Source organism: Panthera leo, chromosome B1 (assembly GCF_018350215.1).
Source record: "Panthera leo isolate Ple1 chromosome B1, P.leo_Ple1_pat1.1, whole genome shotgun sequence".
Lineage (NCBI taxonomy): Eukaryota > Metazoa > Chordata > Mammalia > Carnivora > Felidae > Panthera > Panthera leo.
Window position 1 is genome coordinate 31,637,068 of NC_056682.1, and position 124,471 is coordinate 31,761,538.

At 39.3% G+C, this 124,471-nt stretch overlaps 1 protein-coding gene and 1 long non-coding RNA gene across 4 annotated transcripts; one reads left to right on the forward strand and one right to left on the reverse strand.

The window, feature by feature from the left end:
- Nucleotides 1-6,059: 6,059 nt before the first annotated feature.
- Nucleotides 6,060-91,450, reverse strand: PPP2R2A (protein phosphatase 2 regulatory subunit Balpha). Of its 3 annotated transcripts, XM_042934519.1 has the most exons (11): nucleotides 89,781-90,316; nucleotides 89,210-89,284; nucleotides 55,798-55,936; nucleotides 42,380-42,477; nucleotides 24,418-24,583; nucleotides 17,258-17,370; nucleotides 16,435-16,612; nucleotides 14,640-14,804; nucleotides 13,548-13,717; nucleotides 10,840-10,931; nucleotides 6,060-7,602 (listed from the first exon to the last, which is right to left on the reverse strand). In XM_042934519.1, the coding sequence occupies exons 3-11, from the start codon at nucleotides 55,811-55,813 to the stop codon at nucleotides 7,323-7,325; spliced, it is 1,278 nt and encodes a 425-aa protein (XP_042790453.1). In that variant the 5' UTR covers nucleotides 55,814-55,936; nucleotides 89,210-89,284; nucleotides 89,781-90,316; the 3' UTR covers nucleotides 6,060-7,322. The 3 variants fall into 3 exon arrangements, with proteins under 3 accessions (XP_042790453.1, XP_042790451.1, XP_042790450.1); XM_042934517.1 differs by lacking the exons at nucleotides 55,798-55,936; nucleotides 89,781-90,316 and adding an exon at nucleotides 91,144-91,450; XM_042934516.1 differs by lacking the exon at nucleotides 55,798-55,936 and having other exon boundaries at nucleotides 89,781-90,317.
- LOC122217501 lies at nucleotides 9,418-22,989 on the forward strand. Its single transcript, XR_006201557.1, has 3 exons — nucleotides 9,418-9,725; nucleotides 11,767-11,844; nucleotides 22,663-22,989. It is a non-coding gene; the product is annotated as an uncharacterized LOC122217501 (long non-coding RNA).
- Nucleotides 91,451-124,471: the final 33,021 nt, after the last annotated feature.

Sequence of the window (124,471 nt, forward strand, 5' to 3'; positions counted from 1 at the left end):
CTCTTGCCGCCCCACCCCCACTCCACTGGAATTAGCAACAGTACTCTTGAGTAAAAGAAGCAAAACCAAGGTAAAACACAGAGAGATGAGACCATCTCGTTTAATTTTACGAAGCTGGCCCAGTCCTGACAAAATCAGCCACACGCAAGAACAAAAGATCCATGTCCTCTGGTATACAGAAGTGAAATTCCAAAAATACTATTCATCGCTTTAGTAGGGTCAAAGGGAATAAAAATAAACTCAATAGACAGCCACAGTATTTGATATTATTACATTAAAAAAAAAAAAACTTAGTAAAAATAGGACCAGGGAGATTTTCTTAGCATGGTAAAGAGTATCTCTGTCAACAGCCCACATTATACTTAATAACAAACACCAGAGGTATCGCCATGCAGTCCTGAAGCAAACAAACAACTTCGTATCTTTTATTTACCATTATTTTGGAAGTTTCCGCAATTAAAGCAGAAGAGAAAGAGATTTGAAAATAAAAGGTGTCGATATTGGAAAACAAGTGAAATTATATGGAGACAATAGAATTACACAAAACACCAGAGTCAAGTGACATACAAAGTAGAGTTACTTAATGCTGTAGTTAATGGCTACATGTAAAATATAGTGAAATCAGTAGCTCTCATATGTCATCATTAGTAGAAATGAAAATGCAATGAAGAAGTAAAATGATTCATAATAAAAAGCATTTTTAAGTGTAAAAGTGAACATAAAAGAACTTTTTCTCATTTTCTAACCCTAAATGAAGGGAAGGACTTTCTAACCATAAATGAAATAAACTCTTTGGTTTGACGACCAAAAAAGGGAGGAGGAGGAGAAGAGGAGGGGAAAGGGAGGGTGGGAGAAGGGAGGACAGGGACGGGGGAAGGAGGAATAAAAGAAAAAATAAGAAAAACCACAGTGCGTGGTATTTTGTTACAGCAGCCTGAGCAGAAATAAGATAAACAGAATGTTATGAAAAACTATGCTCATAAATCCGGTAACTTAGATGAAATGGACAATCTCCTTGAAAGCCAAAATGCTAAAACTGAAGAAATAATCTGTATAATTCTATTTAAAAACTTGAATTCAGATAAAAATCTTCCAATAAGAGGCCCAAATGGCATCAGCGGTGAATACTACCCAACACTTAGGGAAGAAACTATATATGAATTCTACCCACATTCTTCCATAATATGGGGGAGGAGGGAAACTTATTTTATGAGAGCAACATTACACTGACCAAAATGACATTAAAAGGTAAGCAAACTACAGATCAATATCCCTTATGAACACTGAGGCAAAAATAAAATACTAGCAAAAGAATCTAACAATATTCTGGAAATGCAAGGCCGGTCCTTCAACAAAAGACATCATTTCAGTAGATGCAAAAAAATATCTGACAAAATCCAAAATCCATTCATGATTAACAGGTCTCAGAAAACCAGGAATAACACGGAATTTCCTCAGCCTGAAAAAGGCCATTTGCAAAACCCCTACAACTAACCTACTTAATGGTAAATAACACACTTAATGGTAATGGTAAATGAATGCTTGCCCCCTAACAATGGTGACAAGGCAAGGATGTGTCTGAACTGACCTCACCACTCCTTTGACCATCAACTGGAAGGTCTAACCAGGGCAGCAGGACAAGGAAGAGAAAGAAAAGGCATCTGAAAGGAAAATTAGAAAGACTGTGGAGAAAGAAAACATTTGTTATAAATAATCTGCAGACAACATGGCTCAATAGAAAACTTCTAAAAATCTCCGTAAGTGAATTTGGTAAGATGTCGGGATACAGGGTCTATATATAAAAATCCATTCTATTTCTAGAGGTGAACAATGAACAATTAGAAATTGAAAATTTTATAAGTACCAATTTCCCAGCATACATACAAAAAAACCCATGAACTGGTAACAATACTATTGTGCAACATCTGTATGCTAAAAACTAAAAACAGCGATAAAAGAACTCTGCAACCTACAGAAAATGGGACAATATGCTGTGTTCACTCAGATTGGAGGACAAATCCTAAAACGTCCACTCTCCCTGAACTGGTCTGTGTGTGCAGTGCCGTTATCATCCAAATCCGAGAGGGTGTTTTTGTTCGCAACAGGCTGGCTCTAAAACGTGTAACGGAAAGGCAAAGGAATTCAAATTGCAACACGTTTTTGAAACAGAACAAAGTTGATTTTCTGACTTACGGAAAGCGACACGAATCAAGGCAAGGCAGTGTGGATGAAAGCAGATACACTAATGGAACAGTTTAGAAACAGGCTAACACTGTGGCTGATTGTCAGCAAAAGTGTAAAGAAAACACTTGATCTATCTGTGGTGTATAGGTTTTATACGTACCATATGTAAAAAGTAACTCAAAGGCATCGCAGACCTAAATGTAAAAACTTAAAGCCATTAGAGTTCTAAAGAAAAAAAAAATCTTTATCACCTTAAGTTGGGCGGGTTTCTTGGATGACACCACAAGCATAATCCATTAAAGTTGCTAAAGTGGACTTTGTGAAAATTAAGAACTGCTGATGTTCAAAAAGCTCTGTTAAGAGAATGAAGAAAAGACTGGCTCAGAGTGGGAGAAAATATTTACAGAGTACATACGTGTCTTGTGTTATAGAAATGAGTTACCTGGCTAGAAATAGGGAAACACAAATTGGTGTACCATTTCTGACTTTTTCAAATTAATAAAACTGAAACATGAGATTTTGTAAGTGTGAAGATATGGGTAATCCCACATACTAGTGATGGAACTTCCATTTTTGGAAGGTAAATCTGACAACATGTATCGTATCTTAAACATATCCATAGCCTTTAACACAGTAACTGTGTTTCTAGGAATGTATCCTAAAAATCGTACCCATCAATACTTCTATTTGCAAAAATAAAAACAAAATTCAGTCCTCACAACAGGTACCAGTGAAATAAATAGTGGATGATCCACAAGCGTGAGGTTTGCAGACAGGGAAATCTCGTATCTGATCTGGGACACTGCTCGGCACAATGTTGAGTAGAGAAATAGGACATTAAACTGTACACAGGATTCCATTCTCCATGGAAAGAAAAAAAAAAAGGCAACTATGTTTTCCCTGCATGGTAAGATTACTGGTGGGGTATTTTTTCCTTCTGTACTTTCTGAAAAACATGCATTCAGGGTCTAGAAGGTTTTTGTTTGTTTTTTTAAAGAAATGGTGGCCCAGAGTTAAATCAACATAAAATTCCTGGTCTCCTTGTAAATAAGAAAGCGAACATGGCACTTAAGGATCTGATTTTGCAAAGGGGTAGCCAGACTGTGTAGGCTAGGATTGAAACAAAGGAGCGCTCGACTCTTGGGCAATTTCACTTTTGCTGCTTCCTCAGTAAGAAAGGATCACAAAAGACCTCATAAGTGACATGTGGGATCCATCCTCTATCATTGGGCCTGTTAATAAGTACTACTAGGTCATGTTGAATACTGGTTTTATTTGGACATAAGTATACCTTGGGCTTCCCCTTTATTTGGTTCCCAATTTAGTGTTTGATAATTAAGCTCTTACAGTATAGGAATAGAATTCTCCTGTTAATGCATTCTTAAAAATACCTGGTAAACGCTGTTCAGGACTTAACCATTGCCCCCTAGTGGGAAAGCCCTCAAATAACTTGTTGCTATTCACATACCACTGAGCAGAAGCATAGAACTTTAAAAGAAACAAGTTTAGTTCTTTGCTAAATTTCTCCTTTTGGAGGCATCTTTGTAGTGCCTTCAGTTTGACAGTTACTGTGCCAAAGAGGAAGTTTTGGTGGGCGTGTCTTAATTCTTACATAGAGATAGATTAAAAAGTCTGCTACCACTATGCAATAAAATGGCAAGGCGACAAAACTAAAGTTATCACCCGCTTAAAAAATTACCTTCGGCATTTGAGAACACCCCCAAGGCTTTGTAAGCTCACCAAGCATTTGATAATACTAAACAGTGAGTGAGGATGTTTTGACCTCATATGCAGTTCTACAAAATGAAGCAGGGTCAGGTTCTAAGGTTTGGGGAAAAGGTGTGTGAAAAACTTTTAGTCACGGACACACACACACACACACACACACCACACCTTATCAACCAACTGAATAAGTAAGACCCAAAAATAGTAATGTTCTCAAATGCTAAAGTAAGTTGACTTGATTCTTGATTACCTAGCATTCACCTTTTCTCTTTTCTAGGCTTGGTTTTGTTCTTCCAGAAGTGTAGATTATCACCACTTGAATTTAAGTGTGATTAAAAAAAAAAAAAATGCTGAAGCAGTGTTCTCCAAGAAGGTAATGATTTGTATTTCACTAAAAACACTGATCAGTAGTGTTTAGGTTTCACATATAAATTTTCCAAGACCAAAAAGATATTACTTGAAATAATTACACACTGCAAGAACCTGTTCTCATACTTCTCATTTTCTTTAGGAATATCTGTAGCCAGAATCCTCACATTTAAGGTTTATAAAGATCCTCACTAAAAAAAAAAAAAACCAACCCCCCCCCCCAAAAAAAACAAAAAGAAAAAAAAAACCGAACAAACAAAAAAACAAAACTTCAATTTGAAATGAGAAAAAAGTGCATGGATGTCTTTTTGGTTTTTTAAATAGGCTCCATGCCCCGCGTGGAACCCAACGCGGGGCTTGAACGCACCCCGCTGAGATCAAGACTTGAGCCGAGATCAAGAGTTGAATGCTTCATCGACTGAGCCACCCAGGTGCCCGGCATGGAGTCATTTATTCCAAAGGACTAAGGGCTTCACAGAAGACAGTTTAATGTCCAGTAGTTAGTTGTTACATGAACAGCTGTTCACCTAAATACAGAGATTTATAAGATGACTACTGCCCAGCCACTAAAGAGATCAAAGGAGATTAACAGAATGCAAGTTCCTTTTCCTACTGTAATTTTAAAAACAGGTTAAGACAGATGGGATAGAATATGAATGTTTGTAGGTGTCAATAGAATACAAGCAACTTGACAAGACTAAGTTTATTCTAAGCAAAATTTTTATTAATAAAAAGATTAACCATGACCATATGAGATGAGTGGCTGGGCTTCTAATTTGCTACATCAAATAAGTAGAAATGGATACTTGAGAATATCATTACAATTTGTAAGAGCATTCCTTTATGGAGGCATTTTAACTGTAGTCATGTTTCTCTTAAACATAAAAAACTAACCCTTAGTGTCATGAGTGAGAATCATTATAGCTATTGCTGAATCCAAAGAGAATTTCCAAGAGCTGTTTGGTGGTATTAATCTCAAGATCTACACCCAAACTTTAGGGAAACGATCTTCCACGTAGATCTGGAAAGCTGCCTGATCAGAGACGAGCATCAGTGTTTGATACTGTGGCAGGAGAACATCCCACTCCGAGTCAAGTGTGAAGAATAAATAACAAATTAGGAATGCACCCAAGATCCCCAAATAAGTTAGTAAAAGTGCCATTACTTGAAGAATTTCCAGACATAGAACGTGTTTAAATACAAATTCCAATTTGTTAAGTCCAAAAGATACAGTAATTTTATTACATAAAATTTCTCCTGTGTGCTAAAAATGTTGACTTACAAGACATAATATTCATATAAGTATAGAGGGAATTACGGTCGAATTGCTTCATCATCTTTCATTGATGAGAATAGAACCATAGGTAGTGGACATATATATATATATATATATATATATATATATGAAGCACTCAGAGTCCTCTAAAATTCTAGGTTGTCTATTACTGCTCATCCAAAACATCCTAACCATTCTCTAATAATATACATGCCTACTCAATTTATAGTTTTAAAAATAAAGTCCATTTTCTTCTCCATTAAAGCTTCTGCAAGACTGACAAAGGTACATTCTACCCATTAAAAAATAGGAGTACTCTTCATCTTTGGAAAAGGTATCACCACTTAAGGAAAATGTAATCATTTACAGATTACTAAATTTTTATTTGAGGCAGCTGTTGGGAGTCCATCAAGCACTTTCTGAACACTGAACCTTTAAAGTTTGTCTTTAATATTAATACTTTGGAAAACCAAAAATAGAGGAAAACATATCTATGGCAAAGTACATTTCATTCAGATCTGATAGCAGTAAAATACAAAAAAAATATTTAGTGCAGTGTCAATTTTATCTATGTAAATCACTGGAGGATAGTTTTATGTCATGTCTTATGAGTGAATGACAAAAAAAGTTTTAACTTGTTAAGAAAGTTTTTTAAACCTTTAACTTTAGTAAGGCAAAAATGAAATTAAGCACTGTAAAAAGTCTTTAAAAATGAAGTTCTACAAATTTGGTTCCCATTTACAACAATTTCATTAACAGATGAGTTAAGTGTAGATACAATGTATCCAATACTTATAACCACAGTAAAAAAAAAATCTCTAATAGCAATTTATAGATTGTGAAATCCTTAGTAATACCAATATATATTCAAAACATGTTCATACAGAACCAAGACCCCTTCTTCTCCATGTAAAAGAACACTTGTTAAAAATAGTTAACAAAAATACCGATTAAACAATGGAAACTCATTTCATTTCACTGCGCCCAAAAGTATGACACAAAATATTGGCTTAGAGAGGTAGATTAAAAAAGAAAAAGAAAACCAGATTCTCCATTCTTTGTCACTTTTATTCAGTAGTAGTATTTTTTTTTCCTTATTTTCGGTGCCAGACACGGCAAGGAGTGATTACAGCCAACTGTTATTTAAAACATTTGTTCGCAACATATACCCCCTTTACCACTGACCCCAAACTGACTCATTTTGTGTGCTTTCGTTCTTTCTTTTTTTAATATACCACCACCAAGACTGGGTGGAGGGGCAGGGGTGAGAGAGACGGAGGGGAAGAGTCCAGGAGGCCAGAAGAGGAGGAATGCTACAAGCCACAGTAAGAATGAGCTGTGTTTAATTTAAAAAAGGGGGAGGGGTGTACCCCACAAATGATACAGTAATGAGGATACACAATTAAATCCCATAAGCATGACTGAAGGCTTTCACTGTGTTTGACGTCATCACAATGGAAGGCATAAAAAGTGGAGGAAATCAATGTTGACACAGTCCAATCTAGTCCATTAGGCAAGATGGTGCAAGAAGTCATTTAAATTAAAAGTGCCCTACCCTTACCTACATGGCTAGCAGACATGGAGAACACCGCGGTGAGAATCCACAGAGATTTCTCCATGTAGCTATAAAAGATGTGTTGTCGAATGGCACACTGTCAAACACTGGAAAGGGGCGCCACAATGGACCTCTCTCGTTTTTAGGTACGAATGCTAGATTCAACTATCTCAACTAAGCAGGAAGTGGGCTCTTCGGCTGGGAATGCCAACCCTAATTCACTTTGTCTTGAAATATATACAGATTGTTTGTAGTAGCTACAGCAATGATATTTTCCTTGGGGTGCCAGGCCGTATGAAGTATTTTCTTGTTGAAGTCTAGGCTGTCAACGCTTATTTCGTCTTTCTTTCGCTTGCCACTTGCACAGACTTTGCGTGGCTTCAGAACCGTGCGAGGTTTATTGTTTTCCCGCGACGCTTCTAGGGTTATGTCTCGCTTCGTGTTCCTGTCAAACATTCTGAAGAAGTTATTGTAAGATCCGGTCATGACAACACTGCAAAAGCAAACAAGTGTGCAGTCAAATAAGTGAAAAGAGTTCATTTTCAGTACAACGGTTCAGGGATGAAACCCAGTCCAGTGTGCTCCACAGGAAATAGCGACTTCGAGCACATTTGGATTTAGGAAGAGGGCTGCTGACACCAGCCCCGAGACCATCCAAACAAACTGGTCCTAGTCTGGGGCTAGGGCTAGGGAGCTTGGTTTTCTGTCAACGACTCCTTTTCATGACTACCCAAACCATCACCAACGCGGGAAGCATTCTCAAGGGCAGCTTCTGATTACTAGTAGTGACGTCACCTTTGTCAAACATTTTTGTCACTACAGGCTGTTGCGTGACTGACCAAACCTGTAGCTTTCTGAAGTACCAACCGTGGGACCACAGGTTCTGAAACCCCCAAATTGCACGGTATAAAACTGCTCATAAGAAACCAACGCTTTGCTTTGTTTTGTGATTTAAATGATAAACTAGAGAACTTGTTCCCAGGATGCTGTCTGGCTGGGATCATCCTAGCTTATGAATGGTTTAAGAAATCCGCTTCTGAGAATACTGAGTAGCATATGAAGTTTTTACGAACAGAAAGTCGTTTTACCTATAACATTAAATACATCTGAAGCACTTTTTTTGACAAATATTTTTAATAGTAACCGTTTAAAGGACTGCCAAATTTTAATCCTACCCAGGGTAGCTCTTTGTCAGTTTCACTTTCCATCCATCACCGCTCAACACTTACTAAGTTTTAAGTATCCCGGTAAGCAAAAAAACCTAAGTTTGAAACCGTTCATTTGGAAAGGGTCTGGTGCTATTATTACTTCCCCCATTCTTCCCACATGGTTTAAATTATTATTGTAAATAAGATCACAGGTTATCAAGGAACTGTTCACCACTTGAAAACAACTCTGAGTATTTGCACATATCGTACGTTACACAGTACTGTCAATTCCCCCAAAGGACACTTGACAACATTTTAATCAAACTTAAATAGGTGCATATACCTGAAGGTACTAAAACTGTATTTCTTTTAAAAGGATTTATGTAATTTAGACCGGCATCCTTGTATTATTTGAATCTGTGAGGTTTGAATGGATTAGGACACGTAGGTCTATTTAAAAGGTTTCGTTAGGCCAGCATTTCTGTGGTATACCTGCCAAAAATGTGTCACCTGAATCAAGTCCCGAGGAAACATTAGACAACACTCCAACTGAGAAACATCCTATAAAATCACTGGCCTGTTTTTCAAAAATGCCACAGTTGCAGAAGACAAGGAAAACACGAAGAACTACTGCTCCAAATTAAAGAAGACTAAGGAGATAGGACAACTAAATGTTACATATACCTTTGGATTGGCTATTTGATCAGATTTTTTCCCTCTGCTAGGAAGGACGTGACTGAGGAAGGCTGGGGGAGGGGGGGGGGATTTTTTTTTTTTAAATTTTTTTGAAGTTTATTTTTGAGAGAGAGAGTGCAAGAGCGAGCAGGGGAGGGGCAGAGAGAGAGGGAGCCACAAAACTCAAAGCAGGCTCCAGGCTCTAAGCTGTCAGCACAGAGCCCGACGCAGGGCTCGAACCCAAAAACTGTGAGATCATGAGCTGCAGTCAGAGGCTCAGCTGACTGAGCCACCCAGGTGCCCCGAGGCTGGGGAAATTTTAATGGGCTCTGTGGATCAGACAGGAGGACTGCACCAACGCGAGTTTCTCTGCTTTAGAGGACTGCCTTGCCATCATATGGGAGAAACTATTATGTTTTAGGAAATACTTATTAAATTTAAATACTCATTAAATTAAATTTAAGGGCAATGGGGCATGTTTGGAATTTACTCTCAATTGGTTCACAAATAAAGTATGTGCGTCTGTTTAAATGTCTTTTTTTTTTTTTAGTTTATGTTTATTTATTTCTTTTGAGAGAGAGAGAGATCCCAAGCAGGCTCCGCACTGTCGGCACAGAGCCCGACGCGGCAATCGAACTCACAAACCGGGGGATTGTGAACGGAGCCGAAATTCAGCGTCAGACGCTCAACCAACTGAGCAACCCAGGAGCCCCTACCTGCACGTCTTTATAGAGAGAGAGAAAAAGACCCAGCAAAAGAGAATGACCCAGCAAACAGTACCAGGAGAACCTGAGTAAGGGCTAAATAAGACGTGTCACCCTTACAAGTTTTCCGTGAGTTTGAAATCATTTCCAAAAAATTATTTTAAGGTTAAGGGAAATCAACAGTTTCAACCGTGTGAGGAAGAACTAACTAGTTGCAGCAGTGTGCCGTATTCTATTCTATCAGTGTCTTCTTTCTCTTCCTACTTGCTAATTTCTCCTTTCCTCTTTTCTTTTTTCAAAACTTCTCGATGCCTCGGGGTTAGTGCATTCAAAGGCAAAGCTTGCTTGTTCCTAGTCTAGGTGCACTCTGGTCAGCCTATTACTGGGTGTCATGTTAGAATCAGATAAAAGTACTTTTAAAAGTCATGCCAAAGATAAATGATCTAAGTTCTATCATCCTCTTTAACACATAATACCACGAGACTCATCACCGATTAAACTAAAAGTACCTCTAATTACCTTGAAGGCAAGTTAAGGTAATCCCCAAATTATGTTTTGTTGTACCATGTTCTGTTCTACTGAAACTAAAACCTGAAAGATTAAGACTTATTTATCCTTGGAAATAATGGTACACATGTTCATGACATGGTAAAAATGAAGCATACCATGGCAAAGTTGTGGATTATAAAAATCCTAATTACTCATGGTAATATGGTTAAAATTACAGATGATAATTACCACTTCCATGAGATATTAATGTAGTGTCTGGAAAAACTGGTGTGTAGCATTCCAAACGAAATATTCACTGACTAAATATTTCTAAAAACAGTTTCATAACTGATGAACAAACAAACTGAAATTTCACCATTTTAACTACTGGCATGTCAAAAATGTCATTGATCTGGTTCACAAAGGGAAATATTTAAAGACATTTAAGTCATAATTTAAGATCCTGAGACTTCTTTGTGCATTTTCATATTTATTAGTGAAACAGGTTTAATTTTTTTCTGCTGTTACTGCTATAAGGTTACTGAATTTATTTCAAGGAAACTGAAAGAAAATGAAGTCAGGATTTATAATTTGTGTCAATCTAAAAGAAGTTGTATTTTTAGTGAACGTGGCAACCATAGAAGCGAAATAGCAAATTTCTTTCCTCTAATGAAATGCACAATTGAATGAGAAGTTCAAATTAAAATAAATTACCTGTCAGATCCGTTCCAACAACATTCAAATTTGTCAAATATGCAGTCATTTTCATACAGTGAACAAAGTTTACTTCTGAGGTATTCATGAACCTGAGTTTTAAGTACAAATGCATTATTACAGATATATTTATTTACATCTTAATATCTGCTGATTGATATTAGGAAAACAATTTAACTAAATCCTTACTTGTTTTTTTAAAAAAGAAATATACAGAGATACATACACACTTTATTTAATCTTATTAAAATTCAATTCTCTTGGTAACAATAAAGGCAATAATTTTATTCTTTTACAAACAAATGAGCCCCTTTCCAAGAACACACATTTTCCCATTGTAGGACAGAGAAAAATACCCTTTGGGGCATGGCAAATGAACACTTTATAGGCCTGACTAATTATTCAGGCTAGAGAACATTTGAAAATGGTACAGATAAGAGAATGATAATTAAAGACTATTATTATTATATCTGTAGTTGAATATGTTAACACTTGGTTTTCAATCCATAAATTACATAATTATTATGTTTTACTTCCTTTTTAAATAACTACTTCCTGGGCATAAATAACTGAAGCCCTATATTATCATTACATACCCATACTATGCGCAGCATGACCATGCGCCCCTGGTTTGGTGATAAATTACAACTGACCCTTGAACACCATGAGGATTAGGGGTGCTAAACCCACTGCAGTCAAAATCCATATAGAACTTTTGACTCCCCCAAATTTAACTACTAATAGCCTACTCTTGGCTGGGGAAGCCTTACTGATAATATAAAGTTAACATGTATTTTTTTTAATGTTATATGTAATATGTATTATACAGTGTATTCTTATAATAAAGTAGGCTAGAGAAAAGAAAATGTTATTAAGAAAATCATAAGGAAGAGAAAATACATTTATGGCACTATACTGTTTTTATAGAAAAACAGTCCACGTGTAAGCGGACCCACGGAGTTCAAACCATGTTGTTCGAGGATCAACTTCATATAGTTACTCGAGGTATGCATCACTAAAAAAATTGGTTATTACTTGATATTCCTTATGGAGTATCAAAAACTAATGAAGAGGTACTGGTTTTCTGAAGTATAATTCTGTATTTTACTCACTAGTATCTCACAAGGGGATAAGCCAGAAAAATCATTAAATCTGGTATTTAAAAAGTATTCTGAGAAATGATGCATTTTTCTCAATATCAACACTGTTAAATTACAAAGGACATTCCAAAGCTTTTGTTGTGACCAGAGGGAGGGAAAAAGGGGTCTCTATCTTACTGACTACTTAGAGAGCCTTATAAAATAAATAATGACAGAAAAGAGCAGGTACCTTCTAAATGCTCAGAATTCTCTATTCTTTACGAAACAACCTTAAGTCATTTTAAGTGTCCATTTCAATTAAGTATAGTGGAATGATTCAGCCATGTCTATGTGACATTAAGCACAAATTTGTTAACACAGAAGAACTGTAACTCATGTAGAGTTAGAAGGCAAAAAATTAATCAGCTCAAAATACCCTTTAGTCACACAGCTCAGAAAGAGGATTACATAAATTCAGTTAAGAGTTGAATCTGCATACATTACATTTGAGTATAATGTGACTCTACTCTGAATCACTAATTCAGCATAAGCAGAAAACCTGCAAATCTGGTAAAAAGAGGTAAATCCTAACAATCCAACAAAGTTTTAGAATGCACATATAAGGGTTTCTCACCAAACAATTTTAAGTGTATGAAGGTAAGGTTCAAATCAATTACTCTCAATGGCAATGGGGTGGTGGTGGCGAGGAACCCCAGGAAATAGATTACAATCTTGCAGGTCACACAAATGTAACGTGAAAACAAAGCAGTATATATTTGCTTTTGTTTCAACACAGCATTTATTTTAAAATTTCAAATACCATTAAGAAGAGTCTTAAGTAGTTTACGTTTGTCAAAGAGGATTAAAAAGTTAGAGAAATGTTGTTCTAATTTTATGGAAGACATATAACATAAAGAAGGTACCGTTTATAAGTTCTCTACTCATACGACAGCGTTAAGTGTTTTCTACACTGTAGCCTAGGGCTTCACCCCAGGTTTCTGCTTGCCCTCCACCCTGTTCCCAGCTGTGCACACCTTCATTCTCTTCTCTAGAAGAGATAGGGGATCAATGGTAGTGGCTGGCTGACGAGAAGAGAATCCAGACCTAACATCCTACAACAGATAGGCAACACCTAGAGCCGTCTGCTGGGCTTTCAAGCCCTTCTCCTTTAGCTTAAGACAACAGTTATCAGCCAAAAGGCAGAGCGCCGATCCACCTGACTGGGCACGCCCGAGTTCAGCTTCAGTTTTAAACTACTACTGTGCACACTCCAACCAGGACATCTCCAGTAGGACTGGCCATTCTCCCCAATCCTCTTCCCCACCTAGACATTAATAGAGAGCTTGCTCTCCCCTCCTCACTGTAAATGTAGACAGGGGTGGGGAAGAAGAGTTGTTACTACTGAACCAAACTGGTAGCAAAATCACACTTTAACTGAATAGACAACACAACCTACAAAAGTATACATAAAATTAACATTAGGCGAAGCAACATACTCAATGGATGTCTGAAGGAAAAAGCCTATGGGCTGACCATGCGGTACTGGGATTAACATGTAGTACAAAATCCACTATAAAGACTTAGAAGTAAACAAGGTATATGCTCATTGAAAGAAAAAACTGCAAATACCTGGTATGTTTCCACAGGCCTGTTTTCCATATTTAAGTCCCAAATTTTGACTGACAAATAGTCTCTAGTCATCATATATCGACCACTATGGCTGAATTTTACATCAGAAATAGAGGAGATGATTTCAGAAAAAAAAGACCTGTTACTGGGATCTTCAGGTTCTTCAAACACTAAAAACAAGCAAAAAAGGGCAAATTGTATAATATTCTGGCTCGGACAAAGCACTTGCTGAGACAACCATTCACAAACTTCCTACAAGTGAGTCAGAGATGACAGGCTAGTATATAGAACTGAAAAACCTCTCTGGCTACACGAACATAACCTCCCTGGAGGTTTCTTAGGAGTGATTTAGTGCCGACGTCGAAGACGCCCAAGTACATAGCGCACACCCAGAGCCCTACGGCTGGTTTAAGGGAGCTAAGCTCCCCCCAGGGCTTCGGGCTTCAGAGTGCACCAGGTCTGCGGGTTCCGCATCCTCCACGACTGCCTGTACTGCCACCGCAAGGAAACACACCGTCCAAATTCATTCCAGAGTCTACTGTTTTAGTGGCCAGGTGAAACCGTTTTGATAACAGGCACGTACCAAATGAATTTCACGTCTACAGTAACATGAAGACAATAATAATGTAAACCCTTAATTTTTTGACCTGGCGCTTTTTCATTTTTTTTGAAACCAAGGAAAGCTCTTCTCAGAAAGGTCTTCCGAGAAAACTCAAAATAGAAAGTGACAAAGGGAGGGCAGGGGGAAAAGAGAGAAGGGAGGGGGGGAAGGGAAGGAGAAAAAAAACCCGATTACACTTGAATACAGAGTTGGAGAGCCTAACCCCAGGTTCCCAAAAAATCATATTCCATTTAAAAATATATCCACTGGGACATCGACAGACATGCTCCCAGGAGGGCCTTCATGTTGTTCCAATGGAGTAAGCTCCAGAGCCTCGTGTAGAGTCAGGCAGCTTGGCAAAGGGCACGGGAGACCCTGGGCACACAGATTCCCAGACTTATAAACCTACGTAAATGCAGTCACCACATCTGACACTAGTTTCAAAAAACCAGAAAATGTTATCATTTGAAAAAAAGACACAGTAAACTTACGTTTAGAATGCCTATCACAGAGGGCAGAGGCCCTCATGTCACATAACCGAATAGTTCCTTTACTGCTGCTGTATACAAACGTGTTGCAGCTGTTTGGATGGAATTCTGCTGCTGTGATCACCTCTGTTAGCTCTTCCATATTGGCAGGCTTGATATCCACAATATCTGAATAGCATTTTATTAAGGAATTTCCACTTAGAAAAAAGAGCAAATATAATCTTGCAGTTCTCAAATCTAAAATTCATTCATAAACTTAATTAAGCACAAGTATTAATCCTGAATTGCATTCTACTCCTTAAAGGAGTATAAATCCCAGAGGGATTCTAACGCTTGGGGAAAAATCTTCGAAGAAACCATGGGTGAATTCTATATCCTGTTAGAATGTAGCAGGGCCTTTTTTTCCTGAGTGTGACACAAATCCCAGAAGCCACAAGGAACCGATTGATAAGTTATCTTCCTAAATATTGACAGGAGTTAGTGTACATTCCAAACAAAAGTAAAAAACTTCAAGGGGAACCTACTGCACCACAAAAATGGAGCTGATGTACCTAACGTAAAAACTAGAAAAGAACAAAAAGAAACATAAATGGTTGATAAACAGGACTTTTCACTAACGAGACTGTTAAAGGGACCAGACTGGAGGAAAAGGCTCTTTTATACAATATGGGTAGAGTATAAATTCCAATAAGGTGTTAATTTTTCAAATGAGGTCTATTTAAAAATACATACAATGACACTCGCGGTAATAACTGCTAACATTTACAAAACCTTAAAAAATAAAAGGAAGACAAACTTAAATATATTTATATACAACCCTAGATTTGTATGCACATAGTATGTGGTGTATGCCAGGTATGTATAGTATCATACACTTGTACAGAAAAATCTCAGAAGGATAATATGAACAATGAGAATGGCGTTGGGAAAGGTATTTCTATTGACTTTATACCACTATTGCATCATGACTTGTATGAATTTTTTTCCAACTCTAGTGAGCATATTTTTATAATTACATTTTTAAAGAATATTACTCCACAAATTTGTTTTTTACAAAAAACTCAACTATTAAAAACATTAATTTTCACAGGGACTGCAGCAGTATTTAATATACACAGTATTATATAGCAAAGCACTTAGCACTAATTACTGAACTTACTATACGTAATAGTACTTAAAATTCTAAGAATCCTATTTAAAATTTTTTCAATATTTATTTTTGAGAGAAAGAGAGAGACAGAGTGTGAGTGGGGGAGGGGCAGAGAGAGAGGGAGACACAAAATCCGAAGCAGGCTCCAGGCTCTGAGCTGTCAGCACAGAGTCCGACGCGGGGCTTGAACTCTCGAACTGCGAGATCATGACCGGAGCTGTTAACTGACTGAGCCACCCAGGCGCCCCCAACAATGCTATTTTTATATCAATACATTATGCCCTTTATCAAAGAACTTCCCCCAGTGTTTAATCACTTAAGCACAAAGAAGAAATGCTATAGGGACGCCTGGGTGGCTCAGTTGGTTGAGTGACCAACTCTTGACTTCGGCTCAGGTCATGATTTCACAGTTCATGAGTTTAAGCCCCATGTCAGGCTCTGTGCTGACAGTGCAGAGCCTGCTTAGGATTCTCTCCTCCTGTATCTCTCTCAAAATAACTAAATAAACTTAAAAAAAAAAAAAGTGGTATAGTAAGAAGCTCCTATAAGCAGAAAAAATAAAAATACATAGAGGAGAGATGAATAAATAACTAGTGGGCACAACATGCCTTCTTTACCGAACACCAAAAAAAGAAACCAAATGGATACTAAAACTCCTGTCTGTAATCTCCAGATGCCAAAGATTAATCCGTAAATCATCTGCAGATAAATAGGTTTCATAATCACTATTAATAGAAATTGAGTTGATGTGATATGTATGAGCATTGGCAAATATTCTTCGTGGGCTGGCCTCAACCATTAGATCCATGGGCCTAAAGACTGGCACCTGTCAATACATGAAAAACAGTCATTACAAAATGCTCATTTATTTACAATGGCACTTAAGGTTCAGTTCTTTACTCCAGTTTTTGAGGGAACACTACAAATAGCACACAGATTTAGTTTTATACAGCAACTGATATTGATCCTTAAAGTGTTGAAATGAGAAGAAAAATAATTTGGTCAATTTATCTTCTTTTACACTATTAGAATTTGATGTGCGTTCTAGTTCCAATCTTTTGCTTGAGATTTACAAAGCTAAACATTTTCCCAGTTTGAAATGGCTAAAAAGGAAATTGGCCCAGAGCACCTAATTCTTGGTATTTTTCAGCAGAAACCAGAATATCTGGTCCATTTCTGCTTTTTTGACCTCCAAAGAAAATTAATCTTGAAACTTAAGGTTGTGTTAGCTAACAGAGACTATAAAACAGTCTTGCGTTAGGTCTTGGGTCAGCCCCTGACACAGAGAGACCTCTATGTGGGACATGGTTGTTCAAAATGGGAGTTTTTAATGTCCTACCTGGTTACAGAATTATTGGGAGGGGGCAGATTACAGTTAATCCTATTCAAGTTCTGCTCAGGATCTAGCATATATAATATGAATACAGAACACTATTTGTCATACCATCATTTTTTTGTAAGTAGTACTTACTCGTAGTGTAGTGACTGTAGTAGGATCTCTATACCTTCCATCCTCCTCTTTCAAGTTATACCCTTCTGGTCTTTTGTCCCTTTCACTGATTTTCCATAATTTTATTGTTTTATCTGGAGAGAAAAATGAAAAAGTCCTCAAAAAAAGAGTAATACTAATGGAAGAAATATATATAGGTACATTAAAACATGCTATTTCGGGGCACCTGAGTGGCTCAGGTGGTTGAGTGTCTGAATCTTGGTTTCGGCTCAGGTCGGGCTCTGCACTGACAGCGTGGAGCCTGCGTGGGATTCTCTATTCCTCTTTCTCTGCCCCTCCGCCCACTCAGGCCCTTTCTCTCTCTCAAAATAAATAAATAAACATTAAAAACAAATTTCCTATTACCTGATGAATAAAAACACATATTCATAGAAATACAATACAGAAATCACAAATTTATGTTAATGGTACTCATAAAGTACCATTTGATATTAAAATCAAGTCACAGCCAGGTCCTTTATCTTTTAAAAATTATTAAAGCTATGGGGCGCCCGGGTGGCTCAGTCAGTTAAGCACCCAACTTCAGCTCAGGTCATGATCTCACAGTTCATGGGTTCAAGCCCGGCATCGGGCTCTGTGCTCACAGCTCAGAGCCTGGAGCCTGCTTTGGATTCTGTGTCTCCCTCTCTCTGCCCCTCCCCTATCCACACACACACACTCTCTCTCTCTCTCAAAATAAATAAACATTAAAAAAATACTTAAAAAAGTAATTAAAGCTAGAGGGGAAAAATTATACATATATGTATCTGTGCATGTAAACACATATATGTCTGTACATATATATACAAACACATACATATATATTTACTTAATATTTAATTTTTAATAGAGAACAGAGTTAAGAAAGATTATTTAGAATAAAAATGATAAAGGAATATCTATCTTCCTTTGTCCCATACTTCCTAGCAGATCTATCAAAGACTTCCCATGGGTGCCAGGGTGGCTCAGCCAGTTAAGCCCCTGACTCTTGATTTCCGCTCAGGAGCCTGCTTAGGATTCTCTCTCTCCCTGTGCCTCTCTCCTGTTCACGTGTGTGTGCGTGCACTCTCTCTCTCAAAAAAAAAAAAAAAAAAAAAAAAAAAAAAAAAAAAAAAAAAAAAAAAAAAGAGAGAGAGAGAAAAAGACTCCACAAATTCCTTCACAGACTGGATGCCTTTGTTTATTTATTTTTTTTAACGTTTACTTATTTTTGAGACAGAGAGACAGAGCATGAATGGGGGAGGGTCAGAGAGAGAGGGAGACACAGAATCTGAAACAGGCTCCAGGTTCTGAGCATTCAGCACAGAGCCCGACGCGGGGCTCGAACTCACAGACCGCGAGATCATGACCTGAGCCGAAGTCGGATGCTTAACTGACTGAGCCACCCAGGCGCCCCGGATGCCTTTGTTTAAATCTATCTTCTCCCTGCTGTACTAGGGATTTAAGTCAAGTTGTTAACAGGACTGGAAAAAAAAAAAAAAAAAAAAACACACGACCAATTAAAACTATGTCCCCAAGTTCTTCAAGACAAAATTCCTAGGTTATCAAGAATATAGGAAATAGTATTTTTTAAATAAATGCTTATTTTAAGTTCAGAGTTACAGTAAAGTTGCAAAGGTAGCACAGAGTGTTTCCATTATACCCTTCACCCAGTTTCTTCTAATGTCAACAACTTATGCAACCATGGTATTTATGCAACATCCTATTTAACCATTTGTTACAATTAAGAAATTAACATTGTACATTACTATTAGCTTAAACTCCAGACTTTACTCAGATTTCACCAGGTTTTCTACTAACAGCCCTTTCTACTCCAGGATCCAAACAACACTGTATTTAGTTGTCAACTTTCCTTGGTCTCTCTGACTTTAACAGTTTCTCAGACTTTCCTGATTTTTCATCTTCCCGACCATTCTGAGAAGTAGTAGTGAGGTACTGTAGAATGTCCCTCAGCTGGGTACGTCTGTTTTCTTTTCTCATCAGACTGGGATCACTGGTTTTTAGGCAGGTACCAGAGATGAAGTAAGATACACATGTATACATGATATCAACATGACTTTTCCACTGGTGATGTTAGCTTCACTCACTTGGCTAAGGCAGGATCTGCCAGGTTTCTCCACTGCAGTTACTCTTTGCCCCCTTGTCATACTCTATTCTTTGGCAATGAGTCTCTAAGTCTGGTCCACACTTAGAGAATCAAGTTACAGTTCCTGTAGGGAGGAGCATCCATCCATATATTTGAAATTCTCCTGTAAGAAGTATCCCCTCTCCCTGCTTATTTATTTGACCAATCATTTATTTAAATCATTATGGACTCAAGCAGGTTTATTTAATACTTCATGTTATAATCCTAAAACTGCATTCATATAAATGTGTCACATTCTTAATGGTCCTTTCATAAACAAATGGGTAAAACAACTTAAAAAAAAATAGTGTATGGGGCACTTTATAAAATTCTGTCACATACAGGCATAGCAGGGACTCTTCTAGCCTTACCACCTCTCTCTGCCTGGTAGGGAAGAGTGTGTCAGTTACCCCTGTGGATGCCCTTTGCGAAGATGAAGTGTAAACAGAAAAAAATTGCTAATTTTGCTAACTTGTAATCTAATATTTCATCTAAACCCTAGTAATGTTTAGAGTTATCTTGCAGTTAAAAGTTCTCTATGTGTTATGTGTAAAATATATATATACTGTATATAACATGTAATATATACTGTATATAAATCTTATGTAAAGATGTATATATTTTAGGATATTTTACTTGTCCCCAAATGCATGATATAAATAAGTCAAGCCTAAACTCTTCATTTTTTTAAATTTTATTTATTTATTTTTTTACGTTTATTTATTTTTGAGACAGAGAGAGACAGAGCATGAACAAGGAAGGGTCAGACAGAGAGGGAGACACAGAATCTGAAACAGGCTCCAGGCTCTGAGCTGCCAGCACGGAGCCCGATGCGGGGCTCGAACTCACGGACTGTGAGATCATGACCTGAGCCGAAGTCGGACGCCCAACCAACTGAGCCACCCAGGCGCCCCTAAACTCTTCATTTTATAAGAATGAAAAGCTTCCCCTCACCAATTCATAACTATCGTACGGCCTGTTCAAATTCACCATCCTTACTAAAGATATAAAGAAATCACAATATATGTATCAAATTTTTCAAATAAAATGTAATTAGTCTGTGGTTCCTAGTAGTGTTTTAGGAAGAAAATTATATTTTAAAAAATCATGAAAAACTGGGTAAACAGATTTTTAAAACATATTAAATTTCAACATTTTTTAAGTGATATAAATTTGTCACTTAAGAGGTTAAAAAAGTTTTTAATTAATTTAGAATAAAAATGATAAAGGACTATCTCCCTTCCTCCCATACTTCCCAGGAGATTTATCAAAGACTCCACATGGGTACCAGGGTGGCTCGGCCAGTTAAGCAACTCTCGATTTCCGCTCAGGAGCCTGCTTAAGGTTCTTTCTCTCCCTGTACAATTTGAGTGCAGTTCATGGGAACAAGGCAGGTCAGAAATAAAGTATTTTAGGAGCACCTGGGTGGCTCAGTTGGTTGAAATGTCCAACTCTTGATTTTGGTTCAGGTCATGATCTCGTGGGTCATGAGTTTAAGCCCTGCACTGGACTCTGTGTTAACAACGGGGAGCCTGCTTGGGATTCTCTCTTTCCCACTCTCTGCCCCTCTGCTGCTCACTCTCTCTTTCTCAAAATATAAACCTTTTTTAAAAAAGAAAAATAAATACTAAAAACATTTTTTTAAATGTTTTTATTTATTTTTGAAGGAGAGAGACAGAGCATGAGTGGGGGAGGAACAGAGAGAGAGGGAGACACAGAATTCGAAGCAGGCTCCAGGCTCTAAGCTGTCAGCACAGAGCCCAATGCAGGGCTCGAACTCACGAACTGTGAGATCATGACCTGAGCCAAAGTTGGACGTTTAACCGACTGAGCCACCCAGGCGCCCCAAGAAATAAATATTTTAAATATTTTTAAAAGCTTGTTCATTTTTGAGAAAGTATACACGCACCTGAGCAGAAATCACGAGTCATACGCTTAACTGACTAAACCACCCAGAAGCCCCAAGAAATGAAATACTTTAATAAGTGTAACAATTAAAAAAAAAAAAACAAAAACGAAATTCCTAAGCTCTACAGTAGTGACTTTTTTAGCTGCAGTTTTTGGCCTACTGGAGGTATGAAACAATAATCAAACTCCATAGAGCTGCATGCAAAATTATTCCTCAAAGAAATCTGTCTTTTCTAAAAGGTTAAGAACCACTGCTCTTTGGTGGTTCCCTACATTGTCAATACTAATTAGTAAAGGGTGTTCCAGAAATCCCCAAGTCCCAGTGCCCCTCTCACCATAAAAAGAGGGTTGGGAGAGGGAAGACCATGCTACCAAGTTTCCTTTGTGGGAATGCAGCTTTATTATTCAAAAGCTTCTTATTAACAAGCTGTTAAAACACTGTTATTTACTAGTGAACTCTGTACTACTCATATACTCAAGACTCATGACCAACAGGTTAGAGATGGACATTTCTGCAACATGGAAGAATCGAGGAGCATTCAGAGAAAGCGAAAGGAGATGAAAGAGAAAAAGAATAAAGTCACTTAAAGAAACATTAAAATGAACTCAAGTTATAAGGAGGGCATTACGAAGTGACTTAAGAAAGAACAATCTGGGGAACACTGGACAGTGTATGATGGGACCATGGCAAAGCAATGCAAAGATGAAAATAAGATTACTTTGGGTCAATCAAAGCTGCGATATTTAGTTCTATTCCCTACCATTCTCCCACAGTAGTTTCTCATCTTTTAGGAGAGTAAAGGCCCATTACAAGTGGAGGAGGAGGAGGTATCATTATGCTTAATCTCACACAGACAACAATACCAAATTATATAAAGTTATTACTCAGAGTTGAGATGTTGATGTTCTCCCATGAGTACTTTCTTTTAAAAAGAATAAAGCTTTTCAGATATAGTTTAAATTCTGCTCCTTCCATCCTTTTCCCATCCCACCACACCCAGACAGAGCAGTGCATAAAATTCCCATACCTGTTTTATCCTTCCACAGTGAGCTCTACTTTTTAGTACAAAAAAATAATGCATCCCCAAATAACTATTAGTACTCTTTAATAATAACGACAAAAGATACCTACAATGCACTGTGCAGTGCCCTTGAAAATAATGACTTTAAAATTTATGCAGTAAACCTATTTGGGAGACACTTGATTCTACAGAAAAATACTACATAGAGTCATATACCTAAGACCCAAACACTGGAATCCCCAGTGGTCTCCCCCTCCACTGAGCCTCTGTGAAGTTTTCTGTCTAGGAAGGCTCATCTGATTATACACTGCTTTGCTTATTTCAAATCACAGAGAGCGCATGGAAGACACATGTGGATATCAAGTGAGAACTGAAAGATATTTGAGATTTATTCCATAAATGAACTGAAATGGGATTTGCTTCTGAACAATACTGAGGAGGAGGAGAAGCAGAAGCACCTGAAAAAACAACTGGCTATGAACTGAGAACTGCTGAAGCTGGGTGATGGGTATGCAGGCTCCATTATTCTATTTCAACTTTTACTTTAAAAATCTCCCTTTATAAAAGAATAGTAATTTATCCCGCAAGAAGTGAACTGCCAAAATTATTAAGAACAAATATCCCAATATATGAGGTATGTATGCCCCAGCACACTTACTTGGGGCATTTACTTCCAAAAGTAGAAACCATATAAATGATATGATCAAGTATTATTTTGATGTGAAACAGCAGTATCTGAAGTGCTGTTGAAATAACTTAGTTTACATCTAAATTTAAAGTGAACCAAGATTAGAAGCCAACATACAACATGAATAAACACATTTCCTTCATCTATAGTGCCCTAAGTTATAAGCTTTAAATCATTTTTATTTCTATTTATTTTTCCTTTAATAAGGAGAAGAGAGGCAAATGCAGTTTATGTGAGAAGAGATGGGGTAGAGGGTTTCAACGTGCTGGTTGGGGAGAGCTTTGATGATCCGAAAAGTGGTCACCTAAGAAGCAGCAATGGTGTCAGCTAATGGCATCATTTTATGGAATGTATTTCTAAGAACTTGATACAGTGGGTGATAAAGCCTAAATTGGATGAAAGGGTCACTCAGTAATCTCCACCACGTCACCCCAGAAGTCTCTTGACTTTATCATCTGCAAATGGGAAAGGACAGTAAGGTCTAGGTACTAAAATCTAATTTCATTAATAGTGCCTTATACAGCCTCAAGAAAGTTTTAATTTAAATTTTTACAGACAATGGCTAACTAGAACCTGGATGTACCCCCCTCAATCACTCTTAACGATTCTCTTCAGACCCAAACCCCCATGGATAAACCAAGTCACAACAACTTATATAAAAAAAATTTAGAAGAACAAAAAGAGATATTCTTAAATTCTGGTAGTCATTACATGATTCTAATTCTTAGTTAATAACTTTTCTCGAGCAAACAAAATGGTGTAAGAAGAATCTTCTTCCATCCATGAGGCTTGCTGGGAAGAAGGCAGTATGTCGATTCCAGTTTGTGTCCTTAAAGAACAAGTATCAAGTAGAAAGAGTGCTCTCCCAAAAAGTATCCTGGAATGGAGACCATCCTTTGACAGATAGTGTGTATTTACACTGAAATACTCTTTGGAGAGCTTAGGCACACTTTAACGAGCACTCACTATGCACACTAAGAGTTATCACATTTACTACTCATAATGATACTGTAACATAGATACTCCTATCTCCAGTTTGGCCATGAGGAAAATCTGACTCAACTATTATGATCTGCTCAAGGCTACTAAGCCAAGAAGTGGCACAAACGGTACCTGCTCTAAATCTAATAGTAAAGTCTTTTTTTTTCTTCCCTACAGACTGTGTGGGTACTAAAAGAAAACTGACACCTAAAGGATCTCTTTCACGGAATTTAGAGAAACTAAAAGAGAATACAAAAGGGAAGACAAAAAAGAATTTACACATTCCATGTGGGAAAGACATATTTCCAAGTGTCTATTTGCAGAAATCTCTGAATTATTCTACTTTGTAAAGGTCAAAGTAGCCTACAGAATAGGTGTACACAGTGGGCATATAAAAGGAGAAAATTTTAACACTTACCATTGGTAGACAATAAAAACTGAGCAGCATTTTTCTGGGGTAACCACCTAATTTTGTTGATCTTTTCTTCTATTTCTAAACTTTTCAAGTAGTCAAACTCTGGTTCATGGCTCTGAAAGGTGCTGTAAACATTATATTCTCCTCTGCTATGAGACTGGATTTTGTTCTAAAATGGAAACAAAAATATTTGGACGATTGTTGAGAAATATTTCAAAAAATAATCAAACATGTAATCAATTCCAACAGACCTTGCAAAATTCTGGTTAATTATCTGCATCTTAAATACAATTGCTTTTTATGTTTAAGGTCTTCAAGGAATAAATAAAACAGATTCACCAAAAAGGAAAAGCTAAAGACTAATAATTAAGCCCAATATAATTGGAAAAGGGTACGGATCAATCTGATTACTAATTTACCGTTATTTAGTAAATAATAAAGGACTACTGGTTAAAAAAAAAAAAAAAGAAAAAAAAATCTAAGTATCCTTAATGAGGGAGCTCATCCAAAATGGGAAAAGTAAGTAAAAGCTTATCAGAATCAGCTGGCTGAGGCACACTTTCTTTCACTGCCCACTTTAGGGTCAATCCTCAGTTATTTAATATGATGCATTATTTTCCTCCTCCTCTTCCTTTCTCATGCCTGCCTTTAGGTCATTTCACCACTAAAAAACTCATTAAGAGCTCTCATCAATGTCATGGCCACCACAACACCCACCCCAAGACCACTGTCACATAGCTCTGTTACTCACTAAGTCCGCATTCAGCATTAACCAGCAAACCACTCCCCACAAACCCATCAACAATTGTTTACGCTCCTTAAATTAGCCTTCTTATATTATAAGCCTAGCACACACCGATGATTTATTTCATTTAGTATCAGTGAGTGAATATGGTTTAAGCTACTGGATAAAGAGACTGCTGGTGAACTTCTTTAGTTAACACTAACACCTTAGAAAAAGTCAGAGTTATAACCATGTTCAGAATTTTATCTTTTAACCTATTATCACATGATTAAAAATCTTTCCATCAAAAACACTGAAAGTTTAGTTCAAAGAAGAACCTATAGGAAAATAGTTTACAGGAACGATATTACTGATAGTCAACTATTTTAAGGTAAAACTGAATTATCAAGTGAAATGTTTAAGATTATCTAAGAATGGCTCATTGGTTATTATTCTCCATACAGAAAGAAAACCTTATTGAATCTTTTTTTTAAAATTAGGACATAGGTCTTCTTTAAAAAAAAAATTTTTTTTAATGTTTATTTTTGAGAGAGAGAGGGAAAGAGAGAGAGAGAGAGAGAGAGGCAGAGAGAGAGGCAGAGAGAGAGGGAGACACAGAACCTTAAGCAGCCTCCAGGCTCTGAGCTGTCAGCACAGCAACGCAGGGCTCAAACTCACAAACCACAAGGATCATGACCTGAGCTGAAGTCGGAGGTTTAAGTGACTGAGCCACCCAGGCACCCCTTGAATCAACATCTTAAAAGCCTGTTTTGGGTTGTTTTTTTCTGGTAGCTTGATTACCTGGATCGATCATTCATGGTTACAGTTGTCTTTGTGCCCTCCAGTAGCAGTATTAATTATTACTGAGTTTGCCAATATTAAGAATGCAGGGCATATGACAAAATATAATCCACATGGGGATTAGAACCTTGATCTCATTACCATAACCTTACACCAAATCAGATAACCCAATCCATTAAATAAATATATGCTAATATCACTTCAGAAAAAAACATCTTCTATCTAAAATTACTGTTTCAAAAGGTTTGTCACGTTACTCTCCAAAAAAATTATCTTAGCAATTCAATTTTTTTTTAAATGTTTTATTTTTATTTTGAGACAGAGAGAGAGAGAGAGAGAGAGAGAGAGAGAGAGACAAGAGAGACAGAGCGTGTGAGCAGAGGAGGGGCAGAGAGAGGGAGATGCAGAATCTGAAGCAGGCTCCAGGCTCTGAGCTGTCAGCACAGAGCCTGATATGGGGCTCAAACTCACGGACCAGGAGATCATGACCTGAGCTGAAGTCAGATGCTTAACTGACCGAGCCACCCAGGCGCCCCATAGCAATTCAATTTTTAATATGAATGTGTTTTGAACTTGAGCAAGTGAAGTGCACATGTTTCCTACTACCTACAATAGAGAGATTTAATAACACAGATTCTCTACCTTCAAGTAACTTGTGTATGTGAAACTTTAGTCAAAAATAGAAATTAGGGCACCTGGGTCAATCAGTCATGTCCGACTTCGGCACAGGTCATGATCTCGCGGTTCTTGAGCCTGAGCCCCAATCAAAGCAGGAATCTGCTTTGGATTCTGTCTCCCCCTCTCTCTGCCCCTCCCCAACTTGTGTGTGTGTGTGCGTGCTCGCTCTCTCTCTCTCAAAAATAAACATTAAAAAGAGTTATAAAAAAAATAATTTTTTTAAAAAGCAGAAATAAGGTCCATTTAATTCAGGTAAGCAATATAGAGAACCAAGGGCAAACACATACACTTCTATATGCAAAAACTGGGTCTCTATGGGTCACAATATATAAAATGATAAGAAAAGCACAAACATAAACATATCTTCTAAAACAGGAAAAAAAAACCCCCATCATCCTAAAGACTCAGTAATTATTACATGGATCTAAACATGATTACACGATACAAAAACAAAATCATGGAGATGACTGGCAGTCTTAATGGATTTCAAGAAGCATTTTTTCTTTACAACAGGCAAATAAAAACTACATCACACAAGAAGAAAGTTATGTCTACAAAGTTAAACATGGCAGGCTGGGCTCACGTATTAACAACCATATTCCTGAAACTCCACTAAAATTACAGTAAAATAATTTTTTTAATTATTTATTTTGTGTGTGTGTGTGTGTGAGAGAGAGAGAGAGAGAGAGAGAGAAAGAGAGAAAGAGAAAGAGAAAGAGGGAGCGAAAGACTATGTGGGCATGCACACGCAAGCAGTGGAGGGGCAGAAAGAGAGGGAGACAGGACTTGAACTCACGAACCGCCAAGATCATGACCTGAGCTGAAACTGAATGTCTGATGCTTAACGTACTGAGCCACCCAGGTCCCTACACAGAAGAATTTTTAAAGACAAATCAACAAGAACAAAGAATAACAGCAGAGATGACAGCAGCAGTGACAAACAGAAGAGGCCATAAAACAGATGCATGCACAGAAACTGACTTAGTGGATTCCAGAGAGCTGAATCTTTAGTGAGCAGTGAGATTTCCCCTAAAACTTGGGGAGGGATGTTTACATTATTATAATGATCACGACTGTGAGCAAGTACGAACTAAGTACTTTGAGCAAATATAAAGAAAAGGAAACATAATCCCCCTGTCCTCAACACTGTGACACTTGAACAAGAATGCATCAAAGAATGTCGTTTTAAAAATTAAAGAATTTTAAATTTAAAAATTTAAAGAGTAAAGGGGACTCTTGATTTCGGCTCCTACCCAAGTAGCAAACATGCACTTCACAAAAGATAATATCCAAATGACCAATAAACGCATTAAAAGATGGTCAATCAGTGTTAAAAAAAAGAAAGTATAATATGACATACACAAAATCTCCAAAATATTTGAAAATTTAAAAAAAAGACCGATAATAAAGTATTGGCAAAGACGTGAACAACCAAAATTTTCATATACTGTTCAGGAGAATAAAATCGGCAAACCACTTTTTATTGTGCTGTCCACCTCATGACATAGTAATTTCATGCATGACTATGTGGATCAAAAAACATGATCAAGAATGTTCAGCAAAACTAAAAGGCGATAGAATGGGAGAAGATATTTGCAAACATCAGATAAAGGCTTAGTATCCAAAATCTATAAAGAACTCATCAAACTCAACACCCAAAAAACCACAAATAATCCAGTGAAGAAATGGGCAAAAGACGTCATGAACAGACACTTCTCCAAAGAAGACATCCAGATGGTCAACCGACACATGAAAAAATGCTCAACGTTACTCATCATCAGGGAAATACAAATCAAAACCACAATGAGGTACCACCTCACACCAGTCAGAATGGCTAACATTAACAACTCAGGCAACAACAGATGTTGGCAAGGATGTGGAGAAAGAGAAACCCTTTTGCACTATTGGTGGGAATGCAAACTGACAGAGCCACTCTGGAAAACAGTATGGAAGTTCCTCAAAAAATTAAAAATAGAACTACCCTACAACCCAGCAATTGCACTACGAGGTATTTATCCAAGGGATACAGGTGTGCTGTTTCAAAGGGGCACATGCACCCCCATGTTTATAGCAGCACTATCAACAACAGCCAAAGTATGGAAAGAGCCCAAATGTCCACTGATGGATGAATGGATAAAGATGTGGTGTGTGTGTGTGTGTGTGTGTGTGTGTACACACACACACACACACACACACACACACACACACACACACACACACGGAGTATTACTCGGCAATCAAAAAGAATGAAATCTTGCCATTTGCAACTACATGGTTGGAACTGGAGGGTATTATTATGCTAAGCGAAATTAGAGAAGACAAATATAAGACTTCACTCATATGAGGACTTTTAAGATACAAAACAGATGGATATAAGGGACAGGAAGCAAACATAACATAAAAACAGGGAGGGGGACAAAACATAAGACACTCTTAAATACGGAGAACAAAGAGGGTTACAGGAGAGGTTGTAGGAGGGTGGAAGGGCTAAATGAGTAAGGGGCATTAAGGAATCACTCCTGAAACCACTGTTGCACTATATGCTAACTAACTTGGATGTAAATTAAAAAAAATAAATTAAATGAAAATACCAAAAAATAAAAATAGTGCTTGTCAAAATAGTAAAAATCCATCCAAATTAATATTTTTAAAAAATTTTAGATACCAACATAAGTGAATATAACTTATTTATCATACAAAAGCTCATTTGTTATCATTAGTCACATTGTATAGTATGGAGAACAGAAGAGAAAGTCGCAAATTAGTATGAGGAATATGGTCTTTCCTATTCCGGGAATCAATCAAAATTATAAAGGAAATCCTGGTCAATGTGGGAGGTTGTAGTCAATAGTTGGATAGAGACAATTTATCCAACTGGTAAAATAGCACTGCTTTAAAAAAAAAGAAAGAAATCTTCTACCAATCAAGCTGTTTGTGAAAAACAAGCCTTCTCTTTGTACTGCTTATAATTCTAAATACTACATCAATTAAGGACAGCAAAATTTAAATTCCTTTCTCTTGATTACTGAAGTGAAAATCAATCTCCAGTAGTGATGAAATTGTTCTGCCCACCTAACTATTCAACAGCTTTCACTCTCAAAATAAAAATAAAAATGGCCTTAAATTATACTTTAAAATGTTAATTGGGTGAGTTTTAGGCATCCACCGTGCACATTTTCATATTTTTAGTAACACACTGCTTTTAAAAACTTGTATTTCTAGTAACGTTTTAGTTTCTAATGTATCCCTGAGTTGAGTTATTATGTAACTACTAATCACTCTGCTTAACTAACTTATTCAAGTCCACCTTTTCCTTCCCACCCCTTCCTTATATCACCACCGTCTTAAAACAATTATCTTTTGGAGCATTTTTATTAGTGTCTAATTCCCTCGTAATTTTCAATGTGATCTTTGCTATATTTCCAATGTCATTCCTGTGACTGAATAAAATAGCCAGTTTTATTGAAATGTCTATTTTCAGACTCTCTGAGTTGTAAACATCTTCTACATTATTTTCTATAGAACAAATTTGTTCTTTATATAAAGGTGTCTCCAAAAATTTTTTAACAAATTCTGCCTTGATTGCATATAATTATGAAGAAAAAATATCAGACTGATAAGTTCAAATATATATATATGGATTTGAGGTTCTTTTTAGTGTGTTTATGTATTTTCAATAAAGAAAATATGAAAAACAAAAAACAAAAAAACCAAACAACAACAAAAAATAACGCTCATAGATGCATTATTCTTAATAGTCACAAACTGAAACAACCAAAATGTTTGCACCTACAACATAACAGATAAATTGTAGTAAAGCAACACAAAAGAACATTCATTACATAGCAATGAACATGAGCAAATTATATACACACAAACGTAGTATTGAGCAAAAAGGCCAGATACACCCTTATTATGATTCCATTTATGGAAGGTTCTAAAAGTACAGATCAAACTCAGTGTTAGAAATCAGGCTTATAAATAGACTTTTCTTTAAGGGGAGAAAGGAGAAATTAATGACTTGGAAGGGGAATGAGAAGGGTTATGTGGAAGGGTGGAAAGTTCTATTTCTTGACCTAGATGTCTGCTATGTGATAATGTACTAATGCTTTGTATGCTTTTGTGTATTATTTCAATACAGTGTAAAAAAATGTGGCACACAAAAGGTGCAGCCACTTTGAAAACAGTATGTGGGTTCCTCAAAATAGAACTACCCTGTGATTCAGCAATTGCACTTTTCAGGATATATTCGAAAGAATTAAAACAGGATCTCAAAGAGATTATTCACAATAGCTATGTGAATAGCAAACTAATAGTAGAAGCAAACTAAATGTCCAGTGACGGATACATGAATAAAGACAAATGTGACATACAAACACACACGAATATTAGTCTTAAAAAAAGCCTATCTTATGCCACTATATGGATGAACCATGAAGAGATTAAGCTAAGTCAAACAAGCCAGTCAGAAAATGAGAAATACTCCATGATTCCACTTACATGAGGTATCTAAAGTAGCCAACTTCATAGAAACAGCAAGTTAGAATGGTGGTTGCCAGGGGCTAGGAGGAGGAAGAGGGTAGGAAGTTGTTGTTCAGTGGGTATACTGTTTCAGTTATGCAGGACTGGTGGGGGGAGGGGCTGTATGGGGGGGTTGTCTAGCAATCTGTTATACAACATTGTATATATGGTTGGTAATGCTGTATTGCAGACTTGGAAAATGGTTGAGAAGTTCCACCTTATATGATATTTTACCACAGTTAATTAATAATACAGCACACAAAAACAAAATATATATTATAAGAACACATTTAAATCGTTACCTATAGGGACGGATGAATCTACCTCTATTGTTACCTACAGGGAAAGGTACATGAAAGCGTGTGAGAAGCAGTGTATGTGCACCTGCATGCCTATGTGCACAGGTTTGGAGCTCATGAACTCAAGTATGACCCTGAGGTTTAAACAAACCAAAACAAAATATAAAACCGTAATATTCAATGGTGTTAGAACCAACCAACCATTTGGAAAGAAGACTGGAACTTTGTTTCTTATACACAAGTAAACTCCAGACGGAGCAATTAAATGCTCAAAAATAAACAAAAGCAACAAAAGGTAAGTACAATGGTGAATTTCTATATATTTTAAAGTGAAAAAGAACTTTTTACTATAAAGACAAAAGTAAATAGCAGAGAAAGACTGACAGCTAACAAGATGGCTAGTATAGGCCAGAAAATTATGTATTATATAAGATGTATTATAAAAGGTCCTTAAAAATCACTACGAAAGGGGAGCCTGGGTGGCTCTGTTGGTTGAGCATCCGATTTCTGCTCAGGTCACGATCTCGTGGTTTGTGGGTTCAAGCTCCGCATCGGGCTCTGTGCTGACCACTTGCTCAGAGACTGGAGCCTGTTTGGGATTCTGTGTCTCATTCTCTCTCTGCCCCTCCCCCACTTGTGCTCTGTCTCTAAATGTAAAAAACAAAAAAAAATTTTAAATAAAAAAAAATCACTAGAAAAGAATATCAATACCTTTCCTTGAAAGATGACAAAGGTCAAAAGTTGGCAATTTATATAACACATGGTCAGTAAATATATGTAGAACTGCTCATTATTGTTAGTAATCAAAATTGAAGAATAATGTTTGGTCCTTAGACGAATAAAAAATGTGATAATGACCATCGTTTTAATGATGAGAATATGGTTCAAGTCATATACTACCAGAAGAAGTATAAATATTTACACAGCTTCTCTGGAGGATAATTTGTCAATACTTATTGAAAGCCTTAAAAAATGTAGATATTCAACAATTCCACTTCAAAAGTATAATCTCATGGAAAACCATGCCTGCAAAGATGTATGAACAACTTAATGCATAAACAACCTCAATATCCATCAAATCAAGTAAATTATGAAATACTATAGAGCCAATTACATTCAACAGCAGATCAGTGTGTCTCAACCATATTAACTTAATCAAGCACAATGCTTCCTGCTACTCGTCTTCTATAGCTCCCACAAGCTCCATGTTCATTTAACTTTTGTCACTTAAGTTATAAAAGCAGACTGGACATGTTCTTCCACACTACACATGCACTCCTTTCCACTCAATTATTGCCCAGTTTCTTCACCTCCTTGACTGAAATTAACCTGATCAACATCAACAGATACAAAAACTTATGGAGTCGCATGTGCAACATGATTCTAATTCTGCAAAACAAAAATACCCAGAATGCACACAGACACAGATTGGTCTTTATTCATGAGATGAGATGAGATGATTCTGAATGTTTGGGGGGGGGGGGGGGGCGCGGGGCGGCTCCCAAGTAGTCTTTGTGTTGACAAGGGGCTCAGTTCCATCTCACAAACCATGAGATCATGACCTGAGCTGAAATCAAGAGTCGGATGCTTATCAGACTGAGCCACCCAGGTGCCCCTGAGATGGGATGATTTTGGATTTTTATCTTTTTCTTTGTGAAAATGATAGTTTTCATACTTTTCATGATAAACCTATTAAGAATAATCAAGAATTAAAAACAATCTCTGAAAGAACATCATTTGACATTCTGTAACAGCTAATTCTAAATATAAATAACTGCACTGTGCTTTTACTAATAACTTCCTTCTTTTAAAAGAAACTTTATGAAAAGGTAGGACTTACTTTGTTCCTTGAACAAAACATAACACACTTTAGAAAAAATTAAAAATGTATTTTACTGTAACTCATATAAGTGACAATGGATATTTTTTAAGCTGCTAAATAGAACACTAATAAAATTTAGTGTTTATTAATGATTCTTTAATCTTGTAATATATTTGTAACAAGCAAACATTTGCTTTTTATTTCAAAGTGGTTTAAAAGAGTTTGACTCTTGTAGGGTGGCTAGGTGACTCGTCGGTTAAGAGTCCGACTTCGGTTCAGGTCATGATCTCACCGTTTGCAGGTTTAAGCCCTACGTGGGGCTCTGTGCGGACAGCTCAGAACCTGGAGCCTGTTTCTGATTCTGTCTCTTCCTCTCTCTCTCTCTGCCCCTCCCCTGTTCATGCTGACTCTTGTGTTCTCCCTCTCTCTTAAAAAAGTAAACATTAAAAAAACTAAAAGAAAAAAAAAGTTTGAGTCTTGTGAAATGACAGAAATGGTAGAAAACAAAATCAATTCATATCTGATTAACAAACCACTATCAATGCAAATATATGGAACTTTCTAGAATAAAGCAAGATAAAACACAATCGATGTAAACAGAAAACAACAACAAAAAAAGAAATTTCTATCATTTTCTGATCACAATGATGGTGGTGGAATATTTCAAGATTTTTCAGCTCTTATTAAATAGTTGTGCCCCTTCGCTGAATGCCTATTATATACTATACTAAGCAACACACACTTTAGACAACTTAGACTCTTATGGAGTTGGTTTCCTCTCTAAACAAGATTAACACACAGATTGGTCTTTATTCATGAGATGAAATGATTCTGAATGTTTGTTTATTTTGAGAGAGAGAGAGAGAGAGAAAATGAATCCCAAGTAGGCTCTGTGATGACACGAGGCTCAGCTCAATCTCACAAACCGTGAGATCATGACCTCAGCCGAAATCAAGAGTTGGACTGCTTAACCAACAGCAGATGGACCCCACATCTTTAATGTCCAATCCATCCACATTATTTAGACACAACATGATATGGCTAAACATACAATGGCCTGCAATCCAAAAAGCCGAATGTTAGTTTCTCAAATTAGGAAACCTGCAACACCCTGTATTCTGACCAAGTTATTTATTTTGAAAAGAGCAAAAGGAGTTATTTGAGAAAGAAACCAACTTCAATAAATTCTGAAACCTGTATATACAGCTCAATTACAATATGGAAAAAATAAAAAAGATTAGTTCAACACACTTAAGGTACCGAAAAAGTAAAATACAGTAAAGACTAGATATAACTCTATAAAATAATGTTCTGTCTGATACAGATGCATTTAAAATAGTCATTGTAAAAAGATTATCAGTATGTATGTTGGAATAACCTGCCTGTCAGTTTGGGGGTGGGTAGGGAAGGTAGAGGAGGGGAAGATCTCTAAATTACATAAAGCAGAGTAATAAATTTCAATCAGATATTGAATTGAAATGGGAAAATATGAAATATGGGTAAATGTCTAAATAATTTAGAGGCAGGAAACCAGCAAACACAAACAGAAAAAGTAAACGAAACTTAAAGGCAGCCAATCTACAAAACTGAGAAACACAGCCTCCTGAAAGAACTTACTCTCCTCGCAATACATGGCCTATAACAAATCAATTTATTAAATACACCATCAGAAAAACAGGACATATTTTTATGTACCTGGAAACAATTTTAATTACTGGAAGTATCAAAAGTTTAGGTAAAACTAAAATCCAGTAAAAATACCTTTTTTAATCACCAATTTGTCGATTTTATTTCTTCTCTGTATTTAGAAATTTTTGGTTCAAGTATAAATTCGTAAAGTTTACTGGAAGAGAATTGGCCAATATAACTTAAAAATGCTCACAACCTTAGATCCAGCTACTTAACTTCTAGAAGGTTCTAAAGAAGTAATAGGTGCTTCAAAGTTTCAACTACAAGAATGTTTTTATAGTGTTATTCATAACAGAAAAAGAAAAAAAAAGATCAGAAAGCAAGAAATAAACAATCTAGGTAATATCTAACAATAGAGATTACATTAAATAAACTTCAGTACATGTCTGTAATGGAGTATCATGTAATCATTAAAGATGAGGATTTAGAATCTTTAACAACATGAAAGGTCTTTACATACAGTATGTGAGGAAAAATAACATACCACCCTAAATATAATCTCATTTTAGAAAGACAAATCTTTAATACACACCAAAAGTGTTGGGTTTTGTTTGGTGGAGTTATAGGTACTTTCTTGCCCCCTGTCCATGTCTCCTAAATTATCTACAGTGAATATGATGTTTTTAATTAAGAGGGAGAAATTACTTGTGAGAAAAATACAATTAAGAAGTGTTGTATGTGTGAGGTTGAGAAGATGGCAGAGAGAAGAAAAAGTAAATTCTAAAATTACTGGGTATTATTAGTTTCACAGATTTGGATCTGTTTTTTGTTGTTTGGATTCTGGGGGGACAATATAAGAAATATGGACAATTCAAATTTCTGGGCAACAGGTAAAGTGAAAAAATTACTTTAATATGTCAAAAACATCCTTTCAAGATCTCATCCAGTGTTATGAAAAATAACATTTAGAAGAATCCTACTTTGTCTAACAGTTGTTTAGTGACATTCATACTGATAACGCTTAGCAATCAGAAATGGTACTTTAAACTGATACTTCACTTCTGGAAAATATAATTCTTTTGAATTTTGAATTCTTTGAGCTGGAACCTCAAAAGATTAGTAGGTAGGTGACATGTGTTTGACAGCTGGTTGGATAGAAATGTGGACAATAGACGGCTGAACAAGAGAGGTGGCTGGATGAATTCATGAACAAATAGAAATGAGGTATTTAAACTCTCAATCCAAACTCTAACTTTTCCCTCCTTAAGCCTACCACAGAGAAGACATCATTCATTAATGGCTACTATTAAAAAGTCAAGATCAAGTTATTTTCCCCATTACGATAAAGTAATGAAACTGATTTTCCTGTGTGACTTGTATCACTTAGGCTCATTACTTAGAGAAGTCAGATTTTTTTTCATATGTTAAACAATATGCAGCGTTGTGGATATTCATTCCAATTTATGCAGAAATTAACTATTACCGACTTCACTAGCTATGTGATCTTAGAAAAGTTATCTTCTCTAATCTCAACTCATCCATAAATTGGTAATAAATTGAAACACAGGAGGTGTGCACACATCTTCATTATTTTGCTGTGAAGATTAAATAAGATTTTGCGACTGTGGCAGAGAAACAAGACATGTGGATTCTAGAATTAAGGGTTCATCTCTTTATTAAAGTGTATGACTTTGGATGATTAAACCTACTGTCTGGGACCCCAGTCTTTTTATTGGTAAAAAGAGACTGCTTTACCAGGGGCTGTAAATTTGGGGCCCATATACTACCTATCCATGGATGAAACCCAGGGATTTTGTGAACCTGGATGTGGTGGAAATTTAAATATTTTTTCCTACTAATGTCTAGCTGAAATTCAGCATTTCTTTCATTTATGGATATAGGTGATAAAACACCATATTAGCAGCCTCCATCACTTTGTCACTATAGACATGACATGTTTTTAAATCACACCCCAGTTGTTATCCACAAAAACTTTTGTTTTTAATTTTACTTTTTCAATTTTTAAAATATTTTTATGTTTGTTTATTTTTGAGAGACAGAGCGTGAGTGGGGGAGGGGCAGAGAGAGAGGGAGACACAGAATCCGAAGCAGACTCCAGGCTCTGAGCTGTCAGCACAGAGCCCAACGCGGGGCTCGAACTCACAAACCGTGAGATCATGACTTGAGCCGAAGTCAGACAATTGATTGAGCCACCCAGGCACCCCACAAAAAACACTTTGAAACGTATTTTTCAATATAGTTTCCTTCCTAATCCTATGTTATTATATACAATTAAAACATTCTGAGAAGTCCACAGAACTGACCAGGCTACTGACGAAATCCATGACACCAAAGGTTGAGAACCCCTGCAAAAGCTTATAAATTTTAGCACTTAATTTCTGTGAATGCACCATATACAAATAAAGCTCAATATGGGCAAAACAAATTTCACAGTTATCTCTGGTAGAGGAGGGTAGTGGTAACAGGAAGGACAAAGAAGGCCTCTAAAGTGCCAGTAATATCCCATTTCTTGATCCAGGGAAGAATTACACAAGTGTGTTTGTTTTGTGAAAATTTATAGAACTGTACACTTGTGATTCTGTGCATTTTTCTGTATGTATCATGTGATCTATCTTAAAGGTATTTACATTTAATGTATCTTAAATACATTTAAGATCTATCTGTTTAAATGTATTTTTAGATATAAACTTGAAGCTGTATTATGGAGCTTTTATCCTTATCCTGGTACTGGAATGCAGAGAATTTCAATTCGACATTTTCTATCAAATGAGGTCCCCAAAGGACTTTTAAAAAAAGTAAAAGTGGGATCTCGGGCCTCCAGACATTCTGATTTAGTGGGTATGAGACACAGTCCAGTAATCTGCATTTGAAATGCATGTTCCCAGGCGATTCTAACATTTTATTCTTTGAAAAACACAAAACTTAGATCAAAGAGTGAATGAAAAATGAAGACAGTTAAGCCCAGTAGCTAAGAGAAGAAACCTTATTTTATAGATACTTTGATTTAGAATAAACCACACTGGATTTTCTTGAACTTCTCATGTATTCTTTCTATAATATTCCTGACAGATGGGCATCCAGATCTTGTGTATTTATTTCCATATACAAAAGAAACTAATCAATTCTTCCCACATAAATCCCTAAATATCAAGACTCTACACAGTCTCTTCTCCTGGCTATACAGACTTGGTTCCTTCGACCATTTCTCACCAACACTGCTAAATTTGCTGTTCTGATTGCTGCTCAGTAAATACTATGTAAAGCGAATGCTGCCACATCACCCTAGAAAAGTGGGTTCTCTCTTCACTTAAACATCAAAGTAAATCAACAACCCCTTTGTATGGATGATACTGAATCTGTTAAAAACAAATCTTGTTTTTTTTTTTTAAGTTTATTTATTTTGAGAGAGAGAAAGAGCAAGTGGGGGAGGGGCAGAGAGAGAGAGACAATCCCAAGCAGGTTCTATACTGTCAGCACAGAGCCCCATGTGGGGCTCAAACTGATGAACCTCATGACCTGGCCGAATTCAGGAGTTGGACGCTCCAATGACTGAGCCACTTGGGCGCCCTTAACAACATCTTGGTGATTTTGAGCTCCATTCTAGTCTTTCCAAATAATTTACAAAGAAAATACATATTAAACCCCTACCCATTTTTTTTTTTTTTATTGGAGAGGGAGAGAGAGGGAGAGTGAGAGTGCACTCACACAAAAAGGGGACGGGGAGAGGGAGAGAATTTAAAGCGCAGGCTCCATGCTTGGCATGGAGCCTGACACAGGGGGCTTGATCTCACAACTGTGAGATCATGTCCTTGAGCCGACATCAAGCTTAACAACTGAATCACCCAGATTTAACAACTGAATCACCCAGATGCCCTAACCCCCTACACATCTTTTGTGATAAACATGATTTCTAAGATTTCTTCTATATCTTGTTAAGGAGTTTTGGGAATGTCACATTAAGAACAACCAAAAAATGAGAAAAAGCCTAGAAAGTTACTAGCACTCCTAGAACACAGAAAACAAAGGCTCTATATAATAATCTAGGAAGAAATGTAAAAAAGGAACATCTCCCTTCTCACCTTTCTCCTTAATTGTCCCTTAAAAAAAAAATCTCCCCCCTACACACACTTTAACCTATATCAATCAGAAAGCCTCAGAGAAAAGTGAAGGTCTGAGCAATCCAAAGTCAAAAGAAAAATCAGCAATTTCAACAACTGCCGCCCACCTAATTTGAATACCCATAAAACGAAAGATCCTCTACAAAATACAGAACACCAACACCACCTAGTCTAACAGTTACTTGGAATCTCCCAAGAAAAACTATTAATATTTTCATTATCAACAAGAATATATCCTGCCATCTACTTGGTTGTCAAAAGCTATTACATAAAAGTTATGAAAACAGTAAGAGTGTTCACCTATTTTAGGACATGCTATAAACACCGGACTGGGTATCAACACTTACTGACCACAGGACAAGTGGAATGCCTCATGGAAATCACCTTACTCTTGGGCCTTAATTTCCCTACCCGACCTGCTTCTATCACAGAGATTCTGTCAAACAGAAAACTATAGGAACGTATTAGTTATAAAAATAGTATTAAATGACAGCAAAACATGTTTTAGCATCACCAGGGTGAAATATACTCGAACTGAATCACAGCCCTCTAAATTACTACCCAGTTTCTTTGACTGTGGAACAGATGGACAGGCAGCAAGAGGTAACCGACAGGATGACAGGAAGGGGATCAGCCACACTTGAAGGGTAAAAGAAGTGAGACAGAACGGTGAGTTAAAGGTGTCAGTCTGCCGTGCCAGTCAAGTGAAGTTTAGAAAGGAACCCTGCCAGCCACCCAGTGAGAAGATAAAGCCACGAGAATGCAAATGCCACTGTTTTGTACACGGAGCTAGCATCATTATCAGACACTAAGAAAGGCTCACTGGACAGGCACCAGTGCTCCCTGGAATGTATGTTTAATAGCTGTAACTGTTAGAAGAAGCTGGACTGAGATTCGGAGCTCTAAGTTCTAATTCTAGAGCTCTGCTATTAAACTAAGTAATACAACCTTTTGATAGAAACCTTTTCTGGGATTATCTAAAAACTAGAAAAAGATCATCTTTAAGTTCTCTCCCACTTTCCAAACTAGAACACTATTTTACAGATGTAACAGATGTGGATTCATAAAAATCTAATCTAATATATTAGGTACTGATACAAAGGTGCCTCTAGACGTAAGGCACAGACATTATCAGTGACGTAGGCAGTGAGTGTCCTGAAGACAGCCCTATACTACACGCTCCATATAAGACAGGGCTTAAAAATGTGGAAAATAAATTAGGTAACAGGCACCAAATTAAGATTAACAAGATAAAGTTTTGAAGGAAGAAGTAAATTATTACCTCATCATTATTTAATCCATCGCTTAAAACATACTGATACTTGTACTAAGTAATTCTCAAGATACACTACTAACCTGAGGTTCTAGATAATGCATCTATCTGAATTCTTAAATGCAGTTAAGAAGGTCAGATACATGAAAAAGGAAGTCCTTTTTTGGTACCAATGATCCTTCTCAAAAAGTCATTTTGCTCATTCCTTGTTATAAGGGTATGTATCTTAAATTTTAGCACTTTAGAATCTTCAATGGAATTTCAGAAAAGAATCAAAGGAAACCTATCCTTCAAATCTGGGGCCTTGTTTGCCAATACAAGTAAAACGTTCGAGCAGCTGCAGTAACTCTGTGTTAGATCTTTTATTCCAATTTATCGTATTACTGACGGCCTATTACTGACGGCCTTCAACTATTACTTTGAGGACACTTATCAAACCCCTACTAGATTTATCGAAAGCTCCAAACACCTTTCTTTAAAACAAAAGCTAAGTTGTAGACAGTCATTAACATCCAGTAAAAAACCAAAACCAAACAAACAAAAAAACCACTCAAGGGCAGAGAATGCCAGCTCTAACTTCTGAATAACAAAATTACCATTCATATTTTGGTTATCTAAGGTGAAAGGCACCGAAGAATATTAAAAGATGGTGCGTCAGAAGTTTTGAGTCCTAGCTGTTAGTTCTGCCACACTAATCAAGTGGTCTGTTAATATCCTAACTTTCTCATTTGTAAATAGAAAGGGAAACTGTAATGATCTAAGGTTCCATTTCAACTCCAAGTAGTTCAAGATTCCTATGGTCAAGATTTTAGTTGCTTGAAAATAGGAACAGAAAACTGATTTTGCTTCCCCCCTTCCCATAAGAACAGTCTTTGTCAAGAAAAGCTGGAGTCTTTTCATATTGTCTTCCAACCAAAAATAAATAAATAAATAAAAGGAGACATATTTAGTGTTTGTGCATCTTCTAATCAGACACTATTAATCATTTCTTTTAAAATTAAATTACCTACCTCACTGGGGTGTTGTGAGGATTAATTCATTAGTGTTTGTAAAGCACTTTGAGATCCTCAGGTCAAAGGCGCTATAGAAGTGCAAAGTAGTAGTATTATTACTAGATTCTTTGCTTATTTAAGGAACTTCACAATCCTTTAAAACCTAACTCTCTGTTATGATTGAGACATCTATTTGTAAAACCCTGCCATTTATGCACATTACTTTTAACTCTTTTTGGATATATAAACAGGGATAGGATGTTTCAAAACAGACGATTTTAAATAATGTCTAACTTTGATCTACGAATGGACAGAGAGAGTAAAGGAAAATCTAGTGTGACAAATTTTAACATAAAATTTTAGTGAGAAATCTTGTCAATCGGATTTAGAAGTGTGCCTAAGCTGTACCCAAAACAAAACAAAACCCACTTTAATCTCAAGAGTCTGCAATGAGAAATTCCTTTCTTCAAAGAGAAAAGGAAAACAATTTTCAAATCAACTAAGCTTGAAAAGGGGTACTGAGCTTATAAATTACATTACATGGGTATACATGCAATTGTCATTTAAAACAGTTTTATTTAAACCACAGTAACAGTATTAGTATGAACTGATGTCAAAATAACTCAACAGCTTTTTCTTTAAACTAGCCTCCCACCCCCAATTACGCAAAGCAAACTAAGCATTGAGAAGAGATCAAAGCAATTTTGCTTTACGGAGTTTTAAGAGAAAAAAAATGAGGGCCAAGGCTTCAAAACCAGTTAAAATCTTGAATTAACACCACTTCCCACTCCTTTCTCTAACCAAATCTAACAAAGCGCTGTGTTTTTATAGTCAAAACAACACACACACACACACACACACACACACACACAGACACAGACACACACACACACACACACACACACACACACACACACACACAAAGCTAAGAGAAGCAGAGCCATCTATCCATTGGGATATTCTGCTTGATAAACATTAAGGAAAAAAAAAAAAAGTCAAAATCCTCTGATGAAATACTCGAGTGCAATACAAGTTCTAGCCCCAAAAGCAAACTGAAATTTAGATATATTAAACTTTCAACACTTACCTCCTGCTCCTGCTGAAAGATGACGACTCTACCACCTTTATCTCCTGTTGCTAGTAATTCTCCAGAATGATTAAATTCTACTGTAGAAATTATATCTGCTGTATAATTGAAACAAAAACAAAGAAGAAATGATTTGAGTTTTTCTTTCCCAACTTACACAGAACTTAGCATGTTTTCCCTAACACATTCCAGGCCTACAGATGAACCTACCATCAGAAATAAGTAAATCTAAGGTTCTTTCATGAATATTTTAGTTCTCCAAAAACACATTCTCTCCAGAATAAATCAGTATGAATCTATTGTAACAGGAATACAAATTATACTTAAATACTAGTGGTTTACTGGTATTTCACTAAAATCATGAGTGTAATCAACAATTTGTGAAACATTTTATAATAGGACCATTAACCATTATAATAATTATCTTGATAATTTTCCTTCTTATATACTTTTGATAAGCTTCTTTATGCGAACCCAAAGGTGGCCTCTGGAACTAAGGCAGATATAACTAAAATGGGGGAAATTTTTAAATGTAAAAGTAACTTTAGATGAAATTTTAACAGTCATAAATCAATATTCAAATTATGGCCTCTCAAACAAAAGTCTGCAAACAGAACCCACACACATCAGGAACACTTTGTGCTATGCGCCGTCAATATGCACAGCTCTTCTTGTGGCTCCCAAACACCACACAGGCTACTAGAAGCAGTCCTTTTACACCCAAAGTCAGTGCTAATTTCACAGTAAATTCAAATAAAATTATAGGGTATTTCACTTGCTTACTGACACCAGAGTCATTTTTCTAAGGGAAAAAATCTAAGTTACAGAATTAGGTATTAAGATAAAGCAACTACACTGGAAAAATTCACCACTGTTACTAACAAGTTCTTCACTATAAGGCATTATGCCAAATTAGGAAAGATTTCATCATGTGCAATTTAAATAAACTTTTTTTTTTTACAAGAGAAAGGCCATTTTCTGACCTATATTAGCTCACTATCACAATTTAAGAATGTTGATTTGCTATAATAAAGAACACTATACATCTTCAATTTTAAAAATTACTGATCAACGTTATCTTTACTAATAACCTGTCCAACACTCCATTTTATAGTTTTCTTTTTAGTGATTTTTCCAAGAACAGCTTGATTTTGGAAAGCTTTCTTTGCTTCCTTCATTGTCTAGGTCCAAGGCACTTTACCTTTTTGGAATACTCTGAGAGCCTACTGAAAGTTACACGTGTCGTGCCAAAAAACTGCATGCTTAAGTGTACACAAAAATGTGCATGTAATTTCAGAAGGTGTGGACAGCACCCCACTTCCAGATTAAAAACCTTATCCCAGGGGTGCCTGGGTGGCTCAGTTGGTTGGGCGACCGACTTCGGCTCAGGTCATGATCTCACAGTTTGTGAGTTCGAGCCCCACGTCGGGGTCTGTGCTGACGGCTCAGAGCCTGGAGCCTACTTCAGATTCTGTTTCTCCCTCTCCCTACCCCTCCCATGCTCACGCTCTGTGTCTCTCTTGTCTCTCAATAATAAATCAATGTTAAAAAAAAATAAAAACAAAAAACAAAAAAAACCACCTCATCTCAGAAGCCCACCGTGGTCAGCGGTATCAGGAGGAAAAAATAAATTTAGTGTTCGTATATGTAACATAAAAGTGTGAAACTGAATATATCAGACTAATCTGTAAAGACAAACATAATTATTTAAAAAGCCATTCTATTTTGCTCATCAAGATTAAGTGTACTCTTAATCCCCTTCACCTATTTCATACATTCCCCCACCCACCTCCTCTCTGACATGCTTTAAGTGAGTATCCTCAGTTATTTTTTTTCTTTTTCAACAACATTTTTTACTTGAAGCATACTTAATACAGGGTTCTAAAATATATAAATATATACTTTAAAATATATGTATATATTTTTCTAATACATATATTCATATATAAATATGTACATATATATAAATATATACACATATATACATATATACGTGTGTGTATATATATAAAACATTCCATCCAAGAAAAACAGAATACACATTTTCTTCAAGTACACACAGGGGAATCCCCCAGTTAAATCACATAAAAAAGAGACCTAACGAATATGACAAATTTAAGAACCCTTGAATGATACCAAGTACATTTCCCAATCACAACGGCACAAAACTAAATATCAGCAATAAAACAAAGCTGGAAAAGCTACAATGTAATTATTAAATATTTAATATGTAAATATTAAACAACATACTGTCGCACAAGCAAGGAGCCAAATAAGAAATCACACATAAAAGCCATTCATTGGGTGCTCTGTATTCTGTAGTGAAGGTTTAAAACCATACAAGAGCCCTGCACTTAAAGTACATTAGGGTACACTTTGAGAGAGAAAATAAATAGAAGCTAACAATAGCAGACACAATATATGGAGTCACTTCTTACCTGAAGGTCAGGTTCTTTTTAAAATCAGGGAATAAGGTTAAAAACCATACATCATAAAAATTACCTTTAAATTCAAACCACTCAGACAAGCATCACTTTGGAGACGCAAATTCTTTCTCTTGTCAGTCCAGCTCAGCCAACTTCCCCCAGTGCATTGCTAGCTTATGGTTTCTTTAGCTAATGCACCAGATGAACTAGTTAATTTGCATACAAAGTCATGCTGCACCAAAAATACTTCTCTTTGACTCTCAACTTGGTGAAATGCTCACACCTAACACCAACACCAGATTCACTTTCCTGTTCACACAATGGAATAACAGGCAGAGTTGGCTCAGTATTTAAATTACTTCATCTTTTTCCCAAATTGTTGCGTTCACCTAAATTAAAGAAATTACAACTCTTGTTAGTTAGTGAGCTGTTATGGCTGTAACTTAATAAAGGATAAGTCAATGATCAGTATAATTAGCCTGACTAGCCTTCCTGCTGAGCACTGGAAAGCAAGAGGGACTTGCTGAAAGATGTGCTTAATTTCCAATGGGGGAGAAATCTTATCCTTCTAAAGTGACCTGGACAGGAGAAAAATCTAGAGATGATTAAGTCAACAGGGAGGTCATTATAATAGTACTGAAGAGATGTGGGATAGGAATGGTGGTGATAGGATTCTGTATCTATGTTATCCTCAGAAGACAGAACAAGAATCAAGTAATAAAACAGTAGGCTTTATTATAATACCCCAAGGTGCTAAAGATAGTACTGGTTATAGCTGGTTATAATGCAGTCACTGAATCTGTGACAGGGTGGGGAAGAAAAGAGAAGTGTGTCTGTGTGCATGTAAGAGAGAGAAGGGAGGAGGAAAAGAGAAGGGGAGGGAAGAAGAGAAACAGACTAGTGTTTTAGCGCCAACTGTAACAGGAATAAGGCGACATCTGTTCTTACAATGGTCACTTATCCCAGGAATGGCTATTTTACAACTAGAACTCCAAAGAAAGTGATGTCATAAATGCTTAATACTGAAGCAGCTTCACAGCAAGGGTACAAAATTTTAACAGGCACACTTGAGACAGGCCGAGGAATCCTAGAAACAAAACTAACCACCAGCCTATCAAAAAAAAAAGGGGCCAAGAACCAAAGATACTATATACCACAGAAGTCAACCCACTCTAAATCACTGAGGTAAATCACTGAGGAAGGAAAATATTGGGTGAAAGGCATACAACTTTCTCTATTTATACACACTTTATTATTATTATTTTTTAGCGTTTATTTTTGAGAGAGACAGAGTACAAGTGAGGGAGGGGCCAAGGAAGGGGGAGACACAGAATCTGAAGCAGGCTCCAGGCTCTGAACTGTGAGCACAGAGCCCAATGCGGGGCTCGAACTCATGAACTGTGAGATCGTGACCTGAGCCGAGGTCAGACGCTGTATCGACTGAGGCACCCAAGCACCCCTCAATTTATAGATATTCTTTAAAAAAAATTTTTTTTAATGTTTATTTATTTCTAAGACAGAGACAGAGCATGAGTGGGGGAGGGGCAGAGAGAGAGGGAGCCACAGAATCCAAAGCAGGCTCCAAGCTCCGAGCTGTCAGCACAGAGCCCAAAGCGGGGCTCGAACTCACAAACCGTGAGATCATGACCTGAGCCGAAGTCGGTCACTTAACAGAGTGAGCCACCCAGGTGCCCCCATTTATAGATATTCTTAATACATTGGTGTCTGTTATTTTTCATCTTGCTAAAAGCCAATGAATTAAGAGAAAATCTGAGAAACAGCCAACCAAGCCACTGCTTAGCTGAACAGTGTAAAGCAACAAACAACAAAAATCAAAGAACAAAAACTTCCTCTTTTAAGGGAAAAAAAAAAAAGATTATTTCCTATGGCCAATAAAATGTTACTTCACAATGAAAAAACTGTCCATGTTAATCTTTTTATAAGAACATCAGTCAGTTTGCCCTACTATGCCCGAAGTCAACACAGAGCAATTTTAGGCATAGATCGAATTCCAGGCAACAGCACTTAAAAGGCACAAATTTTTAGTAAGAAAACTTAATATACACAATGTTTTTGACTCATTAAATCTTATAAAATCAAGGATTAAAATGTATTCTATAAAATGGAATTCTCATTTCTTCCAACCCTTTCCTTTCTTTGTAAACCACTGGCAGCCAGGTTTCATTCTCGGAAGCTGAAATCACTGCTTTCTTCTGGGGGCAGAGTGGTGGTTGGTGGCAGTACGAGTGACAACAGTAGTATTACTGGTCTGTTTTTATTTCACCAGGCACAACATTTCTTGTTACCTGTCTTCCCTATTTCCTAAGTGGTATAATAAACAGAACAGGGTACAGCCAGAAAACTAGCAGATGGTATATATCAATAGTAGGAATTAACAAAAATTACTATGTATTAGGTGAGCAAATAATTATTAGCTCTGACATGTGGGTGAGGGTGAGAATGAGGGTTAGGGGTTAGTTTCTGCTTCTGGCCATGAGGGAGAGACTAAGACAATCTGGATGCATCCTCTTGCTGGGAAGGACTAGAAAACGGAACAAAAATGTTGTCGGACTGTGAACCCTTAGACAAGAGAAAGAAGTGAGTCATATTTAACGCCCTTTACTTTCTGGACAGGGCAGTCAGACAGACAGAGCAGCAATCTCACTTAGTTGTGGAGACAGAAACTGGGGGTTATGGAAAACAGAAATCAGGGGGAATTTGAAGCAGAGCACAGAAAGAGAGAGGACACTTGGGTTCTTTAATTGAATCTGAGCATTTGTGGTGACACTGCACAAGGCCTAGAAAAGAACCACTAGAAAGCTTTTGAGGGCTCAGAACTATTAGGGGATCCCTACCAGCTGGAGTAGAGAAACCTCATAATTAATGAAGCACCAAGTAAAGTCTTCAGAAGAGCATCACCTTAGTAAGTGGAACTACATCAACACAAAAGACTGAATTTGTCCTAACAAAGCTAAAAACAGACTTTGAAAGAATCAAATGTATCTCAAACAACTTAACTATGTGCTAGAACAAAACCCAATACTCAACAATGTAAATTCACAACGTTTGGCATCTAATCCAAAATCACCAGTTATGTAAAGCAGCAGCAATACGTGACCCATAACCAGAAGGACCCGAAATGACAAAAATGATGGAATTAAGGTCCTATCAGACAAGAACCTTAAAACAACTATTGTAAATATGCTCCAGAACACAGAATGAAGTATAAACATGTTGAGAAATGTAAGAGAAAAGACAAGGAACATCTAGAAATGAAAAATACACTACCTGAAATGAAGATACACTGGGTGGCATTAACCAACTAGATACTGCAGTAGGAAAGATCAAGAACTCAAAGGGCTATTATAGGGGGGAGGAAAAAAAAAAAAAGCAAGAGCAAAGCAGGAAAAAAGAACAAAGACCTGACTTGTAAGATAATATCAAGTGTTCTACCATGTGGATCACTGCAGTCCCAGAAAAAAAAAGGTGGAAAATACTGAAAAACAAAATAAAAAAGCCCTCCACCAATATGTAAATGTGAGCATGACGACACTCTATGTAGAATAATCACAATAGATCAGTTATAAATGCAGACTTATACAGGTATACAATAGTGGTAACTCAAAAAACATCAACAGCCTTGCACTGGTGATGTGACTGGAAAATCATGAAGAATTCTTTGTAAAATTCTAGTATTTCAAAGTACAATGTTCCCTTGATTTACATAGCACACATCAGTATATATATTAAACCCATGCAAAATACTATGTGATAAATAAAACAGATTTTAGGCTTAGAAAATATTAGTAAGTTTTTTCCAGCACCAAAAGCATTTGGCAGAATATTCTAAGTCATGCAGACCATGGGACGATTTTTTTTTGTTCAAGATTGTCCCGCAAACTGCCAAAGAGCTAGCACACTTGGCCCATGCCTAGTAAATGCCACTAATGCTTCCAACCACTGGTTAAATTAAGTAAAAAGAAATTCAGTATGACAGAGTTTATAATATGTATATAATGATAAAAAGTAAGCTAAAGACGTTAACAGCCATGAATCTTTCCACATATTTTTACTATATATATTTTAGGGTTTTAGAAATAAAGGAATTGACAAAAATTGTAACTACAGCAGAAGACTGACATCCCTCTCCATGCCTGACAGATCAAAAAAGGGAGAAGGGAAGAAGGGGGAGGGGAGGAGAAAGTATACACACTTGAAAGATCAAACTGATACACACATACAGAGAACTTTATACCAATACAGAAGAACATGTATCTTCCAAAGAGCTATGCAATTAAAAAACTCATACACTGAGCCACAGACAGTCCCTTAAAGAATTCTAATTTCAAATTTAAAGACCACATTCTCTAACCACAATAAAATTAGCTCAAGATTAAGAACCACTGATTCTAACTAACCACTTGATAATCTTACAACTCTAAGGCAAAAGATAAAAACCAGTATTGCAATAAAAATACTTAAAAAGATTTACAGGAACCTAAGTATGAAAATATTTGTTTTTTGTTTTTGTTAAAAAAATAATATAGTGATCATTTTAACCAACTTAAAGAATAAAAAACCTGAAATCCCATCACTAAGAGATAACCGTAGATAATAACTAAACAGTCTTTCAACAAACATGTGCAAACTGTAAAACAGGTAGAGATGTATTTATGTATACTATGATTTGTGTAAGATCTGCAATGGGATTTAACTCTTTTAATCACACAAACTGCTCTGTAAAAAAAAAGACAATCATCACTCTTAACCCCATTACTGACAGACTATGATTTTAGTATACATCCTTCCAAAGTTTGTCTATGTGTACCTTACATTCTCAGCACAAAAAAATAAAATCTATTTGTACTGAGAAAGAATGCTGCTTACATTATATCATGGAGATAAAAAAAAAAAAAGATATAAAGCATGTTTGATCTGATTTGTACACAACATAAATGAAAACAATCAGAGCATTATGGAATTTGTTTCCAAAGCTCAAGACAGGGAGGGAGACCAGGTTAACATGCCTATAACCATTACCGTAAGAGTAACATGAAAACCCTGACAACAGATGAATCTCTAAGTCATGAGTTATCACTACACGCTATTTGAATGACTAAAATTAGGGGCGCCTGGGTGGCTCAGTCGGTTGGGCATCCGACTTCAGCTCAGGTCACGATCTCGCGGTCCCTGAGTTCGAGCCCCGCGTCGGGCTCTGGGCTGATGGCTCGGAGCTTGGAGCCTGCTTCTGATTCTGTGTCTCCCTCTCTCTCTGCCCCTCCCCCGTTCATGCTCTGTCTCTCTCTGTCTCAAAAATAAATAAACGTTGAATGACTAAAATTAAAAAAAAAAAAAAAGATGACAATGCCTGATAAATAAATATCACCTTTCCTCTCCCCAATCCTTTACCCCTTCTGTATGTAGTCCATCGGGGGGAAAAATGTATATTAGATCTCTAGAGGGGTATAAATACATCAGAAGAAGCATATATATATAGATAATGAAAGAAAAATGTGACTTTTACACAATAACTAAAGACAAGTGGCTAAGAAAAATACCTGTATTTCCAAAAACAGCTCATACAACACGGGGAAGACCATTCACAGAAGAGCAATACTCGTAAAATATAATAAAATATCCACTCAAATTAATTTTTTTATTTATTTTTGAGAGAGAGGGAGAGAAAATATGAATATGAATGAATATGAGCAGGGGAGGGGCAGAGAGAGATGGGGAGACAGAATCTGAAGCAGGCTCCAGGCTCTGAGCTGTCAGCACAGAGCCCGATGTGGGGCTTGAACCCACAAACCACTAGATCATGACTTGAGCCAAAGTCTGATGCTTAACCAACTGAGACACCCAGGTGCCCCTCAAATTAATTTTTAAATAACACACCATTTTCTATCTCTTAATCTAGAGGAAAAATATAAATTGCTCTACCTGCACTGTAGAGAAGTATATCTTGTTATTTTGGAAAACTATTTCATAATTTATACCAACAGCCACAAAGCATTCATTCTCTTGGAACTTCATGTCAGTTCCAGAAATCATCCTACTGTAATAATCCAAAAATTTTATTTTACTTTAAATGTTTTAAATGTCTATTTACTTCTGAGAGAGAGAGAGGAAGAGAGAGCGAGCTGGGGAGGGGCAGAGAAAGAGGGAGACACAGAATCCAAAGCAAGTTCCAGGCTCTGAGCTGTCAGCACAGAGCCCGACACAGGGCTCAAACTCATGGACTGTGATGTGAGATCATGACCTGAGCTGAAGTCAGACACTGAACCGACTTGAGCCACCCAGGCGCCCCAATAATCCAAACATTAAAAAAAAAAAAAAAAGTATAAAGATGCTCACTGATGTCTAGACCATTAAAGAATAGAAGAATAAGAATACAAGGGAAACATCAGATGTTCTTATTTTGCCAATATCTTTTCACATTTTGCTCTAATTTTTCTTTAAATCCTCCTCCCTTTTCACACTTTCCCTTGGCCCTTCATTAACTACTAGGTAAAAACAGTAAGACACCTGGAGATGTAGTCTCAGCTCTGCTATTAATAATTCGACCTCGAGTGGGGCACCCGAGTGGCTCAGTCAGTTAAGTGTCCAACTCTTGATTTTTGGCTCAGGTTATGATCTCAAGGTTTGTGAGAGCGAGCCCCACATCAGGTTCTGCACTGACAGCCCGGAGCCTGCTTGGGGTTGTCTCTCTCTGCTCCTCCCCTGCACCTCCTCTCACTCACTCATTCACTCAAAATAAATAAATACACTTAAAAAAAATAATTCGACCATAAGTTAATTGTGAACTTCAAAACTGGCAATGAAATTTCATTTGCCAAGAAACACTGAAAGATGATTTCTCTCTTCAGAGAATTTATCTTTCACAGAGCATATAACACGTATTCAGACACTTCATACATTTAGGGGAGGAAGAAAACAGAATGATGGCTGGAGAAAAATAACGTGCTTTTATCAGGAAACTTCAAATATGGAAAATTAAAGACCTGTAAGACAACACGTCTGCAAAAACTGCGTTAACTCCACCCATGACCATGGATCTCTGTCAGGGACCTCACTCTGACAAAAATTGATCTCAGATTTATTTCTTTGTAACCTGGAATTCACAACAATAGTGACTTAATGAAAGTTACTTTCTGTAAGTTATAAGCCAATCAATGTGAAAACAGAATGGGACTGAAGCAATGAAGCATGATTCTGCTCTGCTCAACTCCCGCCGCTGCTACAGCAGGAAACTATGGTGCTGGATATGCTCGTATCGTTGGAAACTACTCACTACACTTCTATGAGATAGGGTCTTTCTCACTTTTATACATAAAAGTCACAAACTACTTAACTCCAAGTGATGATACATATACACATAGCAGAGAAGTTCTCCATTTTTCAAAACACCTGGGGAGTTTTCAAACATCACTGAACAAAAGCTACACAGCATAAGAATTAACTGAGCTGGATCTTTATTTTCCACAAATTAATTTTAGCCTAATTTTAGATTTACATTAAGAGTTGCAAAGACGGTATGGAGAGTTCCCATACACCTTCACCTTACATTGCTATGGTTTACCTGTCACAAATGAAGAACCAACACTGGAATATTAACTGAACTCCACACTTTATTCAGATTTCAGTCATCTTTCCCTAGTACCTTTTTTTCAGTTCCAGGATCCCATGTAGGATTCCATATTGTATTTAGTCATCTTGTCTCTAGCTTCCTCCGGTCTGTGACACTTTCTCTTCGGTGGTGACCTTGACAGTTTTGAAGAGTAATGGCCAGGTGCTTTACAGCATGTCCCTAAATTTGATATTGTTTTTCTCCTGGCCACACTGCCATTATGGCTTATTGGCAGGAAGATCACAGAGACGAAATGTCATTCTCACTACATCATGCGAAGTTACATCTTATCAATATGGACTTATTGATGATAACCTAGATTATCTGGCCATGATGCTGTCTGCCAGGTTTCTCCACTATAAAGTACCCGTCCCCCAGTAAGGTACTCTGGTAGGAAGTTATTAAGCGCAGCCTACATTTAAGGGATGGAGATATTAAGCACTACTGCCTTGAGGAGGAATATCTACATATTCAGAATTCTTCTCTAGGGGAAATTTGTCTTTTCTCTCCCACTTCTTTATTTAGTTATCAGTATGAACTCATATTTATTTATTTCATATTTTGGGTTATAATCATACTATGAAGTTTACTGTATTGTTCAAATTATTCCAGATTTGGCCATTGAGAGCATTCAGGTTGGCTCCTGGGTCCCTTTGTGGGATGTTCCCATCCTTCTGGGTTTTTTTTTTAAGCACTTCAGGAACTTTAAAAAAATGTAACTTTCATATATTCTGAATATTACCACAAATTAAACATGACTTCTAACTTCTTCATTCTATAGTTACACACTAAAGTTTAAGAACTGAACTTTCTCGGTGAGTTCTGAAGAGAAGAATAAACAATACTGGGAACAAAAGGAGTAAACACAGTAAAGGTCAGCACCATAACTAATTCTTATCCATGAAGTATCTGATCCAGAGGAAGATATCTGTGCTGAAACAGATTTCTCATTTGATCAACTGAGGTTCTAAAACTTAAATTGTATGTTAGCTTTCTTAGAAGTTTTAACATATGCCTGGCAACTTGAACCTCAGAATATTAATCTCCTGGTATTCACTGTTCTTTTCTTTTCAGATGTTGGAGAGGTAGGGATGAGAACACAGTGGGTATACTCATCACCTTTATCTCTGCTAAAGTCAAAATGTTCTGGCACACAATAGCACAGAAATTAATTCTCATTTTGATCTGATCTGCTTCAACACTCAGAGCTCCAAGCATGCTAATTTGAGGGTACCTGCGTGGCTCCGTTGGTTAAGCATCCAACTCTTGATTTTGGCTCAGGTCATGATCTCACAGTTGTGAGATCCAGCCGTGCACTGGGCTCTGCCCTGGATATAGAGCCTGCTTAAGATTCTCTCTCTCCCTCTGTCTCTGCGCCTACCCCCATCCCTGCACACGTACCCTCTCTCAAAAAAAAAAAAAAAAAAAAAAAAGTAAATTAAAAGCATGCTATTATGTCTGGACACAATCTATTATCATGATCTTTTCTCCTTTATTAGTTCAATATACCATAACACAGCAAACACTGAATTTTAGGAATGACCCCACATAGCTATTAAAATATGATTAACCCAAATTTCTTCTCAAAGGCAACTAACTACTCCCCAATGTAAGAAAGTATTTTCCTGGATAATACATCTATAAAATGCTAGTTTCTTGCTGAAGGGGTAGACTAGCTTTAGGTTACTTCCCATTATGATGCTCCTTTATCACTGTTGACCTCTAGAGGGAGCTGAAAGTTTTTGTTACCTTTTCTGAAAGGTCAGGTCCACCCCTTCCACTAAAGTGCTCTGTTCAAGATTTAAGAACATTTTATTTCGGCCTAAAAAGCAAGTGAAGTATGTGCCATCCTTTTAGGAATCTCTTGCTCCTATGAAGTAAGTAAGGCTTGACCTACTCACCTGCTCTTGGGGAAGTGGGCCCCAACCATTTCTTCCTCTCTCCCTTCCAGACCATCCTGAAGTTTTCTTGCCTACTTGGCACTGACTGGGGGTTATTACCGTAACCTGAGAGGCTGAAAGGAGGATGGCTATAAGAACTGGCGCCTAATGTTCCCCCTTGCTGACTTGTTACTTTCAGTGGAGCAGGCCAGTGTGTCGATCTTTCTCATGTCAGGGCACACACAGAATACACTGTTTGTAAGGCACGCTAGTGTAAAGATAAGATTAGGCTGTTCATGTCTGCTCAGGAACTCTAGTCAGTGAAGCACCCCCCATCCAGCTCAGCATGCACCCCACAGGAACTGAGGGATCACTGTCTTAGCATACCTGTAATACATTCTTGGGGCCGTATCTATAAGAAACCTGTGCAGGAAATGATGAGAAGTCAGACTGGACATTTCTTCACTTCACCTGCCTGTTAAGACCCTGAGGAAGTAACTAAGGCTCTTAAAGATTCAGTTTCCTCATCTTTAAATACCTATCTCACAGAGTAGCTTTGAGGGCTAAACAAGCAATACATGTAAAGAAATGAACCTTGAATCAGGCACGTGATAGGCAGGAGATGTTGGCTGGGCTTTGGGCTTTGCTGCACAAAGCAGAAGCAAGCATTGTAACCTTACCTGTTTCTAGGCTATTGAGGCCAATCTAGCTTAGGTAAAGTTCTCCAAATGGTCCAGCAAAGCTCCCTGGAGACTGAGGCTGAAGCCCAAAGTAGTAAAGTGTCATAACTGCCCTGCTTTGCTGCTTCTTTGCATATACAGATACTCTCGACCTAAGACGGGGTTACAGCCCAATAAACCCATCATAAGCTGAAGTGCACGTAAATGCACCTAACTTACCAAACATCGTAGCTCAGCCTAGCTTACCTTAAATGTGCTCAGACCATTTACATTAGCCTATAATTGGGAAAATTATCTAATTCAAAGTCTGTTTTGATAATATGTTAAATAGCTCATTAAGTTATTGAATAACTATACTGAAAGTGAAAAACAAAATGATTATATGATAGATACGGAATCACTGTTAAGCATATTCGCTGTTTACCCTTGTGATCACATGGCCAACTGGGAGCAAATACCCTACCATCTATTGCTAGCCCAGGAAAAGATCAAAATTCAACGTTCAGTTTCTAGGAATGCATATTGCCTTCGTACCATCATAAAGCTGAAAAATCGTAGGTCAAACCATCATTAAGTCAGCGACCGTCTGTACACTCAAGAAGCCTCAGGCTGCAGGTTAAGATTCTGTACTCCTAGGTCTCTGGACTAAAATATCACTTTGATTACATTATGATTTTCAACAATAAAGTAAGTGCTAACAGCCTTTTTAAACACCCTTTTTCAACCTCTGACTCAGTGAACAGGAACATGTTATGTGATAGGCTCAAAAAAGACCACTGGCTATTGATGCTCATACAGAACCTACATTGTAATGTTGCCATGAGAGTCAGGGTCCATAGGGTAATTTCCAGAGATGTGTTCTGGAACCAGTCTCCCTTCTTTTTAACTTGTTCCTGGATAATCTGATATCATGTTTGGATAAAATGGAATGGAACCATACCCTCCTGCAACAAAGAACAGAAAGATAAACAGTTGCTAATACATTTACTCTACAGGTGTGATCGTAACAAACAAGCCTTGGTGTATTTATGTTATATATAATGTTAGAATGAAGAACTTGAAACTGACCATTCTAAACCTAAAGTGACCATCTTTATTAGATGTTCACTAACTTTTAAGTGGCTCATAATTCAAACCACAAAGCAAATCACCTCATTAAAGTTGCCTTATCAAAATATAATCCAAATAGTTTCCATGGAGATTATACAGAGCAGTACTGCACAAAGCTTGTGCATCTATGTATGCATGCCTTAAGATATTTTTTAACTAGAATGGGCACCTGGTTATTAGTATCTGCCTAAAATATTTACAAACTAGGATTATTATGGCCATGCTAGAAGAACCAGAAAGCCCTTCACTGTCCATCTGTCTTGGCAGAGTCACACCCAACTCCACTTTGTTTTGACAGGATTCTTCCTGCTCACCTACAAACCCGGTACAAAGGGGAAGCCTATTTACAGAAAGAAGTTAGAGATCATTAAGGTATGTTACAGAAAATTTTACAGACTTTATTTACCCCAACGATTAAAGGGAGCTCACTGTGCCATTTTAAATACGAGTAATCCAATTAGACGTGCCTTTAGATTACTCGGACTGAAGTGAAGAGAAGTGGGAACTGGGAGAAGGGTAAGCAGAGGGAAGTCTGGAGACCAATCTGGAGTCACTCCAGAAATCGGGGTAAGCAATGACAGTGATCTGAGCCAGGACAGTGCAGTAACAGTATTATCATAAGTAGCAAACATCTAAAACGCACTTATTGTATGTTAGGTATTTAACCCTCACAACAAACCTATAAAGTTGGTTTTATTAATATCACCTGTTCCATTAACTAAACCATGGAGACACAAAGAGGGGACAGAAGTGTACAGATTTTAAAATACATTGATGAAGTATACGATGCAAGGCTTCTCAAGGCTTGATCACTGATAAGGTGTGGAGAGCTAAAGATGAAAGCAAGAAGAATAATGTCCAGGTTCTCATGGTGGTTGAATGTACTTAGGAACATTAATAGACTGATGTTTGCCTTATATCAAGTATTCTTTAATAGCGTGTAAATGGCAGGTTTAAAGAAAGAAGTTAACTTCCATTGGTCATGAATGATTTCACCAAAATTCTCAACCAAAAGGAATACATCACATACTACTACAAAAAAAAAGACATTTAGTCCAGAAAATTCTTTTTCCCCATCTTTTCCCTTTTTCATCCTTTTTCTCTCAGCTGAGGCAGGTTAGTTTGTTCAAAGTGATACTCCTGACCAGTGCAAATTATATTTGCACTGCAATTCATGGTCTCTACTAAACTTTTTAAAATAATTGTAATCATGCTTTTCCAATGATTTGAGATTTTCACATGATTCCATTCTCAAAGATGCGATTTCTTTCATGAATCTCATTGAAAAATAAAGTTCTACATTAAAGGCTTTTCTCCATTTACTTGAACTAAAGATTTATTCCTCTAATTCTGGAAACTGGTGTTTTTTATAAATCTTGTGCACTTGTTGTTTTGCTCATTTTTAGGACGGTCATTCCTTCCACAATATTTGAGTGAGCACCTACCACATGCTAGGGACTCTAGGTCAAGCTAGCATTTCTAGCTGCTGGGGGTACAAGAGTAAATAAATATCCCTGCCTTCATGGAACATACATGCTAGCGATGGAGACATAAACAAATAAATATAAAATGTATCAGGGCAGTATAAATAGAACAGAAATAAAAATAGAAAAATACAAAGACCAACAAGAGAATAAAAGTAATGAGGGTGGGGCATTATTTCAGGTAGAGTGGTCAGAGAAAGCCTCTCTGAGGAGGTAACTTAGGCAGAGACCAAACAGGGAATTAGTCATCCAAACCTGTAAAGGAAAGTATTTCAAGCAGGCAGCCTAAGTAGAAATGTTGCTATATTTGACAAGACTAATTACATAATAAGGTGGTAGAGGAGACGGAGCATTTGGCCGAGGCCAGATATACATACAGCCTCGTAGGCCATGGTAGAAGGACTGTGGCTTTGTTTTAAGAATGAGAAGAAGTCCTTGCAGAATTTCTATCTTGTTTTAAAGGGATTATCTGTTGTGCGACTGCAGCACAAAATGGGGGTGGGGGTGGGGAAGGAGAATGGTTCCTAAATTACTGCAGTAGCATAAGCAAAGATGATGATGGTCTGAGCTAAGGTGGTGGCCACAAAGATGGACAGATTCAGAACACATTCTGAAGAGAGCACTGCCAGAATTAACGGATGGATGGAGGTTATCAAAGGATGATTCCAAGGTCTAGGAACCCAGCCCAATGGAGGAAAAGCAGTGTCATTTACTGGCAAGAGACACACCAGCAAATAGCAGGTTCTGGTTAAGAAAGGAGCCAAGAATTTCATTTTTATAACTTTAGTATGGATTTCAACCACACATGCAGTAGAAATGTCACACGGGCAGCTAGATAGATTTGAGAGCAGTTTAGGGAAGGAAGGAGAGACATAAATTAAGGCATCATCGGCTAACAGAAGGCATTTAAAGACTAGATATGATTTCCTGGTGAATGATTACAGAAAACAAGAGGTGTGGCCTGAGGACTGGGCCTTGAGCTCTCCCGCACCTAGCACTAAGCTAGCTAGTAAAGGACACTGCACAGGGAACTACCAGTAAGGTAGGAAGAGCTTTTGCGGAAGCCAGGCAAAGTGTTTCTAAAAGGAGGCAGGATGAACTGTGTCCAAAAAGTGTCCAGATCAAGTAAAGTGAGGGCTGAGAAGCTTGGATTTGGTGGCATGAAGATTCTCTGTGCGATTTCAACAAAAGCGGTTTCAGTGGATTAATTGTCCTTAAAATAAAAGCTGTTTTCTGTGGCTAGCTCTGGAGTTGAGCTGTAGGAGGCTGTAATCATTGCTCTGACACTCTGAAATTTAGCTTATGAAGGACATTCTCTTCAGATCTGCCATGAACGGAGATTTTCCCTTTTGTGTATCTTGGGTTATTCTGAGAAACAGAGGGTTAAACAAACAGGACTCTGAAGCTGATTCATCATGCTTCTGAGTTGCTGACTTCCCAGCTGCCCGGATATACTAAGAGTAGAATTTTTTCAAGAAAAGTACTCGAGTGACACACTTTCAATCATTACAAGCCTGAAAATTGCCATTCTGTTATCCTGCCTATGTGAAGTTTTAGCAATTTAAGATTCTTAGGTTGTAACAGCTTTCTCCTCAGGGTTTTCTAAATGCCACTCCACTATCTTTTAGCACCGTGCTGTCCAACAAAACTTTCTACTGTAACAGAAATGTTCTATTTTGCACTGTCCAACACGGTAGCCACTAGCCACGCATAGCTATTGAGCACTTAAACTGAGGAAATGAATTTATTGTATTTTACCTAACGGATTTAACAGCCACACGTAGTGCTAGCATACAGAAGACAAATGAAATGCTCATCTGATACACCTTCCTTTGCAGGTAACTTGCTTCTTGTCAGGATACTTGAACTATTTATTTCTATACCTTAAAGTTTTGAAATCTTTGAAATCCATTAGGCTATTCCTAGGTATGGATCTCATTTATTTTGCTTGGTATGCACTTTAATTATTTGTAGAAGAATATTAAAAGACCCTATCTCATGGGGGTTGTAGAGAATTTCAAATGAGTTTCAATGTGAAAAATACTTGGTACATAGTAAGTGTTCAATAAATGTTAGCTATATATTCCCTGAGCCCTTTTGACCTGTTCTCTCTAGGAAAATTTTTACTGTTTCTCTGACTTTATCTTTTATATGTTTGCTCTGATCTCTCACTCTGAACCTTTATTATACATTGGATCTACTCTTTGTGTTTCTTATACTTATGCCTATATAATTTTCATCTCATTTTCTCCTCTGAACTGTGGGACTATTTCTAAAACCCTCTGCTACCACTCCAAAAAGTTAACAGTTAAGAAGCACAAATTTCACTTAAGAATTCTTTCCTGCTCTCTGATTTTTTTTGTTGTTGCTGTTGTTCAAGTGTTCAGGAGTCTCCTTGAGAACAGTAATTAGTTGTTTTTTAAATTGCAACATTTTCTCGTTTTTTGAAATAAGTCCCTATCACAGGAAATCACCTGCTCACACTGGTCACCTTCTTTTAGACTGAGCCTGTATGTGTCCACCTTTTCATATGTTCATCTTTATAGAGAAAGGTGTATGTTTATGTAACATTTGGGCATTGTCTTAGGTTAATCAGAAAACATTTAGAACCAAGTTCAATCCTCTAGGGTGGGGGTGTGTGTGTTCACATGGTTACTTCCTGTATTAGTTTCTCAACTGCTGCCTAACAAATTACCCCAAATTTAGCAGCTTAAAACAACAAACATGTACTCTACTCCCTCTGTTTCTGTGGATCAGGAATCTGAGTGTGGCTTAGCTGGGGGCATCCAGCTCAGGATCTTTCACAAGTCTGCAGTCAATGTGTCAGCCAGGGCCTCTATCATCTTCAAACTTGATGGTGGAAGGATCTGCTTGCAGTTCAAGTTCAAACACGTGACTGCTGGCAGTCATCAGGTCTTCACTGACTGTTGGCCAGAAACACCAGCTCCTTGCCTCATAAGCTCCACAGAGAAGCTTACAAAATGGTAGATTATTTCCCTCAGAGCAAATGAAAGAGGACAGCCCCACATGAAAGCCAAAGCCTTTTTGTAACCTAACCTCAAAAGTTTTGCCATCAAGTTAATCCATTCACTTTTGTCATACTTGGAGAAACCACCAGGTCCAGCCACACTCAAGGTCAGGGGATTAGATAAAAGACATGAATACCAGGAGGCAAGGATCATTGGGGGCAATCTTAGAGGCCGCCCGCCACACTTCCTTGGTCACCATATAGATTCAGCAGTAAGTGGTCAAGTCACAGCCCTGCAGGCCAAATAAGGTAGCTTCAGAGCAGGAAGTTTTCAACTCTATGCTTCACGGCTAGTCTCTCTCCTACAACCATGTGGAGCTAGCCCCTCTTTACAGATATTCTCCTTGGTGAGAAGCATTGAGTCACTTAGTTTTCAATCCTTGCTTCAAAGTACAAAATCTCATACCAATCAACTACCCTATGGACCACCCTTAAATTCTAGCTCAAAATAGGTCTTTCCTCATACCCCAGGATGGCTTCTCAACCACATAAATGAACACCAAGCTAACCAGAAAGAACTTCCCTCACTATATTTCTTTCTCATTTGTACCTTTTCCTGCCAAAATTCTTTTTAGTTTAGTTATGGCATGCTTCCAGGGTTTCCAAGGAGACTGAACTCTCCCATTATCTTGTTGGTCATTTCGGTGTGTGTTTGTCTGTTTTAACACATGGACTTAGATCATCATCTTCCACCGGAAGTCAACACAGCGGATTTGTTTAAGTAAAGCACTTTACACATTCTTTAAAAGACTCTGTTTTGATAAACAGGACAGGAAATGCCTGTTGGTTTTCCTACCCATGTAATTCAGTTCTATTGTTGGATAAAACAAAGATGTTTTAATCTACATCATCAATCCCCAGGAAACATCCTACTATGGTAATTTAACTAAATTTTGATGATTTCCAAAAAATGCAATGTCACCAAGCCTAGCACAGAAACACTTTAACAATATACCCATATAATCTTAAAAGGAATCAGACACACAGCTGCTCAGCAGCACAAACCACCACATCACACATGGTTGTAAAGAAGCCCCTACAACTACATGCCAGCAGTAGATACCTTGCACTGCGAAAAGAACCTAACATTAATCAAACACAAACCTTAAGTCAGAACACCAACAGCATTCTAACTCACAAACCAAAATATCCATTTTTTATTTAACAATGTAAAAAGTTTCCCTACCACGTTACTCCTTTACCCCATCCACATTCCCCTGGAAATAATTTATTTGCCCTATTTTCTTAGAATCCTAATAAACAGGTTAGGAGAACCAACAAAAACTAAATCAGATGGCAACAAATTTTCTCATCCGATGACACACTGGTATAGGGTGTACACTCTCCAGGATAATCAGACTTCAGGTTTCTTGTCCTGTGCTGATGAATATGCAAGAAACAGAATTAAGAAGGGACTTAACACAATGACATTAAGCACAAATAACATACTACTGCACGAGACCTAACCTACACAAGCAGCCAACCTGTACAGACAGGTAGGGCAGAGTGTCTGAGGGGTAAATCCTGTATCTGAGCTCTCATCAGATTTCTAGGTGATACGTTCTTAGTCAAAGAAAAGGGATTTTCAAACATCTTAGCACTCTACTTAAGGAATACAATTCCTTATAATCTCAGCAAAGTTGCAGAACACAAAATCAACACACACAACTCAACTGTGCTTCTAAACACTAACAATGAACAACCCCAAAAGGAAATCATGTAAACAAATCACTTTATGATAGCATCAAAAAGAATAAAACATTTATGAATAAATTTACTCAATAAGGTGAAAGACATATACTGAAAATTATAAAACATTGCTAAAAGAAAATTTAAAAAAAAATGGAAAGACATCCCTTGTTCACGAACTAGAAGATTTACCACTGTCAAGATATCAATACTACCCAAAGTGATCCACAGATTTAATGCAATCCCTATCAATGTCTAGGTCCATTTATTGCAGAAATAGGAAAATCAATCCTAACATTGGAATCTGAAGGGACCTGAATAGCCAAAACAATCTTGGGCAGGGGGAGGGGGGAGTTGGAGGTTTCACTCTTCCTTATTTCAAAAAACACTACAAAGCTACCATAATCAAAACAGTGTGATGCTGACATAAACGCAGACACACAGACCAATGAAACAGCATCCAGAGATAATCACTATTCTATTCTGCCTATGGTCACATGGGCCCCCACATAAGGTCAAATGCTTATTGACAACGTCTTTTCGACACCTGGTGCTAGGAAAACTAGATATCCATGTGCAAAAGAATGAAGGTTGACCTCTTATCTTACACCATTTACAAAAATTAACTTAAAATGGATCAAAGACCTAAACATTAGACATAAAATTTTAAGAAAACAGGGAAAAAGGCCTCAGGACATTGGATTTGGCAATGATTTCTTGACTATGATGCTGAAAAAAGGATAAATTGAACATCGTCAAAATAAAAACTTTTCGTGCATCAAAGGACACAAAAGTGAAAAGGCAACCCATGGAATGAGAGAAAATATGTGCAAATCATATACCTGACAAGGAATTATATCCAGAATATACATAGGACTCCTGAAACTCATCAATTAAAAAAAAAAATTAAAAATAGGCAAGGGAATTGGAAAAACATTTCTCTTAAAGGAGATATACAAACAGACAAAAACACATAAAAAGATGTGCAACATAGCCAGTCATCAGGAAAATATAAATCAAAACCACATCGAGACACCACTTCATATCCGTTAGAATGGCTATTATCAAAACCAAAAACCAAAAACCAAAAATAGTGTTGGGGAGAATGTGGAGAAATTAAAACCCATGTACACTGCTGGTGAAAATGTAAAACAGAACAGCCACTGTGGAACAGTATGGTGCTTCTCAAAAAGTTAAACACAGAATTAGCTTATGATTCAGCAATTGCACTTCTGGCTACAGACCCAAATACTCTAAGGGACTTGAATAGATATTGGAACACCAATGTTGAATAGCAGCATTATTCATGATAGCCAAAAAGTGGGAACAATCCAAATATGTATCAACAGATGATTGGATAAACAAAGTGGTATTAAATACAATGGAGGAAGGAAACTGACACAGTCTCTAACATGGATAAGCTCTGAGCGCTGTTATGGACTGAATGCTGAGTTTTTTTACCTCCTCCATTCTATATTTGTATCTTTTTTCTCCTGCAGTGAGAACCCTAGTTCCCTAATCTGTAGCTATCTTTTATCAGAATATGAAGGTGAAAACAATCTGGATCTTTGATGAAATAAGCCCAAAATTCATGTTGAAATCCTAATCCTCAGTGATATGAGGATGTGGGGCCTTTGGGAGGTGATTAGGTCATAAGGGTAGAGCCCTCATGAATGGGATTAGTGTCATTACATAAGACATCCCAAAAAGCTCTCTCACCCCTTCTGCCATATGAGGACACAGTGAGAGGACAGCCATCTGTGAACCAAGAAAGCCAGCCCTGATCAGATACAGAATCAGCTGGCACCCTGATTTTGGACTTTCCACAACTGTGAGAAATAAATTGTTTAAGCGACCCAGTCTATGGTAGTTTGTTATGGCAGACGGAACAGATTAAGGCAAGGACATTATGCTATATGAAATAAACCAGTCAAACACTGGTATATTGAAGACAAACACTGTATAATTGCACTTTTATGAGGTACCTAGAGCAATCAAATTCACAGAGACCGAAGTAGAATGGGAGTTGCCAGGAATTGGGAAACGGGAGAATGGAAGTTACTGTTTAATGGGAATGAAGTTTCAGTTTGGTAAGATAAAAAAAATTCTCAGGCACCTGGCTGGCTCAGTTGGAGAAGCATGCAACTCTTGATCTCGCAGTTCTAAATTCGAGCCCCATGTTGGGTGTAGGGATTACTTGACAATAGAATCTTAAAAAAAGTTCTGGAGATGGACGAAGGTGATGGTTGCACAATGTGCACATACTTAATGCCAATAAACTGTACACTGAAAATGATTAAAAAACAGTAAGTCTAATGTATATTTTATCACAATAAAAAAATTATTTGTTATCCCTCACAAGAAATCCCAGTATAGAGCAATTAAATGCAGGGTTAATCCACTGGTTTATCTCATCAAAGATCCAAATTCTTATCATCTTCATATTCTGACAAAAGATAGCTACAGATTTGGGAACTGAGGTTCTCACTGTAAGAGGAAAAAGATACAAATATAGGCTGGGGGAGGTAAAAAAGAACTCTCCGGTATTCAATCTAAATTGGCAGATCTGTAGAAATTAATATTTTCCTAATTCCATCACAAACTATTTTAGTCATCTGCAACAGTAGGTAGAAAACTCAGGGTCACTCTTGTTTTATCCATAAAGCCATCCCGTATTATTTTGTGCATATTCCAGATACCTAATTATTTCATCCATATTTCAAAGGTATCTCTAAAAGATAAAGGCACCATTTTTAATATAACCAAACACGATCATACCTGGGGGAAAAAAGGCAAACAGTACTTCCTTAATATCAAATATCCACGATACTGTATATGTTCAAATTTCTAATTCGTATGGAAGATAATTTTTTAAAACTTTTTTAGCTGTCTGAATTACAACACAGTAAGTTTTACAAACTACAATTGACTGATATATTTTGTAAGTCCCTTTTGAAAAAACAAGGTATTATAGTTCATCCTGTACAAACTCAAAAATTAAAAACTGCAAAATCCTTTTAATTTCCTAGCTGTCTAGAAAAAAATGACATTCCAGTAATAAAGAAAACACTTAGCACTTAAAATGGCTTCTAAATACCATTCCCTATTAAAAGAACCCAAAACTTCTTGGAAAAATATTGATTCTAAGTCTGAGGCAGAAAAGTTACACTCTTGAAACATCTTGTGTCAGAAAAATAGGGAGTGATCAAAGACTAACTTGGGCATGCAATGGGGGACACAGGAGGGACTTAATAGGTCTCTCTTACAGACCAAATTTAGGACCATTTAAGCATCAAAAGAAACAGTGGCACTAACAGATTAGGGGACATTAACAGATTAATACGCAGAATAACAAAAGAACCTGTAAATCCACAATGGTACTAAAAAAGGGAGAGAGATGGGTATTAGGAAATTCTGAGGCACCAATGTAAATACTACCTACCTCAGGCAAGGACCATCAATGAATACTTAATTAATTACAAAAAAAAAAGTTTTTGCTTTGTTTTTTTGAGAGATATGGCAACCACTACATGATCAAGTGATCAAATTAACAATCGTCAATAATGGGAAAAATTTACATGATTTGATGTTCTGCCAAGAATGTTTAACCTGGATTTTATACGAGGAAACAGCAAAATCCAGAAAGTATGGTATGTTAGAAAACAAGCTTTGACTCTTCAAAATTAACAGGATGCTTTGACTGGATCCTGGACTTAAAAAAAAAAAAAAAATTTTTAAGGACAGTTTTTGAGCCACTTGCGGAGGTTTAAATATGGACTATATAACAGAGAGCATTTATGTTAAATTTCTTGGGTATGATAATGTTATTAAGAGAAAGTCTTCTTAAGAGATTAATGCTAAGTTATTTAAGGGTAAAGCATATGCTGCTTCCAACATGTTTTCAAAAGATTTGGGGACAAGAATGCAGGTGTAAGTATGAGAGAAGAGATAAAGCAAACGTGCCAACATGCTTGTAATTGGTGAATATGATTAAATAATAGTTATAGTAGTATTTTTCAACTTCTTTGCGGGCTTAAAAATTTTCAGAATAGAGGTGGCCTAGGTGGCTCAGTCGATCAAGCGTCTGACTTCGGCTCAGGTCATGATCTCATGGTTTGTGAGTTTGAGCCCTGTGTCAGGCTCTGTGCTGACAGCTCAGAGCCTGGAATCTGCTTCAGATTCTGTGTCTCCTTCACTCTCTGCCCCTCCCCTGCTTGTGCTCTATCTCTCTCTGTCTCTCAAAAATAAACAAATGTTACAAAAAATTATAAAATTTTTTTTTCAAAATAAAAAGTTGGGACAAGGGAGAGACAGACTATAGCAGCTCTAGATATATTCTCATACATTACAGCAAAAAAAGAAAGAAAGAGAGAGAGAGAGAAAGAAAGAAAGAAAGAAAGAAAGAAAGAAAGAATGAAAGAAAGAAAGAAAGAAAAAAGCACCAGCTCTCTCTTCCTTGGGTTTCTTTTTAAAGGGCTGCGAAGCCTTTCAAAGAACCCTACCACCCCTCCACACACACCCCCCCCCCCCGCTCCTACCCCCAGCAAAGAGCTCTTCCTATATCATTGTATAGATCTAATATTATCTGTCTGACCTCATTTCATATTTAGCTTAGCTATAAAACCATGAATCCACCTACAATGACAAAAAATGTCAGACTGGACTTCTCCCACCTAGGCAGCATGAAAACCAAGATCTAAGCTGGCAAGTTCCTGCCAAACCATCACTGAGACAGATCATCTTCCCTATTGTTCTCCCATTTTGTTCTCTACAGTTATGAGTTTCTTGCTTTCTCTTTCCCTCTGTTTTGATGTGCTCATTTGTTTTGTTTCCTAAATCCCACATGAGTGAAATCATAATGTATTTGTCTTTCTCAAACTGACTTATTTCACTTAGCATTATACTTCCCAGCTCTACCCATGTTGTTGCAAATGGCAACATATATAACAGGCTATATAATGGCACTCAAAATGGGGGAGGAGGATTCTTGCCTCCTAAAAAGGAGATGTAGGCCTATCCGGTCCCACATCAAACAAGACACAAGCAAACTAAATTTGAAGACATTAGTTGTTATCATTCTGTTACTACTCTAGAACCTATGTCATTATGGATTAACCAACATTTTATCTGACAATGAAAGGTGCAGTAACATTTTTATTCTTGAACTTCCTGAAGAAAATGTCTATTATTATGTACAGATGAAGTAGGAAGGAAAGAGCAATGCACTAAGGAGTAAACAGGCCTGAGTAAAAGTTCTAACAATTACTAGCTATAACAGAGACTATCCCTGCAACTGGCCATGCCCCCTTTTCTCCTTTTAGTAAAAAAAAGAAAGGGTCTCCAGGTACCCCTGTCCCTCAGCAAAACCACATAGTGTTTTAAAGAAAATGAGAGGTTAAAGAAAATTAGAAAATTCCTTATTTTAAAAAATTAGAAAATTTCCTAATTCTGACCATGCAGACAAGAGCATACTACAACACCAAGACAGAAGAAACCTGGGATCCTGGAAAATCACTGGCAAAGGCAGCTTATCCACTCTGGACTACTCTCTACCACTGTAGGATTACAGGAGAGAGAAATTAGCTAATTTGGGGAACCACTGTATGGGTCTTTTATAGCAGCTTGGCCTATAATAAATAATAGCTTGTAGGACTCTGGGTACTTCTCTGGGCCTCATTTTACTGGTTTACAAAACTGGAGAGAATGATTATGAGCGCTATAAATTCTTTAGCATACAGTATTTTCTATTTTAAATAAAAGTATGTACATTTAGTAAAATTAAAGTCTCAAATATTTAAAAATGGAATGACATGTGAAAACACCTTGTTCAATTTACCTGCCCATTCAAAATATAATTACAAAATTCCCACTAAGTGCCAAATACTGTTATGTGCCTGCAACTATTCAAAATGCTAAGAATAAAGTGATAAAACAAAAGTTTATTCCCTTGTGCATGAAACTGAAAATATGAGAGGAAGCCTACAATATGCAAGTCAACAATAAACAAACAAGATTATTCCAAATAATGGCAAGAGTATTTGAAAAAGAAAAAAAAAGCAGAGAACACAGAGTTATCTAGGGTTAGGAGGGGAATCAGTTAATTTACACAGGGCCACACAAAAGTCTAGGTAAAGTTTATTCCAGATTTAAAAGGGCAAGTCTGAAGCCCTCAGCAAGAACAAGACGGTGTTTGTTCATGGACCACCAAGAAAGCCCAGGTGACTGGAGCTACTAGTGAGCAAGGAAAGAAAGAAAACATCTAAGGCAGGCAGAGGCAGCATGGTACTGGGCCAGCATTTGACTAGATCTAGCCCAGTGGGGCTGGGCCAGCGTTCTACTAGATCTCAGGGTCGTTAAGTTGAAACCACAATGGGTGTAGCGATCACTTAAAAATAAAATCTATAAAACAGAAAAAGTATAAAACTGTTTTATTACTAATATCAGGGGATGAGAGCTCCCCCTGAAAAACAGAGAAAAATTATTACTCCCTCTATGTCGTGGCTTCAGGAACAATGATAATTCCCAACAGAAAATTATGATCTTAGCTGCCCTGCAATCAGTAAGTGACTATAATCTTACATTCTACTTATAAATGTCTTTACTCATAAACATTTTAATTAATTAAAACCAATTTTAGGAGTAGAAATAAAACTTAAACTCATTTGCATCTAATAAAGCTAACAACTCTGATATTTTAAATACATGAGTAAATTTCACATATGCACTCACTCAACAAATATTTCATGAGCACCTACTATGTATGCCACACGTGGTGGCAAGTGCTTTATTAACAGTAAATAAAGATCCACCCTTTACAGAGCTTAACAGAATATATGTCAAAGTTTAAAAATGATAGTAATAAATTTTTAAAAATCTCACTGCTTTTGGCTGATTCCTTAATGCCTAAAACTTAGGTTTGAAAGTGCAAGTTAGTGTCTTTTAACTTGTCATCCTTTGCTGTACTTGAGGGAAAGAATTACACAGTATTTTAAAGTTTATTATATTAAAAACAAATAGTACACAACCTTAGAATTTAGATCTAAGAAAAAATCGTCTACTTTTATATAGAAAAAAAAACAAATACAAATTCTGTGAATTCTACTGTTTCATGGTAGACGAAGTGATTACCAAGTGTTCTGGGACATGAAGGAAAATCGTACTATAAACATTTTATTGATACACTTGTTAAACACAGAAATTCAAAACTCATTTCTCTCTCCCCTCTAGATCCCACTAAAATGACAATAAATGAATAAAAACAGTTTAAGACAGTAAGAACAAAGGAACATTCAGGGAAACAGCCAAAGGAAGACAACAACAAATGTGATGGGAAATGGAAAGCAGGTAACTCACAGAATAAAATAAACTGAAACCTAAGAACGTATGGAAGGAGTTGCCAAGAGAGGCAAGCAGATTCACCCTGCAGACCCTGCAAAGGGTCAAGAAAGGACGACAGTGAGGAATAAGGCTCCAAACAGGACTACCAGTTAAAACATCTGTTTAAGATGTGAGAAGCCCCATTCTCAAAGAACCACTTTAGCTTTCTGAACTGGCTGGATCAGAGAAGACAGTAGTTGGGAGCTAAGGCTGATGGTGAAGTACCACACTGAAAACAAGATTAAGTTAGAGGGCACGTACTAAAACAACGAGCTGCTCAGTCGTGTTCTTGGCTCCCAAAATATCCGCAGCCAGGCTTGAATATAAGTACCCCCCCCCCCACACCCAACCCCATACAAGCTTCCTTCTGAGACAGGACACTGGAAGTTCCCTCTCACTGAAACAGTGAGAGTCCCAGGTTTAACACCTTACTGTGAAGCTCAAGGCTGACTAGATCTGTCAGTGCTCACAGCATTTCCAATCTATTTCTCAGCTCCTCATTCTTAAATGCTATGGACAACCAAGGATTACCAGATAGTGCAGTCTGCTGACATAAATAAGAAAAAAGGAACGTGAAAGAAATGGAATGCCAAGATTAGAAAAAATTTGAAACATTAGTCTTCTCAGAGCGCCTCAGTGGCTCAGTCAGTTGGGCCTCTGACTTCGGCTCAGGTCCCAATCTCATGTTTTGTGAGTTCGAGCCCCACATCGGGCTCTGTGCTGACATCTCGAAGCCTGTAGTCAGTTTCGGATTGTGACTCCCTCTCTCTCTGTCCCTCCCCTGCTCGTGTGCTCACTCTCCCTCTCTTAAAAATAAACGACCACTAAAAAAAAATCAATCTTCTCAAAAAGAAAGGTTGCTGAAAAAGGAACAAAGGAGCTCTTAAAACATAACTGGAAATGTAAAACATCTGTGAAAGAGTTGAAAGCAAAACTGAGAATTTCTGGAACACAGAACAAAACATAAAGAGAAGAAAAAAGTTGGAGGATCGGTGTAAAAAGCCCAAGATCCATATAATAGGAGTTACAGAAAGAACAAATAAAATAGAGAAGGAAAAACCTAAAGGAAAAGAATCCACAAGGTGAAACGGCCCAAGGACAACTAGCCCAGTATCAAGGCACATCATCCAAACAGGAAAAAAGAAGAGTAAACAGCATGGCATCGGGCTTCTCAAATGCAGTGACAGACACTAGCAGACAAAAGAAATGCCTTTCAGGGTGTCTGGGTGGCTCAGTCGGTTAAGCATCTGACTCTTGATTTCAGTTCAGGTCATGAGTTCAAGCTCCACATTAGGCTCCGTGCTATAAGCTTGGGATTCTCTCTCCCTCTCTTCCGCTCGTGCGCACAACACACTCTCAAGATACGTTAAAAAAAAGAAGAAAAAACTCCTTCCAAATTCTGAGGAAAAATTATTTCCAATAACCAGCCCAACTTTGAAGTGGGAAAGTAATGTAAAGACAACTTCTCCAGGCAAGCAAAATCTCAAAGCCTGTACCACCCATGAAATCTTTCTTGTGAAATACTGGATGGTACACACCACTAAAATGAGGGAGCAAACCAAAAAAGGAAGTTATGGAATCCAGGAAAATAAGGAGATCCAACACAGAAGAAGCAAAAGGAATTCCCATGATGGTGAAGTAAATATAAGAACGAAGGAAAGGACAAGGACAACAGCTATGCAATAAACTTAGAAAAAAGCCAGGCCATATCGAAGGATAGAGCTCAAGGCAAAAGTAAAACTGATAGAACATCTGATGTACTTCAATATACTGACAGATTTAGTCACCTGTCAGAAAAGCTAAGGTGGTTTAGTGATAGATTCACAGAAAACAAAGCAAATCACTCTAGACTGAAACAACAAAATGGAGAAAACACCAGAAGGTGGGGTGTGTATGTACGTTATCTGATTCTTTTGACAATGAAGAAAATCATATTGAAAGGTGCAGAAAGAAAATAGCAGCGACAGACTAAAAACAACAAGCTAAAATCAAGGTAATTATTAACTCTGGAGAAAACAGCATAGCAGTACAGGGTATATGGACACAAGTATGTCCACTCTTATATGAGGTTCCTATGGCTACTGTAACAAATTACCACAAATTTGGTGGCTTAACAGCACACTGAAGTTCTGGAAGCCAGAAGCCCAAAACTCAGTTGCATTGGATTCAAGGTACGAGCCTGGCTAGGCTTCTTTCTAGAGACTCAAGGAAGAATTTGGTTTCTCTGCTTTTCAAACTCTGGAGACCACCTGCATTCCTCGGCTTAAGACCCTTCCCCTGTATCTCCAACCTCTTGCTTCTGGTATCACATCTACTACTTCCTCCTTAGATCTTATCTCCCTCTTGTCCTTGCAAGGGTCCTTGTGATTACATTTAGGGCCAGGATAATCTCAAATAACCTCCTTAGATCAAAATCATTAATTTAATCCCATCTCTGCTCCCTCTCCGGTGAAGTAAATTCACTTGTTCTGGGGATTAGGATGTGGCTTTCTTTGAGGGGCAGGGGAGAGCATTACTCAGCCTACCACAACACTGAACACTGGTTTAAACAACAATAATAATGGTATAGCAATACTGAGAAAACAGGAGCAGTAAGAGAGGCAGAACAGAACGAAACTCTTAACTACCATTTACTTCTGAGGACATCTAAAATGGATAAACAGCTGCTATGTACTTAGAAATAGGAAAATAAACCAGTTGAAAAGTGTGGGGAAGGGGACTCAAGGTGATTACAGGTTAAAGGGGCAGGAAACTGGTTACTTTTCCTCATAAGCATTTTGAATTTACCAGCTTGTTCAACTATGTACCTGAGCTACACAGATAAAATAAAAATCAACTTAAAATAAAACTAAGATTGGGTGGTTAGGAAGAGAGAAATCCTGATAGGAGACTGAAAAGGTACCTCCAGTGTTAACAAAGCAAACAGAAAATCATAAAGAATTCAAAACTTAATCATTTATACTTACCAGAATTTATACTTATTAGAAATCTGTTAGCAGTTATAAAATAACCAATTAAGGCGTTAAAATTTTATTTCCTAAATTCATCTTTTTCACAGCACTAGGGGGCCAATCTATTTAAAAAAGCAAATTACTAGCAAAAGCAAACCTTTATGTATGCTAAGATACTGGCCTGAGCTAAACTTGAAATACAAACACAAATTCAATCTGACAATTAGGGACGGCTAACGTGCAGTACACTGTGCTGCAAGCTGCTCTTTTAACAGCTAGTACAAAGCTCCCCAGGAGGTGTTTATTCATTTATTGAGCAAATGTTAAATGATGTGAGAACAGCACAATGAATCTATTCAGTCTGTCAGAAATGCTGAGTAAAATAATTAAGATACTACCGTACCTGTTCTCCCTTCCCCTACAAAAGCTATAAACCAGCTGCCTTTCCCCTGGAAGTGTAGATAGTACACCAACACACCAGCAACAGCAGCAACACGGCCCTCACTGGAGTGGGTGAGAGATGAAAAATCACAGGCTCCACCCCAGATGTACACGCAGAATCATAATCTGCATAATCTCCATAAGCACAGAAAGCTTGAGAAGTACTAGTATCCGCTAATAGAATTCTTTTGACAAAATAAAACACAGCACAACTTCTGAATAAGGAATCAAAGAGAGAAATAAGGGTGTTCACCAGTACAATAAAATGTGCTTTCTCTCCAGACTCCTGTAAAATTTTTAATGGGCTCTACACCTACTCATCAGTCTGCTCAAGGTCTGGTAAAGGATTCAGATCATCATATAACGCGATAGAAATAGAGAACATCGCCAAAGAGAGGCGGAAGAAAGGGCTTTTTTTTAAGAGCCTCAGCAGTTAAGGGTCAACACTTTTAATGGGATTTTCCTGAGATCACACTTTCAGATGCTCCCAAACTCCCATTTCTTACCTGCTAGAGGAAAATGAAACCAGCAGCGAAGGCTGCTTTGGCTCTAGTGCGTTCAAAGCCCCACCCCTCAAGTAGAGTATCCAATCACAGGAAAGAAAGAAAAAAAAAAAAAAACAAACAATGGAGAGACTTGAGAACAACAGGAAAATGGAACAAAAAAAAACCCCTAAAGAATGAGCTTGAACTTCTATTTTAAATTTCTCAAAGTGCCAGACCCCTGCCTAACCCAAATTCTGATAAAACTAATCTTCCTACTTCTGTCTTTGGATTCCCCAAACTCCTAACTCAACCAAGCTAAAGCTGTATTCATTAATGCAACATATACTTACTGCAAGTGCCTGTATAACCTGCCCCAAATCTCAAAAACAACTAGTTTATCTTGATTTGTGGGCTTGAATAGGCATTTACTCCATTAATTTTTAATGTGTTATTTCTGTTAATCATGCAATAAATAACTGCATCAACTAAATTTTCCAAGCAGTAAGGATATGCCAAAACTAAGCACTCCTATACATTTAATCCTCTGAATAACAAAGCCAGTACTACTAATCAGCCCCATTTGCAGATAAGAAAACTAACAAGTAATAGTTCTCAAATGTTTTTTTCTTACCCTCTGCCTTCCATTGCCTGGCAAGAACAAACAAAAAACCACTTCATTTAGAAAAGACTTTCCCATCTACTCTAGACCCAAATGACTTCTTTGAGCTTCCATACAACTTTCACTAGCTATGATGATGGAAGGTGGGGGCGGGGTGGGGGGAAAGTTTACCTTTTACAAATGAATACGAAAAGCACCCCCAAAGAACAATAAAGGACATGAACAGAACCTACATAGTTAAACATGCTCAAACAAATAAGCGGAAAAGATTTTATTGAATGGTATTATTGTGCTAGACGTTGTCAACAGGTTAGGAAATGGGTACTCCTATTCACTGCTGGAGGAAGAGAAAACCAACACCAACTTTCTAAGGCAATTTGGTAATACATTACATAAGCCATCAAAAGATCGTATCTTTTGACCGGCAGCTCCATTTCTAGAAACATACCCTAAAGTATTAAGATTCTCACAAAGATGTTCATCATAAATTTACAACAGCAAAAACTGTAGAAAACTAAAATGCCCAAATTAAGTACAAGAGCCATTTATCTTTCTAGATGTCAAATAGAAAAAAAGCATTATACAAAACTACACATGTAAAACAAGTTTTTAATTTTTTTTTTTAATGTTTATTTATTTTTGAGACAGGGAGACAGAGCATGAACGGGGGAGGGGCAGAGAGAGAGGGAGACACAGAATCGGAAACAGGCTCCAGGCTCCGAGCCATCAGCCCAGAGCCTGACGCGGGGCTCGAACTCACGGACCGCGAGATCGTGACCTGGCTGAAGTCGGACGCTTAACCGACTGCGCCACCCAGGCGCCCCACTTTATGGTAGTTCTAAAGTGAGAAGAACCAAGGCTCAACCACTGGCTTCCCCACTTACCACTGTGGCCTTGATCAAGTTACTTTGTCTAATCCTTGATTTCCTCATCTATAAAATAAAAATACCTATCCTCAGAGGCTGGCTGAGAAGATTAAATGATAATGCATGCAAAACAATAGTGATAGGCAGTTAGCTAAGTTTCTCGAGCGCTTATGTAAAATACATCAGACAGTTTATGTTCGCATTCAGAGAATTCTTTTTCCTTAAATAAAAATGCTTATTAATGTTAATAAATTACCACATAACAAGAATTTAATGAAACTGTATTCTCACCAAACTGAGCAGTGTAAAAACCGTCACATTTTGGCATTTGTACAATGTTAACAAAATTTCCAAGAAATTTGGTTGAGAATTAGAGATGGCAGACATAACAAGGAGCTATGTATTTACCAAATAGTCAAAAAGACACATAAGGAGGGGGGAAAAAAGACACATTTGGTCTTTAGGATCTAGCCTACTAGTGTCCAGTTTAGTCCTAATTAAATAATCACCAAAAAAGGACCTAGTCACTACAGACATCATTAGGAACGGTAAGATCTAGATGGAAAAATACTCAAGGTCTAATTTGATGAGGGATAAGACACAGACTTCAGGTATCAATGAACCCAAATTGTTATTTAAAAAAAAATTTTTTTAGTGTTTATCTTATTTTTGAGAGAGAGAGAGAGAGAGAGACACAGTATGAGAAGCAGAGGGGCAGAGACAGAGAGGGAGACAGAATCTGAGGCAGGCTCCAGGCTCTGAGCTGTCAGCACAGAGCCCGACGCGGGCCTCGAACTCACGGACCGCGAGATCATGACCTGAGCCGAAGTCGGCCGCTCAACCGACTAAGCCACCCAGGTGCCCCCCCTCATTGTTATTTTTAAAGATCTGGATATGTGAGACATTAGTACTTTGGTATTAGACATTGTTATTTCACAAATTTTACTCAGCTTTAGAATCTACTAATTGCACATCTAGATGCACATCCCAAATATGTACAATCTTCTCAGCAACTCTTCAGTCCGAAGCTACAGAAACCTCATAGGACAGTTAAAAGAAAATGGTAGCTACCTGGCAATTTTTTTGATCCTATGGCAATTTTTTTGATCCTAAGACAGGGCCTATAAACCTTGCATATCATGGATTTCTGGAACGTATTTTCCCACTTTCAAATCTAAAATGATGAACATGCTCTGTTAAAGGTAACAATTTGCAACTGCGAAACACTTCTGAAACACATAAAAAATTGTGACAGTATCTCTAGGGACACAGAACCTGGGAGAAGGGGGTTAAGAGGGAGACATACTTTCACTCTGTATCTCTTGCACTGTTTGGATTTACCATTTGTATGTGTAAACTAATAAGTTTATTTACTATTATTCATTTGTCAGATTCAGTGCACAATTCAGCTTTTTTACTCTATTTACAAAACTGTGCAACTGTCGTCACTATCTAATTTCAGAACATTTTCATTACCCCCTTAGAGAAATGCTGTACCCACTGGCAGTCACATCATCCACCAGCCCTACCAACCACTCATCTACTTTCTGTCTCTATAGATTTGCCTCTTCTGGATATTTCATACAAATAGAATCATATAATATGTAGTCTTTTGTGACCACCTTCTTCATCTTAGCATAATGTTTTCAAAGTTCATCCAAGCTGCAGCACCTAACAGCATTTCGTTCCTTTCTATGGCTGCATAATATTCCATTGTATAGATACACCACCTTTTCTTTATGCATAGTCAGTAGTAGATAGACATTTGGTTTGTTTCCACTTTTCTGCTATTATGACTAACGTTGCTATAAACATTGATGTAAAAGTTTTTGTGCACACATGTTTTCAATTCTCTTAAGTATATACCTAGGAACAGAATTACTGGGTTCTATGGTTAAATCTATGTTTAACTTTTTAAGGAATGGCCAAACTGTTAAAATGAAGGTCTTGAAACACACAGGAAAGACGGAAGAAAGAAAAGGCTTATACACTACCATGGGCATTTAACTTGGGAGAGATCTTCAAAGATACTCATGAGTAAATTCGATTCACAGCTATTTGAAATCACTGAAAGACATATTTATGTCTTAGACTTGAGATAAAGATGATTCTTTCATTTAATTCCAAGAACAACTAAGTATTTGTACTACATCACCATCTCAACATCAAAAAGCACGTCAACTGACGGGTGCCTGGGTGGCTCAGTGTCCGACTCAACTCAGGTCATGATCTCACGGTTTTTGAGTCCAAGCCCTGCGTTGGCCTCTGTGCTAACAAGGTTGGAGCCTGAAGCCTGCTTCAGATTTCTGCTTCTCCCGCCCTCCCCCTGCCCCTCCCCTGCTGGCCTGCATGTGCGCTCACGTGCTGTCTCTCTCTCAAAAATAAACTTTAAAAACAATGCCAACTTAGAAAAGGGAAAATAATTTCTTACATCCCAACATTACCTGTAAATTTTTTACATAAGATTTGCAAAGATCTCCCAGTAATGTCAACAGGTTAATACCAAAAGCCACAAAGTTATGGAAAAGGCTTATTTTAATAATTTTGACCCTCCTAATACACCTGAAGTGAAGGATCTGTTCTATTTCCTACACATTCTCTACAGCACTGGGCACTCAATATTACATATTCTTGTTCACTTGTGGATACTAACTAAGGTCTCACCTTAGCTCTCTACCCTTTCCCTATGAGAACAAAAGATTTAAATTTGTAATCAAATAGTTATTTTTAAAAACTGAACCACACAGAAGAAACATGGAAGCCTAAAAAGCAGAACAGTTTTACTGACTCAATCTTAGATTAACGACGCTCAACTCTGAGCTTCAGTGTCCTTGTGTACAAAATGGCAGTGTCTACCTCAAAGGTTGTTGTAAAAAATACAATCTTGATCATTCCTTGTCTACAACCCCAACCTCCAATCATTTAAAGAAAGTATTTCTGGAGCGTCTGGGTGGCTCGGTCAGTTGAGCGACCGACTTCGGCTCAGGCCATGATCTCAAGGTTTGTGAGTCCGAGCCCTGCCTAGGGCTCTGTGCTGACAGCTCAGAGCCTGGAGTCTGTTTCGGATTCTCTGTCTCCCTCTCTTCTCTACCCCTCCCCCACTCATGCTCTGTCTCAGAAACAAACATAAAGAACAATTTTAAAGAAAGTATTTCTGTTGTTCCTTCCCATAGAACCCGAGCCATGTATAAAAAGACATATATTAAAAAAGCACACACTAGCTAAGAGGTGGAAGCAACCTAAATGTCCATCAAGGTATGAATGGATAAACAAAATGTGGTATTTACATACAATGGAGTATTATTAAACCTTAGAAAGGAAGGAAATCTTGTCACGTGCTACAACATGGATGAACTCTGAGGACATGAAGTTAAGCCAGTGACAAAAAGACAAATACCTTTTTGTCTTAGGATTCATTTGTAGGTTATCTAAGGTGGTCAAATTCATAGAAACAGAAAGTAAGATGGTGGATACCAGGGGCAGACAGGAGAATAGGGAAGTGTTCACAGGTCCAGTTTCAGTTTTGCAAGATGAAAAAGATCTAGAGAGAGTTTCACAATGATGTGAATAGTTAACACTACTCAAGTGTATGTTTAAAAATCGTTAGTAAGGTAAGCTTTGTTATGTGGTTTTTGTTATGTATTTTTAACAATAAAAATGCATTAAAATTAAAAGTAGCTTTTTATTTTATAGGCTAAAACATATTCCGTTTGAAGAATTGGTTCTGCTGCTAGAAAAAAATTAATTCTCCTTTTATGTTAAGGGGGAAAAGCCTACCAGTTCCTATAATAACCATTTTTGCATGTTGCATCCCTAGATGAGGAATTATTTATTGCCTACAATAGCCTTTCTCTCTTGAAATAGAGCCTTCCCAATCAACGAGTCAATAAAAATGTACTAACTATTCCCCTTATGTTATCTTAGAAACACATCTATTCCAGACCCACAGAACTCTTACTTTGTGGTAAGCTGGAAAAAAGGAGACAAAAAGGTTCCACTTTCACACAAAGGAGACCTAAAGCTCTACAATGTCAGGTTCTATAAGTTAAAATTTTTCCATATCTTTAGAAAATTTAAAAATTATTTCTTACCAATCCCTGTTATCTACTTTGGTATCTCTCTTAATACAGGCTAATGAAGAATTTAGATTCCTTCTGAATGAAGTATAGAACAAGCAGCTGGTTCAAAACTCAATATAGTCCTCTAACAGTTTTACCCATGGTTATAGAGACAAGTTTTTGACTAAAAAAAAAAAAAAAAAAAATTAAGATGGAAACACACTAAAGTTGTCAAGTCCAGTACCTTAGAGAAGATTCATCCCTCTAATATCATAGAAGAAACAGTAAGCACTGAAAGGATTCCTAAGAAAGAATACCCTCTTAACAGTCTAAAAGTTATCATTTCCATATAAAATATCCTCAACTCCTCCCAATTTCAGTAGGCATATAACCATAGGCAAAACTTGAATTAGAGCAAAGGTTCTTAAACACAGTCATTGGTCCATGAACCCCCACCCCCGAACTGTATAAAAGATATTATTCAAAGATTTCAGAAGAGAAAATCCCAGTTTTCTCAGAGGAAGTCAACCAAGAGAAACTAAAATTCCAAAACTACAACTCCTGGTATAGTGGCTTACAGAAAACCAATCATGATTTGCCAAGGATTCTACATAGGACACTGGCAAAGACCTAGATGACATTTCCATCAACTACTGCTAATATTAACTAAAAAATATATTATAAAAAATTAGTTTTCCTTTTTAATAAACCCAGCATTTGAACATGGAAGAGAAACTGGTATAGCTAGTTTTAAAAGTCCTAAAGTTCTTTGACAAATGTTCTTTAAAGGGTAGAAAAAGAACTACAAAAGTACTGAAAATACTAAGCAATCAAGAGTTGATACTGAATTCTTAGAATGGCAAATTCAGCATCTATTTTAAAATAGACTTATGTTGTGCTTTCAAGTAAAATTTAAAGAAAACACCATGCCCTCTCTTTAGTAATAGAGTTGGTAAGTAGAAAGTTAACAAGGCAATTTTATGCCTTTCTTCCAAGAAAAAACAATACATCAAACTCCTACATGTTGGGCTCAGAATAAAACACAATGCCAAGGGTACCAACTCATTTCTAATAACCAGGCAGCAACCCAGAAATGGCACCATGCCAGGTTCTGAGGAACTCAGTAATCCTTCATTAAGTATTAATGTTAACAGGACCTGAACAGATAGTGGGAAAAGACCTCAAAAACTTTTAAAGCTGAAGTATTTTGGCAAATATGCACTAGTATGTAATCTTTGTAAGGGAGGTTAAGTTTAAAAATAGATAATTTTAAAGTCCTAAAGGTATCCTTCCTTCACCAAGATCACCAGATTGAAAGAGCTTAAGCAGATCTAATTTGGTATCTAAAGAACAGCAAGGGAGTAGGCTGAAACAATATCAAGTCACAGGAAAGCTTTTATGGGAAAGCTTTGGACATTCATGCACAAAAGCAGCATATTACTCTGATTACTTACCCAGTGGTCTGTGAGACTCTCTTAAAGCATCAATACAGTGAAATCTACTCACAGACTAAACCAACAACTGTCAGGTATTTCTGGGTGGCAGGATTTCCTTACAATTAAAATCTGAGGGTCCCCAAAGGCCTTTCAAATTTTAAAATATTTATCAATTTAAAAATATTAATGATAAGCCCTGCACGTTAACAAAAAAAAAAAAAAAAAAAAAAGAGATTTTACTTCCCCTGCTCCCCAAAAAATTAGTGAGAAGAATGCCACTGTTTTTACACTGCTGCAAATCTGGCTTAACAGAAGATGCCTGTTGTCTCTTGATTGTTTCTGCATTCAACACACCACAGTGTGTTGTGTTAGATGTATGAAGTAAATCCACGTTCATTCAAGTACGTAGTTGAAAAAGGAGTATTTTAATAGGCTTTTCAGGTAATTATGGTTATCCCTTTGATACTACACCAAAACTGGACAAGCAGTAGTTTCTTAAAGGTTTGTGGAATCTGAAACCATATCAGCTGTCTGTTCCACTAAAATCCAATGCTGTGTCTTGCATTTTTACTCATGCATCATTTTTTAACCTCACAAGCATTGGATATTTGCAAAACACTGATTCAGAGTTATACAGAGCTTCCAAATGTTGACACCTTTCATTACATAACATCAAAAAACTGCAGTCACTAATATTACTACTGATCTTATCTGAAAATTCTTTGAGTATTGAGAAGTTATCCAACTCAGGATGGCAGATACATGTTTTCCAATATTCTCATTTGTGCTTGAAAGCTCAAATTTTACCATGGGCAACAGATACTGTCCACTGAGGCAACAAATTCACTGTCCATTTGAGAAAATTTCTGCCAAATATCCAAGTCTGAATAATCATCACTTATTTGTCCATAGTTATTTCTAACAAAAATAATGGTCCATGAAAGCAGCAGCTAGTTCACCTTAAAACCCAAGTGACTGCACCAATGCTTTTCCTCCAGACAACCGCTGTGCTCTGGTCTGTAGTAGAAGTGCTTTGGTGTACCTTTCACTTTGTCACAAAGAATGTTTAACAGACATGTACTCAAGAGTCAGATTTAATAAAATTAGTTTTTACTGCATCATCAAAGACATTCATATGTAAAATTGGCATTTTTAAACTACTGGTATATGGTGAAGATCACCATAACTACTGGTACCATTTGGTGTCACGGCCTTGATTACGCCAAGGCACCGGCATATTTACCCACATTGCTTTTGTACCACTGCTGCAAATGTCAACACAGTCAAAAAGGCAAGCATCATATTATTATGAAAATAGTTTCCACTTCATAGACCTTCTGAAAGAGTTGAGAAGTCATCAGACCACACTCTAAAATAGCTGCTTTGACAATGGTGTGGACCTCTCTGATCAGAAAAATGCACATATGTACAAGTATACACAATATGTGACATACGACCTCAGAAGATTTAAAAAACCCTTATAGCCCACTTATAGAACATCCTAGCTTAAAAATTCCATTAGAAAATCCAGAAAATCTCCAAATTGGATTTAATTACTTCAAAACAACGTCTACTGGACATTACAAACAACTCTGTTAAACAAGTCACATTCCAACAACCTCAAAACACCCTCATTTAAACTAAGAAGAGAAATAGCAAGCTTTTAAATTAAAAAATTACATTATGGACATTAGAAGGGAAATTAAATTTGAAATTAAGAATCCCAGTTCCATCACCTGCTCAAGGATACACAATTAATCTTCCTAGCCTAGTTTCCTCATCTATAATATGGAAAAACAACATCTACTTATTTCAGTTTTGGTGAAGATTAATGAAATATATAAAGCAGCTAACATAGTACTTGGCACATAGTTAAGCACCCAATAAATGCTGACCGCTGTGATTAAGATGACCAGGCCATCTCTTCCTCATGCTGATTATGTAGTGATAATAATCAAATTCAATTATTTATAAGAAATGTAATTTAAGTATCACCAAGACTTTCTCTCTACTACTACTAAAAAGCCACTTGTGGACCCTTGGTTACTAAATTGTATTTTCCATTATCACCTAAGGTAAAGAGACTACAGTTGAGGAGATTAGCTAAAACATCTATGTCCAGGGCACTCACTTCCAAATGTCCCCTCTCTGTAAAGAGAGCTTTCCTACTATTCTTCCTTTCTAATCTTACATTCTAATAAACTTTTGCAAAAAAATAACAAAATAAAAAATAAATAAAACATCTATGTCCAACCATTCAATTTTCCTATTAACGACAAAAGAAACTTAAAATATAGCTTATCTTTCCTCTTGCAACTCAACTAAGAAAATACGGATGTGCAAATACATAATATATGGGAATCTTTTTACTGACTTAATAACAAATTCTTTGCTTCAAACAACCTCTCATCATGCTGCTTATTCCACGATTTTCTAGAATTTTAAAATTTAGTTCACTAAGAGTATCAGAACATACCTAAAGTTCAGCTCAGGTCATGATCTCACAGTTTACAAGTTCCAGCCCCACACTGGGCTCTCTGCTGTCAGCTCAGAGCCTGCTTCAGATCCTCTGTCTACCTCTTTCTCTGCCCGCCACCACCCCACCCCCCAAAAATTAAAAACAAAACAAAACAAAAAACAAGGATACTGCCTAATGCTAGATAAATACAATCATTCGCATTATTTAATGGGCATATTTACACTAAGTGATTTACTGCATGAGCACAAGACTTCTATCAGTAGTAATGTGTGTTAAGGGCAAGGAGGAGTGTCACATGTGATACAAGAATGTTAAATAAGGCCTTTCCTATGGGTCATTAGGTTTTGGAATATAGCTAATGTGCCACTATTTTGAAATCCACACATATCAGGGTTCTACTATTTTTTCCTACTAATGGCCTTAGTGCCTAAATCTAACATGCATACTACTCTAAGAAACACAGAACACAAATGATCTTAAATTGTTTACACTGTATGTAGCATTAGATATATGGAATGGATTTAAAAACATTAAATTTCATGTGGTATCTCAAAAATTGTTTTTCACAATTTTAGTTATATCTTTATTTGAGGAATATTTAGGCTCTACTATTGAATTTTTTCCCCCAAGAACCAGTCTGTAAGTCTAAGTCCTACCAAAAGTAAACAGGAAGCCAAGCGTTGAAAAGATGTTATGCCTGTGGATCCAAGTTTCATAAAAACAGGCATCGTGTAATAAACTCATATCCTAAAACAATTTCCTATAAAAAATTAAGAATGTCAAATACGGAAATGAGGAAAATTATACTCGCATTAAAATGATGTATATTTAAAATTACTATTTAATAGTTAACAATATTAACTATTAAATAATGAAAATTTACAGTAAATTAAAATAACCATCTTGAATGGTTAACAATAGTTCCATATTTTTAACCAAAAATTACAGACTTCAGATTATCCACATGTATTTGAATGTTTAATATTTCCACAAGTAAAATTTAAGCAAATAACAGATTACCAGGTATTGCTACTGCAAAAAAAAATTAGGAAAAATTCCTTACTGTTTCACTTTAAATGATGATCTTGGTTTTTCTAATTTTTTTAACCAGATTTTAAAAATACAATCAGTGTTTCTATTACTAAATACAGAGGACTAGGAATGGATCAAGTGATGTATACATAGGACAGCACGAGCCATGGGTTGATGATGCCAGGTGATGGGGGTTCAATACATATCTGAATGGTCATAACAATGTGAGCACTGACTTCTTTTTTTTTTAAAATGTTTACTTTTGAGAGTGAGACAGGCAGAGCATGAGCAGAAGAGGGGCAGAGAGAGGCAGGCAGGCACAGAATCCCAAGCAGGCTCCAGGTTCCAAGCTGTCAGCACAGAGCCAGACGTGGGGCTGGAACCCAGGAGCCGCAAAATCATGACCTGGGCTGAAGTTGGACTCTCAACCGACTGAGCCACCCAGGTGCCCCTGGGGGCACTGACTTCTTAACCCATAATATGTGCTATAACGTTGGGGTATGGGGGTGATAATGACAACAGCTTAATCTTCATCTACTAGAAAGTCAACTGGAAATGTCTAAAACTGATGAGAAATAGAAATATCATTTTATTCACAAAAATTAGGCACTAAGGAATACAACTAGAGGAGTTCAATTTAATCGCCTTCAGAAGGACGAGGGAGGATTAGAGAGTGGGTGAAGGTGGGGATGGCCAGTGTTCACTCTAAACCCTTTTTAGAGTACAGTATTGATTTAAACACACACACACACACACACACACACACACACACAAACATACACCTTTTTGGGTGAAATCTAACAAACACACACAAATCACAAATCAACAGAAAAATGACCAGGATAATCAGTCAGTACAATCACCACCCAGGTCAAGACACTGTCTCCATGAGGTCCCCCCAGACCCTTTCAAGAACGACTCCCTTCCATCACTTAAAGGTAACCACCACATACTGGCTTTTACAGCAATTATTTTGTAGCTATTCTTCAAAGTTTTACCAGTTTAATATGTGTCTCTAAGGCTATGGTTTAGTGCTGAATGTTTTTTGAGCTTTATATTAGTGGAACCAAAGAATATGTATAAATCTCTTCACTTTGGCTGAGGAGAAATTCTTAGTAACCTTTAAAGACAATTCCCCAGTTTTCACATTCTCCCAACTCTTCCTTACTTACTGTAAGTGTTCAAATAATAACAGCTAAATCCTTTATAACACGCTTACTGTGGGCCAGGTTTCTGTTTTTTGGATATTAACTCATTTAATCAACAAAACAACAGCCTCAGATAGATTTTACTGTTATCTTCATTTTAGAGAGAGGAAAACAGGCACAAAGAAGTGAGTTACCTTGCCCAAGATTACACAGCTAGTAAAGGACTGAGCAGGATTCGAACTATGTAGCCTAGAACTGGTGTCTATGTTACCTATAGTCTCATGAGAGAAAGTTGTCAGTGAAGGAAAATTTTCAAGTACAGATGATAAAATGTTACTACTACTACCACAAAGATTAAAATGAAAACTGCAGGACAGGAGACCATCTGAATGATAGAGATTTTAGTACCTCACCCTTCTCTCTGACAAGAAGCTACACCAAAGGTAAACCACTTAAAGTGCCCAAAAAGACCTATGCACAGAAGAAGTATCCCAAAAAGTGTCTACGTGAGCCAAAGGTCTATAAGAGTATCTGGTCAAACATTAAAATTCTTAGTTCTGCAATGTACATAATGAAGAATTCTAAGCCTTGATTAAGTAGAGACTTCTTTCTAAATTAAGGGCCCCAAAGAGCCCAACATCTCACACAATTTAACTTCACAGTAATAATGTTGAGCTGCTTCTTTTCTAAAACATCTTTCAGAATTAACTAGACTACAGTATAAAGAGCAACAGAAATCATCTAATCCAGTCCTGTCACCTTAAGGCTAAGCTTACTGGAACCCAGAGAAGCACTTATCCCAAGTGACATACACTAGTTTGTCACCAGGATAAAAGCCCAAGGTCTCCTGACTTCTTTCCATTACACAGCTGTAGAACATCAATCCAGTTACAAAGCCTGCTGAGTAAATACCTCTACGATTTCCAGAAGTATGTCTCAATCATCTTTTCACCCCATCTCTTTCCCCTTCAAAGCCTCCTAACACTCACATTCCCTCATTCAACAAATACTCAACACCTACTGTGTGCCAGGCATCGTTCTAAGCACAGAAGTTTGTATAGGACGTTCTGGACAGAGCACAAAGATGCATTAGTCCTGCGCTAAGCTTACAGTATAACCGCAGAGGTTTAGGGTAAATTATAAATACAAAGTGCTCTGAAGAAAGACTGTAAAAAATATTTCCAAAAAAGGAAGAGAAGTAAAAGAGTTACAAATGTGACTTGAAGGATTCTGATAAGCGATGAAGTATGGGAGGAGTGTCAGGCATTCCAAGGTGGGAAGAGCAAAAACAAAGACCCTCGAGTAAGAGCGCACAAAATTTTTTTGAAGAACAGCATCCACTGAGCTGGATCATGAACCGTATCAGCAATGAACTGAGAGAAACAGGGGTCATACTGGTGACAGGTCTGGTACTCTAGGCTGAAATACTTGAATGTAACCCTGCAGATGCAGTGACCACTGAAGATTTCTGAGGAACATAAAACTGGGTTAGCATTTAAGATCAACTGAGAAGCAAAATAAAGGACGAGGAGCAGGAAATTTTAGGAAGTTTAGGAAATTTAGGAAGTTACTGCAACCTGAAAAGAAAGATACTGAGAACCTGAACTAAGCTGAAAGTGGGTACGGAAAGAAGATTAAAGCATTACAGAAGTAAAAATGGTATGCCATGACAGCTAACTGCATGTAGGAGGAAAGACAATTTGGAGCTTTTGATGGTGAAGAACTTCCAATGCATCATTAACAGAAAACAGGCAAGCTGAACTAAAGATTGAGCTAGATGTAACCTGTTTACAGATTACAGTCTAAACCAAAGGAGAAAACATATTAATCTTATTTTGGAAAAGCAAACCTTCCCTTAGTAACATAAACATAATACACTATGACAAGTAAGCTGCCATATGCAAAAATCCCCAAATTGACAGAGTATCATTTGAAAACTGGGTGCTTGTTATGCTTAATACACTAGCATACACATACGTGCTAGAGTTAAGTCGTTAAAATGTACATACTAAGCCTCAACATGGTAAGATGATGGGGTTGTATGTTAAAGTATTATTTAGCAACCTCAAAAGAAAATTATTTGATGAATCAATAGCAAAATACAGCTCCTAAGCATTAGAAGAAGAGAATTACAACTGATCCCATGATACATACCACAAACTATCATTTGATTCAGTTAGGTTAAGTTTGGAACCATCAATTTCTTCTAATTAAATAAAACTCACGTGGTCTTTCTGCCTACCATTTAACAAGTAAACTGCAAGCTCCTTCAGGGCAGGGTTTATGTTCAGACACCTCGCAGCCCCAGTGCTCAACATTTAGGAAGCCCCCCAACAGATCTTTCATACAAAAATCAATGGCAATCAACAAAAGAAGTTTTCTAGTATACACCACTCTCATAACTTGGTGCATACTACACAACAGCACAGAATGCATGGTCCAATATCCGAGTGCCTACTATTCAACAGGTAATGGAATCACAAAATGAGTCACATATGGCTCCTCCCTTGAACTTAGGATCTCTCAAGTCAAACACCATAGGCTTCACCAGAAAACCTTGATTTGTACCATTTGTGTGACCATCAGTAACTCTCTTAACTAAAGCGTCTAATTTCTCATCTGAAAAACAGATGAGGACTCATCAGAAATGTGACAGGGCTCTGTAAAGTATCACAAATATAATGGATACCAGTTGGCTCCCCAAAGGACCCGCCAAACTGATCAGACACTTCTTTGAGAAAGACACGGGCACAAGCAAATCCAAACCCTTCACTGGCTCAATACAAAGTCATCAACCTATCATCAAAGAAATCCTGAAAACAAACTGCACTGTAGGCAGTAGGTGAGAAACAGAATCTTAATAGGACAATACTGTTTAGAGAAAGATGATTTATAAACTTTCACTAGACAAATTTTTTTAAGTTTACTTTGAGAGTGAGAGTGTGAGCATGAAACGGGCCGGGGTGGGGGGGGGGTGGGGGGGGGGGATCCCAAGCAGGCTCCATGCTCTCAGCGCAGAGCCCCAACACAGGGCTCCATCGCACAAACTGTGAGATCACAACCTGAGCCAAAACCAAGAGTCGGACGCTTAAATGAGCCACCCAGGTGCCCCTAGACATTTTTTTTTTTTAATTAAAAGTACATTTTAATTCGTTTGAATTTTGTTCAAAAATTCCTACTGTAATTCAAGACAGGATACCATTAAAATTCAAACTTTAAATAATATTTCTGAACAATGAAATAATACAAATACTTTATGGGAAATAATGCCTCCAGCACCTAAGACCACCTCAAATGAGTGCAAAACCCTAACGTTTCAAAATGTTAAGCTTTTGAAATACACTAAGAAATTTGGGAGAAGACTTAAATACTTCAACCGATCAAACCCAGCTTCTAACTGCACCAGAATAAGCTCCCAGGAAGCCATGCTATATATCCACAACACTGTTGTTTTCTTATCCACCTAAATTAATCCTTACAAGACAATAAAATGTATCATTTGAGTCAGCATTTCTTCACAGAATGTCAACCAACATCACCCTCTCAAAGTACACACACACAAAAAAAAACAAAACTAAAAATCTTCCTTCAAAAAAGATACTCATTTTTGAAAAATGTTTCCGAGCTAAATGCTGATATGTATTTCAACACAATTATCTAAAAATGATTTACAAACATGAAAATGCATCACCGTTTATTTGTACGAGAAATTTATACAGCCAGGAAACCCTTATGATACAAGCCTTAGATTTTTCTTGTGACAGTTTTAAATACATCATCATCCAGTGCTCCTTTCATTTAATCGAAATAAAAAATAATGATACAAGGTATTAATAAAAAAAAAACCTGAAGACTATTTTCCAGAAAGATGACTTTAAAACTGTTCCTCCATTGCTTATGCAATAAACACAGTATGTTCTTAACCTGGAACAGACTCAGCTGCAAAGAAATCCTTCAGTATCAAGATTTTGAAGATTCCATATTCAAACTTTGCATTATTAAATGCTTTCTTACCTTCTGCTACGTCATCATCTACTGCTCCTTTCACCTGAGAAAAACACCACTGAATATCATTCCCTCCTCCAGCTCCTGGAAAAAGAAAACATACCAATTAAAACCCAGTTCTGTTCATGTTTACTCTCGTAAACACAGAGATGGTATCCAGGGTTGGCATGATACTAATAGCCTAGTACTGCCCACACATACAACCACCAGCCCAGAGCATTAATTCGGAAGGTTAGTCTCCAACAGTTGGCACTGGATTCAAGGAGAGAGAGAGATCCCAGGTATGAGATAATCTAAAGGCCATGTACTACCATTAACATGGCACATGTGTTCAGAACTTCCATTTTCCCTTCCCCTCAAAGACAGTAAAAGCCTTACGGTCACGCAAGACCTACCAGAGAAAAGTAAATACCACCAATTAGACAGTTTTCCTTTAAGCCTACAGAAGGGTTAATAAGGTTAAGCTACCATAAAACACGGAACGGAGAGAAAACTTCAGAAACATTACTGCCCGGGTGAGGAGTAATGATTCGTGTGAACCCAATCACCAGAGCACACACACAGCAAACACAACACTCACCACCCATTTCTTTGCATTTCATTACCAGCACATCACGGCCTCCAGACAGGAAAAGAAACCGAAATAAAAGCTCAAGAGCCTGTCAGAGGAAGCTTGTTTTGCCTCCCTCCACCTTATCCCTCAGAGTCCAAAGGACCTTGCAAACAATTTTGCTCATTTGTCATCATCTTGTGCAAAACAATTTTAATTTCGCTTACTCGACAAGGCCAAAGGAGCAACTTGTTTACAGCAAACCCTAAGTCAATCCAACATGTTAACTTTTTTAAAGGTTTGATTATTTAAAGATTATCTAAATATTAGAAAACGCATGGAGAATTGGTTTAGTTCCTCAATGTTTCTATTTCACTTCCAAGCACTAAGAAGGAAATGCCCTGGCGCTATAAAGGAAGAAATTGAATCAAGAACTAGAATTGGTTCTACTAGAAGCAGGAAGATACTCAGCAACATCAAAATGTATAAAGATAATCCTCAAAGCAATCACCTTTTCCTTCCTTCACCATCATTCCTTGCTAAATATTCCAAGCCGGTTTTCTCCATGCATCCTTCCCGCCCCCCCTCCCAAGCTTTTACCTAAATCAATCCCCTTGGCTATTTATATCGCTGAACTCCACAACTATTTTAACTAACTCCATGAAACCCTTTTGGGAAAAGGACATCTGCACAAAAACTAACATACAAAACGGAAAGTTTAAATCACATTTTTCATGCAACTTGGTGGATTGACAAGGCCTTGCACTCTTTGGACACGAAGGGTAAGAAACGAAAGGGAGCTGGTTCAAGACAAAAAATAAAGGTTCATGGTCTCAAAAATACATGTATCCACAGTGGGGAAAAAATACACATAGGTCCCCATTGTATTTTAACTTGTAAGGCACTCTTCCCTCTCAGTACAAAATACGGTTAGTATAAACACCCAAGGCTTGCAGCAGGAAAAAAAAAATTGGAATTATATGGAGAAAGATCCATATAAAAAGCTCGGGGCGGGGGGGAGGGGGGGGGAAAGGACGGGGAGGAGACGGTGGGGGGAGCAGAGGTTACACCGGGTCCAAAGGAGTAGGAACAAATCTGCACTCGCCCCCACCCCGCCCCACCCACGCCTTACCCCTCGGCTAGCCAGCACACACCCCACCCCCACCCATGCCAAGGTTCCAGCCCTCATTTAAAAAGCCATTTAGGTATCACTGCCGCCCCTCGCCTCAACAAACCCTCCCCACCCCCACCCCCCCCCCCACTTGACCAATTCCCTGAAATCCAAGGGGCGCCCCGTGGCTCTACGCGACGCACAGACGGTCGCTAGGGGGTGATGGAGGGAGGAGGAAGGAAGCGGTGCCTTGTCAGTGGACGAGGGTGATTTCTCCTTTACCTGCCATGTTGCGCTGCAAATGGTGACCCTGCTGGGTTCCTCGGGGTCGCCGCTTCCTGAACTCACCCCCCTCACCTGGGGATGGGGGGGTAGGGAGGGCGGATGGCGGCGGATGGCACCTGTGGGGGGAGAGGGCGGGGGTCGGGGAAGAAGGAAGGAGGGGCGGGCAGACCAGTCAGGAGGATGGTGGATTTCACTCTGGGGCTTCCCCGCTCTCTCTCCTTCTCCGGCAGTGGCGGCGGCAGCTACGACAGGGACGGCGGCGGCGGCGGCAGGGGCAGGCGACTCTACTTTCAAAATGGCGCCGGCTGGCCTGGCCAGTGACGTCACCCAGAGGCGGAGCGGCCGGGCCGGGCCCGAGGGGCGGGGCGGGGCGGGGCGAGGGCCGGGGCGGAGACCAGAGGGGGCGGGGCGGGGAGCGGCCGGCCCGGCTCCTGGCTCCCGCCCCTTCCTTCTCCGCCCCGCGCTGCGCCGGGGCGGCCTGGCCTTCGCCGCGCCCTGGTGCGCGAGCTGCTGGTCTGGTGTCTTGCCGCGCTCATCCTGCCGTCTGTCCCTGGCCCAGTCCGCGGTCCCGCGCACATCAGTGTCCCAAACCTTCGCGTCATGTGCATGGATTCCCGGGCGGGCTCAGCCGTGCGGTTACCGTGCTCGCTCGCGGTGGATTCGCGGGATCCTGTGTCTTTGAGCATACTGTGTTTCTACTCAAAATAGTGACACTATGGCCGATGAAATAAAAGACCGGGGGGGGGGGGGGGTGCAGACTTGCGGCTCGGCCAGGGGAACAGTTCCTGGGTCTGAGAAAGACGCAGCTGGGCTGGTTCCATCTGGGTGAAATAAATTACCTTCTGATGGGTCCCGGCAACTGAGGCAAGAGCCCTTGGCGACTGAAAGCGGTTCAGTGTTTTCTGAACAGAAAACTGAGTTTGCTAGTAGCAGAACATGGCCGAAAAAGCGGCCCAGGTCTGTCCTGCTGAAAAAGTGGAAGCGGTGGTTGAGGAAAGAACTGGGCCCCGAAGCCAGGCTGCCAAATGGTGAGGCCGTGATGAGATGCGGGTAACAATCCTACCTCATAGGATTGTTTCTAAGATTAAATGATTTAGAATACGAGATAAATGTTTGCTGCTGTTATTATTAGATTTGTATTGAAAGCATCTTCAATAGTTAAGAGGTATAAGGAAAACAACCAGGAAACACTTGTCATCAGCCAAAAGATGTATATGTACGTCATTGAAAGATGCATTAATGATGCACTCACTATAAACTGGACACTTTGCAGATCTCCCTTAATCCCCACGATGCTCCTAGGAGACAGATTTCTACTTTGCACGTGAAAAATATCTGTAAAAATATCCAGAATTTGACCTTAAGGCTGAAAGGACTGGTCAGGCATTGAGAGACCAAGGGGAAGTTTATAATTATTTACACCTTCTCTCCATTATCTCCACTTTCTACCTTGTTCTTGATTTCCAGAACAGTTCAGTTGTAAAATAAGTCTCAAAATGTCTCCACTCAAAAAAGCTGTACCATTGTATTATTATTCCTCCATTGCTATGTTAGTATTTCTCACTTAACCAAAGAACAAACCCAAACTAAAAATCCACCCTGTATTTTCATCTTTCAGCTACCTGTACAAACAGGTACAAAACTTTAATGCACTGTGCTGTATGTACTTCTATTTTGGCTGATTTTGTAAATGCATTTCTCTGCATCTGCCTTTTATTACTTGTTTTCCTTTTTACGTTCTCTGCCCTTGTTTAATAATTCAATCCTAGGCTCTCCAGTGAGCCTCAATCAGAACTAAGAGGGAGAGACAAAGAGAGAAGGAGGGACTAGACCAGTAAACCAGAGGATTGGAACCCCTATACATAAGCCATTTTCTTCAGTTTTTGTCACGTGTAAGATTGGTATATTCACACTTCCTGAAAAATGATTTGGTCTACATAAATGATCTGTTCTTCTGGGAAGCCAGTAAGGCTTGCCTAGAAACGGAGATAATTACAACAAGTTCATATAGCACTATGTGCTGGGTACTGTTCTAAGAACATTGTATGGAATCTTGGGACAAGCTGAGATGGGTCCAGTAATCAAGGATCAGTGACCCTAAGCAGTAATTTCAGCCACAAGCTGCCTCCCTTTCTTCTGAATGGCTCTTGGGAAGAGAGGCCCAAATACCTATTAGCCCAAAGACAAGGGTTGCTGCTGTACTAGGGCTCTGTCCCTACCATTTCATGAAAAGGCACCAAGGTCACTAATGATCTTCCAATGGTTCACTTTGGTTTTCTCTTTCTCTGCTTCCCAGCAGCATTTGAAACCACTAACCATCCCATGCTTTTTTGAGACCCTTTTTTGCGTGTTACAGGATTGGTTTACCTCCAGTCTCTCTATACACCCCTTTCAGGGTGCTAGATCCTTCTCCCAGACCACCCTCTAAATGTTAGGACGATATGTCTTCCTGGTCTCTGCCCTGCATATGCTTCTCTGTCCCAGGCAACTTCATCGAGTATTTATAGGTGTAAATGCCACGTATATACCAGTCCCTGCCAAATCTAGATCTCCAGCGCTGTCCTCACCCTGAAACTGCAGACACACACTTCTACCTGCCTGCTTGACATTTCTACAGATGTCTAATAAGCACTTCAAATAAGCACTGGCAGAACATAAGTCTTGATTCCATGTCTTCTTCATATCTAGGATGATGCTGGTTTTCCCCTGGAATGTCACCATCTACTCACCACACCCCTGCCTCAACAGTCCCACTTACCCATCTCTCTTTCCTTCCTCAGCCAGCAAAACTCTTTCTGATTCTTTAAAAACCAATTCAGATGTAACTGCCTTCAGAAAGCTTTCTCTGATATGTTCCCTCATTCCCTACCTTCTGAAATAGTTTCATAAAATCGAATGTACTTCTCTCTTACTAGATCATGTTACAATTATCTAAATATGTGTCTGTTACTAGACTGAGTTCTTTGAGGTAAGAAATATGTCTTATTCATCTCCATATCGCCAACCACCTAATTTATTGGATTGACCAATGAATGAATAAATCTCCCTGGCTTGGGAAGGAAACCACTGAAGTGTCACCTCCTTAAAGCTTACTATGTCGTGAATGTTTTCACTCACCCTTCCTGACCCAGGAAAAAAAGGCATTTTACACATTATCTTGGTCATTCGGATCTATATCTGTTAAGCATGGTTGGTTAAATATGTAAGTTGTTTATAGGTAGATTCATCCCAACTACTTCGAACTGGTCCTTTGTCCCTGAATACATATCATCCAAGAGAATCCCATAGGACATCATTCCCTCATCCACATGATCCACACATATTCACGTAAACATTTTTTCATGTAAGCCCCTCGCCAGAACTTCAACACCTAGCCGTGTGTAAGATGCACAAAATAATAGTTCCCTGCAAAACTGAGTTCAGCCTGGGAACACCCAGAGGAAAACTCTTCCTGGTAAGGTCCCGGAGAATCTATGAGTCTCGGAGGTGTTTTGTTTCAAATCTAAGCTGAGAGGTACTAAGGACACCCACAATCTCAACAAAGAATGGAGCTAATGGGATCTTGCAAGCTGGCTTTTTAAAGAATTTTATAGAATGAGGGGAGAATCACTTGAAAGTTGTGTGTTTCCTTGGAGTTAAGATGAATACAAACTCTCCTCCACACTAAATGAGAAGTTCAGATGCTTCTCTCCTCTAGGCAGTTAGAATTAGGGGTGTCTAGGGACACCTGGGTGGCTCGGTTAAGCATCCGGCTCTGGATTTCGAGTCAGGTCATGGTCTCACAGTTTGTGGGTTTGAGCCCCACACTGGGCTCCACGCTAACGGTGTGCAGAGCCTGTTGGGATTCTCTTTCTCCCTCTGTCTCTGCCCCTCCCCTGCTGGCATGCCCTCGAATGCTCTCTCACTCTAAAAGTAAATAACTTAAAAAAAATTAAAAAAAGAAGATCATCTCTCTGCCCCTCCCCCTTTCTCTCTTTCTCTCAAAAAAAAAAAAAAAAAAAAATTAGAGGTATCTAGGAAGGACCATGAACTCAAGGGTAAAAGGAGAGTGATACAATTTAAAATTTTGACAAACTACTTACAGCCATGCTTTCTAACATGGAATATGCTCAAAGGCTTTATAGGGAAAATTATAAGCAGATGTCAGCTTTTTACATACTTCCTTAATATCTACAAATTTGGCCTACAAGGCAGTTTTCCAAAACCCTGCATAGTCTAGACTGTATTGACAATTCCCGCCACAATGTTCAAGGTATAGTATGCACTATCAAATCATGAAAATATCCTACACTAGCAGGTGTTCAAAAATAACAATAGTGAAGCCACCAGGAGGATTATTATGTAGCCAAATGTTTGGAAAACCAGAGGAAGTTGCTTATGCTTTAGGAACAGGATACAAAATCCAGATACAATATGATCACATTTGTACAACAAACATACACAAAATACATAGAGCTGAAAAAGACAGGAAGGAAATGTACTAAGGTGTTCACCAGAAATGTCTCGAGGCAGCGGCAAACTGGCAATTTTTTTTTTCTTCTTCGACATTCGTGTTTCTCCAAATTGTCTATAATCAGTATATATTAAGGGAAAGAATAAACTGAATTTAAAAAGTCCTTTAAAAGTCCACTCTACTGCTGGTATAAGAGCCTGATGATAAAATCTATGTTATAGGTTTTCCACATTAAAGTAAAAGTTGTAGTCCATTATAGCTGTGTTCACAGATATGATTTAATTCATGGTTCAACCATAAAACAGAGAAATAGTTTCTTTTCGTCTCTTAATAGTGTGAATATTGAAAGATGAAAAAAAGATCTTCATGAGTAAACTCTTGTCACTAACCTTGAGTTTGTAAATTGCAACCGAAAATGTTTTATGCTTTTGTTGGAGATACAGTCTATAGATATATAGCTGAATATCTCTTCGATATGAGATGCAAACTCTGTGAAATTAAACATTATCTCTGAAATCTATTTTCAGTATTGCTTATTAGATGATCATAAATGCTCTGCAATGTTGACAAACTATTATCCAAATGGCCTATTTGTTTGAAGTATAAGTCTACTTCTGTGCTGCCGACTTTTTAGGCGGCATTTGAGTTTAGCTATGACACTAGTATGTGTTTTATGCCCAAATAACAGAAACATATGGACCCAACACGGGAAGGAACTTTAGGGATTAACTAGTTCAATCCTCACAATGGATGAACTCCCTATTCAACAGGCCCTCCAGTGTTCGTTCAGCCTTTGCTTAAAAATGTCCAATTAATCAAGAATTAAGATCTATTCTGATTTTAGACAGCTATGCCCACTAAGTAATTCACCCCTATATTGTATAGAAGTGCACTTCATGGCAACTTTATTCTATAGACCCAGGTTCTCCCATCTGGGACATCTTTAACATGAATATGAAGGTCATCTGGATATTGGAAGATAACTATGTCTCCCAAATGTTCTCTTCTCTACAATAATCACCCTAGCTTCCTTAAAGCTTCCTTCCTTGACCCAGCTTTGATCTATGTATCAATACATTATCTCATTCAATATCCTATTCAATATCCTAGACTATTCATACAGTCATGTTTTCCATTTTTTTCCCAAAGGGGGTCATATTTTAAATTTTAAATAAAATAGGCAAACAAGCTTCCAGGTGAATCTGATAGGTAGTCAAATTTGAGAATCACTGATTTAGTATATCCACAGATTGGACTGACATGCCATAAATTGTCCGATTGAAGTCATCAATAACACATGTTGAGAGACGGGATACTTAAGCATACCCACAAGGCAGTGTTTTTCAATCTATTTTCCATGAAATATTAAGTACTCTGTGGGGAAAAAATGATTCTACCAGTCAAAAAAGTTGGGGAACACTAGGTATAAAAGGGTTCTTTACTATGTAATGTTTAAATGTACATTGTGAATACGCAGCAAATGAGATCTAACATGAAACATTCCCCAAGCTTATGGGACAAAAATCATTGATCCACAAACCAGCATTATCATTCTACAGTTAAGTATTCACTTGAATGGAGAAGGACCTAAACCCACATCTCTCCATATTTTTTTTCATAAATAAAAAAAAAATTTCACTGCTCTTCCTTTCTCTTTTTATCTTTCCCTAAAGATGCTCTGATGTTCTTTCACTCATTGGCAGTGGTGTGTTGGAGCCTCTCATACTGTCTCTCAAGAGCTAGTTGTTAAATTTTTAGGAATTTTGTGAGCCGGTTGTTAAAAACCAGACATTATTAAGAAGGAAAAATTGTACACTGACAATCAAATTATTCATATTATAAACAAAGATAATAGAACACTCATCACTTCCTAATCATCTTGTCATTTTACTATTTTCTATGCTTTGGAGGTTATTTACATCTATTGTACCTGTGGGATAGAAATTGGTCATGATGAAACTATTTATACCTCAGAAAGCAGCAAATGCTAGAAAGTAGCTCACCTCCCCATACTCCTTAAACCCCTTCCCCCCCGCCAGAAGGCCAGTGATGAGATGTTTATTAGCACATCACCACTCATAGATTCAGTGACTTCCACATAAGTAAATGTCTTTTTCTGTTGTTGAGATGGCAAAACAATGATGTTAGGGTAAGTGTAGTCATGACTGATGGCCAACCAGCAGCAAAAGAAATCTATGCTCACACATAAAGGCTGTTTTTGAGTTGCGATAAAGATCGATCTGGATATGCTAGAAGCTGTTCCATATTCATTTCTCACCACACTGTCAGTTAGGGATCGCTCCTGTATTTCTTTCCAGAAGTCAGCGCGCAACTCTGCCCCGATGTTTGGTAATACACTTTCGGGCTTAAGCCGTTGTTTCTGTGCTTTAACCTCATACGTCCAGTATATGAGGTGTATTGTATCTTGCCATCACCCACTGCCTGCTCATTTCTAGCTCAAGGCATTCTGCACCAAGTCATGAGAACCCCTTCCGTGCGAATACTTCTTCCAGGCCTCCTGGCTGGACATCCTGCACTGTCCTTCATTATTCCCCTGGACTCATCGACAACAGTGATGAAACAGTACCCCATGAGTCCTTATCACACACCTTTCCTCCTTCACATACATTCTTAGCCTGGAACATTCGACCTGAAATATCAAATCCTTTGATGTGCCTCCACCAGACCTTCTATTCATCAGTTTTGCGTTAGCTATTCAGATAAACTATTGGGTCTGAGTATATTCAAGAACCTAGGATTCCTCTCATATTGATGACTGGACCCTGCTCTGCTGTATCCAAGTCTGGTCCATGTTGTTTCCAGGCCCCTCCGAACAGGAAAGAGTTTGTCACTCAGCCATTCAGAAAATAGCCTTCGATATTGACACACACCTCGCAATGTCTTACCTTAATGCACTTCTGAATTCGAAGCCTGGTCCAACATTGAGTCTGCCTGGGAACCCTGGAAGTCCCTGAAGAGTATGGGGGAAACTGTATGCGGGTCTTCCTGTGTTCACCTCCCAAATTTTTGAGTGAGCCAAAGGTCTGCTCATTTCAGTTTTTACCATCATTCAGGCTTCATACCTCATGTTATTATTCATGACAATGAGATCAACAATAGATTTCTGCATTTGGACAGTACGTTAGCTTTATTTATAACGTCATGTACGTTATCTCAAAGACCTTTATGACATAAATGAGGACACTGGGTTTCTAAGAGGTTAAGGTGTTCGTTATTAAATGCCGGTAGCTTCCTTGAGGTCACCCGGGCTAGTTAGTGGAGAGTCTGGGAGCTAGAAACTAGTTTCTGGCTCTCAATCCACTCAGTATAGTACTCCTTCCATTTTCCCAGGAAACTACTGTTTATCTTGGTCACGTACCTTGACCCAGAGCACTTAGAGGAGATAAGTCTTCAAACACACACATTTAAAAAAAAATTTTTTTAAGTTTATTTATTTTTAACAGGGACAGAGAGCGAGCATGAGCTGGGGAGGGGCAGAGAGAGAGAGGGAGACACAGACTCCGAAGCAGGCTCCAGGCTCCAAGCTATCAGCACAGAGCCTGATTCGGGGCTCGAACTCACAAACCGTGAGATCATGACCTGGGCTGAAGTAGGATGCTTAACCGACTGAGCCACCCAGGCGCCCCCTCAAACACACACATTTTAAAAACAATCAAACTACAGCTGGCTGGGTAAAAATTCCTTGGGGGTGAAACATAGAAACCCATCTATGAAACCCCCTAAATGTGGCCCGGTATGACCGTATCGCTCCTCCTTAGACAGACTCCTACCCCCGAAAAGGGTTACGTATGCTTCTGCAAACACTTGAAGACGGCTTTGGAGAAAATTGAAAGCTTAATGAATCAAATCCAGCTCATACTTAATAGACCTGCAAAAACCTCTCTGACATGGTATGTTGGTAGCTTTGCAATAAAAATTTAAATTTAATAACTTCTTAATTTGGAAGGCAATAAAGCTACAACAGAAGTTAAACTTCAAAATTGCTTTCAGCGAGGGAAACGAGATAAGACGCCACTCGGCAAATGCTATTTGAGGCACCCACCTCCATGATTTTTAAAAATTTTTTTTTTTAACGTTTATTTATTTTTGAGACAGAGAGAGACAGAGCATGAATGGGGGAGGGTCAGAGAGAGAGAGGGAGACACAGAATCTGAAACAGGCTCCAGGCTCTGAGCTGTCAGCACAGAGCCCATCGTGGGGCTCAAGCTCACAGACCGCAAGATCACGGCCTGAGCGAAGTCGGACGCTCAACCGACTGAGCCACCCAGGAGCCCCTCCGTGATTTAACCTCCTCCACCTCAGCCGTCCCCATCAAGGTGCAGAAGGAAAAATGTGTGATTCTTTTGAAGGTGATGTGAGAACGCTATTCAGTGTCCCGCCTATGTTCCCTGCCAGAGTCCTTTCCAACCTAAGAAGACTTCTCTCCAACACAGGTATCTACCTCCACAAATAAGCCTGTCTAATCACTGGAGGCTTCATGGTCCCAAGCAAATCATCTGAGGGAAAATACAGCTTGTGTTTGAAGAAGGAGGCTCCTAAAAATCAAGACAACATGAGCAGGTAGTGACAGTGCCATCAAAGTTGGAAGACAGGTCCTCAGCTAAAATCCTGTTATATCCAGGAATAAATGGGCTTAAGCTACATCCACATAGCAAAAGTCTACAGTAACAGCAAACTGAGGGGTACCAGTGGTTGGCAAGCCACTAAGAATTAAGATCATTGTGGGCACCTTGGTGACTCAGCTGAGCGTCTGACTCTTGATTTCAGCTCAGATCATGATCCCAGGGTGGCAGGATCGAGCCCAGATCCAGTCCAGGTCCACGCTGAGCGTGGAGCCTGCTTGAGATTCTCTTTCCCTCTCTCTCTCTGCTCCTTTCTCCTGCTTGTGCTATATCCCTCTCTCAAATTAAAATAATGATAATAATTAAGATAATTGAATTAATCAGCTGCTATGTTAAGAAATCGGAAAATGAGGCTACCTCAGCTGAGTGGACATTGGAGTATTGATCACTGAAATCTATGTATTTTACAGGGATTGTATTAACTTGACTGAGTCCTGCTCCTTATTGGTCCCAATGTTGATTAGAAATGGAGTCCTAAAATTTAGCCAATGTCGTTTTATAACAGGAATTCACTCTATATCAGTCCAGAGCGATTACAAAGGAGTTTACCAAGTATCTCAGAGTCTGGTAACTACCTTGGACACTTTTAGAAAAAAATAAAAAGCAGAAGGTACAGAAGACATTCGTAGTTAGCCATTTGGAAACCGCATTACTGTCACATAAGGAAATGTACTCTGTTCTTGGAAGGTCCCAACAGTAAATTTTTAACAGGCTAATAGAAAAGCAGCACTTACAGAAAACTCACTAGAAATGCCGTTGTCATCACTGACCAATTTGTGGCAGATATTTAAACCCAGCCCTAAGTAAACAAGGCCTAATCGGGAAAGAGGGCCGGCCTGTCTTTCAACAAGCAAAAAGTCACAGAAATCAGAGCATTGCTTTCTCAAAAAGGAAAACCACTGGCGGAAGGAGAAATAGCGCTCACCTGAGGGACAACACTATATCTCTAGGGGAGAAGTCAACTCAGAGGCTCCCCTACAAAGGCCAGTTTTCATACAAAGAAACTCCATAAGGAAAGAGGTGGAGAGTGAGGCATAGGACACACATCTGGGGCCTTATTACCTTTGTAGGAGTGTTCTCTCAAGCGTCCATGTGTTACCCTCCAGGGATGCTAAAATCCAGATGAAAGGATGGAAAGATATAAGGAACAGGATTCAGAACCAGCAAACTTTTCTCTTTTTGAAATGTTTATTTATTTTTGAGAGAGAGAGAGAGAATGAGCGTGAATGGGGGTAGGGGGTCGGAATGGGAGGGGCAGAGAGCGAGGGAGAGAGAGAACCCCAAGCGGTCAGGCTCCATGCTGTCAACACAGAGCCCGATGCGGGGCTCAAACCCACAAACCATGAGATCATGACCTGAGCCAAAATCAAGAGTCAGACGCTTAACCGACTGGGCCACCCGGGAGCCCCAACAAATGAGTTTTAGAGAGGAAAAAAAAAAATTTAGGTTTGCCTGTTGTCCTCTTTTACTCTCAAAAGTGTCTAGGTTTAGATGACAAAGTGGGCGGTCACCATATTAATGAGCTCTAGCCATTGAAGATGAGAGAGGCCTGGGCATTCAGGAGGCCTGGGCCCATGCCTACCCCACCACGACCAGCTGAGAGACTTCAGGCAGAGACATCACCAACCTGGGTTGCTTTCTTACCTATAAAATGAAAGAAATAATTCTGAGTATCTCAGTGATCTCTTCTAGCTCTAAAATCATGACTTTGTAGGAACTTTTTTTTTGGCCTACTCAATCCCACCTCCTTATTCACCTTATTCCTCACCTCTGCCGATGAAAGGAGCATCACTTTTGAGATGTTTCTGCCTTTTCTCTGGACCTCTTCACTCTTGCAGATTTAACTGAGTCATCTACCTCTTCAAAATCAGCTTGAGGAATTTTTTTGGGCCACCACCTCCTCTCTGTCTTCTGTTCTTTCAGTAAAGCATACCCATGAGGTTGGATGGAGTTTAACGATTCGGGGTAGCTTTTGTTTTCTTCTGCTTCTTGTTCTCCCCCATCGTAACCTCTGAGTCAAACGAAATCTTTCTTAAGTGGTAGCTGAACAATACATTTCTTAGTGACATTCTAGATAACGAGGTGAAAGGCAATTATTAGCTTAAAGAGGAAATTGTTATACCCCACACAGAAAAGACACTGGAAGTGTCACAGAAAGACACAGAAGATATAGGGGGTTGCAAGCGGCTGGAATACCCAGATTGACAGAATTATTCTCTCAAGTATGGAGGGGCAGAAAAGCAGGATTTCTCAACTTCGGTTTAGCATCCAAATTATCTGGGAGCTTTAAATAGTATTGATGCCTTGCTCCTACCCTCCAGAAATTCTGATTTGATTGATCTGGGGTATGGCTTTGGGCACACACTGCGATTCTTAAAAATTCTGCATATGATTCCAACATATGGCCAAGGCAGAGAACCGTTGCAAGAAGAGAAGTTAAAAATAATGGCAAAAATAGCTGGATCTCAAGTTTCACCTTATAAAGGTGTGGCCCTAGAACTTGGACTCTTGAACGGTCACCATGGAGATGGGCCCCAAAGAATTGTGGAAAGAGGATCCATTCCAGATCTTTCTTTTTCTATCTATCCTATGTCTATAGCAGGGGAATTCTAACTTGGGGTGAATGAGCCCCGTGATACAGCCTGAAAAATATTCTATGCATATGTGAATGTGCACTCTTCCAAGTGGAGGGCCCACAGTTTTCCTCAGGTTTTTAAAGGGGTCTGTGGCCTAAAATATTAAGAGCCACTGCTTTATTGATGGGGGGAGGTCATACGAGACGCTTCAAAGCAAATAGTAAATATCCTTATATTAGTAGAATCTAGGCCCTTTAAGATTATTTCCCATGAATCAGCGCTCCTGGTTAAAAAAGGTATCACTCCCAATCAAGTGTTGTATTTTTATTAGACCCGACACCCTGATGAAATGGGGTGAATACCACCTGTTCCGTCCCACAACTAGCAACACATGTTTTGAAAAGATATCACTGCTGCAAAGCAAGTGCTGTTTGTCACCCTCATTCTCATGATTACAGCCCTACGGATGCAAGGGCACAATAATACAATCGGATACATTAGGATGACCGTACTATAGTTGAGGGAACTGGAGTATGATGCCAGAGAATGTGATCTATTTCCATTTATTTACAGAGAGTTTCCAGTCACTTAAAAGCTGCTGCTGAGAACACGACTGCTTCTCCCAACTGCTCACAGGAGACATATTTTTGAAGAAAGGGCAATGGTTACTCCAGACCTTGCAAATGACACGCAGGCTACTTTTGTTTCGCGTGCAAGAGTCACCCCCGGTTTTCTTCATCCCTCTGCAGAAAGTCTGAGAGTACAGTCATGAAGCACATGCCATTTTATGCCACCCCCATCAGCTGGCACTTCTTGAATGATTGCGTGCTCAATATGCACGCAGTTGAGCTCAATACGCTCAATAACCTGCCGGTTACCAAAGGAGCCACATCTCCCAGGTCGTGCTTGGAGGTGTGTTTCGCAGCCTTGGATCTCAAAGAAGGAAGGGCTTGGATGTCCTGCAGCGTGAGCTTCTGGTCCTTCCAGAGAAATCAGCTCTGTGGCCAAATCCAAAATGCCTATGACTTCCGTTTTGTCACTCCAGCTCCTAAAAATTCCTGAAAAGTGCTATGGGATTTGTGCACGGTCTCTTTCAATTTTTTTCGTCAGCCAGAACCTTGCAGTTTGGCATTTCCCTGTTAAATCCTGAGCTTTCTCGTGCAGCTCAATGGCAAGCACTCGTTTTGCCAGTGACTCATTAGAAGCCCTCTCCCTAGCACCCCTGTGGGCAGTGGTGTTGAGGGATATCCCTTCCTCTGTCACCACACAGAACGTCCTGGGGGACTGTGCAACCAGGTCACTGATCTTGTCTGGCTGTGTTAGTACCAGAAGTCACATAGTGATATAAACAAAGCACAGGGGAACAGAAAGGCAGACAGGTGACACCCTTACCATCCCGGAGGGGTTGAACATGTTTCTGTGTCAGAAAAGTTGACTGAATGGCCTAAATGTTGTGAGATGTCACAGGTGGTTTTTTTTTTTTTTTCAGGGAGAGTGTCAAAGCCACAAAATTTTTCATCAACATAGGAAAGAAAAACAATGAATAACTGGTGTAGTTCAACAGATGACTGCCGTGCCTTCATGGACCCATCCTTATTTGGCTGCTAAGAGATGCTAATCTCTGCAGGTCTCCCTTGGACTCTTCCCTCCAGTACGTGGCTTCTTCGCGGATGCCCTGACTACTGAGTGGGAGGGAACTTGATCCAGTTAAAATAGACCTACTTCCCTCCTTCGCCCCAGCCTCCTCATCCCCAATTTGTACCGTTATATAACAGATGAGGACACTCTTTGACTTGGGAGAGAGAGAAAAAATATTTGTGGGGGTATAGAAGTGACCTTTGTCATTTGATTAGCATGTCCCAAATGTTAAGAGGACTATTGGGCCAGCCGGTCAGCATCAGTCTAAAAGGTGCCGTCAACCATCGCTGGAGTATAGTACAGTACTAGAGTTGAACGACCCCAGCCAGGTGACAATGCCAACTCGGTGAAATATTAAATGGGTTCTGCCACCACCAAAGTAGAGTGTGTCCTTGAAGAAACGCAAAACCCTTCCTGGTTTCTGTACCCCTGGTAACTTGAGGATTTTGTGGCACATGCAAATGTCCAGGGGCAACTTGACTCAAGTCCTGTCTGAACCCCGAAAGCAGCCAGCTGATGGTGGTCTGAATAATGGACGTTTACCTGAAACAACTTACCTGAAGTTTGAAACTATGCTCTCTGCCTCCGAAGAAGTTGTCTGGTTCAGAAAATCAGAAAAAAAAAAAAAAAATACATGTCATAAATTGCTTATTTTAAACAGAAAGATGTATGCAATATGTATTTATTTCTTTAAAAAAAAAATGTGTCTCAGGGCACCTGGGTGGCTCAGTGGGTTAAGTGTCCAACTCCGGCTCAGGTCATGATCTCACAGTCCGTGAGTTCGAGCCCCGCGTCGGGCTCTGGGCCGATGGCTCAGAGCCTGGAGCCTGCTTCGGATTCTGTGTCTCCCTCACTCTCTACCCCTCCCCCACTTGCTTGCGTGTGCGCGCTCTCTCTCTCTCTTTGTCAAAAATAAACATCAAAAAAAAAAAACCCAAAAGCGTTCCTCTCTAACTCCTCTGAACACATGATTTAAAAAAAAGTACATTGGCTTAAAGAGTGCATGATTACCAGTTTGCCTGAGGCACCTTTTGTTTAAATCAAGCTCTATATATTCTCCTTATATCAGCCCAGCAAACTCCTCTGATGATCTGCATGCAGTCTTTTGAAACAGTCAAAATGATGTACCAAATCATACTACATGAGAACTGTTAGAAATATTTAACATAGTGAGGCCTGGGTTTTGTCCAGAATCATCTGGAAAGATTTCTTCTTCCTTTTTTTTTTTTTTTTTTTTTTTTTAAAGCTACAAATGTATAGATCCTATCTCAGACCTACTGAATCGTTCAGCAGGGGAGTCCAGGCATCTATATCTTTTAAAATCCCAGTGCAATTCTGCTGTGGCCCATTGGAGAACCAGGATTTGAGAACTGCTAATTTAGTCCACTGACACCCCCCCCCCCCCCCCCCCCCCGAACCAGCCTCATACAGATGAAGAAAGTGCAACCCAGGAAGGTCCCAGGGCACTCAACACACGTTTAGGAGAGCCTGCTATGTGCCAGGCACGATTCCACGTGCAGAGGCTACATCAGTGAACAGAACAGGAAAAAAAATCTACTAGTTTAATGGCTTATTCAAAGTAATCGATTAAAGTTATTATGCACCCACAACGTAGTTTGTTAATCTATGTTCTGGAAATACAAAGATAAAAGAACATTGTCCCTGCCTTCAAGGAGCTTATAGACTCTTGAGAGACAAGTATGGAGCCAGGTGATTATAACATAATAAGAACAAACCTAGGGGCGCCTGGGTGGCTCAGTCGGTTAGGCGTCCCACTTCGGCTCAGGTCATGATCTCACAGTTTGTGAGTTCAAGCCCTGCATCGGGCTCTGTGCTGACAGCTCAGAGCCTGGAGCCTGCTTCGGATTCTGTGTCTCCCTCTCTCTCTCTGCCCCTCCCTGCTTGTGCTCTCTCTCTCTCTCTCTCTCTCTCTCAAAAATAAAATAAAATAAAATAAAATAAAATAAAATAAAATAAAATAAAATAAACATTAAAAAAATTTAAAAAAGAAAAAAAGGAAAATCCTACAAAGTGGAGATACATACCAGGCAGGACAAAACAGTATGGGAACAGGGAGGTCTAGAGGTTATTTTTGCCTGTGATGCACTCTCTATTCTTATGTAGTTTTATTGTTTAGTTAGTACAGCATTTAGTTAGTCATTTGGGAGCCGCTAATAAGATGTTCGCCTGGAATACTGATTTATGTTTTCGGTGTGACTGACAAAATGAAGCCTACATGATTAAACTACACTATAACTGTATAAAATTAAGTGCTATGCTGGTAAGGTACTGATAAAAAGTGCTATTAAAGGGTAAGCAAATAGTACTGTGGGTTGGGCCGGTGAGGGGGGGGTGTCTAAGATGGGCGGGGTAGGGAAATGAACTTTACATATTTACAACACTCCAAGCCCTTCACACCTGCTACCTTATTAAATCCTCACAAGAACCTTCAAGGCAGTTATTATTACCAGCCCCTCCTTTTATAGAGGAAGATACAGAGGTTCAGAGAGGCCGCATAACTTGCCCAAGGTCACACAGCTGGCACTCAAATTCAGTCCTCAATACCAACCTTAGGATTCTCCCACTTCACCGCCCAAGGGCCCTGCACTTCGCCCGGTGCAGGGTCCAGACTCAGACCCGTTTTTGGAAACGCTAAGTGCTACCCTCTGCACTTGATTATTCGTGGGGTGGTGCCCTGGAAAGGAACACGAACCATGCACGGTTGTCCCGAACCTCTCAGCACGGAGCTCGCCTGGGTGTTCTGGTCATCACCCAGGGTTCATTCAGCCAGAGGAAAGCATTGTTTGAGGAACCAGGCGCCCACGATGGGTGGATGGCCGGGGGGAGATAAGATTGCTGACGATGGCTGCGAGGCTGCAGCAGGGGCCTGCTCCATTCAAGCAGGAAAATGTGTCACTTCCTCCTGGCTCCTATATCATTTCTCTGCGGGGGAGGAGGGGGGGAGGGACCCGCGCCTTGAAAGAATTTAGAATGGGTCCGGGCGGGGTGAGGGGAAGGCCAGTCGGAGTGGAAGGGTAGGATTTAACCGGCTCTGGCTACACCCTATTTAAAAGCCCCAGCATATTTTTACTTCTTGGCTCATTTTCAGCCTACCCTTCTGTGTCCTCATTCTTTTTTTAATTCAGTGCTGGAATCTCAGCGCATTTGCTCCTCCCCCACCTCCTCATATGCAAAATCTCACTCCTCAATCTTTGCTGCATCTATTTTCCTGCAAAGCTGAAACATTTAGAGCAGGCTGAATGCTCTTCCCCTCTACAGAGCCCCACCCAATAGAAATGTACACACACAATAGAAATGTACACACACACACACACACACCGCAACTAGCGCCTGATTCCCACAGGCGACTTATTTTATTTTATTATTTTTTTTTTTCAGGCGACTTATTTTAAAGAGTCCTGGCTTCGCTCACGGCTGCACTCAGCCACTTCTCTCTCCCTGTCCCATTGGAAAAGTCATGAAAGGAAGGAGAGTGTGGGGTTAATGCTACACCAGTCTGAGTTGGTGAGGGAGCAGCAGTACAGCCCGTCCCCGACTTGCCATGGTTCGACTTCACATCTTCCCACTGTACGTATTCCACACGTAGAAACCATACTTCGAATTTTGAATTTGGATCTTTTCCCGGGCTAGCAACGTGCCACACGATCGTGTCTCGTGATGCGGCGCCGTGGCAGCGAGCCCCAGCTCGCAGTCAGCCTCGCCATCGCGAGGGCCAACAACCCGGGTACTCGGGACCCTTCTGCACCCATAGAGCCGTTCTGTTGTTCACTTCCGGTACGGTATTCAATCCATCCCACGAGCTGATCAACAGCGTGTTACCAAACGGGCTTGGCGTGAGCCGCTTTTGCCCGGCTGTAGGCTCGTGTCCGTGTTCTGAGCACGTGTCAGGTCAGCTCGGCTGGGCGGTGCCGGTCGGTAGGTTGGGAGCGTTAAATGCATTTCGACCTCGCGACGTTTTCAACTTACGATGGGGTTTCCCCGGGACGTAACTGCATCCCAGGTCGAGAAAGATTTGCGATTTAGAAATGGAAGAGCTTATTGTGCTCTGAAGCACTTCCTTTCTGCAGCTGAGAAAACTGGGCCCCCACACAGTTGGAAGACTTACTCCAAGTGCCCCACAGCTGGTTAGGCGCAGAACCCAGGCCGTGACCTGAGCGCCCTCGGTGGACAGGGCAGTGTCATGCAGATGGGGCCAGAGGTGGCTCCGGTGCCCGCAGCTCTTCGCTGCTGTTTTGTAATCCACCACGTGTGCATAATTGCACCACTAGGGCTTCCGTGGCATTTAAGGACCTTCTCGGGGACCCCCTCCCCTTAACTCACTTCTTTCCTCAAACATCCCAGAAAGCTGGCCTTGCCGCTCAGATGCACGGCGAGTGTCACGGGCAGCAACTCCACTCACCTCTCCGGCTCTAAAGCCACCTAGACTTTCGCAACCACCGGCTTCCCTATTTGCCTTGTTCCTTATTTGGAAACAGCTGAGCTTTCCCCAAAACATGTCGGGACAGTCCTAATTGGCAAGGTGTGTGTCAACACTTCTAAACTCACCGGCCAACTTAACACTGTTCGCCTTTCAAAGTGGTTCCAGGGGAGAAGCCGGTTCCCTTCCCAGCCCTCGCTCTCGATGCCACACACGCCCAACCCACGGGATCAGAAGGGCTTGTGCGGGGAGAATTTCCTGTTCTGCTGACTCATCTCCTGCAATGAGATGGAAGGCAAGCTTAGAGTTTCTTTTCCAGCTTTTAAAGGGAAATGGGAGTCTTGCAAGGTCAGGTCTCTTGGAGATGAGATGATGCGCCAGCAATGCCTGGCACATAAGACTACATGAGCGGCGAGTGTATTTCTGATGGCCCGAGAGCCCACGCAGAGCGGTGCGGATGGGGTGCACGGCTGGGTGGGGGTGCAGCACAGCCAAGGGGCTCTGAGCTTCGGTCTTGGAGGGAGGCTATTGGCCAGGAGGCCAGTTTGAAGGGGGCAGGCCCCGATTTCACTTGCGGAGTGGGTAACAATGCAGCAGTCAGACTTAGAATCCCATATGCTTTCTGACTGAGAACAAAGGCATTCCGTTTCTGGCCAAACCTAAATCGAGGGAAGGATGATTCAACTCAGTGTAGGAAACAGCCGGAAATCCGTCAATAGCATTTACATTTGGGAGGTGATAGAGCCAGATTTCTGCCACACAAGATTGGAATTAAGGGAAAAAAGGGACTTGGGTAAGATTTGTGCATTTCAATGTATGTACATTTTACTTAAAAAAGTATACATATAAATAATGGAATAGGGGGTGGGAATGATAGAACATGGGAGTCCATTATGATATTCTATTTACTTTATAAATGTCTGAATTTTTTAAAATAAAAACATTTTAAACACTTGGATCCCATGTTTGGCTCTAATTTTCAATGTTTCCTTATGCTCTTTATTTCTGTACTTCAGAATCTTCCTTTGTAGTCTAGGGATACCCGAATGTGTCACTTCTTGGTTCATGGGTGTTTGGAGTATTTGTGCAATCACGAAAGTCCTTTGTAAATTATAATGTCCTACTGAAATGTGGTGGTTAGAGACAGCTCATGATTACTTAATCATAATAAAGAAAATATAGACACCTAAGGGGCACCTGGGCGGCTCAGTCGGTTGATTTCGGCTCAGGTCACGATCCCACAGTTCGTGGGTTCAAGCCATGGAGACTGCTTAGGATTCTCTCTCCCTCTCTTCCCCTCCTCCACTCATGCTCGCACTCTCTCTCTTAAATAAATAAACGTAAAAAAGAGAATATAGACACATAAAAAAAAATTCAAGCCATATAAAGGGCATGACAGTGAAAGGGTCCCTCTCCCAGTACTCTCCTCCACAAGCAATTCACTGTTGTCACAGGAATTCTATGGGTATGAAATTTCACGGTAAGTAACTTGAAACTCCTAGGCCAAGGAGTCTCAGACTTTAGAAAAGATTCACTGAGGTGGAACGCAGAACTCCAGGTTTCTCTTTTCCTTTTAAAATTTTATTTCGAGAAAGAGAGAGCATGCGCCACCAGGGGAGGAGCGGGGGGGGGAGGGGGGACAAAGGACCCGAGCAGGCTCCCTGCCTGTACAACCTGGTACAGGGCTCGAACTCCACAAACCACGAGATCATGACGTGAGCCTACGTCAGAGGCTTAACCAACTGAGCCACCCAAGCCTACCTGGAACTCCATGTTTCTAACCAGCCTTTTAAGGGCACAAGAATCCCCTAAAGAGATTCTTTAGAGATGCAGATTCTAGTCAGTACATCTGGGGTGGGACCCAAGATTCTGCATTCTAACTGGCTCCCACATGCTGCTGTTCCAGGATCATACTCTGTAGGTTTCTACTCTGCCTAGAAAACTCCTTAGGTTTATTTCCAGCACTTGCTGCAAAGCAGTAAAGCATATAGAATTTTAAGAATGAAAGCAATATTGAAAAATACCCATACATAGACAGACAAACATGCCTTCCAAAAAAAAGCAACTCAGACCTGTATCTCTTTGGTCCCGAGCACCAATGAGCATCCCCCTCAAAGAGGGCATGTTATGATTTCATTTCTTCTGGGCTCTAGAATCTGGAGCAAAATTAAAATCCTCTGTGCCACCCAGCGGGTGCCTCCCAGGGGTAAAATCATGGTTTTGTACTGAATGACAGCCCCCCATTTTATCATTTTGCTGCCCTTTGCTGATGACGATTGATCTCAGAAGATCTTTTGAGCTTTTACTCTCAGCTTTTTGTGGACTGAAACTGAACTACAACGTGAGGTTTATAATTTTGGGCCCCTTGCAAGGAGAGAAGAGGTTCGTTTGGCAGACACGGTAACTAACGTTTTGGGAAATATTACGAACTGCTCCTTTTTTAATATTTGGAATAACGCTTAGGAAGTAGTCTAAATCGGACGGCAGTGGCATAAAAATTACTTTGAGCTGAAGACATTTGACAATCAACAGATCCAGAAAGAAGCTTTGTCTGACTGCCCACCCTCCCACCTTCACACATGTATCTGACTAAAAGCAGAAACTCCTGGGAATGAGATTGTCATAATTCCCCTCTTCTGGGCAGTTTGACTCCCAGGAAGGATATCTAGAATGAAATGATCATAAATCCCCTCTCCAGGGAAGATTCAGGCCCCAAAGAAGATAAAGAAGACCGCTCGCACTTGCATAAATAAACATTATCTCAGACTATCTTATCTCCCTTTTTTTTTTCTACTAAGAGCCCATTTGTTTTTCCTAAAGAAACCATTCGTTCTTCCCCTAGGAGCTTTCTTCGACCCATTCCTTTCCCCGTGTTAAGTCAGGTACAGAAACCCTTAGTTTAGTTTGGTTTCTTTGTGAGCTCTCAAATACCTATGTAAAGAAACATCATCTTTTCTCCTGCCAATCTGGCTTTTGGCAATTTAATTCACAGGCCCCTCGCAACACCCCTAAGAGGGTAGAGGAAAAGTTTTTCCTCTGTGACACCTATATCACTGATACAAGATAGAAAATTCTTGATGGAGAACATGTATTACTTCATTTCTATTTCAAAATTTTCTTAAATTAAGGTAAAATGCATATAACGTAAAAGTTACCGTCGCAATCAATTTTAAGAGTGTAACGCAGTATTATTAAGTATATTCACATTGTTGTGCAACCAATCTCCAGAGCATTTTCATCTTGCAAAACTGAAACTCTGTATCCATTAAACAACAACCTCCCATCCTCCCCTCCCCCCCAGCCTCTGGGATCTCCCGTTCCGCTTTCTGTGTCCATGAATTTGACTACTCTGGATACCTCACATAAGTGGAATCCTATAGATTTTGCCTTTTTTTTTGGTGAGTGGTTTCTTTCACTTTGCGTAATGTTCTCAAGGTTCATCCATCTATTTGAATGTTTTAAACAAAACGGATATCCATTCACAGAGATATACCAGGGTGACACTTCCAAGAAGTTTCCCATTGTCAGATTTTATTTTCGTAGGGATAAGTCTTAACTTCTGTGTGTGTGTGTGTGTGTGTGTGTGTGTGTGTGTGTGCGTGCCTTGTGCCTGTATGGCTTGTTTTATATTTCCAGCCAAGACTGGTACTTCACCATCTGAAAGGCTTTAAGTGATTCATGTCATTTTACCTCACACTATTTCTGTTAAGTCATGAAGCCAAAATAAATAGACATTTCAGGAACAGTAAGTCGTTGGTTGAAAGTCAGACTCGAGGGCTGTTCTGTTTATGGCCCAATTGGCTGTGGTACCGTTCTAGGGAGATAAGTCTTGGTTATAATCTCCGAGTGGGTCAGCTTTCTGGTGGCGTGTGTGTTCTAGGGTGACAGCACCCATCTAGCCCCCACGACCCTCTTGATTCACAAGGGGACGCATAACCATAGGAGGGCTACCTATAAAATTAGTCAAGGCCATGTGGGCTTTGGGACAGTGGCATCATCTCCACAAATAAGGACACATTCGTGTCCCTGGCTTTCTCCCAAATATCCTTCAATTTCTGCCAGAAGGGACTGAGAGAAATGAGGCTCCATCTTCCTGGAAATTGTTTTATTTTTATCATTCTGAATGCTGATCCTCTGAGGAGGCAAGGCCAGCGGTCCCCCAGAGGGGACTGTAATGGAGAATGGTGGGAGAGGACAGAACTAAATCCTGGCCCTGGGGCTGCTGCTCGTGCCCCTGATGGAAACCCACTGGGGGCTGTACCCCCGTGCCTGGGACATGCTGGGCACACAGTAGACCCCCAACAACTACATAGTAAGAGTGAATTTTCCCACGTGACCTTGGACAAATCAGATAGCCTCCCTTGTCTTCAGTTTTCTTTCTGTCAAATGAAATAACGGGGTGGAATGCATTCTGTTTTTCCTCTCAGCGTGAGTATTCTCTTATTTGAGGAAGAACTTTCCAAATTTCACTGTTATCACTTCTATGTCAGCATGTTCAGGGTAGGGATCAATTCCAAGAGAACGGTTTTAAAAATTTCTCTTCCCAGGGAAATAACATTGTTTTTCTCCTTAGGGTAGCACTTCAGAGTTGAGACTTGGGTGGGGAAGAGGAGCAGAAGTTTGGACACTAGTTATCAACCTAGCCTGAGTCTCTAGATGATTGCTTGTCACTGCCAGAGGTCATCTTTTGGGACATCGAGAATATTGTGTTAAGAAAGACACTTAGGAGGCCCTGTGTGGCTCAGTTGGGTGAGCCTCTGACTCTTGATTTTGGCTCAAGTCATGATCCCAGGGTCATGGGCTCAAGCCTGGCACCGGGCTCTGCAACGAGCATGGAGCCTGCTTAAGATGATCTCTCCCTTTCCCTCTGCCCCTCTCCTGCGCACACTCTCTCTTGCTCTCTCTCTCTCTCTGGAAAAAAAAAAAAAAAAGATGGATGTTCTCTTTTTCCTTTGAAAGGTTCTAATTTAAAACTCTCATCATGAATGAGAGGAATCAATAATCCAACTATCCAAGTAATCCAGATTATCCAACAAGCATGACATACGATTATACGCATTTGAAAAAACACCATGACTTTTTACAGTTTATTAAATATATCAGTTATTCAGGACTTTGATGTGTGCTTAAAGCAATTTGCTTTCAAAGGAAGAAAAAAAAGAGGAAGTCTGTGATAGGCAAAGTTTTCTAGATTGTTCTGTGAAATGCTGGGTAACTTACCATCCGGCTGCCATCTAATGGGACATGAGACAGCCTGTTGTGGTCGTAGTTTACAGGGATATTTTCAGTACGGGCAGGTTCGGTATAAAATTAAAGTGTAAGAGTGGCGTTGCTCATAGTGATGCTATTTTCACTCCTGGTGAAGAGTGTGTACTTCTTACCAGACCCCGAGGAAGATATAATGAAGCCGGGAGTAAAGCCACTTGGGAGCCCTGATTTGAACACTATCGTTTTCTGTTTAATTATCAAGCGATTTCATTATTTAAGAGCCACCGAAGGAGGCACACAATTTTGTCGGAAAGATAGTCAAGACGCTTGGCACAGAGCCCACGCCTGGCGGAGGAAGTCAGTGACTGGGATACTGGAGTCGGGGTTGAGAAATAGAAACTTCGGTTTTATAATAGACGTTTTATATTTGAAAAATTTAAAAGCCATGTGCAGATAGCACATTTTCCACTTTCACAAAGGGCGGTACCTCATTACTCAAGCTGTCAGGATAAAGTGTGGTATAAACACATGGGCCAAATTGTCCACAGGCTAACATGTTATAAAAGCATAACAAAATGGTACAGAAAAAAGTTGAAAAAAACATCATGGCACGGTGAAAAAAAAGGTTCAAATAGCCGTCAAGAGGGAGGGACTCTACTCCTGTCTAGTTTGCTCATCACAACAGGTTATTTCTCTTTCTCGGTCCCCAAATGCCCCATGGGATAAGAGGAGGGTTCATCTAGGTCACTGGTGCTCAATCTCAGCTGTATAGTCAAAAACTAGTTTTGAAAAATTGTGCTCTTTTGGGGCACTTGGGTGGCTTAGTCGGTTGAGCGTCCGTCTTAGGTTGGCTCAGGTCACGATCTCACGGTTTGCGAGTTCGAGCCCCATATCCGGCTTGCTGCTGTCAGCGCACAGCCCACTTTGAATCCTCTGCCCCCCTCTCTCTCTGTCCCTCCCCAGCTCATGCTCTCTCTCTCAAAAAATAAATAAAAAACATTAAAAAAAAAAAAGTGCTGTTTGGATCCCACTCCTGATGGATTCTGAGTTAATTGGCCTCAAGACACTGGCCCATCAGTGTTTCTCAACTTTGTGTTTTCGTTATTTCTCCCCTAAGATCCTTTTTAAAGATGGATTTTCCTCGTTACCCTCTGCCATAAAAATGTACCACCACCTGATATGTGATATGCCGTGTGTATGTTTACGTGCTGTATGCGCATCTGCACTCTGTGCATAAAAGAATCAGGTGGGTTTTTTTGCTCATGTTGGGAATTTACGTCCTAGATGAACTTTGAGGCCCCTTATAAATTTGAGAATTATATAACTCTCTAAACTGAACTTATCTGAAGTAACAGAAGGAAGAAACGAGAAAGGGGCTACGCACTCCATGCATATTCCGACACCGTCTCTGATATTCAGGCGTACAAAACCCACATGGGTGTCCGTGCCCTGGTGGGTGGGACAAGACTTACTAGGTCAAGACGTTCCATTCAGTGAAGGGAGCAGACGGGGGGCAAGTGCAGACAAATATCAAGAAGATTCCCACCCTCCCCCCCGTGGGAAATTTCTTGAGCGCCATAGCTAGGCATGGGGGGTGGGACTGCCTCACACAGGGGTGATCTGCCAACGCTCGGAGTGGTCGAATATGAGTGGTCAGATATGAAAGATATCGGAGTGGTCAGATATGAAAGGAAATCCCAGAATTTGCTGGGAGTTTGAGCCAAATAACCTTGAAGGGCCCCTTTAAACACGACTCGATGGCCAAAACAAGAGTAACTGGAATAAATGGTAAAGCAGTCTCCCCTCCCAGGACTTCCCCAGTAGATGGATGTGTGTTAGGTCGTACTAACCACCTGCATTGGCACTGGCGTTATTTGTAAACTCTCTGGGGTCCTCCCACTCGTAAAAGGGGTTTAAAAGACAAATAAAAGCGATAGTACTTAATGAATGTGGAATGACTTGCAGAAAAATGTTTTACATTAAGCCCTTTCATTCTGAGGGAATCATTTACATGCAGGCTGGACCCCCCCGCAACAGCATTTGTTTCCTTTAACCACAACAACCAAAGGCTCAGACGAGCCTAAAACTTCCGACTTGGATGTGTAGATATAGAGTCCTTATTTTATTTTATTTTATTTTATTTTATTTTATTTTATTTTATTATTTTTTAATGTTTTTATTTATTTTTGAGAGAGACAGAGACAGAATGCAAGTGGGTTAGGGGCAGAGAGAGGGAGACACAGAATCCGAAGCAGGCTTCAGGCTCCGAGCCCGATGTGGGGCTCGAACCCACAGAGCTGTGAGATCATGACCTGAGCCAAAGTCAGGCGCTCAACCGACTGAGCCACCCAGGTGCCCCGAGAGTCCTAATTTTAAATATCAGCCTTGGGGCCCCTGGTGGCTCAGTTGGTTGGGTGTCTGACTCTTGATTTCGGCTCAGGTCACGATCCCAGGGTCGTGAGATCGAGCCCAGTGTTGGGCTCCATGTTGAGCATGGAGCCTGCTTAGGATTCTCTCTCTCTCTCTCTCTCTCTCTCTCTCTCTCTCTCTCTGTGTGTCCCTCCCCCTCTTTCTTTTTCTTTCTTTCTTTCTTTCTTTCTTTCTTTCTTTCTTTCTTTCTTTCTTGAGAGTTCAAGCAGGGGAGGGAGGGAGAGAGAATCTAAAGCAGGCTCCATGCCATCAGCACAGAGCCTGATGCGGGGCTTGAACCCATGAACCGCGAGATCATGACTGAGCCACCAGGTGCCCCCCTCCTCTCAAAAAAAAAAAATCAGGCTTGATCTGAGGTGCTTATGATGCCATCATTTGAGGACATTGATCCTGAATGCTGGGGCTTCCTTTCCCTCTGGCCAGAGGGCAGTTCCAAATTCCTCACCTCACTTTCATTTGAATGCACCTGCGAAAACTCTTTTGGTCTAAATTTGAAGATTCAGGGTCAAAGGAGAGAGTGGGAAGTAGAGGGAGATGTCAACCTCAAAAATAAAAAAATAACAAATAAAAAAAGTAATAATAAAACTGGAAACTCAGGTTGGCCTGTGTGCCATCGAGGGTCTTACAACACAGTTGGTAAATCCGATCATTTTGAGGAAAAGCTAAGTGATAATACAAAGTGTTATCAAAGAGGAAGTACAGATAATAAGGAATTTAGAGGTGGGAGTGCTCCCTGAGATCTGGTGTCAGAGACACGGAGGGATGTTGGGGGTGGAAATATCTGCATCTATAAAAGGCAGGAATAAAAGCCAGCTGGAGATTGAAAAGGAACAAAGTAAGTTGGGTTAAACTATTCAAGAGAAAGTTAGAAGTTTCTACTCTTAAGTCTGGTTCTTCAAGCTCCTGCCCCTGGAGCTGTTCCTCTGCCTGGTGGTACAAGTCCAGAAGAAGATGATGTGGTATAAAGGCACCTGGGCACCTTTTATGGCCTCCAGATGGAGATGGAAAGAACTCCCGTGCTCAAAATGAGTCATTAGCGACTTGCTGGTGGACATAACCCAGGACACGCAGCAGTTCTTGGGGCTTAATGTGACGGGGCAACCGGGTGCATCTCTTCTGGCAATGATGTAAACACCTCACTGCAGAGGACCCCATGTTCACTGGTCCGGCACAATGATGGGGAAGCCTGTCTGGGCAGAACATACGTAACCTACGGAATCAAGAATTACATTCCTGACGTGGTGTGGAAAGATATGGACTATGCCATCCAGGAGGCTTTTCAAGTATGGAGTGACGTGACCCCCTGCAATTCAGACAGATTAGCCCCCGTGAGGCCGACGTTAGGATACATTTCACACAAGGAGCTCACACAAGGGGCTCCAATCCTTTGATGGCCGAGGTGGACCCATCAAGCTTATGGAGCCCGAGCTGGCATTCGAGAAGCCTTGAGTTTCGGTGAGGCTGAAATCTAGGTTAAACACACCAAAGGCATAAACTTGTTTACTGCTGTTGTTCATGAGCTTGGCCATTCCAAAGATCCAAAGGCTATCATGTTCTCCTTCTACAGTTACGTTGACTTTAACAGATTTTCTCCTCTCTACGGATGACATCTGTGACGTCCAGTCTTTGTAAGGAGACTCAGAAAAGCACCAAGCTATGTCGCATCCTTACACTAGGGGACCAACCACCTGTGGCCCCCATTTCAATGTTGATCCTATCACTGCAGTTGGAGGAAAAATTTTTTTCTTTAAGGATGGGCCCTTTGGTGGACGTTTCCTGAGCTATATGAAATTGGAACCAGGAGTCAAGTTTTTCTTTTTAAAGATGACAAGTACTGGTTAATCAGTGGTTTAAAACCACAGCCAAACTATGCCAAGAGCACATCCACTTCCTTCCTTCCACTCCAGCCCTTCCTCCTTGTGCAGAAACAACACGGGAGGTGAGACGAGAGGAGACAATTTGGGGACCTTGGTTACTCCATCTTGATTCCTGAGGCATTTCCAGGAATTGGACCTATTCCAAAGGATACAACTGTTTCTTCCTAGGATATAATCACCTTGAATATGACAGGCTGTCCAAGCATGTCACCCAAAGGCTGGGAAGTGATTGTGGGTTTGGTTGTTGGGAATGGTGTAACTAATAGTGTGTCAACTGACTTCAGCTTATGACATATTTACTGCACATAAGAGCTTTGTGCCTAACATGCCTTTATATTGTGGTATCTTCAAATAATAAGGTAATATTTATAGAGAGATCACCGATTACTGGTTATGAAAATATAAACTGAAATGTCTATAACATTTTTCAATTTTGGACACCCCCCCCTTAGGATATAGTCTCTTCATTTTCAATTTTTCCCGTTCAGTTTGAAAATAGAGACCATCAAAGGCCAAGAGGATACCTTTTGGAGAATAGTTAGTAAGCTGATTTTTAAAAACCTTTGGACAGAGAAATTACAACTATTCCTCTCTTGCTTGCCAAAAATTAAGAAATGGCATTTCAATGACCATTACATTTTCAGCAGGGACATCATTCTATTTATTTGTTTGTTTATTTATTTTGGAACTTTTAAAAAAAGTGTTTTATTTATTTATTTTCAGAGAGAGACAGAGCATGAATGGAGGAGGGACAGAGAGAGACACACACAGAATCTGAGGCAGGCTCCAGGCTCTGAGCCATCAGCACAGAGTCTGACGTGGGGCTCGATCCCACGGACCGTGAGATCATGACCTGAGCCGAAACCAAGAGTCTGATGCTTAACCGACTAAGCCACCCAGGCATCCCATTCTGGATTTTCTGAATATTACATATACAGTATACAAAAATTAAAACTTTGAGAGAAAACAAAAACCCCACTGGATCAGCGTTCTGTTTGGATCCCCTAATCCTGTCAACATCCCCTTGACTTTGGCCCATTTGGATTCCCAGTTCATCCCTGGGCCTATTGTAGTCTCAGCCCCCCAATGATCAGCTTTGACCTTTGCCGGCAGACGGCTCCCGGTGAGGTACTCCCAGGATACACTTCCACAACTATGTCACTGGTGAGGCAGTGGCAGGATGCGACTGGATTTTGGCCTTGTGGGTAGGTTAAGGCTTAGGCAAGGGTGATGATCAGAGTAGGGCATTTCATGCAGGGGTAGTGATCTGAAGAACGATGCAGAATGGAAAATGTGAAAGGCATGGGGGGGGGAGGGGCTGTGTGTTGGTCAGCTCCCCTGGAACAGATGGTTTGCAGCAGGGAACATGGAAGAAAGGCTGCGAAGGGAGCTCAGAGTTCTACAGATGGAAGCTTCTAGATGCCAAGCCGAGGATTGAACTCAAAGACCTTAAGGCCCCAAAGTTCAACAGAATTGACTCTCAAGCTCTGGCTACTGTAAAGAAAGTTCCTTGTCTTGGTTGTGGGATCTTTTTGCCCAATTTTGTAGTCGGACGCTTTGGGAAGGAAAGGAACACAAATCTGGTCTGCTTTCTTCCTTCTCTCCTAATGTGTGAGGCAAGGCCACATTTCACCAAGTTTAGAGAATCATAGACTCTTAGGGAGAGAAAGGGCCTTCAGGTCTTTATACACCACACCCTCATCCAATGTTTAAAGACCTACAACATCAACAGCAGGGCATCGGGCCCACGCCCAGTGCTGGGTGGCTCCCGACTTCTCAGAGCAAAGTAGACATTCATCCATCTCAGTGAGTTCAACTTCCCCTGGGTTACACAGATCACCCCGAATCCCTTTCCCCCACGGAGTACCCCCGGGGTTCCTCTCTTCCCTTCCCCCTCGCCTTTCTAGCTTGACCATCCCCAGTCTTTATGTTTCTGATGTGACATGACTTTGGGTGTCCTCTCATTCTCGTCTCTGTCCTTGCCATTTCTTTCTGGGTAAGGAATAATGTTTTGGGGTGCCTGGGTGACTGTCGGTTAAGCTGGCTCTTGATTTCAGCTCAGGTCATGATCTCTTGGCTTCGTGAGTTCGAGCCCTGAATTGGGCTCCTTGCACTGACAGCGCGTAGTCTGTTTGGGATTCTCTCTCTTTCTGCCCATCCTTGTTCGTGCTCTATCTCTGTCTCTCTCTTTCAAAATAAATAAACTTCTAAAAAAACTTAAAAAAAGAATAACGTTTTATGGTTAAGGACTGAAGGAAGCATTTATATGGTTCTTTTATTTTAAATCTTGTGAGTTGTAATATGCACAACATAAAATCCACCCATTGTAATTTCCAACCCTTCCATCCTCCAAAGGTTCCCTTGTGCTAACGTGATCAATTTGCACAATCAATCCAATCCCCATTCCCAGCCCCAGCCCTAGGCAACTGATCTGCTGTTCATTCTCTACAGTTTGGGTTTTTTTTTTTTTTAAGGGTTGCTTTTTATATAAAATTTTTTTTTTCTATCAGCCATCCAAGAGCCTATGAAACAGCTTTGTATCATAGAACATTCCTTGAAGATAGTCTTTTGTGTGTCTGTGAGTTTTTGCCTAGAGATGAAGACAGGGTTAATAAAAAGTCATGAATGATTGTTCCAGAGTAGGTTATTATACAATTTATCTTCCCAATCACTAAAGACTCATCCAAAGAGTATCACCAGAAGCTCTCCCAAAATATCCCCTGGAGTTACGGTCCAAATATAGAGTACTGAATGGACTATGGATCCACCCCGGGTGGCCCTTCATACGGTTTTGATGCTTCGCCTGGGGTCATGGGATGAGGCCTGAATAGAGCACCACGAGCCCTGGCTCTGCTCTCCTCGATCCTTAGTCTCCCAGACTCTCTAAGCTCCAGCCTGCCATTATTTGTATCCTCTGTCCAGCAAGGACAACCTGAATCCAACCTGTCCCCGAACCTGAATCCACCCCATTCTTTGAGATCCAGCCCAGGTCTCTGTGGCCTTCACTGACCACACCCTGGAAGATCCTGCTGTGTTCAAATACCACACAGTTCAGTTGCTTATGACACTGTCCATGACCATAAATGGCTTCGGAGTGTGACCTTGCCGTTCAACCTCCCTCACAGTTCCCACAGCCTTAGACAATGGGCTTTCCTGACCCCTGACTCCTGATTTCTCCCTCCTGCGAGCCCCTCTAGGTCGTTGAACTTCTGCCTTATTTCATAGGCCTTTGAGTGCTTCATTTTGTGGCCAGTGTCCTGTGGGCAGTAGTTTACTCATCTTCAAGTCCCCCTTCGGGGCCTGACAGAGTGCCTTGTGTGTAGCAATAACAGTAAAATAATCACCACCGACATGTGCATATCACCTTGCAATTTCAGAAGAGCTTTTGTATCTATTCTGCGACCTGACCCCATGGCAATCCTGTGATAAAGGTATGATTATCACACTCCTCTTACAGACCAGACATCTGTGCCCAGGGTCCTCGGTTCTGAGATACTCTGAAGCAAAGTGCCAGCACTCTGCGACACCTCCCTACGGCGCAATAAATCTTTGTTGAATTGATTTAGTGCTACTTGGTTGCCGCGTCGATAAAAATGAGGATACAAGAAGTAAGGAGCAGGGTTGGGCTGTTCTCTGTTGTAGCCTTTGTTGCTGTTCGCGTATTCATTATATATTAATCCATTTACTCATTCAACGGACAAGTACAGAGGGCCAATTTCGGGCCGGTGCCAGGCAGTGGCTAAGCGTTGGGAATGCACAAAAAAATTGCCCTCAGGTTGCTCGCTGTGAGAGCACACACAGGTAACCCAAAAATCGAAACATGAAAATTCATAGTGTTAGGACCGTGGGAGCCTGGGGTGGGGGATGGGGGGGGGGGCTTGAGGTCAAGTTGAGGATGTCAGCCAAGGCATCTCCGGAACTGAGTCTTAAAAGGCAGGCAGGAGTTAGCCAGGGTTTTCAAGAGAGGGCAGAGGATGTCCCAGCTGGATGAACAACAACCCCGCACCTGTGGGAAGGTGGGGTGGCTGGTGGGGGTCGGATTTGCTCCAGGTCAAACGCAAGTGTTAGTAGAACAGGAGCCAGTGGAGGCCAGGGGCTAAAAGCTTCGATGTCAGATGCACCTTGATTTTAAGCCCACCTCTGTCATCGATTAGCTGTGTGACTGCGAACAAGCCACTTAAGTTCTTCCTTTCCTTAACCGCGACGTAGATAAAAGTCCTCGCCCATAGACTGTTGTGTGGACCGTAAGCGCGGCGCCTGGCACACGGGGAGGGCCCAGTAAATGAGAGAAGACAAGCTTTCTCAGAAGATTGGTTTTGCCCTTTTGTGGCGTCATTAAGAGATGGAATTAGCAAGAGACGCCACGACCTGCCCCTATGCTCCCTCTGAGAACTACTGCTCCCCTACCTCTGCCTGGAAGAGCCCACAATAGCAAAGAGAAGGGGAAGGGAGATGGCAGAGAGAATCAAGGCTCAGACACACAGGACACTGAACCAAGATCCAAAGTATTACACTGAGAGCAAGAACACACGAAGCGGGAGATTTTAGGGGAAAAAAAAGAATAGATCAAATTCAACAGCAAAATGTTCCTTTTCCACTGAGTTTCGGGAACGTTTCCGTTAAGTCTCTCCACGGACAAGAAAACTGAGGCCGGGGTTCTAGGATTTGGGACCTCAGCTCCCCTTGTGGGTTTTCTCCTGGATGGTTTATTATTCCCAGTTTGCACAACACTGTGCAAACATACAGTGTCTCATCTAAATCTCACAAGCCATGATGTCAAGCTGTCACGACAACAGGCCGGCTTCATTTCATAGGTTAAGAAACCAGAAAGCCAACTGCTCTGAGTTGAAAGGGACAAAGATCATCCCTGATTTACAGCTTCCTATAAAAATATCCCAGGGTGCCTGGGTGGCTCAGTTGGTGAAGCAACTCACTCTTGGTTTCAGCTCAGGCCATGATCTCACAGTTCGTAGGTTTGAGCCCTCGCCTCTGGCTCTGAGCTGACAGCGTGGAGCCTGCTTGGGATTCTCTCTCTCCTTCTGTCTCTCGTTCTCTGCCCCTCCCCTGCTCGTGCTCTCTCTGTCTCTCTCTCAAAATAAATAAATAAACTTTAAAAAAATGAAAATAAAAGTATACCTCAGCTAGGTACACCCAACAGAGTACATGGGCCAAATTCCTACCCAGGGAAAATTCTTTGACTCAGAACAAGGAGGTCCAGAAGAAATCAAGCATGTCCCTACCTATCATTCATTGCTGAGTTTATGGCTCTTTTTTTTTTTTTTTTTTTTTTTTTAAACTCTCTTGAGTTTATTGCTCTTTAAACACATCTGCTATGGAAGGCTGCAGGAGAGTAAACATACCATGTCCCGGAAGTACCCGGAGATCACCGAGGTCAACGCTTGACCACAAGTATGTGAGCTTGAAAAGCCTGTCTTGATCAGAAAGATCGAAAGTTAGGTCCACTCCGGCGGGTCTTTGGTGTGCCTTTTTGGGCTTCAATTTGTATCTGTGGAAACGGTTTTTTCCTCGATTTATTGAGAGGCAAGTGACACGTGACGTTGCGTACGTGACGTTGCGTATACAATACGATGGTGGCTTGAGATACGACCACGTGGCAACATGTTTATCTCAATGAGGTTCGTTATCTTCACCCTCGCATAACTAGCATTTTGGTGTTGTTATGGTAAGAACCTGAAAGCTCTACCCTCACAGTAACTTTCAAGCGTACGATACAAAGTATTTTTAAAAGAATAATTTATGGCTAAAACAGTGTAGGTGAGCCCCTGCGATACGGTCCTAGAGACGCCCTGTGAAACAGTCTGTGCCAGAAGCAGGTAAAATAGGAACTTTGTAGGTAAACACGGTGTTTTTATTTCCGTGGCCCGTACTGTGTGTGATATTCAGTGCCTTCTGGAGCATCCTACGTGTTTGTCTCATAGAATCCTTACAGTAAATCTATACGGTGAGGATTTTTCTCTCCATTTACAGATAAGGAAACTAACGCCCAGAGAGGTTATGACTTCTCCCATGTCCTAGAACGGATGTGTGGCAGCAGTGACCTT

Excerpts from the sequence above, each read along its gene's own strand:
- PPP2R2A (XM_042934516.1), bottom strand. The coding sequence starts at position 89,802 with ATGAAATGCAAAGAAATGGGTG. Across the intron at positions 14,805-16,434 it reads GATTACAGACAGGAGTTTTA|ATATTGTGGATATCAAGCCT; the intron begins GTATCCATTTGG and ends AATGCTATTCAG. Across the intron at positions 10,932-13,547 it reads GGCCTGTGGAAACATACCAG|GTTCATGAATACCTCAGAAG; the intron begins GTATTTGCAGTT and ends CTTAAAACTCAG.